The sequence below is a fragment of the Tachyglossus aculeatus genome, chromosome 17, assembly GCF_015852505.1.
Source record: "Tachyglossus aculeatus isolate mTacAcu1 chromosome 17, mTacAcu1.pri, whole genome shotgun sequence".
Taxonomy (NCBI): Eukaryota; Metazoa; Chordata; class Mammalia; order Monotremata; family Tachyglossidae; genus Tachyglossus; species Tachyglossus aculeatus.
Genome location: NC_052082.1, coordinates 9,773,409 through 9,917,587, shown reverse-complemented (window position 1 = coordinate 9,917,587; position 144,179 = coordinate 9,773,409). Strand labels below are relative to the sequence as shown.

The window sequence follows — 144,179 nt, the reverse complement described above, 5'->3', positions numbered from 1 at the left end:
GTATTTATTGAGCACATATTGTGTGCAGAGAACTGTACTAAGCGCTAATGGGCCTAGGACAAACCCTGAATGACCAGTCCCTGGACCAGGGAGAAGCAGTGTGGCTCAGTGGATAGAGCATGGGCTGGGAAATCAGAAGGACTTGGGTTCTAATCGCGGCTCTGCCACACATCTGCTGTGTGACCTTGTGCAAGTCACTTCTCTGTGCCTCGGTACATCATCTGTAAAATGGGATTAAGGCTGTGAGCCCCATGCGGGACAGCGACTGTGTCCAACCTGACAATCTTGTATCTACACCAGCGCTTTCTACAGTGCCTGACACGTCATTAGCACTTAACCGATACCATAAAAAAATTGTAAGAACACTTTTCCCCTTTCATCAAGGAAAGGTGGGTGGCAAACTACATTCACTGAAAAGATTCATTCATTCGATCATATTTATCGAGCACTTACAGTGTGCAGAGCACTGTACTAAGTGCTTGGAAGAGTACACTATAACCATTCAGTCAATCACATTTATTGAGCGCTTACAGTGTGCAGAGGGTTTGGGAGAGTCCAATATAACAATAAACAGACACATTCTGCCACAAATTCAAACAATACCTGCCTCCTCTAGACTGTCAGCTCATTGTAGGCAGGGAACAGGTCCGATACATTATTACTCTGTACTCTCCCAGGCACAGTGCCCTGCCCACAGTAAGCGCTCAATAAATACGATTGAAAGGATGGTAAGGACAAGGAGAAAACCATCCCTTCTCCGGCCTGGTCCATGGAGATCAGGGCGGGTCAGAGAGCAAGACTGCTGAGATTCAATAGCCGTCAATGAAAGCCAAAGCTGATTGTGGATGAAGAAATAAAGAAGGCTTAATCTACTCAAGGAAGTGACATTTATTATCCTTGCCTTCGACACTGTGAGTTCATTCATTCAATCATATTTACTGAGCGCTTGCTGTGTGCAGAGCACTGTACTAAGCACTTGGGAAGTACAAGTTGTCAACATATAGAGACGGTCCCTACCCAACAGTGGGCTCACAGTCTAGAAGGGGGAGACAGAGAACAAAACATATTAACAAAATAAAATAAGTAGAATAAATATGTACAAGTAAAATAAATAGAGTAATAAAAATGTACAAACATATATACATATATACAGGTGCTGTGGGGAAGGGAAGGAGGTAAGGCCGGGGGGGATGGAGAGGGGGAGTATCATCATCATCAATGGTATTTACTGAGCGCTTACTGTGCACAGAGCATGTGAGTTATACGAGTAACTGGCCCAGAATTGGCCTCACTCAGGGAATCTCACGAGATGTCAAATTTAGAAACCAAGCCTCTCCTCACGAACGTTCAAATCACCGGAGGCCGTCCTGAGGAGAGCAAGCCTCCAGCCCTGCCGTGTGTAGAAACAGCTGTGACTTGGAACATCTGCCTGAACGGTGACGTCGGCCCACTGTCCGATCTGGCTAAAATCCCGTCGGCGAGGCATTTCCAAGGTCTTCGGCCCCCACATTCCGTCGCTGTTATAAATGCAGACGGTAAACAATAACGTGATAAATCCTGACGTCAAACAGTAACGTGATACAACAGTGAGTTAGGCAGAGGGAAGAGCTTTTTAGTTATTAATTATTTATCTAGTTATTTATACATTTGCAGGAAAAGAACGAGTGTGCGTGGGTGGATGCATCTGGAGGCTTCACGGGGGACCTACTAATGGGATGTGCGTGAGAGTCCCTGAGAATGGCATAAGGTTAAAGTTAATCAGCCTGATGCTTGGAGAATCTGTTTTGAGTCTGGGGAGGCTGTTACCTCCATCTGGGGTGAGCAGGGCGGGCCTATAAAGGACACTAACAATCCATCAATTGATCTAACGATCAGTGGTATTTATTGAGGGCTGACTGTGTGCAGACTGCTGGACTAAATGCTTAGGAGAGGACAATTTGATAGAGTTGTTTCTGTTACATTGTCATATTGTACTCTCCCGAAGTGCTTAATACAGTGCTCTGCACACAGTAATCACTCGATAAATTTGGAGAATCTGTTCTGAGTCTGAGAGGCCGTTACATCCATCTGGGGTGAGCAGGGCGGTCCTATAAAGGACACTAACAATCCATCAATCGATCTAACGATCAATGGTATTTATTGAGTGCTGACCGTGTGCAGACCGCTGGACTAAAAGCGTGGGAGAGGACAATTCGATAGAGTTGTTTCTGTTATATTGTCCTATTATACTCTCCCAAGCGCTTAATACTGTGCTCTGCACACAGTAAGCACTCAGTAAATTTGGAGAATCTGTTTTGAGTCTGAGAGGCCGTTACCTCCAGCCGGGTTGAGCAGGGCGGTCCTATAAAGGACACTAACAATCCATCAATCGATCTAACGATCAATGGTATTTATTGAGGGCTGACCGTGTGCAGACCGCTGGACTAAAAGCATGGGAGAGGACAATTCGATAGAGTTGTTTCTGTTATATTGTCCTATTGTACTCTCCCAAGCGTTTAATATAGTAAGTGCTCAATAAATACGACTGATTGATGGACTGACTGAGTTGGAAGACATAGTCCCTGCCCACGAGGAGTTTACCATCTAGTTGGGGATACAGATATTCAAAGAAATTACAGATAGGGGAAATGGCAGGGTATGAGCTGAATATATGGAGAATATATAGATGACGTGCATTTAGCTTTAATTCTATTTGCTCTGACGACTTGACACCTGTCCACATGTTTCATTTTGTTGTCCGTTTCCCCCTTCTAGACTGTGAGCCCATTGTTGGGTAGGGATTGTCTCTATCTGTTGGTGAATTGTACTTTCCAAGCGCTTAGTACAGTGCTCTGCACACAGTAAGCGCTCAATAAATACGATTAAATGAATGAATGAATGAATATCAAAGTGCTTAGGGAGGGTTTTTTATGGTATTTGTTAAGCGCTTACTATGTGCTAGGTACTGTTCTAAGTGCTGGGGTAGATCCAAGCTAAGCAGGTTGGACACAGTCCTTATCCCACATGGGGCTCACAGTCTTAATCCCCATTTTACAGATGAGGGGACTGATACCCAGAGAAGCAAAGTAACGCACACAGCAGAGAAGTGGAAGAGCCGGGATTAGAACCCAGACTCTTTTGACTCTCAGACACCTGCTGTACCCACTAGGCCATGCTGCTTCTCTATTTGGGCACCAAGAATCCAGGTGACTCAGAAAGGACAGAAAAAATCCCGGTTGTGCCGTCCGATTGGGATATTCCAACGCCTATTTCCCAAGAACCTGATAAACCTGGAATGAGGAGTTCCAGAATGCTAATGCCAACCGCCAATAGATGCCACTGAGGGACCATCAGTGCCCAGCCATGCCGCGTAGGACTCTGGGTAACTAGGGCAGCGTGGCTTAATGGAAAAGAGCCCGGGCTTTGGAGTCAGAGGTTATGGGTTCAAATCCCAGCTCCGCCAACTGTCAGCTGTGTGACTTTGGGCAAGTCACTTCACTCCTCTGTGTCTCAGTTACCTCGTCTGTAAAATGGGATTGAAGACTGTGAGCCCCCAGTGGGACAACCTGATCACCTTGTAACCTCCCCAGCGCTTAGAACAGTGCTTTGCACATAGTAAGCACTTAATAAATGCCATCATTATTATTATTATTATTATTATTAGGGCCATTTACTGAGTCATTCACATCCTATTTTTCTTGTAGAGCAGGCTGGGGATTGGCTCCCAGGGTAGGGTTCGTATTTCCCGTCCTCTGGGCCTGCAGACCAGGCTCGAGAAGCAGCACGGTCAAGTGGCTAGAGCCCAGGCCTGGGCGTCAGAAGGTCATGGGTTCTAACCCCAGCTCTGCCCCTTGTCTGTTTTGTGACCTTGGGCAACTCACTTCACTTCTCTGTGCCTCGGTTCCCTCATCTGTAAAATGGGAATTAAGACTGTGAGCCCTATGTGGGACAGGGACTGTGTCATTCATTTATTCATTCGATAGTATTTAGTGAGCACTTACTGTGTGCAGACCACTGGACTAAGCGCTTGGGAAGTACAATTCAGCAACAAACAGAGACGGTCCCTGCCCACAATGGGCTCACCTGATTGTCTTATATCTACCCCATGGCTCAGTGGAAAAAGCATGGGCTTTCTAGTCAGAGGTCAGGGGTTCAAATCCCGGCTCCACCAATTGTCAGCTGTGTGACTTTGGGCAAGTCACTTAACTTCTCTGTGCCTCAGTTACCTCATGTGTAAAATGGGGATTAAGACTGTGAGTCCCCGTAGGACAACCTGATCACCTTGTAACCTCCCCAGTGCTTAGAACAGTGCTTTGCACATACTAAGCGCTTTATAAATGCCATTATTATTATTATTATTATTATCCCAGAGCTTAGAACAGTGCCTGGCACATAATAAGCGCTTAACAAATATCATCATTATTAGATAAGCTGTGGAACACCAAGCATTTAGTACAGTGCTCTGCACATGTTAAGCTTTCAGTAAATACCATTGATTGATTATTCATTCATTCATTCAATCGTATTTATTGAGCACTTACTGTGTGCAGAGCACTGTATTAAGCACTTGGGAATTACAAGTTGGCAACATAATTGATTAATTGATTGACAGGACATGCAGAGTGGAGAGAGGATCCTTCCAGGGTTTCACTCACTCAGTTGCATTTCTCCAGAGCTTAATGTGTGCAGAGCACTGTACTAAGCGTGTGCTTATTGCATAGAGAGCACTGTACTAAGTGCTTGGGAGAGTATGATATAGCAGAGTTGTTGGTAGGTATGTTTCCTGACCACAGTGTGCTTCTTCACTAGAGGAATCAGTGTCCAGATCCTGGCCACGAACAGGGGGGTCGGTCATTAAGGTTGACGCACTGGCATTCAATCGGTCTGTCCCCTGGCTGATCATCAGACATCATCCTGTCCTCCAAGTAATAATAATGATGATAGCATTTATTAAGCGCTTACTATGTGCAAGGCACTGTTCTAAGCGCTAGGGAGGTTACAAGGTGATCAGGTTGTCCCACGGGGGGCTCACAGTCTTCATCCCCATGAAGATGAGGTAACTGAGGCCCAGAGAAGTGAAGTGACTGCCCAAAGTCACACAGCTCACAAGTGGTGAAGCCGGGATTTGAACCCATGACCTCTGACTCCAAAGCCCGGCTTCTTTCCACTGAGCCACGCTGCTTCTCTGCTTCAAGTACCAAAGCTTGGAAAGGACACCCCCATTCAGAGGAGCCTGGAAGGGGAATGCCTTGGCCCTGGAGAAGTGGGGAGGTTGGGGTACTCCCAGATAAACACTCTAGGTTCGGGGGAACTTGGGGTACTGCCTCAATATGGCACAGGCTTGGGAGTCAGAGGACGCGTGTTCTAATTCCGCTCTGCCACTTGCCTGCTGTGTGAACATGGGCAAGTCACTTAATAATAATAATAATGGCATTTGTTAAGTGCTTACTATGTGCAAAGCACTGTTCTAAGCGCTGGGGGGATACAAGGTGATCAGGTTGTCCCGCGCGGGGCTTACAGTCATTATCCCCATTTTACAGATGAGGTAACTGAGGGCCAGAGAAGTTAAGTGACTTGCCCAAAGTCACACAGCTGACAGTTGGCGGATCCGGGATTCAAACCCATGACCTCTGACTCCAAAGCCCAGGCTCTTTCCACTGAGCCAGACTGCTTCTCTGTGCTTAACTTCTTAACTTCTCTGTGCTTCAGTTCCCTCACCTGTAAAAGGGGGATGAAGACTGGGAGCCCCACGGGGGATCAACTGATGGTCTTGTATCTCCCCAGCGCTTAGAACAGTGCTTGGCACATAGTAAGCGCTTAACAAATACATATGACATCATCATTTTACTCGATATTGCCTAGGGCATCAATTAATCTGATTTATGGAGTGCTGGCTGTGTTCAGGGCACTGTACAGGGCAGTAAAGTATAACAGAGTTGGTATGGGCATTCCCTGGCCACAAGGAGTTTACCGTCTAGAATCAGTCTACGGTATCCTGTGTGTCTTGGCTTAGTGAGAAGCAGCATTCATTCATTCAATTGTATTTATTGAGCACTTACTGTGTGTAGAGCACTGTACTAAGCGCTTGGAAAGTACAAATGGGCAACATATGGAGACGGTCCCTACCCAACAATGGGCTTACAGTTTAGAAGGGGGAGACAGACAACAAAACAAGTAGACAGGGGTCTACTTTTGTGGGGCATATGCTACCTTGGGTTGGAACCCTGCACTGGCTAATCAATCACTGGTATTTATTGAACGCTTACATTGTGTAGGGCACTGTGATAAAGCACTTGCGAGAGTATGCTAAAACAGAATAGGCAATCAACATCCCTGCCCTTTGGAGTTTCCAGTCAAGTGGGGGAGATGGATATTAACATAAAATACAAATAGGAGAAATGGCAGAGTATATGGATATGTGCCAGGCTTGGGAGTCAAAGGACGTGGGTTCTAGTCCCGGCTCCACCACTTGCCTACTGGGTGGCTTGGGCAAGTCACTTCACTTCTCTGTGCCTCAGTTACCTCATCTGTAAAATGGGGATTGAGACAGGGAGTCCCATGTGGAACAGGGACCATATCCAACCTGATTACCTTGTATCTACCCTACTGCTTAGAACAGTGCTTGGCACATAGCCAGTGCTTAACAAATGCGATTATCATGATAGAGAAGCAACGTGGCTCAGTGGAAAGAGTACGGGCTTTGGAGTCAGAGGTCATGGGTTCAAATCCCAGCTCCGCCAATTGTCAGCTGTGTGACTTTGAGCAAGTCACTTAAGTTCTCTGTGCCTTAGTTACCTCATCTATAAAATGGGGATGAAGACTGTGAGCCCCCCCGTGGGACAACCTGATCACCTTGTAACCTCCCCAGCACTTAGAACAGTGCTTTGCACATAGTAAGTGCTTAATAAATGCCATCATCATTATTATTATTATTACCATTATTATCATTACTAATTCTTATTATGTCTGGTATTTTCCAGTGCGGTCAGTGGCCACCCTAATCCCCAGAGAAGGGGAACCTGGATTGGTCATCAATCAGTGGTACTTATTGAGCAATTGCCGAGTGCAGATTACTGTACTAAGCACTTGGGAGAGTATACTACAATAGGTAGCAGGAAATCCCTGGGACCAGGAATGATATTCCCTCAGAGGTCTGTGCTCTCTACTGAAATGGAGGTAAAGATAATAATAATAATAATAATAATAATAATAATAATAATAATGGCATTTGTTAAGCACTTACTATGTGCAGAGCATTGTTCTAAGTGCTGGGGGGGATACAAGGTGATCAAGTTGACCCACGTGGGGCTCACAGTCTTAATCCCCACTTTACAGATGAGATAACTGAGGCTCAGAGAAGTTAAGTGACTTGCCCAAGGCCACACAGCAGACATGTGGCGGAGCCGGGATTCGAACCCATGACCTCTGACTCCAAAGCCCGGGCTCTTTCCACTGAGCCACGCTGCTTCACCTGCAATTACCTTGTGTGATGGTGTGGAAGTCTGGGAGACAGTGAGCCCACTGTTGGGTAGGGACCGTCTCTATATGTTGCCAACTTGTACTTCCCAAGCGCTTAGTACAGTGCTCTGCGCACAGTAAGCGCTCAATAAATACGATTGAATGAATGGGAGAGACAGGGTACAGAACTCACTGAGCACTGGATTGCCAGCCTTTCTCAGTCGCCCTGTCTTTTTTCTTTTTAGTGGTGTTTGTTAACCACTTATTATGTGCCGGGTGCTATACTAAGCACTGAGGTAGCTATATGATACTCAGGTTGGACACAGTACACGCCCCTTATAGGGCTCACATTATCAATCCCCATTTTACGGATGAGGTAACTGAGTTAAGTTACTTGCCCAAGTTCAAGTCAGGTGAGAAGCAGCATGGCCTAGTGAATAGAGTGTGGGCCTGGGTGTTAGAGGGACTTGGATTCTAATCCTAGGTCCGCCCCTGGTTAGCTGTGTGGCTTTGAGCAAGTCAGCCCACTGTTGGGTAGGGACCGTCTCTATATGTTGCCAACTTATATTTCCGAGCGCTTAGTACAGTGCTCTGCACACAGTAAGCGCTCAATAAATACGATTGATTGATTGATTGATTGACTTAACTTTTCTGTGCCTCAGCTTCCTCATCTGTAAAATGGGGATTAAGACTGTGACATGGGACTGTGTCCAACCTGATTAGCTTGTTTCTACCAAGGCGCTTAGTACAGGGGCAAACAGCAAGCATTTAGCAAATACCATAAAAAAAAGGTCACACAGAAGACTGTGTCCAATGATTAGCTTGTATCTACCAAGGCGCTTAGTACAGGGGCAAACAGCAAGCATTTAGCAAATACCATAAAAAAAAAAGGTCACACAGAAGACAAGTGGAGGAGTCAGGATTAGAACCCAGGCCTGACTCCGACTCCCATTAGGCCACACTACTTCCTAAGTGTACTCCGGAGGCAACCTCCAACCCTGCTGAATGAAGAACTGGTCGCCAAAAATTTGTTTTTCAGCATCTCATGGTGCAACGGAGACCTCTACAGGTGTTTCTTAATTTCATTCAGCCTCAACAGGAAAAAGGCCTTCTTACTCACAGTAATAATACTACTTATTAACTAGACGCCAAGCACTGTACTGAGCACTGAGGTAGATCCAATCCCTATCCTACCTGGGGCTCACAGCCTAAGCAGGAGGGAGAACCGGTGATGAGATCCCTGCTTCTGACTGGGGTTGCCCTGAAGCTGAAAAGAACAAAAAGATTCATTCATTCAATCGTATTTACTGAGTGCTTACTATGTGCAGAGCACTGTACTAAGCACTTGGGAAGTACAAGTTGGCAACATATAGAGACAGTCCCTACCCAACAGTGGGCTCACCTTCTAGAAGGGGGAGACAGAGAACAAAACATATTAACAAAATAAAATAAATAGAATAAACATGTACAAATAAAATAGAGTAATAATTACGTACAAATATATATACGTATATACAGGTGCTGTGGGGAGGGGAAGGAGGTAAGACGGGGGGATGGGGAGGGGGAGGAGGAAGAGAGGAAGGAGGGGGCTCAGTCAGGGAAGGCCTCCTGGAGGAGGTGAGCTCTCAGTAGGGCCCTGAAGGGAGGAAGAGAGTGAGCTTGGCGGATGGGCAGAGGGAGGGCATTCCAGGCCCGGGGGATGACGTGGGCCGGGGGTCGACGGCGGGACAGGCGAGAACGAGGCCTAACGGTGAGGAGATCAGCGGCAGAGGAGTGGAGGGTGCGGGCTGGGCTGGACAAGGAGAGCAGGGAGGTGAGGTAGTAGGGGGCGAGGTGACGGACAGCCTTGAAGCCGAGAGTGAGGAGTTTTTGCCTGATGCGTAGGTTGATTGGTAGCCACTGGAGATTTTTGAGGAGGGGAGTAACATGCCCAGAGCGTTTCTGGACAAAGACAGTCTGGACAGCGGCGTGAAGTATGGATTGAAGTGGGGAGAGACACGAGGATGGGAGATCAGAGAGGCTGATACAGCAATCCAGATGGGATAGGATGAGAGCTTCAATGAGCAGGGTAGCTGTTTGGATGGAGAGGAAAGGGCGGATCTTGGCAATGTTGCAGAGGTGAGACTGGCAGGTTTTGGTGATGGCTTGGATGTGAGGGGTGAACGAGAGAGCGGAGTCAAGGATGACACCAAGGTTGCGGGCTTGTGAGACGGGAAGGATGGTAGTGCCGTCAACGGTGATGGGAAAGTCAGGGAGAGGGCAGGGTTTGGAAGGGAAGACAAGGGGTTCAGTCTTTGTTAGATGTTAGAAGGTAAAGTTTTTGAGGGGATTTAGGAGCATGGCCTAGTGGATAGAGCAAAGGCCTGAGAGTCAGAAGGTCACGAGTTCTAATTCCATGTCTGCCACTTGTCTGCTGTGTGACCTTGGGAAAGTCACTTCACTTCTCTGAGCCTCAGTTATCTCACCTGTAAAATGGGGATTGAGACTGTGGGACAGGGACTGTGTCCAACCCAATTTGCCTGTATCCACTGCAGAGGTTAGTAAAGTGCCTGATACATAATAATAATAAGAATTAGTATTTGTTAAGCACTTACTATGTGCAAAGCACTGTTTTAAGTGCTGGGGAGTTACAAGGTGATCAGGTTGTCACACATGGGACTCACAATTTTAATCCCCATTTTTTACAGATGAGGTAACTGAGGGCCAGAGAAGTTAAGTGACTTGCCCAAAGTCACATAGCTGACAGTTGGCGGAGCAGGGATTTGAACCCATGACCTCTGACTCCAAAGCCCAGGCTCTTTCCACTGAGCCACACTGCTTAGTAAGTACTTAACTAATGCCATATTATCAAATCATCCCCCCTGCCCTACCACCTTCCCCTCCCCACAGCACCTGTAGATATGTTTGTAAGGATTGATTACTCTATTGATTTTACTCGTACATATTGACTATTCTATTTCTTTTATTTTGTTAATATGTTTTGTTTTGTTGTCCGTCTCCCCCTTCTAGGCTGTGAGCCCACTGTTGGGTAGGGACCGTCTCTAGATGTTGCCAACTTGTACTTCCCAAGCGCTTAGTACAGTCTCTGCACACCGTAAGTGCTCAATAAATACAATTGAATGAATGAATCCCACCGCCCTACCTCCTTCCCCTCCCCACAGCACCTGTATATATGTTTGTATAGATTGATTACTCTATTTTACTCATACATATTTACTATTCTATTTATTTTATTCTGTTAATGTTTTGTTTTGTTGCCCGTCTCCCCGTCCTAGACTGTGAGCCTGTTGTTGGGTAGGGACCATCTCTATATGTTGCCAACTTTTACTTCTCAAGTGCTCTGCACATAGTAAGCGCTCAATAAATACGATTGAATGAATGAATGATTATTATTATTAATAAATAATCTGCTCCCACTCTCCCCTCTGGAAATCAGCTTTCCATAGAAATAAGCCTGAATGGGCTCCAATATCCTCCTCAGGATAGTGGACTTGGTAGAGAAACAAGACTGTAAGCCCACTGTGAGCAGGGATTGCCCCTCTTTATTGCTGAATTGTACTTCCCAAGCGCTCGGTACAGTGCTCTGCACACAGTAGGAGCTCAATAAATACGATTGAATGAATGAATGAATCAGTCAATCAATCAAAGGTATTTAGTGAGCACGTACTAAAAGCAGAGTACTGTACTAAGCACTTGGGAGGGCAGAACAGAATTAGCAGAATTCTGAGAACACCTATAAATAATAATAATAATAATAATGATGATGATGATGATGATAGCATTTGTTAAGTGTTTACTATGTGCCAAGCACTGTTCTAAGCGCTGGGGGGATACAAGGTTATCAGGTTGTTCCACTTGGGGCTCACAGTTTTAAACCCCATTTTACAGATGAGGGAACTGAGGCACAGAGAAGGGAAATTACTTGCCTCAAAGTCACACAGCTGACAATTGGCAGAGCTGGGATTTGAATCCATGACCTCTGACCTTTGAGAGTGCTGTTACTCAGTCCCCTCCTCTGTATCTTTTCTTGCTTAGAACCCCTTTCTGACATCCTTTCTCCTTCCCTTCCTCCTCCTCCTTTTCCTTTTCTTCCTCCTCCTCCTCCTCCTCCTTCCCCTCCAGGAGAGAAGGGCAGGGGTGAGCAAGGCCATGTCCCTGTAAATGGTTTGGGGGCCAATCCCAGACCCGTGAGCTTGGCTATCGAGCGGACGGATTCCCCACCTTCATCACTTGGCCTGGGGGATGTGGGTGATCACTCACATGGCTGGCTGGTGGCATATGAGAAGCAGCGTGGCTCGGTGGAAAGAGCCCGGGCTTTGGAGTCAGAGGTCATGGGTTCAAATCCCAGCTCTGCCAATTGTCTGCTGTGTGACCTTGGGCAAGTCACTTAACTTCTCTGAGCCTCAGTGACCTCATCTGTAAAATAGGGATGAAGACTGTGAGCCCCACGTGGGACAACCTGATCACCTTGTATCCCCCCAGCACTTAGAACAGTGCTTGGCACATAGTAAGCGCTTAACAAATGCCATCATTACTATTATTATTATTTGGAGTCAGGTCATAGGTTCAAATCCCAACTCTGCCAATTGTCAGCTGTGTGACTTTGGGCAAGTCACTTCACTTCTCTGGGCCCCAGTTACCTCATCTGTGAAATGGGGATGAAGACTGTGAGCCCCTTGTGGGACAACCTGATCGCCTTGTAACCTCCCCAGCTCTTAGAACAGTACTTTGCACATAGTAAGTGCTTAATAAATGCCATTAAAAAAAAATCTGGGCACTGCAAGAGGAGATGAATCAGTCAATCAATCAGTCAATCAGTGGTATTTATTGAGTCCTAACCATGTGCCGAGCACTGTATTAAGCACTTGGGAGAGAACACTACAACAGAATTAGCAGACATGTTCCCAGCCCATAATGAACCTACAGTCTAGAGGTGGAGGAAAGAGGCCACGGGACTAATTTATTAATGCCTTCCCTCATCCCATGTTTTCGGATAAAGAATTATCTGTTGCCCTCCACCCCCATGCCTCTTTCCAGTGCTGGACAAATCCTTACTTCCACCATCTCGTGGCTCTCTTTGCCAGCTAGTGTCCATACCATTGTCCGGGGTATGCCCTTGGCTATGGGTTTCATACTTCCCAAGCCCAACCTGTACTTCCCAAGCGCTTAGTACAGTGCTCTGCGCACAGTAAGCGCTCAATAAATACGATTGAGTGAATGAATGAATGAATCTGAGAAGCAACATGGTGTAGTTGATGGATCACAGGCTTGGGTGTCAGAAGAACCTGGGTTCATTGAATCATATTTATTGAGCACTGAATCCCTGGGTTCTAATCCCGACTGCACCACTGGGCAAGTCACTTCACTTCTCGGGGCCTCAGTTACCTCATCTGTAAAACGGGGATTAAGATTGTGAGCCCCGGGTAGGACGTGGACTTTGTCCGACCTGATTAGTTTGTATCCGCCCATTGCTTGGGAAGATACTTGACACATAGCAAGCGCTTAACAAATCCCATTGTTATTATCCATTCTTGGTGTAGCAGGTCTGCTCCTCACCAACTGTTTCGTGCCCCAGTGTTCGGACTCTAGGGATGTCACTGCCGGGGATGTCTGGTTTGGCATTCCGCCCTCAGGTTGGCAGGCTTCCTCACCTCTACTGCCCATGTGAAGGCAGAAGGATTTTTCTGGGTGTTAGGACTTTGAAAAAACATACCCGTGTAGGGGTAGAACAATAATAATGATAGCATTTATTGAGCGTTTACTATATGCAAAACACTGTTCTAAGCGCTGGGGAGGTTACATGGTGATGAGGTTGTCCCACGGGGGGGCTCATAGTCTTAATCCCCATTTTACAGAAGAGGGAACTGAGGCCCAGAGAAGTGAAGTGACTTGCCCAAAGTCACGCAGGGGAGAATACAGGTTGCTGGGCCTTGGATATCACCAGCCGACGGCCCAGGGGCCGAATTTTGGAGGTGACCGACCTGGGCGATGGTAAGCAGGGCGGGGTGCCGTCGGGCAGAAACTGGACTCACCCAGATCAGCCTTTTCCACGTTTGCCAAACCAAACCCTCCCTCTGCCCTCGGCTGGATGTTTCCCTCCTGATGTCACAGGGCTTTGATGTAAACTGCCCAGTGTGGCAAGGCAGAGGGCTCCAGCAGCCCCGCCCAGACGTTTCAAGCTTTAGGGCAACAGCGTGTACTTCATCAATCCAAGAAGCCCACATTGTTTCACTTTATTCTACCCCAGTTTACGATCCTTTAGTCCTTCCCATTGGACATCACAGTCCTGGGCTTTCTGTGGGACTGCTCAAGGAGGCCATGCTGCTTAGGAAAGGAAATTCTTTTGAAGGCCTGTATCTATCTCCCTGGGGCAAGCTATCGTTAGTGAAACTAACCCAAGAAAATGAAACTGATTTTTTTATTTTGAGCCCCAGGTTCCTTCCTCCATCTTAGAGTCTAATTCGGTTATCCTTGTTGCCAGCCCCGCTTGACAGATCTGAGTTTTCCACCTCTGTCCTGTCTTTTCTTCCTGTTGCCACCCTGAGAAGCCTCAGGGGAGTTCCCAGAATCCAAGCAGGTTGGCAGCAGGATAAGGGAGGAGAGTTTTGTTAATGATGTGCATATAGCTTTAATTCTATTTGTTCTGACAATTTTGACACCTGTCTACATGTTTTTGCTTTGTTGTCTGTCTCCCCCTTCTAGACTGTGAGCCCGTTGTTGGGTGGGGACTGTCTCCATCTATTGCCGACTTGTACTTCCCAAGTGCTTAGTCCAGTGCTCTGCACTCAGTAAGCGCTCAATAAATACGTTTGAATGAATGAATGAATGAATGAATGAGTGTAGGGTCCCAAGCACCTCCAGACAGCAGCTGTCGGTATTGACACCTGTCTACTTGTTTTGTCGTTGTTCTCCCCCTTCTAGACTGTGAGCCCATTGTTGGGTAGGGACCGTCTCTATATGTTGCCGAATTGTACTTCCCAAGCGCTTAGTACAGTGCTCTGCACACAGTAAGCGCTCAATAAATACGATTGAATGAATGAATGAAATCAGGGAGACTCTTGGGCCAATCAGGAGGTAGCAGAAGCACACCATCTCACTGCCAAAAAATCCACTTCTGCATGGGTTCAAACATATTTTTGGGGTGATGAGGAACCATCACGCCAGGACTGTCTACTTGTGAGGCCCCTCAGTTTGGAGTAAAGAAGACCAATGCTCTGCACACAGTAAGCACTCAATAAATACGATTGAATGAATGAAATGGCTACGCCACTAGGAAACCAGGTAGTTTAGAATTTGGGCCTACCCCAAACACTGAATCATATTAATCTGTTTGTCCCCAGGATCATAAATCTGCTTCTCGCTGTAGGTCTATGCGCTCATTAGGGATGGAAAGAGCAGGCCCAGATTCCTCCTCTCCAAACTCCCAGCAATAAGGGCCAGAGGTGGTTCCGGGATCCCAGATAGAAGATGGGCCTAGGAGTCGGAAGGGCCTGAGTTCTAATCCCAGCTCCGCCACTTGTCTGCTGGGTGACCTTGGGCAAGTCGCTTCTCTGTGCCTTGGCTACCTCATCTGTAAAATGGGGGTTAAGACCGTGAGCCCCGTGTGGGACATGGACTATGTCCAACCTGAGTTTTCATTCATTCATTCAATCAATCATATTTATTGAGCACTTACTGTGTGCAGAGCACTGTACTAAGCACTTGGGAAGTACAAATTGGCAACATATAGAGATGATCCCTACCCAACAGTGGGCTCACAGTTTAGAAGAGTTGCTTCTTTCTACCCAGTTCTTAGAACTGTGCTTGACACAGAGTAAGCACTTAACAAATACTATCATTATTGATAGTAGTATTCCCACCCTGATCCCCAGGAGCAACGGAAAATAGCTCGAGTCAAACGTGGAGGAGACTTTGCCTGTTGCCTGTCTCCCCGTTCTAGACTGTGAGCCCATTGTTGGGTAGGGACCGTCTCTATATGTTGTCCACTTGTACTTCCCAAGTGCTTAGTCCAGTGCTCTGCACACAGTAAGTGCTCAATAAATATGATCGAATGAATGAATGAATGAATGAGGCGCCCTGAAGAGCAGCCAGACATTCTGCCTCTCCTCCCCTTCTCCCAGAGTCCCGCCCGACACCCGGACACCTAGTTACAGAGCAATCATGGGTTCCCAGGAGCCTCACGCTCTCAGTTCCGGTATCTTTTGTAGGAACTAAGAGAAGCTACAGCTAAAAAATGGCCCAGTTACCTCCTATCTCCTTGTGGAAATACCCATCTGGTCCTGGCTCCTGATTCCCTAGTCACCCTGCCCCTGTTCTAGCTCTTGGATCACAGTATTCCTTCATTCAATCGTATTTACTGAGCACTTACTGTGTGCAGAGCACTGTACTAAGTGCTTGGGAAGTACAAGTTGTTACCATATAGAGACAGTCCCTACCCAACAGTGGGCTCACAGTCTAGAAGACTATCCAGTATCTATCTATCTATCTATAGCTATCTGTCTATCTATCTATCTATCTATCTACCTACCTACCTATCTATATCTATCTATCTATCTATCTATCTATCTATCTATCTATCTATCTAGTATCTATCCAGACTCCTCCAAGCCCGGGTTCCTTGGTCCCAGGCTTCACAGCCAATCCACTAACTGGGAGCAATTTTTGAACGAATCAGAACTCTTGGCAGTGACCCTAGTAATTAATGATCATATTTGTTAAGCGCTCACTATGTTCCAGGAACTGTTCTAAGCGCTGGGGTAGTTCATTCATTCATTCAATCATATTTATTGAGCGCTTACTGTGTGCAGAACACTGTACTAAGTGCTTGGGAAGTACAAGTTGGCAACATATAGAGACGGTCCCTACCCAACAGCGGGCTCACAGTCTAGTTACAGAGTAACCAGTTTGGGCACAGTCCCACATGGGGCTCACACTCTTAATCCCCATTTTATAGGTGAGGTAACTGAGGCCCAGAGGAGTTAAGCGACTAGCCCTAGGTCACACAGGAGACAAGTGGAGAAGCACTTTATCACCACCAGGAGAAGCAGTGTGGCTCAGTGGAAAAAGCCCGGGCTTTGGAGTCAGAGGCTATGGGTTCAAATCCCGGATCCGCCACTTGTCAGCTGTGTGACTTTGGGCAAGTCACTTCGCTTCTCTGGGCCTCAGTTCCCTCATCTGTAAAATGGGGATGAAGACTGTGAGCCCCCCATGGGACAACCTGATCACCTTATAACCTTCCCAGTGCTTAGAACAGTGCTTTTCACATAGTAAGCGCTTAATAAATGACATCATTATTATTAAGTGAGCCCTAGACTGTGGCTGTAGACCGTGAGCCCGTTGTTGGGTAGGGATTGTCTCTATCTGTTACTGAATTGTACTTTCCAAGTGCTTAGTACAGTGCTGCGCACACAGTAAGCACTCCATAAATACAATTGAATGAATGAATGAAGTAGGGGAGGCAGGATTAGAATCCAGGTTCTTCTGACTCCATGGGAGAGCTCAATCTGCTTCTCTCTTCATATGATTTTATTATCTTTAAATCCCAGCTGATCAGCTTCTGGGAAATCACATTTTCTTCCACAAAGCCTGCTACCCTTTCTTCATCCACCCAGGAGCTAATACTCTAAAGAATCCAAGCTTGTGCCTGGTGGAGTAATGTTGGAGTCATTTAAATGTGTCATCTGTGGACACGCAGGTCTCCCTGGTGAAGAACCGGACTGACCTTGCCTAAGTCCTCCCTGGAATTAGGATCCAAGAGAGGGGAAGATTTCAGAGAATTACACATTTTCTCCCCAAGGCCATTGAAAGATGGGTGATGTCCTTAAAGCAGAAAGACCTGGCTTGGAATGCCTCAATTAGGGGAGGCAGATCCTGCCGGTTTTTACTACGCAATACCTCCCTGATTCACCCCTCCTCATCACCTTCGAACAAGCTCTGCTCATATTTTGATAGACCACTGTATCAGCCTCCTCACTGGCCTCCCTGCCTCCACCTTCTTTTTTTTTCGTTTGATGGCATTTATTAAGCACTTACTGTGTGCAAAGCACGGTTCTAAGTGCTGGGGAGGTTACAAGGTAATCAGGTTGTCCCACGGGGGGCTCACAGTCTTCATCCCCATTTTACAGATGAGGCCCAGAGAAGTGAAGTGACTTGCCCAAAGTCACACAGCTGACAATTGGCAGAGCCAGGATTTGAACTCATGACCTCTGACTCCAAAGCCTGGGCTCTTTCCACCGAGCCACGCTGCTTCTCTTCTTCTTCCCTCTCTGATCTCTGTTCCGTGTTGCAACGTGGATCGTCTTCCCGAGGCATTGCTTGGCCCTCATCTCTCCGCTTCTCAAAATCTACCGCTGAATCCCTGTGCCTCTCCACATCAGGCAAAAACTCCACCAACTTCCCCACCTTGCTTATCTGCTCTCTTCTGTTAGTCCCCAAACCGCTCTCTTAGTACTTCCCAAGACAACTTCCTAATTGGAATGATGTTCTAGACCGTTCCACCTCCTTTCCCTCGCTTATGCTGTTCCCGGCTTGGAAAATTATGCAGCCTAGTGGCTAGAGCTCAGGCCTAGGAGTCAGAGGACCTGGGTTCTAATCCCGGCTCTGCCACTTGCCTGCTGGGTGACCTTGGGCAAGTCGCTTCCTTTCTCTGGGCCTCAGTTTCCTCATCTGTGAAATGAGGATTCAATACCTATTCTACCTCGGGCAAGTCGCTTCTTTTCTCTGGACCTCAGTTTCCTCATCTGTGAAATGAGGATTCAATACCTATTCTCTCTCCATAGATAGCGAGTCCTATGTAGGACAGGGACTGCATCTGATCTGATTACCTTGTGTCTGCCCCAGCGCTTACAACAGTGCTTAGCTATAAATGCTTAACAAACGCCACAATTATTATTATTGGTGTTCCCTTCCTCCCCAAATCCAACAGAACACAACTCTCCCCAAATTCAAAGGCCACCTGAAAGCCAATCTCCTCCAATATGCTTTTCCCCAATTCATTCCCAGGATAATTATAATAATAATAATGGCATTTGTTAAGTGCGTACTATGTGCAAAGCACTGTTCCAAGCAGTGGGGGGATACAAAGTGATCAGGTTGTCCCACGGGGGGCTCACAGTCTTCATCCCCCTTCTAGACTGTGAGCCCACTGTTGGGTAGGAACCGTCTCTATATGTTGCCAACTTGTACTTCCCAAGCGCTTAGTATAGTGCTCTGCACACAGTAAGTGCTCAATAAATACGATTGATTAATTGATTGATTGTACTTCCCAAGAGCTTAATACAGTGCTCTGCACACAGTAAGTGCTCAATAAATATGATTGAATGAATGAATGAATCCCCATTTTACAGATGAGGTAACAGGCTCAGATAAGTTAAGTGACTTGCTGTGTGACAGCAGACAAGTGGCAGAGCCGGGATTTGAACCCATGACCTCTGACTCCCAACCCCGGGCTCTTTCCACTGAGCCAAGCTGCTCCTCTTAACCTTAACCCAAACCCTACCCAAACCTAAACCCCTATAAACCCATCAGCCATCTCAAGCACTTACACACTAACACCTATTCTTCCACCTTTTCTTCTTGCACATTTGATTATTTAGCCTCGTTCCTCCATTTGAAAATACTTTCCCATCAGATTGTAAACTCCTTGTTTTAGGTAAGGTGTCGCTTGCTTTATAGTCCCCTTGTGCTTAGACTTATGCATTTCTGCTGACTAGCCCACAGCAAATAGTGTCTATTTCTGCATTACTAGCTTTTGGGCTATTTGAGTTAAACTTCCTCCATACCTGATCCCATCTCTCCTTCCTTCTATGCCATTCTAAATTCATTTATTCATTCATTCAATCATATTTATTGAGCGCTTACTGTGTGCAGAGCACTGGACTAAGTGCTTGGGAAGTCCAAGTCTGCAACATAGAGAGACGGTCCCTACCCAACAGCAGGCTCACAGTCTAGAAGGGGGAGACGGGCGACGAAACAAAACATGTGGACAGGTGTCAAGTCATCAGAATTAATAGAAATAAAGGAGTTGCATTTTCCTGCAGACCATAAACTCATCATGGGCAGGGAACGTATCCGCTAATTCTACTGTATCATACTCTCCCGAGCGCTTAGGACAGTGCTCTGCACACAGTAAGCTCTCGACAAGTACCTTGATTGATCGACTTGCCATTTTGCAGCTATTTATAGACAGCAAGTCCTCCACCTGAGTCATCCCTGCTTCAGGATAAACAACTTTCATTCATTCATTCAATCAATCGTATTTATTGAGCGCTTACTGTGTGCAGAGCACTGTACTAAGCGCTTGGAAAGTACAATTCGGCAACAAATAGAGACGGTTCCTACCCAACAATAGGCTCACAGTCTAGAAGGGCGAGACAGACAACGAAACAAAATAAATAGTCAGGTGCATCAGTAACATCAAAATTAATTAATTAATTCATTCTTATTGACTGAGCACTTACTGTGTGCAGAGCACCGTACTAAGCGCTTGGAAAGTACAATTCGGCAACAGGTAGAGACGGTCCTTACCCTACGGTCCCTTCACAGTCTAGAAGGGGGGAAGACAGACAACAAAACAAGTAGCTAGGCATCAACAGCATCAAAATAAATTCATTCGTTCAATCGTATTCATTGAGCACTTACTGTGTGCAGAGCACTGTACTAAGCAGAAACAGATAGAGACAGTCCCTACCCAACAATGGGCTCATGGTCTCCACAGGCCCTTCTCTCTTTTCCCTGAGTCATACTCGGTGGCCGGGAAGCTCCTTTCTGGACTCCGTCCAGCGCGCGCCCATTGCTCAGAGGGGAGGCGAAAGAACATTGCATGCCAGGCGTATCCTACCAGGGACACCGAGGGAGGGACCTTCCTCCCCTCCCGCCACGCCCTGAGGGCCAGCTGGTGATGTAACTTTCGTCTGGCGGACGGAGGCAAAGAAAATGCTGATGGGTCAGATGTCGGCGTTGGCTGACCTCTCGCCCATGTCCCGCCTCTGGCCTGGGAACGCCTTCCCGCCTCATATCCGACAGACAATGATTCTCCCCCCTTTCAAAGCCATACTGAAGGCCCGTCTCCTCCAAGAGGCCTTCCCCAACTAAGCCCTCCTTGCCTCCTCTTCTCGCCCTGACTTGCTCCTTTATTCATCGCCCCTCCCAGACCCACAGCGCTTAAGTCCATATCTGGAATTTTATTTATTCACGATGATGCCTGTCTTCCTTTCTAGACTGTAAGCTCAAGGTGGGCAGGGACTGTCTCTATTGTTATATTGCGCTCTCCCAAGCACTTAGTACAGCGCTCTGCACACAGTAAATGGTCAATAAATACGACTGAATGATGGACGCACTTACTTTCCTGGCTTCCATCCGGAAGGAGAAGGGACAATTTTCCCACTCCCTGGATGGCCATCTGGGTTCGGAGTGAGCGAAGGGGTTGATCCTGGACTGGACGCTGGGGCGGGAGGGGGATTTGTGCCCAGGAAAGGAGCAGAATGGCTCATTCTGGGCCCCTGGGGCCCACCTCCCAAACCTCTTGGCTTTGAGACTTGGCTGCTAGGGTTTTATTTCATTAATGACAGCGGTGGAAATGAAGTCAAGGTTCGGCTGAAGAGAAACGCTTTAAAATCTGCGGTCTGTGCTCAAAGTCTTCTAACGGGTGATGATGGCGACGATATTTGTTAAGTGCTTACTATGTGTCAGGCATCATTCTAAGCACTGGGGTAGACACAAGCTAATCAGGCGGGACAAAGTCCCTGTCCCCCATGGGGCTCACAGTCTTAATCCCCATTTTGCAGATGAGGGAACTGAGGCCCAGTGAAGTGAAGTGGCTTACCCAAGGTCACGCAGCAGACAAGTGGGGGAGGCAGGATTAGGACCCAGGTCCTTCTGACTCCGAAGCCTGGGATCTACCCATTAGGCCAGGCTGCTTCTCTCTTCTGCGCTATTCTTAGGGAGTTTCATTTTCCAGGGGACTGGAATCTCATTATGGGCAAGGAACGTGTCTGCTAATTCTGTTGTATTGTACTCTCCTGTGCTTAGTACAGTGCTCTGCACATTGTAAGCACCGTCACCCCCTCCCATCAATAACAAACCACAAGGTCTCCGGGTCTTTCAACCACCACACAAACGTGCACACTCACACACACACACGCACTCCGTGTGGGCTATCCAGTAGGGAAAGAATGAACCCGAACACAGAATCCATGGAGCAGGTCAGAATCCAGGAAATTTCTCTTGCCTTCCATTCCTACATTCAACCAGGGAAGTTGAATCTGGGCTCTGGACTGGAGGAAGACTAGAAGAGAAGTCCCAGATGCCAGTGGATTCCCATAGAGCAGAAGAGCCAACCCTGAAGCGGGTGGAAAATCCAGGTGTCCGAGCACAGGGGGCCTTATAATCCATGGGGAAACAGAGTGCTGCGATCCCTCCGAATTCCACACTCAAGAGCCGTCGGTGGTCAGGATTCCCGCGCTTGGTCCCCTGGATCGTCGATTCTTGGGCAGCCGCACCGGGATCAGGATTCCTCAGTCACGCCTGGGTCCTCTGGTCCTCCCGCCTCCACCCCCACCCCCGGCCCCCTTTCTCCATCTTCAGCGCTTGTCATCCTCCTTCATCCCTCTGCTGCCTGCCATCTCGGGAAGCTGCGGCTACAGCTGGGTCGCGAGCCGGGGAGAAGGCCGGAAGGGCGGCCTGGGAAGCTGGAAATACAGAATTCAACCATCCCCCAGGCCGGATACGCGGTACGCCGGGCGTCGTGGCTTTTCCGGCGTGATCCTCCGAAGGCAGGCCGGAAACTTTCTGCCCAACTGGACGGATGTGGGGATCCAAACTGTTCCCCAGGGAGAGCGAAACAAAGCAGGGGGCACGGGGGTGGGGGGCGGGGAGCATCTGCCACGTCGGTTGGCCTGTGCCGTTCCAGCCAGAACCCCCTGAGGACCTTCTCCAAGGACCCTCGGGGTTGGGGGGGAAGGGGTGGGGTGGTCCCCCGGGGCCGGTCAGTTCCGGTCCACGTCGGGGTTCGTGCCGTTGGATCGGGTGACATTCTCCTCAGTTCAAGCCTCACAGTGGCCTCCCTCCAGAACACATTTTATAAGGCGACTTCAGCTTCATGCACCTAGGAAAGAGCATTGGTTTCCGGGTCACTTCAGCCACTTGGCATAGATGCACACCTCAGTGATAATAATAATAATGATGGTATTTGCTAAGTGCTTACTAAGTGCCTGGCACCGTTCTAAGCACTAATAATGATGGTATTTGTTAAGTTCTTACTAAGTGCCTGGCACTGTTCTAAGCACTAATAATGATGGTATTTGTTAAGTTCTTACTAAGTGCCTGGCACTGTTCTAAGCACTAATAATGATGGTATTTGTTAAGCTCTTGCTATAATGATGGCATTTATTAAGCGCTTACTATGTGCAAAGCACTGTTCTAAGCACTGAGGGGGATACAAGGTGATCAGGTTGTCCCACTGGGGGCTCACAGTCTTCATCCCCATTTTACAGATGAGGTAACTGAGGCACAGAGAAGTGAAGTGACTTGCCCAAAGTCACACGGCTGACAGTTGGCAGAGCTGGGATTTGAACACATGACCTCTGACCCCAAAACCCATGATCTTTCCACTGAGCCACTCTGCTCTATGTGCCAGGCACTGTTCTAAATGCTAGTAATGATGGTATTTGTTAAGCTCTTACTATGAGAAGCAGTGTGGCTCAGTGCAAAGAGCCCGGGTTTTGGAGTCAGAGGTCATGGGTTCAAATCCCGGCTCTGCCAATTGTCGGCTGTGTGACTTTGGGCAAGTCACTGCACTTCTCTGGGCCTCAGTTCCCTCATCTGTAAAATGGGGATTAAAACTGTGAGCCCCTCGTGGGACAACCTGATCACCTTGTATCCACCCTCAGCGCTTAGAACAGTGCTTCGCACATAGTAAGCGCTTAACAAATACCACCATTATTATTATTATTATTATTAGAACAGTGCTTTGCACATAGTAAGCGCTTAATAAATGTCATTATTATCATTATTATTATTATTATTATGGCCAGGCACTGTTCTAAGTGCTGTGGTGGTTACAAGCCACGCGCTTTGGACACAGTCCCCATCCCTCGTGGGGCTCACAGTCTCGATCCTCATTTTACAGATGAGGGGACTGAGGCCCAGTGAAGCGAAGTGACTTGCCCAAGGTCACACAGCAGACGAGTGGCCGAGCCGGGATTAGAACCCACGACCTCAGACTCCCAAGCCCCTGCCGTATCCACTGCTGCTTCCCGGAAATCCCAGCTGGAGCCTGACCGCCCGAAGGACTCTTTGGCCTCCCCACCTCTTTCGCACGTAGCAGTAGAGGACGGCCACCAGGCCGCTGAGGAGCAGTCCGACCCCGATCCCGACGGCGATGTACTTCTCGTAGGAATCCACCGCGTAGGAGGTGAGTGTCAGGTGCTCGCATCTCTCCCCCGTGTAGCCCGAGGGGCATCTGAGGGAAGACACAAAACAAATCAGAAGCAGGAGACAGTCGCCGAGGCCGCTCTCCGTCCACGCAGCCAGGTGAGGGGGACCCCAATTCTTGGCTGTAGTTGCCGAAGAACGAGCGACACATTGGATAATAATAATAATAATAATGACGGTATTTGTTAAGCGCTTACTATGTGCAACATTGCCAAGATCCGCCCTTTCCTCTCCATCCAAACCGCTACCCTGCTAATTCAAGCTCTCATCCTATCCCGTCTGGACTACTGCACTAGCCTTCTCTCTGATCTCCCATCCTCGTGTCTCTCTCCACTTCAATCCATACTTCATGCTGCTGCCCGGATTATCTTTGTCCAGAAACGCTCTGGACATATTACTCCCCTCCTCAAAAACCTCCAATGGCTACCGATCAATCTGCGCATCAGGCAGAAACTCCTCACCCTGGGCTTCAAGGCTGTCCATCACCTCGCCCCCTCCTACCTCACCTCCCTTCTCTCCTTCTACTGCCCAGCCCGCACCCTCCGCTCCTCCACCACTAATCTCCTCACCGTACCTCGCTCTCGCCTGTCCCGCCATCGACCCCCCGGCCCACGTCCTCCCCCGGGCCTGGAATGCCCCCAATCCCTCTGCCCATCCGCCAAGCTAGCTCTCTTCCTCCCTTCAAGGCCCTGCTGAGAGCTCACCTCCTCCAGGAGGCCTTCCCAGACTGAGCCCCTTCTTTCCTCTCCCCCTTTGTCCCCCCTCTCCATCCCCCCGTCTTACCTCCTTCCCTTCCCCACAGCACCTGTATATATGTATATATGGTTGTACATATTTATTGCTCTATTTATTTATTCATTTATTTATTTTACTTGTACATTTCTATCCTACTTATTTTATTTTGTTGGTATGTTTGGTTCTGTTCTCTGTCTCCCCCTTTTAGACTGTGAGCCCACTGTTGGGTAGGGACTGTCTCTATGTGATGCCAATTTGTACTTCCCAAGCGCTTAGTACAGTGCTCTGCACATAGTAAGCGCTCAATAAATACGATTGATTGATTGATTGATTGATTCAAGGGGCTGGCTATCCCCTCTCCTCAGGGCAGCTGGGGATTGGCTCTCGATTCCGGGTCTCCCTTCTTCCTGGGATCCTCGAACCGGACGGCGGCTCTCTCCGGGTCTGTCAGCCCCAGCTGGGGCTGGGAACCCAGTATGGACCAGAGAAGCAGCGTGGCTCAGTGGAAAGAGCCCGGGCTTTGGAGTCCGAGGTCATGGGTTCAAATCCCGGCTCCGCCCCTTGTCAGCTGTGTGACTTTGGGCAAATCACTTCACTTCTCTGGGCCTCAGTTCCCTCATTTGTAAAATGGGGATGAAGACTGTGAGCCGCCCGTGGGACAAACTGATCACCTTGTAACCTCCTCGGCGCTAGAACAGTGCTTTGCACATAGTAAGCGCTCAATAAATGCCATTATTATTATTATTCTCTGTACACAGAAAACGCTTAATAAATATCACAATGAACGAACGAAACCAGGGATTGTCTTCCCAAGCACTTAGTACAGTGCTCTGCACACAATAAGCCCACAATAAATACCTTTGATTGATTGATTGAAGACTTAATAATTAATAATTGTGGTGTTCATTAAACATAGTGCCAGTCACTGTATTAAGCGCCGGGGTGGATACGAGCAAATCGGGTTGGACACGGTTCCTGGCCCACATTCATTCATTCAGTTGCATTTATATCGAGAAGTTGTACTTCCCAAGCGCTTACTACAGTGCTCTGCACACAGTAAGCGCTCAATAAATACGATTGATTGATTGATTCTAGACCGTGAGCCCGTTGCTGGATAGGGACCGCCTCTCTGTGTTGCCAACTTGTACTTCCCAAGGGCTTAATCCAGTGCTCCGCACACAGTAAGCGCTCAATAAGTATGATTGATTGAATGAATGAACGAATGAACAGATGCCTTAAATGAAAAAAAAGAAAAAGGGGGGGAGTTGAGTGGCCGTTACCTGCAGAGGGGTTTCTTGAGATCGTGGTGGAAAGCACAAACGCCATTGATGCAGTAACTGTGGTGATCCGTCAGGCACGTGTGTGGTAACTTCAAGGCTTCGGGGCCCCGTGGGCTCTCAGCTGCACAGAGGGGAAAGAAGGGGAGGGAAAGAGAAAGGATGTTTCCAATTTCTAATGTATAGAGCACCAGCCTGGGATTTAGAAGGACCTGGGTTCTAATCCTGCCTCTGCCACTTCGCTCAGTCGGTATTGATTGAGTGCTGACTGTGTGCAAAGCACTCTACTAAGTGTAGAGAGAGAAGCAGCGTGGCTCAGTAGAAATCAATCAATCAATCAATCAATCGTATTTATTGAGCGCTTACTGTGTGCAGAGCACTGTACTAAGCGCTTGGGAAGTACAAGTTGGCAACATATAGAGACAGTCCCTATCCAACAGTGGGCTCACAGTCTAGAAGGGGGAGACAGAGAACAAAACCAAACATACTAACGAAATAAAATAGAATAGATATGTACAGGTAAAGAGCCCGGGCTTTGGAGTCGGAGGTCATGGGTTCAAATCCCAGCTCCGCCACTTGTCAGCTGTGTGACCTTGGGTAAGTCACTTCGCTTCTCGGGGGCCTCAGTGACCTCATCTGTCAAATGGGGATGAAGACTGTGAGCCCCCCATGGGACATCCTGATGACCTTGTAACCTCCCCAGCACTTAGAACAGTGCTTTGCACATAGTAAGCGCTTAATAGATGCCATTATTATTATTATTATTACAGTATTACAGTAAACTGACACATTCCCCCTTTTAGACTGTGAGCCCACTGTTGGGTAGGGACTGTCTCTATGTGTTGCCAATTTGTACTTCCCAAGTGCTTAGTACAGTGCTCTGCACATAGTAAGCGCTCAATAAATACGATTGATGATGATGGTGATTCCACTCGGTGGCCTTGGATGAGTCAAAAGAGCCCGGGCTTGGGAGTCAGAGGACGTGGGTTCTAATCCCGGCTCCGCCACTTTTCTGCTGTGTGACCTTGGACAAGCCACTTAACTTAATGGGACAACCTGATCACCTTATATCCCCCCCAGCGCTTAGAACAGTGCTTTGCACATAGTAAGCGCTTAACAAATACCATTATTATTATTAACTTCTCTGTGCCTCAGTTACCTCATCTGCAAAATGGGGATTAAAAGTGTGAGCTCTACATGGGACAACCTGCTTACCCTGTATCCACCCCAGCACTTAGAACAGTGCTTGGAACATAGTAAGCACTTAACAAATACCATCATTATTAACTTCATTTCTCTGGGCCTCAATAACCTCATCTGTTAAATGGGGATGAAGATCGTGAGCCCCATATAGGACAGGGACTGTGTTCAAACTGATTAGATTGTAGCTACCCCAGCGCTTAGTACAGTGTCTGGCAAATAGAAAGTGCTTAATAATTTCCCTTTAGAAAAAATTTATTCCTCGGAGCTGGGGAAAATGGAGGCGATGGTGTCCGGAGACAGGAAGAAATCTTTGCATCTAGATCTGAAAACCCATTATGGGCAGGGAACATGTTTGCTCAGACCATTGTATTGTAATAAGAATAATGATGGCATTTGTTAAGCACTTTCTGTGTGCAAAGCACTGTTCTAAGCGCTGGGGAGGATACAAGGTGATGAGATTGTCCCACGTGGGGCACACAGTCTTCATCCCCATTTTACAGATGAGGTAACTGAGGCACAGAGAAGCTAAGTGACTTGCCCAAGGTCACACAGCTGACAATTGGTGGAACCGGGATTTGAACTTTGGGCAAGTCACTTAACTTCTCTGCGCCTCAGTTACCCCATCTGTAAAATGGGGATTAAGATTGTGAGCCCCACGTGGGACAACCTGATCACCCCTTGTATCCCCCCCAGTGTTTAGAACAGTGCTTCACACAGAGTAAGGGCTTAACAAATGCTATTATTGTTATTATTATTATTATTATTATTATTATTAATAATAATCTGTTCTACTCAGTTGAGGGAATCTCTTCTGTCCATCATTGAGAGAAAGACTGTTCCAAGTGACCCATGATATCGTGATTGGTATTTTTAAATGCATTCATATTGAGGTGTTTGAAAGCTGGGTCGATATCAGGCATGATTAAAGGCCCCCAAATTTTCTCTGGCCAACTATGGTGAGTTTTAGGAAAAATCAGTCAGTCAATATCTGGTATTTATTGAGTGCCTACTGAAAGCAAAGCCATGCAGGGAAGCAGCATGGCTCAGTGGAAAGAGCCCGGGCTTTGGAGTCAGAGGTCATGGGTTCAAACCCCGGCTCTGCCACTTATCGGCTGTGTGACTCTGGGCAAGTCACTTCACTTCTCTGGGCCTCAGTTACCTCATCTGTAAAATGGGGATTAAAACTGTGAGCCCCCCGTGGGACAACCTGATCACCTTGTAACCTCCCCAGAGCTTAGAACAGTGCTTTGCACATAATAAGTACTTAATAAATACCATTATTATTAGAAAGCATACAGAAACAAAACGCACCCCCCCGACCACAAGGTGGTTACTATGTGATTCTAGACTGTGAGCCCGTTGTTGGGTAGGGACCGTCTCTATATGTTGCCAACTTGTACTTCTCAAGCGCTTAGTACAGTGCTCTGCACACAGTAAGCGCTCAATAAATACGATTGAATGAATGAACCCATGACCTCTGACTCTCAAGCCCATGCTCTTTCCATTGAGCCATGCTGCTTCCCTACATGGCTTTGCTTTCAAAGCCCCATGCGCTGGGGTGGATACAGGGTAAACAGGTTGTCCCACGTGGAGCTCACACTTTTAATCCCCATTTCACAGATGAGGTAACTGAGGCACAGAGAAGTTAAGTGGCATGCCCAAGGTCACACAGCAGAAAAGTGGCAGAGCCGGGATTAGAACCCACATCCTCTGACTTCCAAGCCCGGGCTCTTTTGACTCATTTGCTTCTCTACGCTGCCATGCGCTTAGTTCAGTGCTTTGCACCTGGTAAGTGCCTTCCCAGATTAATCTGCACTTTTCCTCATCTCCCACACCCTCTGCCTAGTTCCGAGTTGCTTCCTTTGTCCTCTCCCACTCCCAGCCCCACAGCACTTATGTTTATATTGGTAATTTTATTTATTTGTCCTGATGTCTGTCTCCCCTCCTCTAAACTGCGAGCTTATTGTGGGCAGGGAATGTCACTCTTTATTGTTGTATTGTACTTTCCCAAGAGCTTAGTTCAGTGCTCTGCACACAGTAAGTGCTTAATAAATGTGATTGAATGAATGGATGAATGAATACCATTGATTAATTAGGTTGCTCCTCTGGCTGTCAGGGCTTCTGAACAAATTCCCCTTCTACCTGGCTGTTCCCACTGTTGGAAGTATGTCTCACGAACAGAATAAGTTCCCCTTGGGCAGAGATCAGTCTACCAACTCTACTGTACCCTCCCGAGTGCTTAATAATAATAATGATATATATGTATATATGTTTGTACGTATTTATTACTCTATTTATTTATTTATTTATTTTACTTGTACATATCTATTCTATTTATTTTATTTTGTTAGTATGTTTGGTTTTGTTCTCTGTCTCCCCTTTTAGACTGTGAGCCCACTGTTGGGTAGGGACTGTCTCTATATATTGCCAATTTGTACTTCCCAAGCGCTTAGTACAGTGCTCTGCACATAGTAAGCGCTCAATAAATACGATTGATGATGATGATTTATTAAGTGCTTACTATGTGCAAAACACTGTTCTAAGCACTGGGGAGGTTACAAGGTGACCAGATTGTCCCTCGTGGGGCTCACGGTCTTAATCCCCATTTTACAGATGAGGTAACTGAGGCACAGAGAAGTGAAGTGACTTGCCCAAAGTCACACAGCTGACAATTGGCAGATCCAGGATTTGAACCTATGACCTCTGACTCCAAAGCCTGGGCTCTTTCCACTGAGCCACGTGGCTTCTCTTAGAGCTGCGCTCTGCACACAATGTGTTCAATACATACCACTGATTAATAATAATAATAATAATAATGGCATTTATTTAGCGCTTACTATGTGCAAAGCACTGTACTAAGCGCTGGGGAGATTACAAGGAGATCAGGTTGTCCCACTGGGGGCTCACAGTCTTCATCCCCATTTTACAGATGAGGGAACTGAGGCCCAGAGAAGTTAAGTGACTTGCCCAAAGTCCCACAGCTGACAATTGGCGGAGCCGGGATTCGAACCCATGACCCCTGACTCCAAAGCCCGGGCTCTTTCCACTGAGCCACGCTGCTTCTCTGATTGATTGACTGATGGAGGTCTTCCCAGACTACGTCCCTCTTTTCCTCTGTTCTTCCTCCCCCCCATCTTCCCAACTCCCTCCCTCTTCTCTACCCCCCTCCCCGCCCCACAGCACTTGTGTATATCTGTACATATTTATTATTCTATTCATTTTGTTAATTAAGTGTATAGATCTGTAATTCTATTCATTTATATTGATGCTACTAATGCCTGTCTACTTTTTTTGTTTCGTTGTCTATCTCCCTTTTAGAATGTGAGCCCATTGTTGGGTAAACATTGTCTCTATTTGTTGCCGAATTGTACTTTCCAAGTGCTTAGTCCAATGCTCTGCACACAGTAAGCGCTCAATAAATACTATTGAATGAATGATTAAGGAGGGAGGTGGACTGATTTCTCCCCTCCCGACGTAATAATAATTTGTTAAGCATTTTCTACATAACGAGCACTGTACTAAGCACTGGGGTAATAATAATAATGATGGCATTTATTAAGCGCTTACTATGTGCAAAGCACTGTTCTAAGCGCTGGGGAGGTTACAAGGTGATCAGGTTGTCCCACATGGGGCTCACGGTCTTCATCCCCATTTTACAGATGAGGTGACAGGCACAGAGAAGTGAAGTGACTTGCCCAAAGTCACACAGCTGACAAAACAATACGATCAGAATGGACATAGGTCCTGTCCCGTGTAGGGACCGTCTCTATATGTTGCAAACTTGTACTTCCCAAGCGCTTAGAACAGTGCTCTGCTCACGGTAAGCGCTCAATAAATACGATTGAATGAATGAATGAATGAATGTAGGACTCAGAGTCTAAGGGGGAGGGAAAAGATGTATTACAGATGAGGAAATAATAATGATGGTACTTGTTAAGCGCTTACTATGTGTCAAGCGCTGTTAGAGCTGGAAAGTGAGGCACAGTGTAATTAAGTGGCTTAGATTGTATTGTACTCTTCTGAGCGCTTAGTACAGTGCTCTGCTCAGAGTAAGCACTCAATAAATACATTTGACTGATTATCATCATCATCAATCGTATTTATTGAGCGCTTACTGTGTGCAGAGCAGTGCAACTCCACAGTGGAGTTGGGATTTGCCCTCTCTACCCAAACAGAAGCTGATGGGTACAGCGCTTAGAACAGTGCTCTGCACATAGTAAGCGCTTAATAAATGCCATTATTATTATTATTATTATTATTATTATTATTACATTGATTTTAAAAAGCATCCAAAAGGTGGCACTATGGAATCACAGTTCCTTCCCCTCGACTCCTTACTAAACGCTTCGCCTAATTCATTCATTCAGTCGTATTTACTGAGCGCTAACTGTGTGCTGAGCACTGGACTAAGCGCTTGGGAAGTACGAGTCGGCAAAAGCTAGAGACAATCCCTACCCAACAACAGGCTCACAGTCTAGAATGAATTCACGTGAAAATAAATCAGCAACAATGATTTTTTTCCTTTTTCTATTCACAGGCGATTAATTGAACACTATGTTGAGAAGCCAGACAGTCACTGATGGTGGAATGAAGTAGAGAAGCAGGGGGGTCTAGCGGAGTCAGAAGGACCTGGGTTCGAATCCCAACTCCGCAATTTGTCTGTTCTGTGGCCTTGGGCAAGTCATTTAACTTCTTTGTGCCTCAATTTTCTCACCTGCAAAACGGGGATGAAACGCCTGTCCTCCCACCCTCTTAGACTGTGAGCCCCAAGTAGGAGAGGGACTGTGTCTAACCTAGTTGTATCTATCCCAACACTTGGAACGAAAAAAGTACTTAAATATCACAATTAGCATTATTATTTCTCAAGTGAACCCAGTAATTCTTTTTTTCTTATTTTAAGCTCTTAGCATTTGTACTGTCAGAATGGATTCGGGTTGATTGACAAATCCATCCTAATTCATAATGCACTGTACTAAGCATTAGGGTAGATTAAAAAATAATAATAATAATAATAGAGAAGCAGCGTGGCTCAGCGGAAAGAGCTCGGGCTTTGGAGTCAGAGGTCATGGGTTCATGGGTTCAGTTGTCAGCTGTGCGACTTTGGGCAAGTCACTTAACTTCTCTGTGCCTCAGTTACCTCATCTGTAAAATGGGGATTAAGACTGTGAGCCCCCCATGGGACAACCTGATCACCTTGTAATCTCTCCAGCGCTTAGAACGGTGCTTTGCACATAGTAAGCGCTTAATAAATGCCATTATTATTATTATTATTATTAATGGCATTTATTAAGCGCTTACTATGTGCAAAGCACTGTTCTAAGCACTGGGGAGGTTACAAGGTATGAGTACTTACTGTGTGCAGAGCACTAAACTAAGCACTTGGAAGAGGAAAATAGTTGGAAGACACAATCCTCAAAGTACTTAGGTACATATTTATAAATGATACGAGTTATTTATATTCATGTTTATCTCCCCCCTAGACTGTAAATTCATCACGGGCAGGAAACTCATCTACCAATTCTGTTTTATTATGCAGTGCTCTAAACCCAACGAGCACTCAGTAAATACCATTATGATGATGATGAGTAAATGACATTTTTTTTTCTGGTATTTAAGTGCTTACTATTTGATAGTCACTGTTTTAAGCCCTGATACAAGGTAATCAGGTTAGACACAGTCCCTGCCCTACAAGGACCTCCCAGTCTTAATCCCCATTTCACAGATGAGGTAACTGAGCTCACACAGCAAGTTCACCCAAGATCACAAAGCGGGTAAATAGTAGAGCTGGGATTAGAATCCAAATCTCCAGACTCCTATACTTTCTACTAGGTTATGCTGCCTCTTTTTGGTTTTAAACATAATTTAAAAAAAAATCTGGAGGGTAAAATTAAAGTGAATCAGATAAAATCTAAAAACCATGAAATTCCATACCCCTTTGATGACCAGGATTTCTTATGGTTTAGACCATAATTTTTTTTCTTTCAACTAGGTGTCATTGTTACCTGGTGCAAATGTCTCTTATATATTCTTCCAGGAATGGAAAGGATTTTCCAACCTACTCAATCAGTGGTATTCACTGAACATTTATGTGTGCAATGCACTGTACTGAGTACTCAATAAAGACCATTGATTGGGAGAGTACAATACAATAGATTTTATAAGCACGCTTCCTGCCCCTAAGGAGCTTACAAGCTAGTGGATTTTTCTTTTTCAAATAGTATTTGTTAAGCACTTACTATGCATCAGTACTAAGCGCTGGGATAGACAAGGGATAATTAGTTTGGACTCAGCCAAGTCCCAAATGGGGCTCAAAGTCTTAATCCCCACTTTCCAGATGAGGTAATCGAGGCCCTGAGAAGTTAAGTAACTTGCCCGAAGTCACAGAGCAGACAAGTGGCAGAGCCGGGATTTCTACCTCACCTCACTACTCACCTACTACTACTACTACTACTACTAATAATGACATTTATTAAGCACTTACTATGTGCAAAGCACTGTTCTAAGCGCTGGGGAGGTTACAAGGTGATCAGATTGTCCCACAGGGGGCTCACAGTCTTCATCCCCATTTTACAGATGAGGGAACTGAGGCACAGAAAAGTGAAGTGACTTAACCAAAGTCACACAGCTGACAAGTGTGGCTCAGTGGAAAGAGCCCGGGCTTTGGAGGCAGAGGTCAGGGGTTCAAATCCCGGCTCTACCAGTTGTCAGCTGTGTAACTTTGGGCAAGTCACTTAACTTCTCTGTACCTCAGTTACCTCATCTGTAAAATGGGGATTAAGACTGTGAGCCCCCTGTGGGACAACCTGATCACCTTGTAACCTCCCCAGCTCTTAGGACAGTGCTTTGCACATAGTAAGCACTTAATAAATACCATTATTATTATTAGTATTAAGTGGCGGAGCCAGGATTCAAACCCATGACCTCTGACTCCAAAGCCTGGGCTCTTTCCACTGAGCCACGCTGCTTCTCAACCCAGGCCACACACTTCACACCTCTAATGCCAAACTTCTCACTGTATTTCGATCTCGTCTGTCTCTCCACCTTCCCCTCGCTCACATCCTCTGGCCTGAAACGCCCGCCCTCCTCAAATCCAACAGATAATGACTCTGCCCCCCTTCAAAGCCTTACTGAAGGCCCATCTCCTCCGAGAGGCCTTCCCTGACTGAGCCCTCCTTTCCTCTTCTCCCACTCCCTTCTGCATCACCCTGCCTTGTTCCCTTTATTCATCCCCCTCTCCCATTCCCTTCTACATCACCCTGGCTGGTTCCCTTTATTCATCCCATTCATCCTTTATTAATTTATTCATCTCAAGTGCTTAGTATAGTGCCCTGCACACAGTAAGCGCTCAATAAATATGATCGAATGAATGAATCCCCACAGCACTTACGTACATATAATAATAATAATGATGATGGCATTTATTAAGTGCTTACTATGTGCAAAGCACTGTTCTAAGCGCTGGGGAGGTTACAAGGCGATCAGGTTGTCCCACAGGGGGCTCACAGTCTTCATCCCCATTTTACAGATGAGGTAACTGAGGCTCAGAGAAGTGAAGAGACTATATATCCGTCATTTATTTTTTTATATTACTGTCCGTCTCCCTCATCTAGACTGTAAGCTTGTTGTGGGCAGGGAATATGTCTGTATATATGTACATATGTTTGCACATATTTATTTCTCTATTTATTTATTTATTTATTTTACTTGTACATATCTATTCTATTTATTTTATTTTCTTGGTATGTTTGGTTTTGCTCTCTGTCTCCCCTTTTAGACTGTGAGCCCACTATTGGGTAGGGACCGTCTCTATATGTTGCCAACTTGTACTTCCCAAGCGCTTAGTACAGTGCTTTGCACATAGTAAGCGCTCAATAAATACGATTGATGATGATGATGATGATGATGTCTGTTTACTGTTCTACTATTGTTCTATTGTACCATTGTAAGTAGAACTACTGTTCTACTACTACACGGAAGCAGTGTGGCTCATCGGAAAGAGCGCAGGCTTGGAAGTCAGAGGCCAGGGGTTCAAATCCCGCTCCATCACTTGTCAGCTGTGTGACCTTGGGCAAGCCACTTAACTTCTCTGTGCCTCAGTTACCTCATCTGTCAAATGGGGATTAAGACTGTGAGCCCCATGTGGGACAACCTGATCACCTTGTATCTCCCCCAGTGCTTAGAACAGTGCTTCACACATAGTAAGCGCTTAACAAATACCACCATTATTATTGCTATTATTATTACTATACTCTCCCAAGCACAGGGAAAGTTTTCTGCAGACAGTAATTACTCAATAAATACGATTGAATGAATGCACACACACACAGATTCATAGATAATAATAACAATATAATGATGGCATTTATTAAGTACTTACTATGTGCAAAGCACTGTACTAAGTGCTGGGGAGGTTACAAGGTGATCAGGTTGTCCCATGGGGGGCTCACAGTCTTAATCCCCATTTTCCAGATGAGGGAACTGAGGACCAGAGAAGTGAAGTGACCTGCCCAAAGTCACCCAGCTGACAATTGGTGGAGCCGGGATTTGAACCCATGACCTCTGACTCCAAAGCCCAAGCTCTTTCCACTGAGCCACGCTGCTTCAGATGAATTTCTTTCCTATTTCAATGCCCCTGCTCTGGAGCTGTCCTCAATGTGCTCTTTTTTATGGTATTTGTTAAGTACCGTACTAAGTGCTGGGATAAATCAATCAATCAATCAATCGTATTTATTAAGCACTTACTGTGTGCAGAGCACTGTACTAAGCGCTTGGGAAGTACAAGTTGGCAACATATATATATGTTGTGTGTATATATATATATATGTTGTAACATAAATACAAGCTAATCAGGTTGGACACAATCCTAGTCTCATGAGAAGCAGTGTGGCTCAGTGGACAAAGAGCCCGGGCTTTGGAGTCAGAGGTCGTGGGTTCTAATCTCAGCTCTGCCAATTGTCAGCTGTGTGACTTTGGGCAAGTCACTTAACTTCTCTGGGCCTCAGGTATCTCACCTGTAAAATGGGGATGAAGACTGTGAGCCCCCGGTGGGACAACCTGATCACCTTGTAACCTCCCCAGCACTTAGAACAGTGCTTTGCACATAGTAAGTGCTTAATAAATGCTATCATTATTATAATTATAAACGGCTCACCGCCTTAATCACCATTCTACAGATGAGGGAACAGAGGCTCAGAGAAGTTAACTGACTTGCCCAAGGTCACACAGCAGGAGCAGGGAATATGATATCAGGGAACATGTCTACCAACTCTCTATATGTTGCCAACTTGTACTTCCCAAGTGCTTAGTACAGTGCTCTGCACACAGTAAGTGCTCAATAAATACGATTGAATGAATGAATGAACTCTATTGCACTATACTTTCCCAAGAGTTCTGCACACCGTAAGAACTCAGTAAGTACCACTGATTGATTGATTGTTCCTTTGCCTAAATTTTCATTTGTATGCCACAGGAGGAAATCCAAGAAACTGTGAACGAGATCTCTAGAAAACCACCCCACCAAGAAACCTGTTCTTTCTTCTTAAGCAGAAAAAGAGCAGTTACAACTTCTCTTAAAGATTTCAGTCTCTCAAATGCTAAATTAACACTATTGATTAACTGTTGGAGAGTGTTATGCTGTGACAGAAGCCTTACTAATCTATCAATCAGTCAAATGATATTTAATGAGTGCTTATAGTGTGCAGAGCATTGTACCAAGTGCTTGGGAGAGTCCAGTTCAACAGAGTTGGTAGAGATGATCCTTGCCTGCAATGAGCTTACAGTCTAGGGGCTTGTGTTCTCTCCAAAAGTGGCAACCAGAAGAAGCAGTATGGCCTAGTGGCTACAGCATGGGCCTAGATTCTAATCCTGGCTCTGCCACTTGTCTGCTGTGTGACTTCAGGCAAGTCACTGCACTTCTCTGTGCCTCAGTTACCTCACCTGTAAACTGAGGATTATGACGGTGAGCCCCATGTGGGACATGGAACATGTCAACCTAATTACCTTGTATCTACCCCAGGGCTTAGAACAATGCCTGGCACATAGTAAACGTTTAGCAAATACCATAAAAAAAACCATGGACTTTGTCCAATCTGATTAATTTGTATACACCCCAGTGCTTAGTACAGTGCCTGGCACATAATCAGCGCTTAACAAATACCATAAAAAATAATAAATGTGGTATTTGTTAAGCATCTTCTATGTGCCAAGCACTGTACTAAGCACTTGAGTAGATTTGGGGTGATCATATGTGAGATAGTCCCTGTCCCACAAGGGGCTTGTAGTTTAAGGGTAAGGGAGGATGGTATTGAATTCCAACCCTATTTGCTTGTATCCACCCCAGCACTTAGTACAGTGCCCGGCACAAAGTAGGCGCTTAACAAATACCGTAATCATCATCTTTGAATCCCCATTTTATAGAATAGGAAACAGAGGCAGAGAGACCTGCCCGAGTCACACAGCAGGCAAGCAGTAGGAAAATGACAATGGTCTGAAGCTGCCAGTGACTACAGTCAGAAAAATGAACTCCCCATCTGTGTCCATCACATTCTTCCCACACAATCTCAGACACTATTTAGGGAATTCAGCAAAACACAAGGGAACTTCCAACACCAAAAAGAAAGTCACTCACTCTCTTCTCATTCGTTCATTCATTCATTCATTCAATCGTATTTATTGAGCGCTTACTGTGTGCAGAGCACTGTGCTAAGCGCTTGGGAAGTGCAAGTCGGCAACATATAGAGAAGGTCCCTACCCAACAACAGGCTTACAGTCTAGAAGGGGGAGACAGACAACAAGACAAAACATATAGACAGGCTACTTTGATGAGAGGCTACTTTGCTAATGAGTCTCACAAGTCACCCCCAAATCCCACCCCTCACTGTTCCTCATCCACTGACTGTCCCTGGAGAGGAGTAGAACAACTCAACACTGACCAGGAGCAGAGATCACCATTTCTACTGGCTCTGAAACACCTTTTGTTCTAAAAAAGCTCCCTGAGATAGGAGTACTTGGTCTGGTGCAGCTTGTAAGGTTGTTGATTCAGGTAAATCACCAACCAAAAACTCCTCTCTTCACTCACCAGGAGGAGAAGATATCGAGATACTATCAATCAATCAATCAATCAATCAATCGTATTTATTGAGCGCTTACTATGTGCAGAGCACTGTACTAAGCGCTTGGGAAGTACAAATTGGCAACACATAGAGACAGTCCCTACCCAACAGTGGGCTCACAGTCTAAAAGGGGGAGACAGAGAACAGAACCAAACATACCAACAAAATAAAATAAATAGGATAGAAATGTACAAGTAAAATAAATAAATAAATAAATAAATAAATAAATAAATAAATAGAGTAATAAATATGTATACAAATAGATACTAGTTTGGCCTCCGCTTCCTATAAAGGTTTTCTGTCTCCCCTCTCCACCATGTTGTCCTTAGAGGCAAGACTTCTCAATCCTAAAGCCACTACTTACTCACTTCAAACATGTCCCCTGCTTTGTCAGTGCCAACTAGGAGATGAAACCCTCACCCAGCCCCACAGCATTATAGAAATATCCTTATACTCTACTAATTCCCCTCTATGAAATTTACTTTCAAGTCTGTCTTCCCATCTAGGCTGTAAGCCCCTTGTGTGCAGAGATTACATCTATCAACTCTATTATGTTGTACTTTCCCAAATTGCTCTGAATACTGAGTGCGCCCAACAAATACCAATGACTGATTAAGTGTGGTTGTCATGCTCTCAGAATACTCAAAGGTTTGAGGTCTGGCAGTTACTCCCTCACTAAGAATAAGGGCCTGAATGACAACTGGGGAACCAGAAGCAGCATGGCTCAGTGGAAAGAGCACGGGCTTTGGAGTCAGAGGTTATGGGTTCAAATCCCGGCTCCACCAATTAGCTGTGTGACTTTGGGCAAGTCACTTCACTTCTCTGTGCCTCAGTTCCCTCATTTGGAAAATGAGGATTAAGACTGTGAGCCCCATGTGGGGCAACCTGATCACCTTGTATCCCCTCAGCGCTTAGAACAGTGCTTTGCACGTAGTAAGCGCTTAACAAATACCAACATTATTATTATTATTCATTCACTCATTCATTCAATCGTATTAATGAGGACTTAGGGTGTGCAGAGCACTGTACTAAACACTTGGGAGAGTCCAATACAACAATAAACAGAAACATCTCCTGCCCACAATGAGCTTCCAGTCTAGAGGAGGAGACACAATAAACTACTACCAGCATTTGAACTTCTCAAGGCCATCAGCTCCTCTCTAGGCCGTGAGCTTGTTGTGGGCAGGCAGTGTCACTGGCGCATCGTAAGCGCTTAACAAATTCCACGAAAATCAAACAGACAAAAATCACATTTACATGCAGAAGCAGTGGAGGCGATACCTTCCGTCCTGTTGACCGTCCAGTTTCTCTGCTGTTCTGGAGGTGGTGAGGGGGCAGAGACGGCAGCTCCGTTGCTCAGTGCCACCATCGCTGCGGAAGAAGAAAACGTCACATCTTAGCGGCAGGTCTCCCTGTCGTACCTACTCCGGGAATCAGCGTGTCCTTCTGGGAGTGTGTTTGCATCCGAAACCTCCACCCGCCCACAGCTCGCTTATACGTCTTTGCCTAATCTTGCTACCTACTTCGTCGGGAGACAGAGAAAATACGTGATTTACAAAGTGCGAGCAAGCCCGGGCATAGACTAATTAAAGATCTAGTCAAGAACACCTACCACTTAAGCCACTGAATCCAGCTGCGCACGGCAGGTGGGTTTTAATTGATTTTTTTCGGTAGTCATGACGGGTACTGGGCGGAAAGGAGTCTGAGAGAGAAATGCTTGTGGAGAGCATCTGAGCTGATCTCCTGCCCCTTCATTCGGCTCGAAGAAGGGGCTCCTCTCCGGCTGACACAGACTTTTCCTCCCTTCACCTCTAAAAGTCAGAAAGAAAGAAAGCCAACTACGTACCGTGGAGCAAAAGGCACACTGGAATTCTAAGCGCCATCGACTGCAGTGGCTTAATAACCTTTCTCTTTTCTTTCGGGCGGGCGTGTGGGTCTGTCGACCTGCTCTCTCCGTCTTTCTTGCATTTATATGTCACGAAGCGTCATCTGGCATTATTACCAATCAAAAAAATGTGTGGCTGGCACCGACCTGAGCCTCCCAGCTCCTCACCTGTCTGCCGAGGAAGCCGGAGCGCTCCGAGCCGTGGGATCGGCGTTTCCTTTGGGAATGCCGGTGTCCTGGAAGCTGGGGCATGTGGGATCACACGTGGGACCACCCTTCGGGCTTCTCAGTTTGGAGGAGAAACCTGGAGTGGATTGGGGACAGGAGAGGTCGAGCGGAGGCGTTCTGGACTTGGGCAGGGAGGAAACGTTTGCCGTGTGTCACAGAACACAAGAAAACGACCTTGGGCATCAGATCGAATCCGAAACCATGATAAGCTCCCCTGGGACTCACCCGGTCCACGGGTTTCACCGAACCGTGGATAGTGACGGAGAGGAGGAAGGTGAAGTTGAAATCCCGCTCCCCTTCAGTCTGCATTTGAACCAGGGGAAACTCCCCTTTCACCTGTTCATTTCCCCACGGCTAAAGTGGCTCACTGCCTATGGAAGGAGCGAAGAAGCCATGGCACTCTCCTGGGGGAAATCTGATGGTCGGGGGGAGGGGAGTGGTGGCAGGGATTGAATTTAGGTCCGAACGAAGGGTACCGGGAAAAACTAGCCGGGTGTATTGATTCTAACCATCATCAAATCGTCATGTGTGCTAGTAGTGGACAGCTGTGCCCATATGCAGGACTTATTCTATTGGTGTCCACTCAATTTAGTTAAGCAAAAAAGTCAAAATTCAGTCCCACTGTCAGTGGCCAGTGTGGTGTGGCGTAGTGGATAGATCCCAGGCTGGGAGTCAGAAGGACATGGATTCTACTTCCAGTCCTGCCACTTGTCTGCTCTGTGACCTTGGGCAAGTCACTTCACTTTCATTCTTTCATTCAGTTGCATTTATTGAGTGCTTACTGTGTGCAGAGCACTGTACTAAGTGCTTGGGAAGTACAAATCGGCAACATATAGAGACAGTCCCTACCCAACAACGGACTCACAGTCTAGAGAAGGCTCACTTCTCTGGGCCTCAGTTACCTCATCTGTAAAATGGGGATCAAGACTTGAGCCCCACTTGGGATACGGACTGTGTCCAACTCAATTTGCTTGTATCTACCCCAGTGCTTAGTACAATGTCTGGCATATAGTAAGCACTTAAGAAATACCATTATTATTATTATTATTATTAGTCTTTCAGGGCCCTTTTTCATTCAGCCATTCTTCAGTTGTATTTATTGAGTGCTTACTGTGTGCAGAGCACTGTACTAAGCGCTTGGGCAGTACAACTTGGCACCATATAGAGACGGTCCCTACCCAGCAACGGGCTCACAGTCTAGAAGGGGGAGACAGACAACAGAACAAACCATGTGGACAGGTGTCAAGTCATTGCAGCATGTCTGGTTAGAGTAGTGGAATTTAAATGGCTCTTTTTTAGGAATAATAGTAATATATGTTAAGGGCTAACTATCAACCAATCAATGATATTTATTGCAGGCTTACTATGTGCAGAGCTCTGTATTAAGCACTTGGGAGAGCTCTCTACAACTGAATTAGCAGACACATTCTTCTCTGACCATTATGAAGCAGCATGGCCTACTGGATAGAGCATGAGCCTGGGAGTTAGAAGGTCATGAGTTCTAATCCAGACTTCATCACTTGTCTGCTGGGTGACCTTGGGCAAGTCATTTCATTTCTCTATGCCTCGGTTCCCTCATTTGTAAAATGGGGGTTAAGACTGTGAGCGCTGTGTGGGACAGGGATTGGGTCCAACCCAATTATCTTGCATCGACCCCAGGGTTTAAAGCAGTGGCTGTCACATAATAAGGGCTTAAAAATACCATAATTATTGTTATTATTATTAGGTAGGATATAATCAGATCAGACACAGTCCCTGTCCCTCATGGTGCTCCCGATAATAAATAATAATGATGGCATTTGTTAAGCGCTTACTACGGGCCAAGCACTGTTCTAAGTGCTGGAGTAGATACAAGGTAATCAGATTGTCCCAGGTGGGGCTCACAGTCTTAATCCCCATTTTACAGATGAGGGAACTGAGGCACAGAGAAGTCAAGTAACTTGCCCAAAGTCACACAGCGGGCCAGTGACAGAGCTGGGATTAGATCCCTTGACTTCTGACTCCCAAGCCCGGGCTCTTTCCACTAAGCCAAGCTGCTTCCATGGCTGCTGCTCCCTCCCAATCTAAGGGGGAGAATAGGTATCTTATCCCCCTTTTTATAGCACTTAGTACAGTGTTCTGCACCAAGTCAAGACTTAATAAATACCACTGATTGATTGAAAGAGATTACAGGACTTGCCCGAGATCACACAATAGGCAAATGGCAGAACTGGGATTTGAACCCAAGTACCCTGGTCCCCCCCAGGCCCAAGCTTTTTCCCACTAGACCACAGAATCGTTCCCCTCCTCTCCTAGAAAAGATCATCCCATCAAGAGCGATTGAACTCTGCATCATGTTGTCCAGGCCCAGGGGACTCCCCAGAAATCTTTGCTTTTGTCCTTCTGATACAAATTTGGTGAAAGAATCGCATCTCCCAAGAACGATGTTGCTGAATCTTTTACTTCTCAGGGGATCGCTGGCCTTCAACAACTCCAACGACTTTGACACCTGTCTACATGTTTTGTTTTGTTATCTGTCTCCCCCTTCTAGACTGTGAGCCTGTTGTTGGATAGAGACCATCTCTATATGTTGCCAACTTGTACTTCCCAAGCGCTTAGTACAGTGCTCTGCACACAGTAAGCGCTCAATAAATACGATTGAATGAACTCCATTTCAGAGGAAGAGGAATACAGAGCATTTCCTTTTGGGGAGCAAAATTTCAACACCCACAATTCATCACTGTGTTTTGTCACCTCAAGACACATAGACCGTTCAGTGGAAAATGCTTTCTCTGGGAAGTTTGAGGTCACTGTTACACCACTCGCCCTTTGAACCCGATGAAGGGAGGGCCTATGTGGCGTGGTGGGAGTGGTGTGGCAGCGTGGTTCAGTGGAAAGAGCCCGGGCTTTGGAGTCAGAGGTTGTGGGTTCAAATCCCGGCTCCCCCAATTGTCAGCTGTGTGACTTTGGGCAGGTCACTTAGCTTCTCTGTGCCTCAATTCTCTCACCTGTAAAATGGGGATTTAGACTGTGAGCCCCATGTGAGACAACCTGATCACCCTGTATCCCCGCAGTGCTTAGAACAGTGCTTGGCACATAGTAAGTGCTTAACAACTACTATTATTATTATTATTATTATTATTATTACTATTAAGTACCCTTGTGTGGAGATGAAAATGTTTGACACAGCTCTCTGGAAAGAGATAATGGTGGGATCACTAATTAGTAGAGAAGCAGTGTGGCCTAGTGGAGAGAGCATGGGCATGGGAGTCAGAAGGACCTGGGTTCTAATCCTTGCTCTGCCAATTGCTTGCTGAGTGAGCTTGGGCAAGTCACAGCACCTGTATATATGTATATATGTTTGTACATATTTATTACTCTATTTATTTATTTATTTATTTATTTTACTTGTACATATCTATTCTATTTATTTTATTTTGTTAGTATGTTTGGCTTTGTTCTCTGTCTCCCCCTTTTAGACTGTGAGCCCACTGTTGGGTAGGGACTGTCTCTATATGTTGCCAACTTGTACCTCCCAAGCGCTTAGTAGAGTGCTCTGCACACAGTAAGCGCTCAGTAAATACAATTGATGATGATGATGATTTCTCTGTGCCTCATTTTCCTCAACGGTAAAAGGGGGTTACTTGTTCTCCCTCCCGTTTAGGCTGCGAGCCCTCACGCTTCTCTGGTCCTCAGTTATCTATCTCATCTGTAGAATGGGGATTAAGACTGTGAGCCTCATGTGGGACCTGACTTACAGGACTTAAAGACTTGTTGAAATTCTGACTTAAGGACTTACAGACTTACTTACTGTAACTTATCAGACTCTATCAGACTACGTCATGCGCTTTGCACTTGACCCTTTCTGCACAGCACATGAACTGAACCGGATCACAAACAACTATGGGACCTCCAGAGTAGTCATTTCCTGCTCTGCTGTGAGTTAGTGGCACATTCAACAGCCCACGGGGGAGCCCAGGACTCTTAGAAGTCTCTCCCTCCCCTGTACCTTCATTTTTCTCATATAATTCCTGGGTAATTTTATGTATCGAAACAGATCCAGTAGCTATGCGCAAATCCTTTTTATTCACCCCAGGAGCTTTGCGGAGCTCTCACACAAGCGCACTCAGGATACAATGATAGAACATTATCTGCTCCTGGTGAACAACACATCTGGTCCGCAAGATTGTGCACTCCTTGAGAGCAGGATCCGTGTCGACTTATTCTATTGTACTCCCCAAAGCATATAATAAAGAGCTCTCCAAACAATAGGCCCTCAGTAAACACCACTGATCGACTGATTTGTTACTCTGTTTATTTATTTATTCTATTTGTCCATATTTATTCTATTTATTTTATTTTATTAATATGTTTTGTTTTGTTCTCTGTCTCCCCCTTCTAGACTGTGAGCTCACTGTTGGGTAGGGACCGTTTCTATATGTTGCCGACTTGTACTTCCCAAGCGCTTAGTACAGTGCTCTGCACACAGTAAGCGCTCAACAAGTACGATTGAATGAATGAATGATATGGACTGTGTCCACCCTAATTAATTTGTACCTAACCCACTTTAGAAGTGACATAGAGTGTTTAAAAAAATACCATTGGAAAACAAATCAGAAATGAACCGGCATCGCCCTATCTCAACTGGCTGATCTGTGGTTAGGCTGTTTCACTGGATCAGCGAAGATGAAGAACCATCCTCCTGAGGTTGGACACTTTCTTGGCATTTTTTTTAGTGGTATTTGTCATTCATTCAATCGTATTTATTGAGCGCTTACTGTGTGCAGAGCACTGTATTAAGCACTTGGGAAGTACAAGTTGGCAACAGTTGAAATGACCCTCACAACCGCAACGGCCTGAATGGAAGAAACCGGGTTTTCCGGAGGTGGATTTCTCCAAAGATACCTGTTCGATCATAATAGTAATTGTGGTATTTGTTAAGCGCTTACTAAGTGCCAAGCGCTGCTGCATATTATGTGCAGCGTGGCTCAGTGGAAATATGTATATATGTTTGTACATATTTATTACTCTATTTATTTTACTTGTACATATCTATTCTATTTATTTTATTTTGTTAGTATGTTTGGTTTTGTTCTCTGTCTCCCCCTTTTAGACTGTGAGCCCACTGTTGGGTAGGGACTGTCTCTATATGTTGCCAACTTGTACTTCCCAAGCACTTAGTCCAGTGCTCTGCACATGGTAAGCGCTCAATAAATATGATTGACTGATTGATTGATTGATTGAAATAACACAGGCTTTGGAGTCAGAGGTCATGGGTTCAAATCCCAGCTCCACCACTTGTCAGCTGGGTGACTTTGGGCAAGTCACTTCACTTCTCTGGGCCTCAGTTCCCTCATTTGTAAAATGGGGATTAAGACTGTGAGCCCCCCGTGGGACAACCTGATCACCTTGTAACCTCCCCAGTGCTTAGAACAGTGCTTCGCACATAGTAAGCGCTTGATAAATGCCATTATTATTATTATTATTATTATGTGCCAGGCACTGTTCTAAGTGCAGGGGTAGATACAAGATAATCAGGTTGGACACAGTCTATATCCCACATGAGGCTCACAGTCTTAATCTCCGTTTTACAGGTGAGAGAACTGAGGACCAGAGAAGCAAAGTGACTTGTCCAGGGTCACGCAGCAGACAAGTGGGGGAGTCGGGATTAGAACCCAGGTCCTTCTGACTCCCGTGCTTTATAATAATAATAATAATGGTATTTGTTAAGCGCTTACTATGTGCAAAACACTGTTCTAAGCTCTGGGGAGGTTACAAGGTGATCAGGTTGTCCCACGGGGGGCTCACAGTCTTCATCCCATTTTACAGAAGAGGTAACTGAGGCCCGGAGAAGTGAAGTGACTTGCCCAAAGTCACACAGCTGACAGTTGGCAGAGCTGGGATTTGAACCCATGACATCTGACTCCAAAGCCTGTGCTCTTTCCACTGAACCACGCTGCTTCTCAATATCCATCAGGCCACGCTGCTTTTCTCCAACTAAAGCCACATCCGGGATTAGGATTGGTTTATGTTAGTCAATCGTAGGCGTCTACTACTTCTTTACGGAGAAGCAGTGTGGTTTAGTGGAAAGAGAACGGGCTTGAGAGTCAGAGGTCGTGGGTTCTAATCCCGCCCCTGCCACTTATCTGCTGTGTGACCTTGGGCAAGTCACTTAACTTCTCTGGGCCTCAGTTCCCTCATCTGTAAAATGGGGATTAAGACTGTGAGCCCCATGTGGGACAACCTGATTACCCTGTATCTACCCCAGTGCTTGGCATATAGAAAGCGCTTAACAAATGCCACAGATTATTACTGGCATTTCAAGCATCATACCTGGATTCCAGTTGAAAAGTGCCCCTTTCAGGACTTTTTAAAGGAGCCGCCAATATGCTGTGTTAGAGGATGCTCTGCACGTAGTAACTCTAGGACAGTAAGCTTGTTGTGGGCAGGGACTGCGTCTGTTGATTGTTTTATTGTAATAATAATAATAATAATAATGATAATGATGGCATTTATTAAGTGCTTACTGTGTGCAAAGCACTGTTCTAAGTGCGGGTGAGGTTACAAGGTGATCAGGTTGTCCCACAGGGGGCTAACAGTCTTCATCCCCATTTTACAGATGAGGTAACTGAGGCCCCAAGAAGTGAAGTGACTGGCCCAAAGTCACACAGCTGACAAGTGGTGAAGCCGGGATTTGAACCCCTGACCTCTGACTCCAAAGCTGGGGCTCTTTCCATTGAGCCACGCTGCTTCTCTCCCAAGTGCTTACTACAGTGCTCCGATCACAGTAAGCGCTCGATAAGTATGATTGAATGAATGAGTGAAGTATTTATTCACCTCTTCCAGGAGGCCTTCCCAGACTGAGCCCCTTCCTTCCTCTCCCCCTCGCCCCCCATCCTTCCCCCATCTTACCTCCTTCCCTTCCCCACAGCACCTGTATATATGTATATATGCTTGTACAGATTTATTATTCTATTTATTTACTAATTTATTTTACTTGCACATATCTATTCTATTTATTTTATTTTGTTAGTATGTTTGGTTTTCTTCTCTGTCTCCCCCTTTTAGAGCCCACTGTTGGGTAGGGACTGTCTCTATATGTTGCCAACTTGTACTTCCCAAGCGCTTAGTACGGTGCTCTGCACACAGTAAGCACTCAATAAATACGATTGATTGATTGATTGATTCCTTTTTCTCCTTGCCTGGAGAATAGGCACCGACACAGTCATCTCCTGCCCAGCTCGTTTTCTTTACTTTAATCATTTATGCTGCACACTTAAGCTTTGGGCACAGCTCAGGAGAGCGATGCAGTCACCCTGGACCGGACGGCTTATTTTGGCTTCGTGGTTGTGCCCGGAGGAAAATGTGAACCCAAGTTGTAGGGCCTGGGTCTCCTAGGCCTGCTCATCATCATCATCAATCGTATTTATTGAGCGCTTACTGTGTGCAGAGCACTGTACTAAGCGCTTGGGAAGTACAAATTGGCAACATATAGAGACAGTCCCTACCCAACAGTGGGCTCACAGTACTCAGTTAGTTCCCCAGCCCCTCTCCCATCTCCGATCCTCCGCCGGATCTGCCTTTACAATCAAAAGCCTCGCTGCTGTCTTTGGATTAACTCAGCGCAGGTTCAAAACAGGTTAGGGAGCTCGGCTTGTCCCTACTAGCCCAATTCCAGATTCTCGGATCTACTTAGCAGGGTTCAACAGGAACGTCCCAGGCTGTTTTCCTATTCATATTCCATTTCACATTCCGGCTTCGTGGCATATGGCAAATTAGAGTTCTAAACACGGCCTCGAAAATCCCAGAAATCTCAGAAGCGTGGCCTTTTTCAAACACATTTCATTCAATAATAATAATAATAATTGTGGTATTTGTTAAGCGCTTACTATGCGCCAGGCACTGTACTAAGCGTTGGGGTGGATACAAGCAAATCAGGTTGGACACAGTCTCTGCCCGACATAATAATAATAATTATGGCATTTATTAAGCGCTTACAATGTGCAAAGCACTGTTCTAAGCGCTGGGAAGGTTACAAGGTAATCAGGCTCACAGTCTTAATCCCCATTTTCCAAATGAGGTACCTGAGGCCCAGAGAAGTTCAGTGACTTGCCCAAAGTCACACAGCTGGCAATTGGCAGAGCCGGGATTTGAACCCATGACCTCTGACTCCAAAGCCCATGCTCTTTCCACTGAGCCACGCTGCTTCTTTGAGGCATGAAGCTCACAAGTCTCAATCCCCATTTTACAGATGAGGTGACTGAGGCACAGAGAAGTAAAGTGACCTGCCCAAGGTCACACAGCAGACAAGTGGCGGAGCCAGGATTAGAACCCATGACCTTCTCACTCAATCAATCAATCGTATTTATTGAGCACCTACTGTGTGCAGAGCACTGTACTAAGAGCTTGGGAAGTACAAGTTGGCAACATATAGAGACGGTCCCTACCCAACAGTGGGCTCACCCTAGCCCTGCTCTACCCATTGGACCATACTGCTTCTCATAGTACTAGAGACTCTGTGATTCAAATATGTGTCAGATGATAGCCGGGAAAATTCTTTGGTTTTAAGTGATAGGTGGGTTCTGTCTTTTCTTTGGTTCAAAAATCCAGAATTGGTAAAGGCATTGACTACAAACATTCTCTACAAAAGAGAAGCAGCGCGGCTCAGTGGAAAGAGCCCGGGCTTTGGAGTCAGAGGTCATGGGTTCAAATCCCGGCTTTGCCATTTGTCCGCTGTGTGACTTTGGGCAAGTCACTTAACTTCTCTGTGCCTCAGTTCCCTCATCTGAGGGAATGGGAATGAAGACTGTGAGCCCCCCCGTGGGCCAACCTCATCACCTTGTGATGAGAGCTTAGAACAGTGCTTTGCACATAGTAAGCACTTAATAAATGCCATTATTATTATTACAAACAAAGACTTGGAGTCAGTCCTTTGTGTTTAAAGACGCTACTGAGGTATTTAATTTATTTAAGGCCTTTTTTCCCTGGCTAGCTCTTCTTTCCACATATGCACTTAAGATCTGTGGGCACTTGATATTCACCCCGCCCCCAACCCCATGGCACTTATGTGCATATCTTTAAATTATATATTATAAATTATTTATATTTACATCTGTGTCTCCCTTGAGACCGTAAGCTCAATATGGACAGGGAACGTGTTGGCTAATTCTGTTTTGGACTCTCTCAAGTGCTTAGTATAGACCTCTGCACACAGTAAGTGCTCGGTAAATAAAATTTATTGATTGGTTGAGATGATACTCGGTTGTTATTTCAGCTACACTGGTAATGTTTCCCAGTTCATATCCACTTTTAAAAAACTTCCAAGAGAAATTTCCTCTTCTATCTTTAAGTAGGCCTTCCCAGACTGAGCCCCTTCCTTCCTCTCCCCCTCGTCCCCCTCTCCATCCCCCCCATCTTACCTCCTTCCCTTCCCCACAGCAGCTGTATATATGTATATATGTTTGTACATATTTATTACTCTATTTATTTATTTATTTATTTATTTTACTTGTACATATCTATTCTATTTTATTTTATTAGTATGTTTGGTTTTGTTCTCTGTCACCCCCTTTTAGACTGTGAGCCCACTGTTGGGTAGGGACTGTCTCTATATGTTGCCAATTTGTACTTCCCAAGCGCTTAGTACAGAGCTCTGCACATAATAAGCGCTCAATAATTGATGATTGATGATGATGATGATGACAAATATGACTTCAGGTTTTGTTGCGTAGGCAAGGAGCTATCTGAATTTACAAACTTGCCCTGTGTGTTTTCATTCATGCCTTTCGCTGAGCAACGGTGATTTGAGAATTCAAGTATGGGGGAATGTATGACATTAAGGTGATCCCAGCTGGATGAAAGTGGCGTTCCTATGGCAGTGCCATTGGCTCTCTGATTTGAATTGAATTTGGAAAATACTTCAATTTTAGAGGCAGGTGAAGGATCTGGCCCCGTTATCGCCATCACTCTCAAGAGGCCAGAGGATGAGGTTTCTCTGGGAGCTGAACACAGGTTCCTGGAAAATGCAACCTCCCTCTGAAGGCCCTGGGTTGGGACTAAACGGGAAGTGTGAAGCGGGAAGTGCAAATTCCTTCTACCCTTAAAGATGATTCTCTTTGATTTTCTCCATGAAACTGTGGGTCCAGGTGAAAAGTCTCAAAAATTCACTGTAAATGTAGGGGAAAAGCTAAAAAAAAATCCACAGAAACCCAACACCTTTCCCAAGAGTTGTCCCCTCCCTAGATGAAGGCGAGACATGGCCTCATTCAGACAGCAGCTCCCTAAGGGCCTCTGGATCTAAGGAGTTTTCACAGACCCGCTGTGCATTTGTGAACATAAAAATGGACAAACGTAAGGCAGGATGTTGGACTCATTTGGGGAAATGAAGGATGGCCCAGAGAGCAACATCTAAATGAAAGCGTCAATTTTGAAAAGTGGCTTCAAAAGCAAACTGTTTGGCAAGCTTGACCCTGGCTGGCTTATAGCCAACAACTCTGGCCTCTCATTCATTCATTCAGTCGTACTTATTGAGCACTTTCGGTGTGCAGAGCACTGTACGTAGCACTCGAATGGGAGAGTACAGGATAACAATAAACATTCACATTTCCTGCTCACAACGAGCTTCTATCTCACCCTCCTCGCCAACACATTGTCGCCATCACACACTTTCGAAAAGATAATCACCACCTAAACACACTTCTATATTCTTAACTAGGCAAGTCGCCACTTAGGAAGATGGGCTGCTGTAAATATTTATTTTTCGTAGATCAACTCACTTCTCGGTTTCTGAGTCATTGGCTCACGGCCAAGGGCTACGGCCTTGGGAATGAAGCTGGACTCCCATTCTTGAGGTGTGAGTCTCATTTTCTACCTTTTGTCCTCACTCAGGACTAATTATCCTGGAATCTAATGACTAGTGAAATATGTAAGGTGACCAGAGGGACTGGCTCTGTGGGGGTAATCGAGGACTGATGCTCCCAAGAGTCTCCAGCTGAGAGGTGGAGGGAAGGGAATGTGTCTGCTTATTGGTCTCTCATACTCTCCTAAGCACTTAGCACAGTGCTCTGCACACGGTAAACACCCAATTAAAACTTGGCACCAATCACAGTGTGCCCGGAAGACTCTTTACAAAGACGCAGAGACACATTTTCCACTGAACAGCCCCTGTTTTCCCGACAAAACCACCTCTCTGTAAACATACTGGGAGACACTGAATCGATTTTCAAAAGTACGCTTGTTGATGGTGACCCCTTTATTTACTTCAGCTTTAGGGAGCTAAATCTGTTATATGGAAGAAATTTTATCCCTGAAGCCAAAGCTCGAAATCTGTTAGTCGAAAACGCCACGGTGTCTGTGAGTTGTCCAACTCACAACAATACCCTGGGTGCAAAAAATAAATATGACATAGAAATAAATAGCTTCAGACATTAAAATAAAAAAAGACCGGCATCCGGTTGAGAAATAAGTAGCTTGAAGGGGTCGAGGGGCTCTTGGGGTGGTCTCAGGTCCAGACTTGGGCTAATAAACGAGGGTCTTAGCTGCAAGCAAAGTGTTTTTCAGAAGCATGGCGACAGTCATCGGCCCCACACCCCCGGGAACTGGAGTGATGAAGCCAGCTTTCTTCTTCACCTCTGGAAAAGACAAGGGGAACAACCTCATTTTATGGTCTGTCGCTTTTTGGATGGCAGCACCTCGGCCCTCACACAAGACCACATGCGAAGCCAGTACTAGGTGAGATCAATTCATTCGATCGTTTTTCAATCATATTTATTGAGCGCTTATTGTGTGCAGATGATAGCCAGTGTTCTGCCTCCAATCCTTAAAACGTAAGCTTCTTGAGGGCAGGAAATGTGCCTAATAATAATAATAATAATGGTATTTGTTAAGCGCTTACTATGTGCAAAGCACTGTTCTAAGTGCTGGGGTAGATACAAGGTGATCAGGTTGTCCCATGTGGGGCTCCCAGTCTTCATCCCCATTTTACAGATGGGTAACTGAGGTCCAGAGAAGTGAAGTGACTTGCCCAAAGTCACACAGCTGACAAGTGGCGGAGCCAGGATTAGAACCCATGACCTCTGACTCCCAAGCCCGGGCTCTTTCCATGGAGCCACGCTGCTTCTCTGCTAGTCTACTAACTAGTCTACTAGACTACTAGTCCACGCTGCTAGCCTACTAGAGTGTCTATTAGAGAAGCAGCGTGGCTCAGTGGAAAGAGCACGGGATTTGGAGTCAGAGGTCATGGGTTCAAATCCCGGCTCCACCAATTGTCAGCTGTGTGACTTTGGGCAAGTCACTTCACTTCTCTGGGCCTCAGTTCCCTCATCTGGAAAATGGGAATTAAGACTGTGAGCCCCTTGTGGGACAACTTGATCACCTTGTATCCTCCCCAGCGCTTAGAACAGTGCTTTGCACATACTAAGCGCTTAACAAATGGCATTATTATTATTATTGTTATTATTATTATTATTATTATTATTACTATTGTCCCAAGCACTTAGTTGTACTGTGTCTGTGCCCAATGGCTGATTAATGCCAATGATCCTACAGTTTGGTTAGTCAGTCAATCAATCGTATTGTATGGGCGCTTACTGTGTGTGGAGCACTGTACTACTACTAATAATAATGGTATTTGTTAAGTGCTTACTATGTGCCAAGCACTGTTCTAAGTGCTGGACTAAGCACTTAGAGCAGTATACCAACATAACAGACACATTTCCTTCACTTTCACCTGGAGAAATCATGTGTTGATTTAGCATGGCTCAGTGGAAAAGAGCCCGGGCTTTGGAGTCAGAGGTCATGGCTTCAAATCCCGGCTCCGCCACTTGTCGGCTATGTGACTTTGGGCAAGTCACTTCACTTCTCCGGGCCTCAGTGACCTCATCTGTAAAATGGGGATTAAGACTGTGAGCCCCCCGTGGGACCGCCTGATCACCTTGTAACCTCCCCAGCGCTTAGAACAGTGCTTTGCACATAGTAAGCGCTTAATAAATGCTATCATTATTATTAAGTGCTTACTCTGTGCCAGCCACTATACTAAGTGCTGGGGTTCGTTTAAGAAAATCGGGTTGGACACAATCCCTGTCCCACAGAGGGCTCGCAGTCTTAATCCCCAGTTTACAGATTAGGTAACTGAGGCACAGAGAAGTGCACTGACTTGCCTAAAGTCACACAGCAGACAAGCAGTGGAGCCAGGATTAGAACTCACGTCCTCTGACTCTCACACCTGTGCTCGTCCCACTAGACCACGCTGCTTTTATTTGATTGACCTCCTGGTTATCCATTCTCATGGTTATAGGGACGGATTATTTTGAGTCTGCAGTGGGGCCGGGATGTGTCTGATTCGATTATCTTGTATTTACTCCTGTGCCTGGCACAGTGCTTAGCACATAATAAGCACTTGATACCATCACTTCTACTCTCCAAATCCCTATGTTTCCCTCTAGTGATTCAGCACAGGCCCCTGGTCCATGAATTCATCCGATCCACGATCGATCATGTGGACAGTCTTCTAGACTGTGAGCTCACTGTTGGGTAGGGACCGTCTCTAGATGCTGCCAACTTGTACTTCCCAAGTGCTTAGTCCAGTGCTCTGCACACAGTAAGCACTCAGTAAATATGATTGAATGAATGAATGAATGAATGATCAGCAGTTATTTTCGGCTAGACAGTTTCCAGGGGGAATAAAGTCCACTACTTCCCTTCTCCCAATCCCCTTTGCTGTGTGAATGAGTTTCTCTGTTGTTTGCTTTGAACCCGGCACACAATCCAGGCCCGAAGGGTATCCCTCTCCCTGATGGAACATAAACTTGAACCAGGAAGAGTGAGGTGGCGGGGCGGACTCTCAAGGAGAACGATTAGTACGTCTTAAGTCTTGCCGGAGGGATTCCGGGAAGCCCTCTGACTCAAGGCTTCCCAGACCCCAAAGCCCATGGAGGAAATCCGGCCGGCCCCGGATTTTCCAGCAGCCTCTGGGGTCGGCTGATGGTGAAATTACCATCATCTGCCCTACAGAGCCATGTACTACACTCTCCCAGGGGCTTAGTACAGTGCTCTGCACACAGTAAGCGCTCAGTAAATACGATTGATTGATTAGTACAGTCCTCGGCCTAGAGTAAGTGCTCAATTCATTCATTCATTCAATCATATTTATTGAGCACTTACTGTGGGCAGAGCACTGTACTAAGCGCTTGAGAAGTACAAGTTGGCGACATGTAGAGATGGTCCCTACCCAACAATGGGCTCACAGTCTAGAAGGGGGAGACAGACAGCAAAACAAAACATGTGGACAGGTGTCATCAGAATAAATAGAAATCAATCAATCAATCGTATTTATTGAGCGCTTACTCTGTGCAGAGCACTGTACTAAGCGCTTGGGAAGTCCAAGTTGGCAACATATAGAGACAGTCCCTACCCACAGTCTAAAAGGGGGAGACGGAGAACAAAACCAAACATACTAACAAAATAAAATAAATAGAATAGATATGTACAAGTAAAATAAATAAATAAATAGAGTAATAAATATGTACAAACATATATACATATATACAGGTGCTATGGGGAAGGAAAGGAGGTAAGATGGGGGGATGGACAGAGTGACGAGGGGGAGAGGAAGGAATCAATCAATCGTATTTATTGAGCGCTTAGTCTGTGCAGAGCACTGTACTAAGTGCTTGGGAATCAATCAATCAATCAATCGTATTTATTGAGTGCTTACTGTGTGCAGAGCACTGTACTAAGCGCTAATAAAGCTAGATGCACATCATTAACATAATAAATAGAATAGTAAATATGTACAAGTAAAATAAATGGAGTAATAAATCTGTACAAACATGTATACAGGTGCTGTGGGGAGGGGAAGGAGGTAGGATGGGGGGGATGGGGAGGAGGAGAGGAAAAAGGGGGCTCAGTGAGGGAAGGCCTCCTGGAGGAGGTGAGCTCTCAGTAGGGCTTTGAAGGGAGGAAGAGAGCTGGCTTGGCAGATGTGCGGAGGGAGGGCATTCCAAGCCAGGGGGAGGACGTGGGCCGGGGGCCGATGGTGGGACAGGCAAGAACGAGGCCCATGAGGAGATTAGCGGCGGAGGAGCGGAGGGTGCGGGCTGGGCTGGAGAAGGACAGAAGGGAGGTGAGGTAGGAGGGGGCCAGGGGATGGACAGCCTTGAAGCCCAGGGTGAGGAGTTTTTGCCTGATGCATGGTTGACTGGTAGCCCCTGGAGATTTTTGAGGAGGGGAGTACCATGCCCAGAGCGTTTCTGCACAAAGATGATCCTGAATACCATTCATGAATTGTACTGTACTCTTCCAAGCATTCAGTCCAATGCTCTGCACACAGTAAGCACTCAATAAATACCAATGATCAACTGATTGATTGATAACCAATTCCATCTTCATTCACTCAATCATTTTTATTGCGCGTTTACTGTGTGCAGAGCACTGTACTAAGTGCTTAGGAGAGTACAATAAGCAGCATGGCTCAGTGGAAAGAGCTCGGGCTTTGGAGTCAGAGGTCATGGGTTTGAATCCCAGCTCCGCCACATGTTTGCTGTGTGACCTTGGGCAAGTCGCTTCACTTCTCGGAGCCTCAGTTCCCTCATCTGTAAAATGGGGATGATGACTGTGAGCCCCACGCGGGAGAACCTGATCACCTTGTATCCCCCCAGCACTTAGAACAGTGCTTTGCACATAGTAAGCGCTTAACAAATGCCATTATTATTATTACAATAGAACAATAAACAGACACATTCCCTGCCTTCAACGAGTTTACAGTCTAGAGGGGAACTCCCACCCTACTCCCATTCCAGACTGCAGAAAGGACTGCTTCCATGGATTCCTCTGATCCCAAGGCCAGATTTTGGTTTCAGCCCACGTTGTGTTGGGGTTGATGTGAGTGCACAGGAGCACGCTGATCCCAGAACAGGAAAATGGGAAGTAGCATAGCCTAGTGGAAACAGCATAGGCCTGGGAATCAGCAGACTTGGACTCCAATCTTAACACCACCACTTGTCTGCTGTGTGACCTTGGGCAAGTCATTTAACTTTTCTGTGCCCCCGTTATCTAATAGGTAAAATGGGGATTCAATATCTGTTCTCCCTCCAACTTAGACTGTGAGCCCCACGTGGGACAGGGACTGTGTCAACCTGATTATCTTCTATCTATAACAGCACTCAGTTCAGTACCTGGCACATAGTAAGTGCTTAGCAAGTACCATAAAAAAACAACAAACAAATCTAACTTTCTAGAGCACTATTGGTGCTTTCCATTGGGGAAAAGCTCACTGTGGGCAGGGAATGTGACTAGCAACTGTTACATTGTTATACTGTCCTCTCCCAAGCACTTAGTACAGTGCTAAGAAGTACTGTATACTTAGTACTTAGTACTGAGAAGCAGCGTGGTTTAATGGAAAGATCCCGGGCTTGGGAGTCAAAGGTCATGGGTTCTAATCCCGGCTCCACTGCTTGTCAGCTGTGTGACCTTGGGCAAGTCACTTAACTTCTCTGGGCCTCAGTTCCCTCATCTGTCAAATGGGGATGAAGACTGTGAGCCCCACATGGGACAACCTGATCACCTTGTACCTACCCCAGCGCTTAGAACAGTGCTTGGCACATAGTAAGCACTTAACAAATACCGACATTATTATTATTATTACTCTGCACACAGTAGGTGCTCAATAAATACGACCAATGGACTGAAATGGGATAAAGGTTAGAGCAAAAACCCAATTCTGGCTTTGCGTAAGTCACCAGGTCACCTTCTAGGCAGGGAGCACTGGTCTGGAACATCCTTTCAGAGTGGGGCTTTGCTATCTATTCTTCCCTGACTTGTTGACTTTGCAATTCCTCGGTCCGATTTACACCTGGGCTCAAACCCACAGAGGATTTCTGAATCTTGCTTAAAATTGTGGTCCCGTCTCTACACCCCGTGAGGAAGGTAAATTATAGTGTACCATCCTCCTTCTGTTTCTCCCGGCTCCTCTTTCCAACGCCACCACCACTGTCCACAAGTGCCCGCAACTGCCCGGTCTAAGAGGCAGGAGCTGAGGCAAATGACAGAAGAAAAAGAGGAGGGAGAAGAGGAAAAGTTAAATTCCTTTTCTCTCTTTTCTTTCTGTCCTTCCTCTTCTTGGCTACCCCCTCCCATCACCTAGCACTTTTGAACTTATTTTACATCCTCCTTGGCTCTCAGAATACACACACAAACACACCCTCTTTATTTTTGACCCCTTTAGTTTAAATATTTTCCTCTAGACTGTGAGCAGGAATGTGCCTGTTGTTATATTGTATTCTCCCAAGCGCTTAATACAGTGCTTTGAATAAATACAGTTGAATGAGTGAATGAATGAGTGAACGTTTATCTCCCCCATTAGAATATAAACTCCTTGTGGGCAAGGCGCATCTCACTTCATTATTTTATATTTCCCAAGCATCTGGTATAGTGCATTGCACCCATGGAAACTTGATAAAGGCTACAACCACAACTGCTACTACTACTACTACTACTACTAATGATGGCATTTATTAAGTGCTTACTATGTGAAAGCACTGTTCTAAGCGCTGGGGAGGTTACAAGGTGATCAGGTTGTCCCAAGGTGGGCTCACAGTCTTTATCTCCATTTTCCAGATGAGATAATTGAGGCCCAGAGAAGTGAAGTGACTTGCCCAAAATCACACAGCTGACAATTGGCGGGGCTGGGGTTTGAAACCATGACTTCTGACTCCAAAGCCTGTGCTCTTTCCACTAAGTACTGGGTAGGAGTTAGGCACAGTCCCTGGACTTCAGGGAGCTTCCCATCCATAAATAAGAGAGGGGAGGGGCGATGCATGACAGACATAGAGAGAAGGATTAAAAAAAAATCAACGCAGAAGTAATCGAAAAGACAAGGACGACTATACAAAGCTAAAGGGTGAAGGCATGAGGGTACCGTGATAGAGGAGCAGAATTTCTGCTCCTGCCCTTTGAGCAATCAATCAGGTTTGCAGGGCCTGGCTTTGTTTTGGTTTCTGCCTCTTTGTCAAGATGGCAAGGGACAAGCATTACATCAACAGAAAAATCTCTCCTTGGCTGTTGCGGCTTTTCAGGGAGGCGGCGGGGCCAATAAGCTTCCACTTGCTGGGGAAGAAGGAGACTTCTTCCAATGGACACTTGGTAGGGGGTGGCAGATTCTCCCCTATCTACTGAGCGCTGACGGGGGAAACAGTCTTGGGCCGAAATTCCACGAGGCTCTCTCAGTTCGGGAATCTCGACAGGTATCGGGGCCTCCATCAGCCTTTAATGAATGGGCCTGGCAAACGCAGGGCTGGATTTCATTTCCATAAAGTCAACACGATTTAATAGCCTGACATCAAGGCAAATAAAACCTCCGCCCAATCCCTCCATCTGCCAAAGAGGCCCTTAGGTTCTCAGAGGGTTGAGGTGGAGGGTCTCGGCCTCTTTGGCTGCTTGGGGAGAAGATTGGGAGACACGATGATTGATTTAGTTACCCTGGGAGCCCATCTCGGTGCCGTCGGCCTAGAATAGGAATCCCGTGGCCTTGGCTGGTGATTTGAACCCGCTGTGGGAAGCAGGTTTACGTGGCCTGGAAGCAGCGTGGCATTGTGAATACAACACGGGCCTGGAGTCGGAAAGAACTAGGTACTAATCCCAGCTCCACCACATGTCTGCTGTGTGATCTTGGGCAAATCACGTCATTTCCCTGGGCCTCAGCTACCTCACCTGTAATAATAATAATATTATTATTATTAATAATAATAATAATAATAATAATAATAATAATAATAATAACGATGGCACTTGTTAAGCACTTACTATGTGCGAAGCACTGTTCTAAGCACTGGGGGGATACAAGGTGATCAGGTTGTCCCTCATGGGGCTCACAGTCTTAATCCCCATTTTAATAATGATAATGATATTTGTTAAGCATTTACTATGTGCAGAGCAGGTAACTGAGGTTCAGAGAAGGGAGGTGACTTGCCCAAAGTCACAGAGCTGACAAGTGGTGGAGCCGGGATTAGAACCCATGACCTCTGATTCCAAAGCCCGGGCTCTTTCCATGGAGCCATGCTGCTTCTCTAATGGGGATTAAGAGGGTGATTCCCATGTGGGACAGGGCCTGTGTCCTATCTGATTAACTTGTATCTACCACAGTGCTTAGAACAGTGCTTGGCAAATGATAAGTGCTTAGCAAGTACCATTATTATTATTATTCTTATTATTAATAATAAGACTCCCAGGAGACCCAGGTCCCACCTCTGACTCTTGTCCTTTGTGTGACCTTGGGCAAGTCACAACCTCTCTGGGCCTCAGTTTCCTCATGAGCCAAAAGGGATAAGATACCTGTCCCTTCTCCCATTAGGCTGTGAGCTAGGGATCATGTCAATGTGGTTATCTCAGATTCATTCATTCATTCAATCGTATTTATTGAACGCTCACTGTGTGCAGAGCACTATACTAAGCGCTTGGGAAGTACAAGTTGGCAACATATAGAGACGGTCCCTACCCAACAGCGGGCTCACAGTCTAGAAGGGGGAGACAGATAACAAAACAAAATATAGTAACAAAATAAAATAGAATAAATATGTACAAGTAAAATAAATAGAGTAATAAATCCGTACAAACATATATACATATATACAGGGGCTGTGGGGAGGGGAAGGAGGTAAGGCGGGGGGGATGGGGAGGGGGAGGAGGGAGAGAGGAAAGAGGGGGCTCAGTCTCAGATCTGCCCCAACGCTTAGCATAGTGCTTATTTGTTGCATCATTATTCTTAAGGGATGGTATTTAAGTGCAAGAGGGTCTGCAAGACAAGTTCACACGATAAGAGTTTTGTTTCATTCCCTGTTCTTGCGACGTCCTTGGGTCGGGTTCTCAGAGAACGCTGCCTCTTCTGTAAAATGCTCCCCAAACGTCAGGATCCCAATTAATTTTAATTGCCACGCACGCTATCGTTTATGGTGAGCCAAACCATGATGGGCGTTTAGTCTCTGCAAAGCAGTTTTATATTCTCCGAGGGCCGAACGATGATTGTCGGATTAGTCATTCCCCACAGACACCCTGTGAGATTGGTCAGATTATCCGGACAGGAAATGGACGGACTGGGAAGGGAGGGGACTGTCCCCAGGATCACTAGTCAGGTCGGGAGTTGGAACTGCATGAGAAGCAACGTGGCCTGGTGAAAAGTAGCCAAGATTGGGAGTCAGAAGACTTGGGTTCTAATCCCGGCTCTGCCATTTGCCTGCTGTGTAACCTGAACCTCTCTGGGCCTCAGTCTCCTCATCTGTGCCTCGTTCTCGCCTGTCCCGTCATCGACCCCTGGCCCACGTCATCCCCCGGGCCTGGAATGCCCCCAATCCCTCTGCCCATCCGCCAAGCTCGCTCTCTTCCTCCCTTCAAGGCCCTACTGAGAGCTCACCTCCTCCAGGAGGCCTTCCCACACTGAGCCCCTTCCTTCCTCTCCCCCACGTCCCCCTCTCCATCCCCCCATCTTACCTCCATCCCTTCCCCACAGCACCCGTATATATGTATATATGTTTGTACAGATTTATTACTCTATTTATTTATTTATTTTACTTGTACATATCTATTCTATTTATTTTATTTTGTTAGTATGTTTGGTTTTGTTCTCTGTCTCCTCCTTCTAGATTGTGAGCCCACTGTTGGGTAGGGACTGTCTCTATATGTTGCCAACTTGTACTTCCCAAGCGCTTAGTACAGTGCTCTGCACACAGTAAGCGCACAATAAATATGATTGATTGATTGATTGATCTATAAAATGGGGTTAAAATACCTGTCCTCCCTCCCACTCAGATTGTGAGCCCCATGTGGGACAGGCACTGTGCCCAACCTGATTATATTGTCTCTATCCCAGCATACAGTTCAGTGCGTGGCACCCAAGAAGCACTTAAGAAAAGCCACAGTTATCGTTCTTACATATAATAATACTAATGATAATAATTGTGGCATTTGTTAAGCGCTTACTATGTGTCAAACACTGTTCTAAGTGCTGGGGTAGATAATAATAATGATAGCATTTGTTAAGCACTTACTATGTGCAAAGCACTGTTCTAAGCACTGAGGGGGATACAAGGTGATCAGGTTTTCCCACGTGGGGCTCACAGTCTTAATCCCCATTTTACAGATGAGGTCACTGAGGCTCAGAGAAGTGAAGTGACTTGCCCAGGGTCACACAGCAGACATGTGGTGGAGCCGGGATTTGAACCCCTGACCTCTGACTCCAAAGCCCGTGCTCTTTCCACTGAGCCACACTGCTTCTCTAATAATCATGGGATATTTGTTAATCAATCAATCAATCAATCAGTGACATTTATTGAGCACTTACTATGTGCAGAGCACCTTTCTTAGAGCTTGGGAGAGTACAATACAAGAGAATTAGCAAACACTTTCCCTGTCCATAATGATCCTACAGCCTAGAGTGCTTCGGTAACAAATACCGCAATTAGTACTACTACGCATTAAGCATTGTTCTAAGCACTGGGGTGGAAACAAACTAATCAGTTAGGACACAGTCCCTGTCCTACATGGGGCTCACAGTCTAATTAGGAGAAGAATAGGGATTGAATTTCCATTTTACAGATGAGGTAACTGAGGCACCAAGAAGTTAAGTGACTTGCCCACTGTCTAGCAGCGGGCAAGTGCAGAGCCGGGGTTAGAACCCGGGTTCTAGTGGAAAGAGCCCGGGCTTTGGAGTCAGAGGTCATGGGTTCAAATTCCCACTCTGCCAATTGTCAGCTGTGTGACTTTGGGCAAGTCACCTAACATCTCTGGGCCTCAGTTACCCCATCTGTAAAGTGGGGATGAAGACTGTGAGCCCCCCGTGGAACAAACTGACCACCTTGTAACCTCCCCAGTGCTTAGAACAGTGCTTGGCACATAGTAAGTGCTTAATAAATGCCATTATTATTATTATTATTATTGTTATTATTACCAGGCCCGTGCTCCTTTCACAAGGTCACGCTGCTTCTCCACTGCTTATTCATTCATTCATTCAATCATATTTATTGAGCGCTTACTGTGTGCAGAGCACTGGACTAAGCACTTGGGAAGTCCAAGTCGGCAACCTATAGAGACGGTCCCTACCCAACAACAGGCTCACAGTCTAGAAGGGGGAGAGAGACAGCAAAACAAAACATGGAGACGGATGTTTATCCTGCTGCTCAAGGGACAGACCAGTTGGCAGTCAGTCATCATCATCCTCATCCTCATCAATCGTATTTACTGAGCACTAACTAGAGAAGCAGCGTGGCTCAGTGGAAAGAGCCCGGGCTTGGGAGTCAGAGGTCATGGGTTCAAATCCCGCCTCCGCCAATTGTCAGCTGTGTGACTTTGGGCAAGTCACTTCACTTCTCTGGGCCTCAGTTTCCTCATCTGTAAAATGGGAATTAATGTGAGCCCCCCGCGGGACAAACTGATCACCTTGTAACCTCCCCAGCGCTTAGAACAGTGCCTTGCCCATAGTAAGCGCTTAATAATGCCATCATTATTATTATTATTATAACTGTGTGCCGAGCAGTGTTCTAAGTGCTTGGGAGATACAACAGAACAATAAACAGACACATTCCCTGCCCACAGTGAGCTTACGGTCTAGAGGGGGACACAGACATTAATAGAAATAAATAAATTACAGCTGGAAACCAGTCCATCAGGTATCGGATCACACGAACAACTACCCGAGGGGCAACTGTGACCAACCTCCTCACTGTATCTCGTTCTCGCCTGTCCTGCTGTCAACCCCCGGCCCACGTCCTCCCCCTGGCCCGGAATGCCCTCCCTCCGCACATCCACCAAGCTATCTCTGTTCCTCCCTTCAAAGCCCTACTGAGCGCTCACCTCCTCCAAGAGGCCTTCCCACACTGAGCCCCCTTTTTCCTCTCCTCCACCCCATCCCCTCCACCCTACCTCCTTCCCCTCCCCACAGCACCTGTATATATGTTGGTACAGATTTATTACTCTATTTCACTTGTACACATTTCCTATTCTATTTATTTTGTTAATGACATGCATTTAGCTTTAATTCTATTTGTTCTGATGACTTGACACCTGTCCACATGTTTCGTTCCGTTGTCTGGCTCCTCCTTCTAGACTGTGAGCCCGTTGTTGGGTAGGGACCGTCTCTATATGTTGCCAACTTGTACTTCCCAAGCGCTTAGTACAGTGCTCTGCACACAGAAAGCGCTCAATAAATATGACTGAATGGATAAATAAATAAATTACGGCTAGAAACTGGTCCGTTAGGCATGGAACCACACAAACGACCACCCTAAGGGCAGCCGTGACCAAACAGAGTCCATCGCGACGGGCAGAGGCCGGGTCAAGTCCGTGTCCTAAGAATCCAAACCAAGGGAGCGAGGCCAGGGAGAAAATCCCTCTGGCCTGGGAATGAAACACGGAGCCGAGAAATTACCCTTAATGAGGAAGTGATCTCGTTGCCCGGGAATGATGATCCGGTTGGGCATGTTCCCCATCCTCCTCCCCACGCTCTCCAGAACAGTGCTCCCAACCCTCAGGCGCGGCTTTCACCAGCAAGGAAGGAGGGGAGGCCTGGCACGCCTCGGCCCCGCCGTCTACACTGGTGACATCAGCCCTTTAGCCCGGGCCGGGGAGAGGACATCGGGCGTGTGAGGGCCCCACAAAGTGTTTAGCATCACGCTGGGCACAAGGAAAGTGCTCAATACATACTGTAGATGATTTGATTGCAGAGAGCCAGGAGGGCAGGGGCCTGGGGAAGGAGCGGGGTGTCCTGAGAGGCGATGGGAGATTTCCACATAGCTTCGGCCAGCAGCTCCCGGGGTTACGTATGGTCAGTGGATGCGTCGGGATTACTTGCGACGGTCATTAGTAAAAAGCTCGTAACCACCCGGGTCTCCCCCTCGTCCCCCTCTCCATCCCCCCATCTTACCTCCTTCCCTTCCCCACAGCACCTGTATATATGTATATATGGTTGTACATATTTATTACTCTATTTATTTATTTATTTATTTTACTTGTACATTTCTATCCTATTTTATTTTGTTGGTATGTTTGGTTCTGTTCTCTGTCTCCCCCTTTTAGACTGTGAGCCCACTGTTGGGTAGGGACTGTCTCTATGTGTTGCCAATTTGTACTTCCCAAGCGCTTAGTACAGTGCTCTGCACAATAAATACGATTGATTGATTGATTGATTGATTGAAAAGATCGTCAGTGGGTAGTTACGGCCCAGTCTTCCTCCAGCTCCTGGTGTCTCCCCCTCTTCTAGGCCTGCCTGACAGTGGGCTGCTAAGCTATGCTGCTTAAATGAAGCATTTAGGAACACATGATAGACGGGAAAGACACGGTCCCTGTCCTCAAGGAGCTGGCAATCTAACGGGGGGTGTCAGGCAGACAGCCTGAGCCAGCCTCGGGCAGAGGCGCTCAAAGGGATGTGCCTCCCGAAACTTAAACCATCTCAGCAGACCGCCCCCGCTGAACCAAGCCCACGCGCCAGGCATCTGGCCAAGAACTGGGAGAACTGACCCCGCCGTCTCCCCGTGTGAAGGGCTGGGCCGATGAAGAAACGACAATCTGGCCTTTCCCAGGGACGCCGAGGGTGAAGCTGAGGGGCAAGTTCTGCTCCCGGTTGAAAATTTTCCACCGGATTGCCGAGCGGGGTGCCAAGAGAGCCCGGCTTCCAGAGTCGGAGGGAGGAACGGGATAGTTCACCTGTGGGAAGCCCTCTCCTTGTGTCAACCAGACTGCGGACATTGCTGGGAACACTGCGTGAACATGCACGCGAGGAGGGTGAGCGAATATCATCAAAGGAGCTTCCCGGTCTTGCTGACATAAGCCCGGTCTCTTAAACTAGGTCAGTAGCTGTTGCTGTCCGACTCGTTTGGTTCCCGCGCTTCTCCTCTAAATTATCTGCTGACGCTTCTTCCAGCTTCCTGAGGGAGATACTCATCTTCTCAAGATCCTTGCCCGGGGTTTGCCGGTCCTTGCAGACAGTGGTCGACAGGGTCATTGCCGAAGAAGGATCCATTAACTGAGCGCTTACTGTGTGCAGAGCACTGTACTAAGCGCTTGATCCGAATCAAATCCTCAGCCTAACGATGTCACTGACTGAATCAGATCCCGAATCAGTGTCCCCATCTTCCGAGATCTTCCGAGATCTGGGCCCGTTCGGGATGGATTAAGAAAGGCTAGAGGATGTTGTTTCCACGGGGGCTTTTCCCTGGTCTACATTACTCCTCATGAAGCCATGAGAAAAGTTCTGAAAAGCACCGAAAGACTCAAGGGGAGGATGTAGCAAATTGGCCGTGACTTGCTAAATAAGGCTAAGATTCCCCTGCCGTGACCTCACCTGAATTCTCTGTTTGGACAGCCGCCAGTTGGCCTGGCCGTCTGGCCAAACCCACTCTGAGAATTCCTGTCATAGGGAGTGGAATTCCGTGCCCAAGACTGGAGGCTGTTTCCCAGCCCCTCGTTTGGAGTGAACAATTTTCCTCTGGCAGTGAGTAATCCTTGTTTCTAGGTCACAGTGTGAGTTTGCCTAGATGTCCATCATTGCAGGTGAGGGAATCCGCTGTCGAGTTGGCTTCGAAAGGCCAGTGATAGTAAATATCCCAGGGGTCTGGAAACCACTTGGCCGGCTCTATTCCAGGGAGATGATAGTAATATTATATATATAATATATATTAATTATATATACTATATACAATATATATTATAATTTAATATTAATTAATTAATTATTTTGTTGTTATTATTATCTAATAATAACAACAACTGTGGTATTTGTTAAGCATTTATTATGTGCCAGGCACTGTACTAAGTGTGGATAGATACAAGGAAACTGAGTTGGATAAAGTCCCTGTCCCACACTGGGCTCTCCGTCTTAATCCCCATTTTGCTGATGAGGTAACTGAGGCCCAGAGAAGTGAAGTGACTTGCCTGAGGTCACGCAGCAGGTGAGTGGAGAAGCCGGGATTAGAACCCAGGTCCTTCTGACTCCCAGATGCTCAACTCCCTGGCCTCTGCTCTTTCCACTAGGCCATGCTGCTTCCCCGGGCCCAGTTACAGCCCATCTTAGAGCTCGCCCATGTCCTGCCTCTGGCCTGGAGTGTTCTCCCTCCTCATATAATAATAATAATTGGCATTTGTTAAACACTTACTATGTGCAAAACACTGTTCTAAGCGCTGGGGAGGATACAGGGTGATCAGGTTGTCCCATGTGGGACTCACAGTCTTAATCCCCATTTTACAGATGAGGTAACTGAGGCCCAGAGAAGTTAAGTGCCTTGCCCAAGATCACACAGCAGACATGTGGTGGAGTCGGGATTCGAACCCATGACCTCTGACTCCAAAGCCCTTGCTCTTTCCACTGAGCCACGCTCATATCCGACAGACAACAACTCTCCCACCATTCAAAGACTTAAGGAAGGCCCATCTCCTCCAAAAGGCCTTCCCTGACTAAGTCCTCCTTTCCTCTTCTCCCACTCCCTTCTGCGTCACCCTGACTTGCTCCCTTTATTCACCCCCCGTCCCAGCCCCGCAGCACTTATGTCCATATCCGTATAAATTTATTTATATTAATGTCTGCCTCCCCCTCTAGACTGGAAGCTCACTCTGGGCAGAGAATGTGTCTGCTATATTGTTATACTGTATAATATACTGTACAATAGTTATACTGTACTGTACTCTTTAGAGAAACAGCGTGGCTCAGTGGAAAGAGCCCGGGCTTGGGAGCTGGAGGTCATGGGTTCTAATCCCAGCTCTGCCATATGCTTGCTGTGTGACCTTGGGCAAATCACTTAACTTCTCTGGGCCTCAAGTACCTCATCTGTAAAATGGAGATTAAGACTGTGAGCCCCACGTGGGACAACCTGATCATCTTTTGTATCCCCCCAGTGCTTAGAACTGTGCTTTGCACATATCAATCAATCAATCAATCAATTGTATTTATTGTAAGTAAATAGTAAGCGCTTAACAAATGCCATTTTTATTATTATTATTATTATTACTCTCCCAAGTGCTCAGGAAAGTCCTCTGACAGTGCTCAGGAAAGTCCTCTGACACAGTAAGCGCTCAATAAATATGACTGTGAGACTGTGAGCCCACTGTTGGGTAGGGACTGTCTCTATATGTTGCCAACTTGTACTTCCCAAGCGCTTAGTACAGTGCTCTGCACACAGTAAGTGCTCAATAAATACGATTGATTGATTGATTGATTGACTGATGGATTGACAGATAAACTCTCAGTATTGAAGGGCTCTATACACTCAGTTGCCCAGTCTTGTGCTCTGCATCCAGTCACAAGAGGTGGCTAGTACAGTGCTCTGCACATAATAGGAGCCCAGTATAATGGCTTACACACAGTAGACTCCCAGGAAAATGGGCTCTACATACATTGTAGGGGCTCAGTACAGTGTCCTGTATCAAATGTATCAAAGGAATGAATGAATGTACAGACTCCATTCCGCAAAACAGAGCAGAGGGACCTCGGAGCCCACAGAGTACAGCAACTTATTGGGTAACTGGAGAAGTAGCAGGGCCTAGCGAATAAAGCCCAGGCCTGGAATCAGAAGGACCTGAGTTCTAATCCCAGCTCTGCCACTTCCATGCTGTGTGACCTCTGGACAAGTCACTTCACTCCTCTGGATCTCAGTTACCTCACCTGTAAAATGGGGATTAAGACTGCAGGACAGGGACTGTGTCCAACCCGATTTGCTTGTATCCCCGCCCTCAGTGCTTAGTACAGTGCCTGGTACAGAGAAAGCGCTGAACAAATACCACAATTATTATTGTTAGGATTTGAGCATGTGAAGTGAATGGGCTGTCCCGTCTTGTTATCGGGGAGCCGTGGAGAAAGCGAGCACGAATCCCCGCCTCCATCCCCCTCCTGACCTGGGGACTCACTGCCCGCCACTGTGCTTTCCTTGGCTCTGCGGTTGCTGAAATCAGCACCAATCATCATCAATCGTATTTATTGAGCACTTACTATGTGCAGGGCACTGTACTAAGCACCAATACTGCCGAGCCAGCCGCACTTTCCCCTTGGTGACGTATTGCTCGTCACCCCCCTTATGTTCAGCTGCAGAACCCAGGAGAACATGGTTCCACCCTCTGGTGTTGGGGGATTCCCCTCGCCTCCTCACTATTGGCTTCAAGGCTGTCCATCCCCTCGCCCCACAGCACTTGTGTATATATATACATATTTATTATTCTATTTATTTTATTCATGATGTGTATATATCTATAATTCTGTTTATTTATATTGATGCTGTTGATGCCTGCGTACTTGTTCTGTTTTGTTTTGTTGTCTGTATCCCCCCCTTCTAGACTGTGAGCCCGTCACTGGGTAGGGACCATCTCTGTTTGTCGTCAAATTGTACTTTCCAAGTGCTTAGTACAGTGCTCTGCACAAAGTAAGCACTCAATAAATATGATTGATGATTATGATGATGATGATTGAAAGAATGAATGAACCTCGGGGTGGGGTAAGGAATCTCAGGGAACGTGACATGTCTAGACTGTGAGCCCACTGTTGGGTAGGGACCGTCTCTATGTGTTGCCAACTTGTACTTCCCAAGTGCTTAGTGCTCTGCACACAGTAAGCGCTCAATAAATACGATTGATTGATTGATTGAGCACTTACTGTGTGCAGAGCACTGTACTAACCGCTTGTTTCATTCAATCATTCATTCATTCATTCATTCAATTGTATTTATTGAGCGCTTACTGTGTGCAGAGCACTGTACTAAGCACTTGGGAAGCTCCCTCATCTGCAAAATGGGTATTCACTATCTGTTCTCCCTCCAACATAATCTGTGAGCTCCATGTAGGAACTGGTTATCTTGGTTAAACCTCAGCACTTAGCACAGTGCTTGGCACCTAGTGAGCACTTCACAAATGCCATCATAATTTTTGCTATTGTATATGACGTGAGTGGACATATATAGCTCATTGTGGGCAGGGATTTTCTCTTTCAATTGCTGTATTGTATTTTCCCAAGCGCTTAGTCCAGTGCTCTGCACACAGTAAGCGCTCAATAAATACAATTGAATGAATGTGAATGTGAATGACACAACCCACCTGTACATATGTACATATTGGCAATTCCTTTTACTGTCTGTCTCCCTCTCTAGACTGTAAGCTCCAAGTGGGACGGAAACCCGTTTACCAACTCTGTTATTTTTTTAGTATGGTGCTTAGTACAGTGCTCTGCAGACAGCATGCACTCAATAAATATGACTGATTGATTGAAGAGCCTCAAAGGCCAATACTAATAAACAGAATGTCTGTGGAACCCACGACAAGGATCCAGATTTCAAAAAACTAGCATTCGCCTTTATGTCTGCCAAGCTGAGACCACCGAGGCAAATAATTATTGTTTGCCTTACGTGTGAAAGTGAAAAAGGACCCTCGATCATGTCTCAGTGGCTGAAGATTCTCACATAGATTTAGTGCATTTTCCAGAATAGATATAGTACACTGAAATACACGTTCCTTCATCCCTGAAAACGAGTCATCATTAGTCAATACTGAAAAGCCATAGTGAATATAATAAAAACTATAAAAACAAAATAATAGTAATAATAATAGTATCTGTTAAGTACTTATTATGTGCCAAACACGGTACTACCTACTAGGATAGACACGAGATAATCAGGTCTCACGTAGGACTCATAATCTAAGTAAAAAGAGAGAACAGGGATTGAATCCCCATTTTGCAGATGAGGGAACTGAGGCACAGAGACGGTAAGTGACTTGGCCAAGGTCCCACAGCAGGTATGTGGTGGAGCTGGGATTAGAACCTGGGTCCTCTGATTCCCAGGACTATGCTCTTTCCATTCATTCACTCATACATTCATTCAATCTTATTTACTGAGCGCTTACTGTGTGCAGAGCACTGTACTAAGCGCTTGGAAAGTACAATTCAGCAATAAAGACAGACAATCCCTGCCCACACCGGGCTTACAGTCTAGAAGGGGCAAGACAGACATCAAAACAAGTAAACAGGCATCAGTATAAATAAACAGAATTATAGATACTGAAATGGAGGCTTTACGCAGCTACGAGTCCTTTAGTGGTAAAAGAAAAAGGTACCACATTTCTTTGAACTACCAGTTTTCTATTTTTCTCTGCCTTGTCTCTTCCTTCTTCCTTCTTTAGAGAAGCAGCATGGCTCAGTGGAAAGAGCATGGGCTTTGGAGTCAGGGGTCATGGGTTCAAATCCCGGCTCTGCCCCTTGTCTGCTGTGTGACCTTGGGTGAGTCACTTCACTTCTCTGTGCCTCAGTTATCTCATCTGTAAAATGGGGATGAAGACTGTGAGCCCCCCGTGGGACAACCTGATCACCTTGTAACCTACCCAACGCTTAGAACAGTGCTTTGCACAAAGTAAGTGCTTAGTAAATGCCATTATTATTATTATTATTTCACATTTTCCTCATCCACCACTGCAAACTAGAACATTTTTATTCAACAGTTTCTGGAAAGAGACAGTGGTTTTTATTCATCTTTGTGACTGACTGATGGATTTTCCTTACCATCAAAGTCCACATCTCCCATCAATTTGGTCTTCCCCGTGAGTGGATCCTGGATGTGGTTGATTCCCACGTCGATGACGGCGGCACCTTCCTTAACCATGTCGGCGGTGATCAACTTTGGCACACCTGAAGTCGACAATATTACATGTAAAACGCACACGCATAGCACTGCTCTTTGTGTGAACATTGTATCTACTCCAGCGCTTAGTACAGTGATGGCATAAAGTCAGTACTTACCAAATCCCAACAGCCTGCGATTATTCATTCATTCAATTGCATTTATTGAGTGCTTATTGGGTGCACAGCACTGTACTAAGTGCTTGGGAGAGTACAATATAATGGCATTTTTATTAAGCCCTCCTCCCCCTCCCCATCCCCCCTGCCTTACCTCCTTCCCCTCCTGACAGCACCTGTATATATGTATATATGTATATATGTTTGTATGTATTTATTACTCTATTTATTTATTTATTTATTTTACTTGTACATATTTATTCTATTTTATTTTGTTGATATGTTTTGTTTTGTTGTCTGTCTCCCCCTTCTAGACTGTGAGCCCGCTGTTGGGTAGGGACCATCTCTATATGTTGCCAACTTGTACTTCCCAAGCGCTTAGTCCAGTGCTCTGCACACAGTAAGCGCTCAATAAATACGGTTGCATGAATGAATGAATACATACGATTGAATGAATGAATGAATAAATGAATAATGCAAAGAGCTGTTATAAGCACTGGGGGAGGTTACAAAATGATCAGGTTGTCCCACGGGGGTGCTCACAGTCTTCATCGCCATTTTATAGATGAGGGAACTGAGGCACAGAGAAGTTAAGTGACTTGCCCAAAGTCACACAGCTGACAAGTGGCGGAGCCGGGACTTGAGCCCATGACCTCTGACTCCAAAACCCGTGCTCTTTCCACTGAGACACGCTGCAATATAACAATGGACACATTCCTGCCCATAATGAGTTCATCATCTAGAGGGAAAGACATTAATATAAATAAATGAATAGATAGATAAATAAATAAATAAATTACAGATCTATATGTACATTATCATCATTATTATTATTTTTATTGTTAATAAGAGGAGTCAAGATTTATGCTTCTACTCCTTTATCACAGAATTGACATCGTAATTGTTCCAGAGGGAATTCACTGGAGCCAAATTTTTGTTTGCTAGAAAATGGCCATCAGAAAATTCATTGTTCCTGGTTCATCCAAGGTTTTGGAAAACTCGAACTGGCAAAAATCCTGTCTTGCCATCCGTTCCGACAGGGTGGCTGTTTTGAGAGGACACCATTTTCCTCACGCTCCCAAGCAGCGGCTAAGCTCTAAAACCTGTTCAGCCGCGCACCCGGAGCAGAGCACCGGCCCTAACTGCCACCGTCTCCTCCGCTATCGAGGGTCTCCGCTCTCAGAAAGTACCTCAGGGAGACAATAATAATTATGGCATCGGTTAAGCACTTTGTGCCAAACGCTGTACTAAGTGCTGGGACAGACACAAGATAATCAGGTCGGACGCAGTCCCCGTTCCACGTGAGGCTCCCGGTCTAGCGAGGAGATAGGGAAAATCTCTACCAACGTTGATGCGTAAGAACAATAATAATAATAAAAATTTAACAGCCTTCAGAACAAGTAGACTTGGGTCTGAATTGAAAGAATGTGGGCTGACAAAGGGAGACTAATGGTAGGGCCCTGGGCTGGCAAACTGACTTTTTAACTCTTAAGAGGATTCAAAGGGTTCCACATTCAAGATGAAGAGCTGTGGGCTTAATTCACCTTGAATATTACTGAGAGCTCACCTCTTCCAGGAGGCCTTCCCAGACTGAGCCCCTTCCTTCCTCTCCCCCTCATCCCCCTCTCCATCCCCACATCTTACTTCCTTCCCTTCCCCACACCACCTGTATATATGTATATATGTGTGTACATATTTATTACTCTATTTATTTATTTATTTATTTATTTTACTTGTACATATCTATTCTATTTATTTTATTTTGTTAGTATGTTTGGTTTCGTACTCTGTCTCCCCCTTTTAGACTGTGAGCCCGCTGTTGGGTAGGGACTGTCTCTAGATGTTGCCAACTTGTACTTCCCAAGCACTTAGTACAGTGCTCTGCACACAGTAAGCGCTCAATAAATACAATTGATTGATTGATTGATCCCCCCGCCCTACCTCCTTCCGTTCCCCCCCAGCACCCGTATAAATGTTTGTACAGATTTATTACCCGATTTATTTTACTTGTACTGTACATATTTACTATTCTATTTATTTTGTTAATGATGTGCATCTAGCTTTATTTCTATTTATTCTGATGACTTGACGCCTGTCCACATGTTTCGTTTTGTTGTCTGTCTCCCCCTTCTAGACTGTGAGCCCGTTGTTGGGTAGTGACCGTCTCTATATGCTGCCAACTTGTACTTCCCAAGCGCTTAGTACAGTGCTCTGCACACAGTAAGCGCTCAATAAATATGATTGAATGAATGAATGAATATAAGCCATCCTTTCCAAGCAATTGCTTTATAAAGCAATTCCGGGGGAATCTCTGTCTAGATCTCAGAACAATGAAGGACTTCTCTTATACAGGGGAAACCCACCTACCAACCCACTGAATTTCCTCCATAAGAGGACCTACTTATCCTGAAGTTCCCTAGGAAGTGAATTAGACACCCCCTCATCGTCTCATGTTTCACGGCTCATGTTTGCACGGATTTATTACTCTATTTATTTTATTTGTACATATTTATTCTATTTATTTTATTTTGTTAATGTGTTTTGTTGTCTGTCTCCCCCTTCTAGACTGTGTGCCCGCTGTTGGGTAGGGACCGTCTCTAGACGTTGCCACGTTGTACTTCCCAAGCGCTTAGTCCAGTGCTCTGCACACAGTAAGCGCTCAATAAATACGATTGAATGAATGAATGAATGAATATTAACAGTCACTCAAGGCAGTTTGTCTAAGAGGGCTACTGGCAGAACTTCAAAGCGCTCAGCGCTTTTCTCCAGAACTCCAACTGTCCCAAAGCCAGACTGACCTAAAACTCCCTCTTTTCTAATTATGGTATTTGTTAAGCGCTCGCCATGTGCCAGGCAATGTACTAAACTCTGGGGTGGATACAAGGAAATCAGGTTGGACACAGTCCCTGTCCCATACGGGGCTCACAGTCTCAATCCCCATTTCACATAGGGGGTAACTGAGGCACAGAGAAGGGAAGTGACTTGTCCAGGGTCACACGGCAGACAAGCAGCGGAGCCGGGACTAGAACCTATGACCTTCTGACTTTTAGGCCCCTGTTCTATCCCCTCTGCCATCCTGCTTCTCTACAAGCTTCTGGACATTGTTTCCCCATAAGAAGAGCCACTTCTGATTCAGGTCCTAATTCTACTCTGGCACTGAATACTGGGGAACATCTGTAAGATTATATTGGAAAAAGCCCAGCATTACTAATATAATTGCACGCTACAGCCCAAGGCAGTTTTATGTGGACAGGTTTGTTTATTTTTCCCGGAGATAATTAATTCACCCATGAATTTATTTTTGGCAAGGGGAAAGAGTTTTATTCACTTGGAATTTCAAAAGTAAGTGCCGTAATTATTTTAGGGTGGAATCTTCTTGTCAGAAGACTCGGCAGGCAGATTTTTTATTTGGTTTGGGATCTCTTCATGGGAAGGAAGAAGATGACACAAATCCAGTTGGTGGAGAGACGACCAATGGAAGAGCTTCTCCGAATCTTCTGGACTGTGAGCCCGTTGTTGGGTAGGGGACCGTCTCTATATGTTGCCGACTTGTACTTCCCAAGCGCTTAGTACAGTGCTCTGCACACAGGAAGCGCTCAATAAATACGATTGAATGAATGAATCAACATGGCCTAGTGGAAAGAGCATGGGTCTGAGAATCAGTGGAACTGAGTTTTATCTCAGCTTTGCCCCTTGCTTGCTGTGTAGCCTTGGGCAAGTCCCTTAACTGGGCCTCTGATTCCTCATCTGGAAAATGGGGATTCAATACTTGTTTCCCCTCCAGGGACTGTGTCCCTCCTGACGATTTTGCACCTACTCCAGTGCTTAGTAGAGTGGTCGAAACATAGTCTATGCTTAACAAGAAACAGCTTGGCCTAGTGGAAAGAGCGTGAGCCTGGGAGTAAGAAGACCTAAGTTCTAGTCCCGACTCCGCCATTTGTCTGCTGTGTGACCCTGGGCTCAGTGGAAAGAGCCCGGGCTTTGGAGTCAGAGGTGATGGGTTCAAATTCCACCTCTGCCACTTAGCTGTGGCAAGAGACTTCACTTTGCTGGGCCTCAGTTGCCTCATCTGGACAATGGGGATTAAGACTGTGAGCCCCACATGGGACAACCTGATCACCTTGTAAACTCCCCAGCGCTTAGAACAGTGCTTTGCACGTAGTAAGTGCTTAATAAATGCCATCATTATTATTATCGTTATTATTCTCTGAGCCTCAGTGACCTCATCTGTAAAATGGGGATTAGGACTGTGAGCCCCTTGTGGGACAGGGGCTGTGTCCAACTTGATTAGTTTGCATCTTCCTCAGCGCTTAGTGCAATGCTTGGCACATAATAAGCACTTAAATACCATTAAATATAAACAGGCAAAAACAACAACAACAAAAAAAATGTGTCAATTATCATTATTTCCTCATAATCAGTGGCTGGCTTTTTGGGTGATCTGAGAAATTCACCAAGGCTACTCCATAGTGATCAAGTCCGGGCTCAAGGAACCATGACAGACCCCATCTCCCTGTGCCTGTTGAATTGAAGCATGGCTGTGTGAGGGAACATCCTCACCCTATTCTCTGCTGCCAGGCTTGAAGGCGCATCGAGCTGTGGGTGTGTTCATTGCCAGACAGAGTCAATCAATCAATCAATCATATTTATTGAACGCTTACTGTGTATAGAGCACTGTCCTAAGCGCTTGGGAGTGTACGATATAACAGAGAGGGTACACACTTCCCTGCTCACAGCAAGCTTGCAGTCTAGAGGAGGAGGAGCAGCTTGGCCTAGTGGAAAGAGCACAGACCTTAGAGTTGGAAGACCTCGGTTCTCACCCAGTTTTGCCAATCGTTTGCTGTGGGATCTTGAGCAAGTCACTTCATTTCTCTGTGCCTCAGTTCCCTCAACTGTAAAATGGGGATTAAATATATATTAATAATAATAATTATTATAATGGTTCTTGTTAGGCACTTACTATGCAGAAAGTACCTGCTCTCCCTCCTACTTAGATTGCAAGCCCCATGTGGGCCAGGGACTGGGTCCAACCTGATTAACTTGCAATAATAATAATAATAATAATAATAATAATAATAATAATAATAATAATAATAATAATAATAATGATGGCATTTGTTAAGTGCTTACTACGTGCAAAGCACTGTTCTAAGCACTGGGGGGGATACAAGGTGATCAGGTTGTCCCAAGTGGGGCTCACAGTCTTCATCCCCATTTTACAGATGAGGGAACTGAGGCCCAGAGAAGTGACTTCCCCAAAGTCACACAGCTGACAGTTGGCGGAGCCGGGATTTGAACCCATGGCCTCTGACTCCAAAGCCCGGGCTCTTTCCACTGAGCCACATTGCTTTTCACCCCAGTGCTTAGAACAGTGTCTGGCGGAGGAAGGGCTGAATCAAGGGGGCAAATCCAGGTGCAAGGGCGATACAGAAGTGAGTGGGAGAAGAGGAAATGAAGATTTAGTCAGGAAAGGAAATCAGAGTCAAGGAGGAAGCCATCCTGACGGGGCTCCAGTTTGAAATGAGATGACCCTGACAGAAAGGAGGCTCCAGGAAGATCGTGACACCGAGGGGTAGGACTCAAAACGGTGTCAGGCCTCGTGGGTAGCAACCAAGGGGGCATCTCCAGTGGCTCTCTGGGCGGAAGGGATCGTCAAACAATCACCCTCGCTCACGCTGATAAAAATCTCGCCGTCGGCAGCGTCAGATCCTAACCTGCAGGACAGCTATGTACCCTATAAAAAAAGTGGGTCCTCCCTGAAGAGAAAAATAAGCCACATGAAATCTACTCAGGAGGCTGGGATAAGCACTGAACTGACTCGGTTGGAACGGAGCACGACAAAAGAAGTCAGCGAGGGGATACGATTGGAAGGAAGTCAAATCCCGAACGACCACGTAAGCGAGTCCGTGGTGAGCTTTGTAGAAACTGGCTCAAAAAGGAGAGGTGATTTGTATTCACAATGGCGAAGTTGGTGCAGGTAAGTCCTCAGTGATCGGACTGGAATTGGTATCAGAAATTCTGAGGCTGTTGTATTTTCTCAAGCATTTAGTAACCTGTGAGCTCCTAGAGGGTAGGGATTGTGGATTGTACTCTCCCGAGCTCCAAGCAGAGCTCTTGCACATCATCATCATCAATCGTATTTATTGAGCACTTACTATGTGCAGAGCACTGTACTTGCACATAAATATCACCGACTGATCGATGGATGAGTAAAGCACAATGGATCTAGTGGGGGCTACAACGAGTAGTTTGCCTTTTTGTAGTTATGAAGAAAGAGTTTCTCAGAAAGCACAATTTGAATGTTCCTTTCCACTAGGCCTAAATTTTAATTGGCCAGAAAAAAGAATAGGTGGCTCCCAGCTCCCAGTTCTGGGAATGCAAAGGAACTACAAGTCCAGGAGGGAGGAGCTGGCCTACCAGAGGTCTGGGATTGGGAGTTGGAGGGGAGAAAGGGAAAAAAATGAGCAGGGATTCTTGAATTTCCAGGAGCAGGAATTCTTGAATTTCCAGGAGCAGGAATGGGGCTTTGGCCACTGCCTAAACCCCAGAGATAATGGCATTGTAAGGGACAATGATGTTCTGCGGGTATCTGAGAAAGTGAAACTGCACACGCGATTGTGAAATGTGGAATGATGAATGCCATTAGGGAAAAAGTTTGAAATTAGGAGGTAGAAGGGTAGGCCCCTCCTTGCTCCGGCTTCTAGCCTTTTCCCAACAAAGACTAGATTAGAATATAAGTGCCTCTGGCAATTGTCTCCCTAATAATCAATCAGTCAATCAATCAATCGCATTTATTGAGTGCTTACTGTGTGCAGAGCACTGTACTAAGCGCTTGGGAAGTACTAGTTGGCAACATATAGAGACAGTCCCTACCCAACAGTGGGCTCAATTGCGCTTTACTGGGATGGTACAATACAGTGAGAACAGACACAGTCCCTGTCAGCGTGGCTCAGGGGAAAGAGCCCGGGCTTGGGAGTCAGAGGTCATGGGTTCTAATCCCGGCTCCGTCACTTGTCTGCTGTGACTTTGGGCAAGTCACTTAACTTCTCTGGGCCTCAATTCCCTCATCTGTAAAATAGGGCTTAAGACTGTGAGCCCCAAGTGGGACAACCTGATTACCTTGTGTCTCCCCCAGTGCTTAGAACAGTGCTTGGCACATAGTAAGTGCTTAACAAATGCCATCATTATCATTATTATTATCGTCTCTCTTTATCGCTGAATTGTAGTAATGATAATGATGGCATTTATTAGGCGCTTACTATGTGCAAAGCACTTTCCAAGAGCTTAGTACAGTGCTCTGCACACAGTAAGCGCTCAATAAATACGACTGAATGAATGAATGAATAAATAGGTCCTACGTGCACTGAGCCGTCACGGGCCCTTTGCGACATGCCGTGCCCCTGCCAGCCTTCTTGCTCGTTTCACGGTGGGGAAGAGGGTGGGAAATAATCCCCCCCGCCTTACCTCCTTCCCCTCCCCACAGCACCTGTATATATGTATATATGTTTGTACGGATTTATTACTCTAGTTATTTTATTTGTACATATTTATTCTATTTATTTTATTTTGTTAATATGTTTTGTTTTGTTCTCTGTCTCCCCCATCTAGACTGTGAGCCCGCTGCTGGGTAGGGACTGTCTCTATGTGTTGCCGACTTGTACTTCCCAAGCGCTTAGTACAGTGCTCTGCACACAGTAAGCGCTCAATAAATATGATTGAAAAAGAAGGAAAAAAAAGTAGCAAAAAGGTAGGATATTTTCCTGGAGATGGCAGGCAGGAAGAGAGGAGGGAGGCATTTTCCTGGTCCTTTTCCCCCACCATCCCATTCCCTCTAGACAATAAGCTCGTTGTGGGCAGGGAACGTGTCTATCTACTCTGTTCGAATGTTATAAAGAGCCTGGGCTTGGGAGTCGGAGGTTGTGGGTTCTAATCCCGGCTCTGCCACTTGTCAGCTGTGTGACTTTGGGCAAGTCACTTCACTTCTCTGTGCCTCAGTTACCTCATCTGGAAAATGGGGATTAAGACTGTGAGCCCCACGTGGGACAACGTGATCACCTTGTATCCTCCACAGCACTATTGGCTAGTCTCACTTCCTTGAGAAAGAGTTCAATTCTTAGAACAGTGCTTTGCACATAGTAAGCGCTTAACAAATGCCATTATTATTATTATAGTGTATTGTTTGTTTTATGGTACTTGTTAAGCGCTTACTCTGTGTCAACATAGACTGTGAGCCCACTGTTGGGTAGGGACCGTCTCTATATGTGGCCAACTTGTAATAATAATAATAATAATAATGTTGGCATTTGTTAAGCGCTTACTATGTGCAAAGCACTGTTCTAAGCACTGGGGGGGATACAAAGGGATCAGGTTGTCCCATGTGGGGTTCACAGTCTTAATCCCCATTTTACAGATGAGGTAACTGAGGCTCAGAGAAGTTAAGTGACTTGCCCAAGGTCAAACAGCAGACATGTGGCGGAGCAGGGATTCGAACCCATGACCTCTGACTCTAAAGCCCGTGCTCTTTCCACTGAGCCATGCTGCTTCTCTTGTACTTCCCAAGCGCTTAGTACAGTGCTCTGCACACAGTAAGTGCTCAATCATCATCATCAATCGTATTTATAATACGATTATTAAGCTCAATAAATACAATTGATTGATTGATTGTCAAACAGCACTGGAGTAGGTACAAGTTAATTAGGTCGGACACAGTCCCTGTCCCGCCCAGGGCTCACAGTCTTAAGTAGGAGGGAGAATAGGGATTGAATCCCCATTTTACAGTTGAACAAGCTGAGGCGCAGAGAAGTTAAGAGCTAGCAACTGGCAGAGCCAGGATTAGAATCCAGGTCCTCGGACTCCCAACCCCGTGCTCTTTCCACTAGGCCATGCTACTTCCCGGGTGCTCAATAAATAGGACTGAATGCCATTCAGTTTGGGACAGATCAAGGAGTAGCCCAGCTGTTTTCCAGCCCAGAGTTCCGGCTGGAGATCGCCCTCGGGACAAGGTGGCAAGTGGGAGAAGGTGAGAAGGTGGTCTGTGGATCTGCTCAGATAAAAGGCGGCCTCAAGATCCAGATCGGATCCGGATCTTCATTCCTGACCGGAGAGGTCACCTGCCGAGGAACCAAGAGTCGGATCTTTTCAAGCTTGTTTGAGGGCTGAGTCTCTCTGAAGTCCAGCGGGGTCTTTGGCAGGGAAAGAGAGTCCGGGAGAAGAGTCATTATTCATTCATTCATTCTTTCAGTCGTATTTATTGAGTGCTCACCGTGAGCAAAGCACTGTACTAAGCACTTGGGAGAGTAATAATAATGATAATAATAATAATAATGATGGCATTTATTGAGCGCTTACTATGTGCACAGCACTGTTCTAAGCACTGGGGAGGTTAGAAGGTGATAATAATAATAATAATGATAGCATTTGTTAAACGCTTACTATGTGCAGAGCACTGTTCTAAGCGCTGGGGGGGATACAAGGTGATCAAGTTGTCCCACGTGGGGCTCACAATCTTAATCCCCATTTTACAGATGAGGTAACTGAGGCTCAGAGAAGTTAAGTGACTTGCCCAAGGTCACATAGCAGACATGGGGCTGAGTCGGGATTCGAACCCATGACCTCTGACTCCAAAGCCTGTGCTCTTTCCACTGAGCCACGGTTGTCCCACGAGGGGCTCACAGTTTCCATCCCCATTTTATAGATGAGGTAACTGAGTCCCAGAGAAGTTAAGTGACTTGCCCAAAGTCACACAGCTGACAATTGGCGGAGCTGGGATTTGAACCCATGACCTATTACTCTATTTATTTATTATTACTCTATTTATTTTTCACTCTATTTATTCATTACTCTTTTTATTTATTTATTACTCTATTTATTTATTACTCTATTTATTCATTACTCTATTTATTACTCTATTTATTTATTTATTTATTTTACTTGTACCTATCTATTCTATTTATTTTATTTTGTTAGTATGTTTGGTTTTGTTCTCTGTCTCCCCCTTCTAGACTGTGAGCCCGCTGTTGGGTAGCGACCGTCTCTATATGTTGCCAGCTTGTACTTCCCAAGCGCTTAGTACAGTGCTCTGCACACAGTAAGCGCTCAATAAATATGATTGATTGATTGATTGACCTCTGTTTCCAAAGCCCGGGCTCTTTCCACTGAGCCACGCCGCTTCGCCGCCGCGTACAACAGACGCATTCCCTGCCCACAGTGAGCTCACAGTCTAGAGGGGGAGACAGACATTAATATTTATAAATGAATGAATAAATAGTAAATGTAGCTAAATCAGATGAATAAGTACAGATATCAGCAAGGAGGTTGATGCAGTAATCAAGGATGGATAGGATAAGTGCTTGGATTGATGAGGTAGCAGTTCGGATGGAGAGGAAAGTCTTTTAGACTGTGAGCCCACTATTGGGTAGGGACCATCTCAGTATGTTGCCAACTTGTACTTCCCAAGCGCTTAGTACAGTGCTCTGCACACAGTAAGCGCTCAATAAATACGATTGATGAAAGGGTGGATTTTAGTGATGTTGCAAAAGGAGAACAGAAAGGATTTGGTGAGAGATCAACTATCTGGGTCGAAGGACAGAGAGTAGAGGATTGGTTTTTATTGGTTTGTTAAGCACTGATTATAATAATGACGACATCTGTTAAGCGCTTACTATGTGCCAAGCACTATTCTAAGTGCTGAGGGGATACAAGGTAATCAGGTTGTCCCATACAGGGCTCACAGTCTTAATCCCCATTTTCCAGATGAGGGAATTGAGGCACAGAGAAGTGACTCGCCCAAAGTCACACAGCTGACAAGTGGCGGAGTGGAGATTAGAACCCATGATCTCTGACTCCCAAGCGTGGGCTCTTTCCTCTGAGCCTCGCTGCTTCTCCAATGTGCCCTGCGCTGTACTGAGCACTGGGGTAGATATAAAATAATCCAGCTGGACACAGTCCCTGTCCCATATGGGCTCACAGTCTTAATCCCCATATTACAGAGGGGGTAACTGAGGCACAGAGAAATGAAGTGAGTTGACCAAGGTTACCCAGAAAACAAGTGGTGGAGCTGGGATTAGAACCGAGGCCAGTTCTCTTTCCACTAGGCCATGCTGCTTTGGATAATTCCAAGGTAATGGGCCTCTGAGACACGGAGGCTAATGATAATAATAATAATAATGGTATTTGTTAAGCTCTTACTATGTGCAAAGCACTGTTCTAAGCGCTGGGGAGGTTACAAGGTGATCAGGTTGTCCCAAGGAGGGCTCACAGTTTTAATCCCCATTTGAGAGATGAGGTAACCGAGGCACAGAGAAGTTAAGTGACTTGCCCAAAGTCACACAGCTGACAGTTGGAGGAGCTGGGATTTGAACCCATGACCTCTGACTCCGCTGAGCCACGCTGCGGTGTTGTCCACAGAGACGGTCCCACTCTCTTCTGTGTCGACCTGACTTGCTCCCTTTATTCATCCTTCCCTCCCAGCCCCACAGCATTTATGTACGTATTTGTCATTTATTTATTTGTAGTGATGTCTGCCTCCGCCCCGCTACACTGTAAACATGTGGTGGGCAGGGAATGTGTCTGTTAATTGTTCCATTGTGTTTATTGTGGTATTGTACTATCCCAAGTGCTTAGTACAGTGCTCTGCACATAGTATGTGCTCAATAAATATGACTGAATGAATAATACAGTACTCTGCAGACAATACATGCTCAGTAAATCATCAACTGTACTTATTGAGCGCTTACTGTGTGCAGAGCACTGTACTAAGCACTTAGCAATAAATACCAGTGACTGACAAAGTCAGAGTTTGGTGGGAAGATGAAGAGTTTTGTTTTGGACACGTTTGACCTCCAGGCTACCTGGAACCTCAAAGAATGGTTCATTCATTCATTCATTCATTCATTCATTCATTCATTCATATTTAATAATGATAAAAATAATAATTACGGTATTTGTTAAGCGCTTACTAAGTGGTGAGCACTGTTCTAAGCACTGAAGTCGATACAAGGTAATCAGGTTGTCCCACGTGGGGCTCCCAGTCTTAATCCCCATTTTGCAGATGAGGTAACTGAGGCCCAGAGAAGTTAAGTGGCTTGCCCAAGGTCACACAGTGGACAAGTGGCGGAGCCGGGATTAGAACCCACATCCTCTGACTCTTTCCACTAAGCCACGCTGCTTCTCTATTGAGCGCTTACTGTGTGCAGAGCACTGTATTAAGCACTGGGAAAGTACGATTCAGCAATAAAGAGAGACAATCCCTGCCCACAGTGGGCTTAAAGTCTAGGGAGGGAAGACAGACATCAAAACAAGTAAACAGGCATCAATACAAATAAATAGAATTATAGATCAATCAATCAATCAATCGTATTTATTAAGCGCTTACTGTGTGCAGAGCACTGTACTAAGCGCTTGGGAAGTACAAGCTGGCAACCTCTAGAGACAGTCCCTACCCAACAGTGGGCTCACAGTCTAAAACGGGGAGACAGAGAACAAAACCAAACATACTAACAAAATAAAATAAATAGAATAGATATGCACAAGTAAAATAAATAAATAAATAAATTGAGTAATGAATATGTACAAACATATATACATATATACAGGTGCTGTGGGGAAGGGAAGGAGGTAAGATGGGGGATATATACTATATATATCTAATTGTATATAGATATATACTATTTCTATTAAGCGCTTAGTACAGTGCTCTGCACACAGTAAGCACTCAATAAATACGATTGATGATGACGATTTCTATCTATCTATTCTATCATCTATCTATCTATTTACATCTATCTATCTACCTATCTATCTATTTATATCTATCTATTTCTATATATCTATATATCTATTTGTATATATCTATATGCAAATAGACATTAGTGCTGTGGGGCTGGGGTGGGGAGAAGAGGGAGTGAGTTGAGGTGACACAGAAGGAAGGGGGAGCTGAGGGAAAGGGGACTTGTTCTGGGAAAAGAGGGTTCAGTATGTCCATAAGGCATTAATTAGATGCCCATGATTTGTGGCCTATCAGGATGACCAGTCCCCAAACCCTGGGACCTTTTCATTCATTCATTCAACTGTACTTATTGAGCGCTTACTGTGTGCAGAGCACTGTACTAAGCGCTTGGGAAGTCCAAGTTGGTAACATATAGAGATGGTCCCTACCCAACAGTGGGCTCACAGTCTAGAAAGGGGAGAAATTCACATTCACCTAAATTCACCTAAATTCGCATCCAACCCACGTGAGAAGGCCAGCGCTCAGGGCAAAGCCCAAGGGAAAGGTCTGATTGGTCTTTCAGGACACACAACTGAGAGAAAGTTCACATTTTGGGGAGAGGGGTGCCCGAGGGGAGACAGCTATCTCGTGCCAACCCCAACCTTGTGGGAGGCACCGAGGGTGGCATTAAGATTAGTCACACCCAGAGCCCTTCGGTACATAGAGAAGCAGTGTGGCCTAGTGGAGAAGCCACGTTGCTTCTCTACAAACAAATCAGGTTGACACGGTCCAATGTCATCATCATCATCATCATCAATCGTATTTATTGAACGCTTACTATGTGCAGAGCACTGTACTAAGCGCTTGGGAAGTACAAATTGGCAACATATAGAGACAGTCCCTACCCAACAGTGGGCTCACAGTCTAAAAGGGGGAGACAGAGAACAAAACCAAGCATACTAACAAAATAAAATAAATAGAATAGATATGTACAAATAAAATAGATAAATAAATAAATAGAGTAATAAATATGTCCAAACATATATACATATATACAGGTGCTGTGGGAAAGGGAAGGAGGTAAGATGGGGGGGATGGAGAGGGGGACGAGGGGGAGAGAAGGAAGGGGCTCAGTGTGGGAAGGCCTCCTGGAGGAGGTGAGCTCTCAGCAGGGCCTTGAAGGGAGGAAGAGAGCGAGCTTGGCAGATGGGCAGAGGGAGGCCATTCCAGTCCCGGGGGATGACGTGGGCCAGGGGTCGATGGCGGGACAGGCGAGAGCGAGGTGTCCCACCCGGGGCTCACAGTCTTTATCCCCATTTTCCAGATAGGGTAACTGAGGCACAGAGAAGTGAAGTGATGTGCCCAAGGCCACCCAGAAGACAAGTGGCAGGGCCGGGATGAGAGGCAGCGTCTTCTGACTGCCAGACTCATTCTTTTTCCATTTGACCCACCCTGCATTTGATCGCAATTATTGACGGTAGCGGGACTTTCTGGCTTCTGCTGGAGGATTTCTTTCAGACAAGACAATTACCAAGGGTCAGAGGGCCGGGGAAGGACGCCTCCCCTTTCAGACTAATGAATGCCACTTAAAGCACTGTGGCTCAGTGGAAAGAGCCCGGGCTATGGAGTCAGAGGTCAGAGTCAGAGGGCATGGGTTCAAGTCCCGGCTCTGCCACTTGTCTGCTGGGTGACTTGGGGCAAGTCACTTCACTTCTCCGGGCCTCAGTTACCTCATCTGGAAAATGGGGATTAAATGTGAGCCCCCAGTGGGACAACCTGATCACCTTGTAACCTCCCCAGCGCTTAGAACAGTGCTTTGCACATAGTAAGTGCTTAATAAATGCCGTCATTATTATAAAGAAATGGCCTCCACCTCTAGACTTCAAGCTCACGGTGGGCAGAGAACGTGTCTACCGACTCCGCTGTAGCTCACTCTTCCAAATGTTTAGTATAGTGCTCTGCACTTAGTAAGCACTCAAAAAATACCACGCATGTTGATGATGATAATTAAAACTCCTAGCTCTAAGCCCCCATGGAAGCAATTGATTTGGTTCAAATAGATAGGCAGGGTGGACTAGAGGAGAGAGCACAGGCCTAGGACCTGGGTTCTAATTCCTACTCTAATTCCATTATTTATTCCATTAATTCGAGAATACTCTAATTCTAATTCCAGAGAAGCAGCGTGGTTCAGTGGAAAGAGCCCGGGCTTGGGAGTCAGAGGTCATGGGTTCAAATTCCGGCTCAACCGCTTGTCAGAGTTGTGACTTTGGCCAAGTCACTTAACTTTTCTGTGCCTCAGTTACCTCATATGTAAAATGGAGATTGAGACTGTGAGCCCCACGTGGGGCAACCTGATCAGCTTGTATCCTCCTCCAGCGCTTAGAATAGTGCTTTGCACATAGTAAAACGCTTAACAAATGCCATCATCATTATTATTATTATTACTCCTCCACTTGTCTGCTAGGAGAAGCAGCGTGGCTCAGTGGAAAGAGCCTGGGCTTTGCAGTCAGAGGTCATGGGTTCAAATCCCAGCTCCGCCAATTGTCAGCTGTGTGACTTTGGGCAAGTCACTTCACTTCTCTTGGCCTCAGTTCCCTCATCTGTAAAATGGGGATTAAGACTGTGAGCCCCACGTGGGACAACCTGATCACCTTGTATCCCCTCCAGCGCTTAGAACAGTGTTCTGCACATAGTAAGTGCTTATCAAATACCATCATCATCATCATCATCATCATCATCATCATCATCATAAGTCAAAACTTCTCTGTGCCTCAGTTACCTCATCTGTAATACGGAGATATAGCCCCCCTTGGGACAGGGGCTGTGTCCAACCTGATTAGCTTGTATCTACCCCAGCACTTAATACAGAGCCTGGCACATAGTAAGCAGTTAACAAATACCAGAAAAAAAAAATGAGCCACTTATCTTGGAAACAAAATTTTCCTTCAGTCACGATAATCACATCAACTGACACAAAGTTTGCTAGGCTCACAAATAAGCCGAGTATAGTAAATCTGGACACCGTGTATGAGATAATAACTGTGGTATTTGTTAAGTGCTTACTATGTGCCAGGCACTGTTCTAAGCGCTGAGGTAGATACAAAATAATCAGGCTGGACACAGTTCCTGTCATTCATTCATTCATTCATTCATTCAATCATATTTACTGAGCACTTACTGGGTGCACAGCACTGTACTAAGCACTTGGGAAGTACAAGTTGGCAACATATAGAGACGGTCCCTACCTGACAACAGTCTAGAAGGGGGAGACAGAAAACAAAACAAAACATGGGGACAGGTGTCAAGTTGTCAGAACAAATAGAATTAAAGCTAAATGTACATCATTAACAAAATAAATGGAATAGTAAATATCCTTCGTGGGGCTCACAGTCTTAATACCAATTTTACAGATGCCATTATTATTATTATTATTATGGGCAGGGAATGTGTCAGTTTATGGTTCTGTTGTCCTCTCCCAAGTGCTTACGAGAGTGCTCTGCACTCAGTAAGCGCTCAATAAATACAGTCGAATGAAGAAGCAGCGTGGCTCAGTGGAAAAAGCCTGGGCTTTGGAGTCAGAGGTCATGGGTTCGAATCCCGGCTCTGCCAATCGTCAGCTGTGTGGCTTAGGGCAAGTCACTTAACTTCTCTGGGCCTCAGTTCTCTCATCTGTCAAATGGGGATTAAGACTGTGAGTCCCCCGTGGGACAACCTGATCCCCTTGTAACCTCCCCAGTGCTTAGAACAGTGCTCTGCACATAGTAAGTGCTTAATAAATGCCATTAAATATAATATAAAACTATTATTATATATCATTATATAATAACATAACGGTATTAATAATATCAATATAATATAATATATATAATATAACATAATATAATATAACATGTATGATACATATGATATAACAATATCATATAATAAAATATATAATAATATACAAGATAATATAACATAATATAATATAATAATATAATATAATATATAAAATAAAATATATAATATAATATAATTAATATAATATAATATAATGTAATAATTATATGTATATATATGAGGGACCTGAGGCACGGAGAAGCAGAGTGACTTGCTCAAGGTGGTGGAACCAGGATTAGAACCCAGGTCCTTTTGACTCCTATGCCCAGGCTCTATCCACTAGGCCAAGCTGCTAATGCATCTCTTCTGTCCTCCTGGAATCTCAGCCCAAAGGTGTGAGGTCCAACGTCCCACCAAGAGCTAGTCCAATAAAGAAACACTTCTTCTCTCATAATAAAAGCAGTGTTGCCTAGTGGATAGGGCACGGGCCCACAAGTCAGAAGGATCTGGGTTCTAATCACGGTTCTTGTGTGACCTTGGGCAACTCACTTCCCTTCTCTGGCCCACAGTTACCTCATCTGTAAAATGGGGATGAAGACTATGAGCCTCTGGTGTGTCCTACCTGATTACGCAAGTCACTTCACTCCTCTGGTCCTCAGTTCCCTCATCCGTAAAATGGGGATTAAGACTGTGAGCCTCTGATGGGACAGGGACTGTGTCCAACCTCATTAGCTAATAATAATAATAATAATAATAATAATAATAATAATAATAATAATAATAATAAAACATTTGTTAAGTGCTTACTATATGCAAAACACTGTTCTAAGCGCTGGGGGAATACAAGGTGATCGGGTTGTCCCACATGGGGCTCCCAGTCTTCATCCCCATTTTACAGATGAGATAACTGAGGCTCAGAGAAGTTAAGTGACTTGCCCCAGGTCACACAGCAGACATGTGGCAGAGCTGAGAATCGAACCCATGACCTCTGACTCCAAAGCCTGGGCTCTTTCCACTGAGCCATGCAGCTTCTCTCTGTAGTTACCCCAATGCTTAGTACAGTGTCTGGCACATTTTATGCACTTAACAAAGAAGCAGCGTGGCTTAGTGGAAAGAGCACGGGCTTGGGAGTCAGAGGTCGTGGGTTCTAATCCCGGCTCCGCCACCGATCAGCTGTGTAACTTTGGGCAAGTCACTTGACTTCTCTGTGCTTCATTTACCTCATCGGTAAAATGTGGATTAAGACTGTGAGCCCCATGTGGGACAACCTGATCACCTTGTATCTACCCCAGCGCTTACAACAGTGCTTGGCACATAGTAAGGGCTTAACAAATGTCATTATTATTTATTATTAAATACCATTTTAAAAAAAAGCACAGAGGAGGCTGTTTCATGGGGGTGTGTATCCAGATGATGTGAACATGTTGAGGAAACAGAAGGTTACTATTTAAGCACGGAGCATTGTACGTCTGACTTGGAATCCCCTAAATTCTGCTACTGGATTGTCACCATATCCTACATTTAGGGCAGTGTACACCCAAAAGACTGGTGACACAGCCATGGTTATAATGGCACAGCCTCCTTACGCTTGGAGGGCTCAGTTTACCGGACAAAGTACCAGCTTTACGAAGCTTACGCTCCCTATATCCAGAGATTCACAGGCGATCCACGGGATTTATTTTCCCAGGTGCAATACACGAAGCGAGTTCCTCACCGGTTACTCAGAGGGTGGAGGTCTGTTGGGAGGAGAAGGTTCAAACGATCCCTCCTGTTCCTCCCGCGAATCACAGATCCCTGAAGATTAAGGACTTGTCCCAGTTTAGCGGAAACCAGAGAGGTGAGGAGCTAAGTGGTCTTTTAATCAATCAATCAATCAATCAATCAATCAATCAATCGTATTTATTGAGCGCTTACTGTGTGCAGAGCACTGTACTAAGCGCTTGGGAAGTACAAGATGGCAACATATAGAGACGGTCCCTACCCAAGAGTGGGCTCACAGTCTAGAAGGGGGAGACAGAGAACAAAATTAGCTTCTTTTATGAAGGAGCTAATTGAGAATGCAGCCAGGCCTCCCAAAGCGGTGCTAATAATAACCATAATTGTGGTATTTGTTAAGTGCTTACTTTGTGACAAACGCTGTACTAAGCATTGGGGTAGATCCAAGGTAACCAGGGTGGGCACAGTCCTTGTCCCATGTGGGGCCATGGTCTGAGGAGGAGCCAGTAGCAGAAGTGGGAATAACAGTAGTAGTAGTATTTCTTTTTTTTTTTTAATGGCATTTATTAAGCGCTTACTATGTGCAAAGCACTGTTCTAAGCGCTGGGGAGGTTACATGGTGATCAGGTTGTCCCACGTGGGGCTTACAGTCTTAATCCCCATTTTACAGATGAGGGAACTGAGGCACAGAGAAGTGAAGTTACTTGCCCAAGGTCACACAGCTGACAAGTGGCGGAGCTGGGATTTGAAGCCATGACCTCTGACTCCAAAGCCCGCGCTCTTCACACTGAGCCACTTTAATCCATCCCTCATCTCCAGGGTGGGATCTTATAACTAGCGAAAGTCACATGTTCTGAAAAGCCAACCTAACTGGGTCTCTGTCCCTACTAAATCCCTTCCCTTGGTCCACGCTAAATAATTCCTCTTCATCCAACTAGGGAATTATTTATTGTTCTTTTTCTATTCGCTGGTTCCTAACACATCTCTCTTGGTCACACCTCTTCCCGATAGAGATTTAGGATCCTCGATGTTTAGCCTGGGGTAGATACCGACGAATCCACGTCCCACTCGGGGCTCGCAGTCTTTATCCCCATTTTACAGATGAGGTAACAGACCGCCAAGCCCCCCGTCTTACCCGCAGCCACAACGATGATATCAGCCAACTGGCAGTGCATCTTCAGCTGCTCTCGTGGAGTGTATCTGTGAGTTATTGTCACGGTCGCATCACCTGGAAGGCCCAAAGGTCTGCAGTGAATATTTTCAGACTCCCGACGTCGTCGCGAGAAGCAGCGTGGCCTGGTGGATAGAGCACGGGCCTGGGCATCAGAAGGACCAAGGTTCTAATTCCAGCTCCACCACCTGTCTGCTGTGTGACCTTGGGCAACTCACTTCACTTCCCCGGGCCTCAGTTACCTCATCTGTAAAATAGGGACTAAGAGTGTGAGCCCCATGGGAGACGGGGACTGTATCCAACCTGATTAACTTGTATCTACTCCAGTGTTTAGAACAGCGCCTGGCACATAATAATAATAATAATGGTGGTATTTGTTAAGTGCTTACTATGTGCGAAGCACTGTTCTAAGCACTGGGGGGGGATACAAGGTGATCAGGTTGTCCCACATGGGGCTCACAGTTTTAATCCCCATTTTACAGATGAGGCAGCTGAGACCCAGAGAAGTGAAGCGACTTGCCCAAAGTCACCCAGCTGACAAGCGGTGGAGCCAGGATTAGAACCCATGATCTCTGACTCCGAAGCCCGGGCTCTTTCCACTGAGCCACGCTGCTTCTCTAAGCACTTAACAAGAACCATTATTATTGTTGTTATTATTATTACAATAAAACCGAGTTGGCAGACCTGTTCCCTGCCCACCACGACCTTACAGTCTACATTGCAGCATGGCTCAGTGGAAAGAGCATGGGCTTTGGAGTCAGAGGTCACGGGTTCAGATTCCGGCTCTGCCAGTTGTCAGCTGTGTGACCTTGGGCAAGTCACTTAACTTCTCTGTGCCTCAGTTCCCTCATCTGTAAAATGGGGGTTAAGACTGTGAGCCCCCCGTGGGACAACTTGATCACCTTGTAACCTCCCCAGCACTTAGAACAGTGCTTTGCACACTGTAAGCGCTTAATAAATGCCATCATTATTATTATTATTGTTATTACTGCCCAAAGTGATGGCCAATCACTGCAGGTAAGTTGCTTCCATCCTTAATCCTTCATCATCATCATCACTCATATTTATTGAGCGCTTACTGTGTGCAGAGCACTGTACTAAGCACTTAGTACTTCCTCCCAGATTCCTCGTCTCCTTACCCTGTTCCGGCCAACACTCCCCATTCCCAGCAGTTTTTCTGCCCCTGAGTCACCCTCCAAACTTGGCTACAACTGAGCTCGAGTATTTTGTTTCTTTTTTGAACAACCCTGGCATCGCAGGTTACTGCCACCTTAGACCACGCAGTTCATCTGCCACCATTTGTGTGCTATGAGGATGCACAGAGCTCTAGACTGAAAGCTCGTTGCGGGAAGGGAATATATCTGTTTACTGTTGTACTGTGCTCTCCCAAGTGCTCAGTACAGTGCTCTGCTATTCCCAGACTGAGCCCCCTTTTTCCTCGCCTCCTCCCCATTCCCCTCACCCTACCTCCTTCCCACAGCACCTGTATATATATTTGTACAGATTTATTACTCTATTTATTTTACTTCTACATATTTACTATTCCATTTATTTTGTTAATGATGTGCATCTAGCTTTAATTCTATTTGTTCTGACGACTTGACACCTGGCCACGTTTTGTTTTGCTGTCTGCCTCCCCCTTCTAGACTGTGAGCCTGTTGTTGAGTAGGGACCATCTCTATATGTTGCCAACTTGTACTTTCCAAGCGCTTAGTACAGTGCTCTGCATATAGTAGGCGCTTAATAAATATGATTGAATGAATGAATGAAAAATAACTCAAGTACATAATAATAATGATGATGGAATTTATTAAGCACTTACTATGTGCAAAGCACCGTTCAAAGCGCTGGGGAGGTTACAAGGTGATCAGGTTGTCCCACGGAGGGCTCACAGTCTTCATCCCCATTTTACAGATGAGGGAACTGAGGCACAGAGAAGTTAATAATAATAATAATAATAATAATGGCATTTATTTAGCGCTTACTATGTGCAAAGCACTGTTCTAAGCGCTGAGTTAAGTGACTTGCCCAAAGTCACCCAGCTGACAAGTGGCAGAGCCGAGATTTGAACCCATGACCTCTGACTCCAAAGCCCGGGCTCTTTTCCACTGAGTCACGCAGCAGAACACCCCCATCCCTTACCCTTTCACCCTCAGTGGTATCTCCTTTGAGTATGATGGACTAGAACCTCTAGAGGAACCGGAGATAAGTGTGTTATCCTGCATTTCAGCATTGTGGACACCCTGTCCATGTAAACCAAGTTTCATAATCAATCAATCAATCTGTCAGTGGTATTATTGAGTTCTGACTGTGTGCACAGTGAGGTACGAAGCCTTTGGGAAAGTACAATACAAGGGATTTGGTACGCGTGATCCCTGACCTCAGGGAGTTTACAGTCTAAAGGGGGAGTCGACATTAAAATAAATTCCAGATAGGAGACATTGGAGAGTATAAAAACATGGACAGTTTTATTGCCCTTCTCCGTTAAAGAGCCTTAAACTTTTACCTTCCGTATTGTACTTTTCAGATCACACGGAAGTGGCATTCATTCATTCATCCATTTAATCATATTTATTATCTCTATTTCTTTATTATCTCATATTTATTGAGCGCTTACCGTGTGCAAAGCACTATACCAAGTGCTTGGGAGACTACAACAGACTCTTTCCCTGCCCAAAACAAGCTTACGGTCATGATTACCTTTTTACAGAAACGCTCTGGGCATGTCAACCCCCTCCTCAGAAATCTCCAGTGGTTGCCTATCAACCTCTGTATGAAGCAAAAAACTCCTCACACACTCGGTGCGGTGGGATTTGGGGTGAGTAATTTCACCCAGCAGTAAATCCAATCAATCCCCTCGTCAGAGGGAAATGGCTTGGAACGTGTCTGTGTGGCCTCTGAATCAGCTACAGTCGTAGTTTCAGAATTTTTGGTTGAGGCCTCACTGAGATGAGTTTCTTCCTCCAAATCTGGCTACTGTTAGACAGGCCCTGCCTGAAAGTGGTCTGGTTTCTTAGTCGTTTCCCTGGCTAGTTTCATGATGGAAAGTCAGAAGAAACGGTTGGCAATCCAACACAACTTTCCAGATGTCCCACTTACTGGTTTCACCTGAATTTGCTCCTTGATTCCTTTGTGGGATCTTAAGCCTTACTCTCCCAAACCCTGAGGTAGATAATAATAATAATAATAATGGCATTTATTAAGCATTTACTATGTGCAACGCACTGTTCTAAGCGCTGGGGAAGTTACAAGGTGATCAGTTGCCCCACGGGGGCTCACAGTCTTAATCCCCATTTTAGAGATGAGGGAACTGAGGCCCAGAGAAGTTAAGTGACTTGCCCAAAGTCACACAGCTGACAATTGGCGGAGCTGGGATTTGAACCCATGACCTCTGACTCCAAAGTCCATGCTCTTTTAAACTGAGCCATGCTGCTTCTCATAATAATAATAATACTATGTCTCTGATAATATACACATTATTATTATTATTATTATGTGTATAATAATAATAATAATAATAATAATAATAATAATACTTATAGTACTTGTTAAGTGCTTACTATGTGACCAGAACTGTTCTAAGCACTTGGGTAGATACAAGCTAACCGGGTTGAACACAGTCCCCGTCCAACATGGGGCTCACACTCTTAATCCCCATTTTACAGATGATGATGATGATGGTATTTGTTAAGCACTTACTATGTGCCAAGCACTGTTCTAAGCGCTGGGGTAGATACAAGGTCATCAGGTTGTCCCACATGGGGCTCACAGTATTAATCTCCATTTCACAGATGAGGGAACTGAGGCCAAGGGAAGTGAAGTGACTTGCTCGAAGTCACCCAGCTGACAAGTGGTGGAGCCGGAATTTGAACCCATGACCTCTGACTCCCAAGCCTGGGCTCTTTCCACTAAGCCACGCTGCTTCTTGGGGGATGAGGGAACTGAGGGAACTGAGGGAACTGAGGCCCAGGGAAAGGAAGTGACTTGCCCAGCGTCATACAGCACATGTGGCAGAGCCAGGGCTAGAACTCGGGTCCTTCTGACGCCCAAACCTGAGCTCTATCCACTTAATCCCGGCTAATCCCATCTCTCCCCCTTGTCTGCTATGTGACCTTGGGTGAGTCACTTCATTTCTCTGGGCCTTGGTTTTTTTATCTGTATAATGGAGATCAAATACCTGTTCTCCAGCCTATTTAGACCGAGCCCCATGGGTGACAGGAATTCAGTTCAATTTTTTGAGCATTTACTTTGTGCAGAGCACCGTACTAAGAGCATGGGAGAGTACAATATAACAATAAGGAGATGCTTTCCCTGCCCAGGAGTTTACTGTCTAGAGGGAAAAATAATTATGGTACTTGTAAAGCGCTTACTATGTGCCAAGCACTGCTCTAAGCATTGGGGAAGATACAAATTAAGCAGGTTGGAACTGTGTCCCACCTGATTGTCTTGTACATAACCCAGTGTTTAGTAGAGTGCTTGGCACCTAGAAACTTTGAATATTATTATTATTACAAGCATGGTGAGGTCTGCCGGGACCTCTCCCAACAGGATAAAAATCAGAGCCTTTACGCAGTGATGCGCTTATCACCAATGCAATAATTATCTTAATAGAATAATCCCTGGGGAATCATGATGTCATGTCTGCCTATTCATTCTTCTCAGTCACCATCCTCCTCCTTTTTCATCTCAGAACTGTCCCCTCTCATCTTGGATGCTGCTGAGGGAATGATGCGGGGAAAAGTCTCTGGGAGAGGTGTGTGGACAGAGGAACACACCCGATCTCAACAGCCAGGATGACAACTTCATCGACTCACGGCCCCAAGAAAGGCAGAGAAATCAAGTGACTCAGTCTGATAAGTATGATAGAATGTAATTACATTCACTCTTTTAATTGCACCAGGAGATGCCACAGAGCTGATGATGAAGAAGAATAGTATCTACAAAGAGGATAAATCTAGTGCCATACTTTTCAGTAAAGGGGGTTTAGTGAACAGGTCAATAAATTGCTAATGGGAGTAATGCCACTGAAATGGTTTCGCCTGCATTTCTCAGGCTGCTAAGATTTATCTTTGGATTTTCAAAACTGTTAAATAACAAGGTTTCAAAACGATATTGGGGCGAACTACAGATGCTCCAAACCACCTAATGTCCTTTTCTAGACTGTGAGCCCATTGTTGGGAAGGGACTCTCTCCATCTGCTGCCAAATTGTACTTTCCAAGCACTTAGTAGTGGAAAGAACATGGCTTGGGAGTCAGAGATTGTGGGTTGTGATCCCGCTTCCGCCACGTGTCAGCTGTATGACTTTGGGCAAGTCACAACTTCTCTGTGCCTCAGTTACCTCATCTGTAAAATGTGGATTAAGATTGTGAGCTCCATGTGGGACAACCTGATCACCTTGTATCCCCCCAGTGCTTAGAACAGTGCTTTGTACATAGTAAGTGCTTAAAAAATACCATTATTATTATTATTATTATTATTACTCTGCACACAGTAAGCACTCAATACATACAACTGAATGAACTTAAGAAGATAATTGGTGTCTCTACGGTGCTTAGCTGCCTTGTATGTACATAGCATCGACTATGTTCATTCATTCAATTGTATTTATTGAACGCTTACTGTGTGCAGAGGACTGTACTAAGCGCTTGGGAGAGTACAAGATAACAATCAACAGACACATTCCCTGCCCACAATGAGCTTACAGTCTAAAGGGTGAGACAGATATTAATATACATAAATAAATTACAGATATGGATGTAAGTGCTGTGGGATGGAGCACTGTGCTAAGCGCTGGGAAACAGTATACAAGAGGGAAATAGGCACGGACTCTGGTCACTGCCACAGTGGTGTCAATCTATAATTTGAGGCAATCAATCAATCAATGGTATGCAGAGCACTGTAGTAAGCGTTTGTGAGAGTACAATAGACAAACATGGTGAGCAGGTTCCCTGCTCACCTCGAGTTTACAGCCATCAAAGATAAAGGGAGTGACTGATCAAAGCCCCCGTGCTCTGGGGAAGAGCAAAATGTTGATCTTTTAACTCTTCAAAGAAAGAGCTGTCAACCTGGAGTGGGGGGCAGTCATCCCCTGGATTTAAAAAGCCCTGCCTGATTAATTCATTCATTCATTCAATCGTATTTATTGAGCGCTTACTGTGTGCAGAGCACTGTACTAAGCGCTTGGGAAGTACAAGTTAGCAACATATAGAGACGGTCCCTACCCAACAATGGGCTCACAGTCTAGAAGGGGGAGACAGACAACAAAACAAAACATGTGGACAGGTGTCAAGTCGTCAAAACAAATGGAAATAAAGCTAGATGTACATCATTAACAAAATAAATAGAATAGTAAATATGTACAAGTAAAATAAATAGAGTAATAAATCTGTACAAACATCTATCCAGGTGCTGTGGGGAGGGGAAGGAGGTAGGGTGGGGGGATGGGGAGGAGGAGAGGAAATAGGGGGATCAGTGTGGGAACGCCTCTTGGAGGAGGTGAGCTCTCTGTAGGATTCACTGAGCTCTTCTTCCACGGCACCTATTGGCTAGTCTTACTTCCTTGTGAAAGGGTTCAATTCTTAGAACAGTGCTTTGCACATAGTAAGCGCTTAACAAATACCATCATTATTAATTCTTAAAGGATTCTGGGAATTGTAAACCTCGGAAAGGAAGGAGTAAATGGAACAATAATAATAATAATGGCATTTATTAAGCACTTACTATGTACAAAGCAGTGTTCTAAGCACTGCGGAGGTTACAAGGTGATCAGGTTGTCCCATGGGGGGCTCACAGTCTTCATCCTCATTTTACAGATGACATAACTGAGGCACAGAGAAGTTAAGTGACTTGCCCAAAGTCACACAGCTGACAATTGGCGGAGCTGGGATTTGAACCCATGCCCTTTGACTCCAAAGCCCGGGCTCTTTCCACTGAGCCACGCTGCTTCTCTGCTCCTCTGGGCTCCCACAATTCCGCCTCTCATGGGCCAGAATATTCATCCAACCTGGTTCCACCAAAACCTCTTTCCACTGGAAATCCCCCAATTCAAGCTCATTTTGGGCAGGGAATGTATCTAGCAACTCGGTTATAATTACTCTCCCAAGTGCTTGGCAGAGTGTTCCACACATAGTAAGGGTTCAATGAATACCAGCGATCGGTTGACTGATACAGCTGGGCCAATTTCCAGCCTGCAATCCTTCACTCAAATAGAGCCACAAGCTTCCGCCACACACACTCAGCTAAACTCTGTGCTGACCCGAACTAAACTGATCATATACTATAATATAGTAATATAGTATATATAGTATAGTATAGTATAATATAGCATATATAATATACTATATTACAATATATTATAGTATATATAATATATATATAGTATATATAATATATACTATATTATAGTATATATAACATACTATAATACATCATAGTATATACAATATACTATATTACAATGCATTATAATATCATAAAATCAATATAATATAATAGCTATAATATAATATAATACAATATACTATATATTATATTGATATTATATATTATATAGTATATAGTATATAGCATTATAGTATTATATAGTATATTATAAATATAATTATATAAAATATACTATAATACATTATAGAATATTATAAATATAATTATATATAATATACTATAATATATTATAGAATATATAATTTACTATATTATAATATATTGTAACATAATATAAGTAATATAATATATAGTGTAATACAATACAATATAATATAACATAATATAATATAATATAGTATAATATATAATATAATATAATATAATACAATACAATATAACATAATCTAATATAATACAATATAATATAGTATAACATAATATAATATAATATAATATAACATATAATATAATATAATACAATATAATATATAATATAACATATAATAATATTATAATATAATATAATATAATATAATATAATATAATATAATATAATATAATCTGACTATATATTATATAGGTTCATTCAAGATTTCAGAGCCTGAATGCTGACATTAACAAACGGGGCAATTCCTATGTGTTGAAACCTGCCAATCGGCTATACGGAGAGAAGACCTACAGTTTCTCGACAGAACTCACTGGAACTTACTGGTTCCGATTTCGAAACTCGAGCAAAGCGGCTAAACACCATAGAAACAGCAGTTATCTTCGAAAGGGCATTAGTTGGTTGGGAGCTTAGGTAGTTCACCCCTAATATCATTTTGAAATCTTGCTATTTAACAGCTTTGAGGATCCACAGATAAATTTTACCAGCCCAGAAAATGCAGGCAAGGTGAGCTCTCAGTAGGGCTTTGAAGGGAATGTGGAGGGAGGGCATTCCAGGCCAGGAGAATCAATCAATCAATCGTATTTATTGAGCACTTACTGTGTGCAGAGCACTGTACTAAGCGCTTGGGAAGTACAAATTGGCAACATATAGAGACAGTCCCTACCCAACAGTGGGCTCACAGTCTAAAAGGAGAAAGGAGAAGGACGTGGACCGGGGGTTGACGGCGGGACAGGCGACTGTAAGCTCTCTGCGCACAGGTAATGTCATTGCTTATTGTTGTAGTTTACCTTCCCAAGTGCTTAGTACAGTGTTTGGCACACAGAAGTGCTCAATAAATACAATTGAATTTATTAATGAATAAGTGCAGTCCTCCAAACACTTTAATTGTAAGCAGTGTGCCTGGTGTAGACTTGAGTTCTAATCCTGGCTAGGGCCCCTGCCTGCTGTGTGACTTTAGGCAAGTCACTTAACTTCTCTTTGCTTCAGTTTCCTCATCAGTCAAGTGGGGATTAAATTCCTCTTCGACCTTCCTCTTAGGCTGAAAGTCCCACGAAGGGCAGGGACTGTTTCCGATCTGACTGTGTTGCGTCTAACCCAGCTCTCCTTGGCATATCATAAGGGCTTAACAAATACTACCATTATTATTATCATTATTATTTGAAAAGCGTCCCTCCTCTGCTGGTATGACTTCAGGTCTCAAAACACTGAAGACGCTGGGTGAGCAGTCAACAAGTCTGTGTTTCCTCTGGGAAAACACGCTCTGTCCTGAAAGCTTCACTGGCAACCTCTAAGCGCTTTAATGACACCGGGGCACGAGGCCTGAAATGCGGACAAAAGTCGTACGGTTCCAATACAGAAAGTTCTTCCTTTATCTCCGATTGTTCCTGTCATTCTTGTACACCGATTGGGAAACACATCCAGTAACTTCTCAGAGCTTATTGCAACAAATAGATCTAAAACCTCAGAACGCGCAAAAAAAGGTTGCGAAATTCCAAGCCAAACAAGCCCAAGAGTGCAGATGTGGTAGAGGAGCTGAAATGCTTCTTTTAAAGGTGTTTCTTCAGAGCTGCTTCAGTGTAGTGATAATTATGGTACTTGTTAAGTGCCTACTATGTGGGAAGCACTGCTCTAAGCGCTAGGATAGTTACAGGGCAATCGGGTCCCTGTCATTCATTCAGTCATATTTATTGAGCACTTACTGTGTGCAGAGCACTGCTTGGGAAGTACAAGTTGGCAACCTATAGAGACGGTCCCTACCCAACAATGGGCTCACAGTCTAGAAGGGGGGGAGATGGACAACAAAATAAAACATATTAACAAAATAAAATAAATAGAAGAGTAAATATGTACAAGTAAAATAAATAGAGTAATAAATCTGTCCAAACATATATACAGGTGCTGTGGGGAGGGGAAGGAGGTAGGGTGGGCGAAAGGCGAGGGGGAGAGAAAGGAGGGGGCTCAGTCTATCCCATATGGGGCTCACAGTCTAAGTTGGAAGGAGTAGGATTGAAGCCCCACTTTACAGATGAGGAAACTGAGGCACAGAGAAGTGAAGTGACTTGTCTAACGTCACACAGCAGGCAAGGGGCGTGTCGAGGAGCTGTGATTCTGAGGGTGGAGGGGTAGATTGGGTAATCAGCAGGCAGCTGAGGGGGTACCCAAGCTGAGATGGATTCTTTACAGAAGGAAATAATAATAATAATAATAATGGCATTTGTTAAGCGCTTACTATGTGCAAAGCACTGTTCTAAGCACTGGGGGGGATACAAGGTGATCAGGTTGTCCCGCGTGGGGCTCACAGTCGTCATCCCCATTTTACAGATGAGGTAACTGAGGCACAGAGAAGTTAAGTGACTTGCCCAAGGTCACACAGCAGATGCGGTGGTGCTGGGATTCGAACCCATGACCTCTGACTCCAAAGCCCGGGTTCTTTCTACTGAGCCACGCTGCTTCTCCAGGTCATATATTTAGCCCTCAGTGGAAGAGGATCGAGGGTTAATGGGAAGAGAGGGATGACACAGACTGGACTGAGAATGAGCCATATGGGGCTGAACGAAAGATGGACAGGGAAAGAAGAGGATTCCCCAGGGGTCGTGGGTTCTAATCCTGCCTCCTCCACTTGTCAGCTGTACGCCCCAGCGCTTAGAACAGCGCTTGGCACATAGTGAGCGCTTAACAAACGCCAACATTATTATCATTATTCATTCATTCAATGAATGCCCGTATGAGAATGACCCATATGGGGATCAATCAATCAATCAATCAATCGTATTTATTGAGCGCTTACTGTGTGCAGAGCACTGTACTAAGCGTTTGGGAAGTACAAGCTGGCAACATCTAGAGACAGTCCCTTCCCAACAGTGGGTTCACAGTCTAGAAGGGGGAGACAGAGAACAAAACCAAACATATTATTAACATATAGAGACGGTCAATCATCAATCAATCGTATTTATTGAGTGCTTACTGTGTGCAGGGCACTGTACTAAGCGCTTGGGAAGTACAAGCTGGCAACATCTAGAGACAGTCCCTACCCAACAGTGGGCTCACAGTCTAGAAGGGGGAGACAGAGAACAAGACCAAACATACTAACAAAATAATATAAATAGAATAGATATGTACAAGTAAAATAAATAAATAGAGCAATAACTATGTACAATGAATGAAATGAATGAAATGATGAATGTAAGATGGACAGGGAAAGAAGAGGATGCCCCAGGGGAGAGAGGCAAAATAGGACCCAGAAGTGGAGGAAATAAATAAGACGAGTGGAGACAGGGAAGAGTTAGGGGGAACAAAATAATAACAACTGTAGTGATAAGTAGGGACAGGTAGCCCCATTTTACGGATGAGGAAACTGAGGTCCAGAGACTTGCCTGAATTCACGCAGCAGGCCGGTGGCAGAGTTGGGACTAGAATTTGGTTCTCCTAACTCTAGGCACTGCATTCCTTGTACTTCCCAAGCGCTTAGTACAGTGCTCTGCACACAGTAAGCGCTCAATAAATACGATTGATTGATTAAAACACGGTGTCCCTTCAAACAGGGGTAGGGTTTGGAAGCCAAGAGGAGAGAGAGGAGAAACTAGAAGGGGAAATAGAGATGAAAGTGCCTGCCAGGGGAGAGAAGAAAGGGTAACTGAAAGGATAAAGGAGAGAAATTACTACTAATTATTATTATTAATATAACTGTGGCATTTGGTAAGTGCGTACTATGTGCCAAGCACCATAATAACCAATCACATTTATGGATTTTAGGTACATTTATGTACATAAAATGTGCATAAGTAATAAAATGTACGTATACATGTACATATATTTATGTACATAAAGCACTTTGTACAGTGCTCTGCACACAGTAAGTGCTCAATAAATACGATTGAATGAATTTATGGAGCACTTACTAGACACAGCCCCTGTCCCACCAGTAGCTCACAGTCCGAGCAGGAGGGACAACGGGTATGGAATCCCCATTTCACAGATCAGGAAACTGAGATCCACGGAAGTGAAACCTAACTTGCCTGAGGTCACCCAGCAGACAAGTGGCAGAATTGGAATTAGAACCCAGGGCCTTTGAATCCCAGGCCAGGGCTCTTAGCCACTAGGCCACACTGCTTCCCGAATTAAGAGGGGAAGAGACCAGAGCAGACAGTCCAGGGTGTAGGAAGAAAAGGACGAAACAAAGGAGCTTAGTGAGGAGAACTAAACTCCGACAAACAGAGAGCGAGAGGGAGGGAAAACTGCTCAGGTTCCTGATTTTTGGTTCCAGTTTCCAGTTCCCAGCACTGAGTTTGGCTAGTTGAATAGGAAGGGGGCAGTGCACTCCCTAATGGACACACAGAGAGGGAAATAATAATAATAATAATAATAATAATAATAATAATAATAATAATAATGACGGCATTTATTAAGAACTTACTATGTGCAAAGCACTGTTCTAAGCGCTGAATAATAATGATCCTATTTGGTAAGTGCTTCCTAAGTGCCAGGCACCGTACTAAGCGCCGGGGTGGAAGCAGTGTGGCTTAATGGAAAGAGCACAGGCTTGGGAGTCAGAGGTCATGGTTTTTTTTTTTTTTTAATGGCATTTATTAAGCGCTTACTATTGCAAAGCACTGTTCTAAGCGCTGGATCAAATCCTGGCTCCGCCACTTGTCAGCTGTGTGACTCTGGGCAAGTCACTTCACTTCTCTGGGCCTCAGTTCCCTCATCTGTAAAATGGGGATGAAGGCTGTGAGCCCCACGTAGGACAGCCTGATCACCTTGTATCCTCCCCAGCGCTTAGAACAGTGCCTTGCACATAATAATAATAATTATTATAATGTTGGTATTTGTTAAGCGCTTACTATGTGCAAAGCACTGCTCTAAGCGCTGGGATAGATACGAGGTAATCAGGTTGTCCCACATGGGGCTCACAGTCTTCATCCCCATTTTACAGATGAGGTAACTGAGGCCCAGAGAAGTGAAGTGACTTGTCCAAAGTCACACAGCTGACAAGTGGCGGAGCCGGGATTGGAACCCACGACCTCTGACTCCAAAGCCCGAGCTCTTTCCACTGAGCCACGCGTTCACATAGTAAGCACTTAACAAATGCCATCATTATTATTATTATTATGCAAGTAAATCAAGTTAGACACAGTCCCTGTCCCATGTGGGGCTCACAGTCTCAATCCCCATTTTACAGATGTGGTAGCCGAGGCCCGGTGAAGTGACTTGCCCAAGGTCACACAGCAGACAAGTGGTGGAGCCGGATGAAGCAGCATGGCTCAGTGGAAAGAGCCCGGGCTTGGGAGTCAGAGGTCATGGGTTCAAATCCAGGCTCCGCTTGTCAGCTGTGTGACTTTGGGCAAGTCACTTTCACTTCTCTGTGTCTCAGTTCCCTCATCTGTAAAATGGGGCTTGAGACTGCGAGCCCCCTGTGGGACAACCTGATCACCTTGTAACCTCCCCAGCGCTTAGAACAGTGCTTTGCACATAGTAAGCACTTAATAAATGCCATTATTATTATTATTATTATTACCCCAACGATTAGAACGGAGCTTGGCACATAGTAAGCGCTTAATACCATCGTCATCATCATCATAGTTATTATTCATTCATTCATTCAATCGTATTTATTGAGCGCTTACTGTGTGCAGAGCACTGGACTAAGCGCTTGGGAAGTACAAGTTGGCAACATATAGAGACGGTCCCTACCCAACAGTGGGCTCACCGTCTAGAATTATTATGATTATTATCATTATTATCACAATTATTATGATTGTGATGGTCCATGATCCACCTGGTCTGTCTAGGAAGACCCTCACAGGCCTCTCCGGAGGGAGAAGAACCTCCCGGGCTTGGGAGTCGGGAGATCTGGGTTCCAATCCCGGCCTCGCTTCTTGCCTAATGTGTGACCTCGGGCAAGTCTCCCAACCTCCCACAAGGTCTTTGTGTTTCCCACCGATACCTGACAGGTTTCTCTCTCTATCTCTCTCCAATTTCCAGTGTTGTCCCCCTCAATCGTCCCTCACACGGTCCGGAATGCCGGAATCGGGAACACCCGCCTGGGCACGGCAGGCCTGGCTAAGGTGTGTCTGTTTACCTGGGAGACCGGCTGAAGATGGGAGGGGACGGCGCTGGAGGGATGGGGAGGGCGGCGGATTTTATGAGCCCAAGTCCACTGTTGGGTAGGGACTGTCTCTATATGTTGCCAACTTGTACTTCCCAAGCGCTTAGTCCAGTGCTCTGCACACAGTAAGCGCTCAATAAATACGATTGCTTGATTGATGAGCCCAAGTGGCAACGGGAGAGAAAGGAGCTCGGGTTTCTCCTCGGCCCCCTCGGCTGAGGAAGGATGGGAACCGACCACCGATTCTGCAGGGTCGCCACTTGTCTGCTGTGTGACCTTGGGTTAGTCGCTTCAATCAATCAACCAATCAATCAATCGTATTTATTGAGCGCTTACTGTGTGCAGAGCACTGGACTAAGCGCTTGGGAAGTACAAGTTGGCAACACATAGAGACGGCCCCTACCCAACAGTGGGCTCACAGTCTAGAAGGGGGAGACAGAGAACAAAACAAAACATATTAACAAAATAAAATAAATAGAATAAATGTGTACAAATAAAATAGAGTAATAAATACATACAAACATATATATATATATATATACATATATATATATATATATATATATATATATATATATATATATATATATACACATACATATATACAGGTGCCATAAATGCCATTATTACCGTTGTTGGGTAGGGACCGTCTCTCGATGTACTTCCCAAGCACTTAGTACAGTGCTCTGCACACAGTAAGCGCTCACTAAATAGGACTGAATGAATGAATGATTATTATTTGCATCCTTTATTCATCCCCCCGGCCCAGCCCCATAACACTTTGATACTTATCTGTAATTTATTGATATTATTGTTGGTCTCCTCCCTCCCTCCCTCTCTCCAGCCCCTTCCTCTCTCCCTCCTGACTCTTCCTCCCTCCTTTCATCTCTTCTTCCCTCCCTCCATCTCATCTTCCCTCCCTCCCTCCAGTCTCACTTCTCTGAGCCTCAGTTACCTCATCCGGAAAATGGGGATTGAGACACTGAGTCGCCCAGGTGACAGGGATTGTGTCCAACCTGTTTGGCCTGTATCCACCCCAGAGCTTAGCACAGTGCCTCGCACATAGTAAGCGCTTAACAAATATCATCATCATTATTATTATTGTATATCCTCATGAAGATACCTACCTCCGGGCCGTTCGTGATCTCCATCCGTGTGCAACAGCATAGAGATGGGCATCCCAACGTTCTTTGATCTTCCGGCCACCACCACGTTTTTCCCAAAGGTTTCGATGCCTTGAGATAAAGAAAGCGATGACTGAGAGTTAGAATCAATCCATGGTATTTACTGACAGCTTACTCTTTCTTTCATTCATTCGTTCAGTAGCATTTATTGAGCACTTACTGTGTGCAGAGCACTGTTAATAATAATAATGGCATTTATTAAGCGCTTACAATGTGCAAAGCACTGTTCTAAGCACTGGGGAGGATACAAGGATACAAGGATAGACTGTGAGCCCACTGTTGGGTAGGGACTGTCTCTATATGTTGCCAACTTGTACTTCCCAAGCGCTTAGTACAGTGCTCTGCACACAGTAAGCGCTCAATAAATACGATTGATGATGGGGATACAAGGTGATCAGGCTGGCCCACAGGGGGCTCACAGTCTTCATCCCCATTTTCCAGATGAGGTAACTGAGGCACAGAGAAGTGAAGAGACTTGCCCAAAGTCACATGGCTGACAGATGGCGGAGCTGGGATTTGAACCCATGACCTCTGACTCCAAAGCCAGGGCTCTTTCCACTGATCCATGCAGTTCTCTTTAAGAGCTTGGGAAAGTACAATAAAACAATCAACAGACACATTCCCTGCCCACAATGAGCTTTCATCTAGAGGGTACAGAGCACTGTACTAAGCGCTTGGGAGACATTCCCCAGCCACAAGGAGCTCACAGTCTAGAGGGGGGCAGCTAGAGCACGCGGCCAATCAAACATGCCCTTTTCATTGAACGGTCTCTTCAGAGACACATTTAATAGACACCTACCACAAGTAACTGCATTTCGGCTTCATTTGTAACCAAAATGGGTCACTTGATGTTTGCTGATTGTCCTCCCATTAGGTTATTTTTCATTCCAAAACAAAAAGAAGCCCTCGAACGATCGAGTCCATCATGCCCTGGTGGGAAGAGCCCAGGGTGAGGAGTCGGGAGACCTGGGTTCTAATCCCGGCTCTGCCCCTTACCTGCTCCGTGACCTGAGACAAGTCATTTGGCCTCTTTAGGCCTCGGTGTCCTCATCTGTAAAATGACGAGAACGATACCTGCTCTTTCTCCTCGGACCGTGAACTTCGGGTGGGACAGGAACCGTGTCCTAGTTGATTATCCTCCATCCCTGAGTTTAGCTCTGCCCTTGGTACAGACTGAATGCTAAATATATATAATTGGCCTTCCCTCAGGATCAAGGCATACCTGCATTGCTCCCTCTAAATTGTAAGTTTGTGTGGGCAGGGAATATGCCTTCTAACTCTTTTGTCTATTGGACTCTCCCAAGTGCTTAGTACAATGCTCTGCAGATAGTAAGCACTCGATAAATACCATCGGTTGAATGAATGAATGATTGGTCAGCTCTCTGGAAGATACTTTGATAAGTACTATTCTATTTATTTATTCATTTTACTTGTACATATCTATTCTATTTATTTTATTTTGTTAGTATGTTTGGTTTTGTTCTCTGTCTCCCACTTTTAGACTGTGAGCCCACTGTTGGGTAGGGACTGTCTCTATATGTTGCCAACTTGTACTTCCCAAGCTCTTAGTACAGTGCTCTGCACACAGTAAGCGCTCAATAAATACGATTGATTGATTGATATATACCATCCTTATTATTATTAGCAGTCGAAATGATTCTTGTTTATTGAGGTGCCCCTTAAAAACTGGACAACACGGGCTTAAAGGTTTAAACCCAATCAAGAAGCAGCGTGGCTTAGGGGCAAGAGCCCGGGCTTGGGAGTCAGAGGTAGTGGGTTCTAATCCTGGCTCCGCCACTCGTCAGCTGGGTGACTTGGGGCAAGTCACTTCACTTCTCTGGGCCTCAGTTACCGCATCTGGAAAATTGGGATGACGACTGTGAGCCCCACGTGGGACAACCTGAATTCCTTGTATCTCCCCCGGCGCTTAGAACAGTGTTAACAAATACCATCATTATTATTATTATTACTTACTGAGTACTTACTATATGCAGAGCACTGTGATAATAATAATAATAGTGATGGTATTTGTTAAACGCTTACCTCATGTCAAACACTGTTCGAAGCGCTGGGATCGATTCAAGCTAATTCATTCATTCATTCAACCATATTTATTGAGTGCTTACTGTGTGCAGAGCACTGTACTAAGCACTTGGGTAGTACAAGTTGGCAACATAGAGAGACGGTCTTGGATAGGGTCCCTGTCCCACATGGGGCTCACATCTTTAATCCCCATTTTACAGTTGAGGTGCCTGAGGCTCAGAGAAGTGAAGTTCATTCAATCGTATTTATTGAGGCTTACTGTGTGGAGAGCACTGTACTAAGTGCTTGGGAAAGTACAATGCAACAATAAACAGTGACATTCCCTGCCCATAATGAGCTTACAGTCTAGAAGTGACTTGCCCAAGGTCACCCAGCAGACAAGTGGCGGAGCTGGGAGCAGGTCCTTCTCACTTCTGGGTCTGTGCTCTATCCACTAGGCCACGTTGCTTCCCTGCTGTGATAATAATAATAATAATAATGATAATGATAATAATGATAATAATACTACTAATAATAATTATGGTATTTGTTAAGCATTTACTATGTGCAAAGCACGGTTTTAAGTGCTGGGGGGGATACAAGGTGATCAGGTTGTCCCACGTGGGGCTCACAATCTTGGTCCCCATTTTACAGATGAGGTAACTGAGGCACAGAGAAGTTAAGTGACTTGCCCGAAGTCACACAGCCGATAAGTGGCGGAGCCGGGATTAGAACTCATGACCTGACTGACCTGTACACTTTTTAGATTGTTTCATTCCCAATTTCTCTGGAGTGTGCTGACAGTCAGCTTCTGGGCCTCCCACTTAATCTCCCTTGGCTGTTGTGCAACTTTGGTTAGACGCTACTGAATATTTTCCAGGATAGCAGTGTGTCGACTCATCATTACCTCCCTCCCAGGACAAGAGGAGCACAGCGGCGTGGCCTAGAGGAAAGAACGCGGGATTGGGAATTGGCAGGACTGGGAATCGACGGATCTGAGTTCTGCTCCCGGCTCTGCCGCTTGCCTGGCTCTGTGTCTTCGGCCAAGTCCCTCCACCCCTGGGCCTGAGTTTCCTCACCTGTAAAATGAGGGTCAAAGCGTTGTCTCCCTCCCCCTTGGACTGAGAATGCCACATGGGGCAGGGACTGAATCTGATCATCATCATCAATCGGATTTATTGAGCGCTTACTATGTGCAGAGCACTGTACTAAGCGCTTGGGAAGTACAAATTGGCAACATATAGAGACAGTCCCTACCCAACAGTGGGCTCACAGTCTAAAAGGGGGATTTGACTGTACAGTGCTTAGCACAGTGCCTGGCACATAACACGTGCTTAGCACCACAATTTTTTTTTATTCAGAGTAATCCAGGGTGATAATAATAATAATAATGATGGCATTTGTTAAGCGCTTACTATGTGCAAAGCACTGTTCTAAGCGCCGGGGAGGGGAAACAAGGTAACGAGGTTGTCCCATGTGGGGCTCACAGTCTTAATCCCCATTTTCCAGATGAGGGAACTGAGGCTCAGAGAAGTTAAGTGACTTACCCAAGGTCACACAGCAGACATGTGGCGGAGCCGGGATTTGAACCCATGACCTTTGACTACCAAGCCCGGGCTCTTTCCACTGAGTCACGGTGATGTGCTTTAACCATGGGCCCGCCGGTAGACGTAGCTAATACCCAAGAAGCAATGGAGCAATTATCATGGGGACACTGAATCAGCCAGGGAGGCTGTGGGGCTTATTATTATCATTAATAATAATAATAATAATAATAATAATAATAATAATAATAATATTTGTTAAGCACTTGCGTGCCAAGCGCTGGGGGACCACATGGGCCTCCCAGTTTAAGTTATAACAATAATAATAATAATAATGATGGTATTCGTTAAGCACTTACTATGTGCAAAGCACTGTTCTAAGCGCTGGGGAGGTTACAAGGTGATCAGGTTGTCCCATGGGGGGGCTCACAGTGTTAATCAATCAATCAATCAATCAATCATATTTATTGAGCGCTTACTGTGTACAGAGCACTGTACTAAGCGCTTGGGAAGTACAAGTTGGCAACATATAGAGACAGTCCCTACCCAACAGTGGGCTCACAGTCTAAAAGTTAATCCCCATTTTACAGATGAGGTAACTGAGGCATAGAGAAGTGTTGCCCAAAGTCACCCAGCTGACAGTTGGCGGAGCCAGGATTTGAACCCATGACCTCTGACTCCAAAGCCCGGGCTCTTTCCACTGAACCACGCTGCTTCTCAAATCCCACTCCCTCCTACTTAGATCATGAGCCTTCTTTGGGACAGGGACCAAGGTGACTATCTTGCTTCTACCCAATGTTTAGTACAGTGCTTGTCAGTCAGTCAAGTTCATTTATCGAAGGCTTACTATGTGCAGAGCACTGTACTAAGCACTTTGACGAGTATGAGAAGAAACAGACACATTCCCTGCCCTCAATGAGTTTACAGTCTAGAGGGGGAGACAGACATTAATAGAAATACATAAATGACAAATATGATCATAAGTGGCGTGGAGTTAGGAGGGGGGATGAATAAAGGAAGCAAGTTAGAGTGACGCAGAAGGGAGTGGGAGAAGAGGAAAGGAGGGCTTAGTCAGGGAAGGCCTCTTGGAGGAGATGGGCCTTCAATAAGGCTTTGAAGGTTGGGGGGGGTGTAATTGTTGGATATGAGGCACATACTAGGTGCTTAACAAGTATTCATTCACTCATTCATTCAATCGTATTTATTGAGCGCTTACTGTGTGCAGAGCACTGTACTAATGATAGCATTTATTAAGCGCTTACTATGTGCAAAGCACTGTTCTAAGCGCTGGGGAGGTTACAAGGTGATCAGGTTGTCCCACGGGGGGCTCACAGTCTCAATCCCCATTTTCCAGATGAGGGAACTGAGGCCCAGAGAAGTGAAGCGACTTGCCCGAAGTCACACAGCTGACAGTTGGCGGAGCCAGGATTTGAACCCATGACCTCTGACTCCAAAGCCTGGGCTCTTTCCACTGAGCCACGCTGCTTCTCTACTAAGCACTTGGGAAGTCCAAGTTGGCAACATTTAGAGATGGTCCCTACCCAACAGGGGGCTCACAGTCTAGAAGGGGGAGACAGAGAACAAAACATCTTAACAAAATAAAATAAGTAGAATAAATATGTACAAGTAAAATAAATAGAGTAATAAAAACGTACAAACATATATACATATATACAGGTGCTGTGGGGAAGGGAAGGAGGTAAGGCGGGGGGGACGGAGACGGGGAGTGTCATCATCATCAATGGTATTTACTGAGCGCTTACTGTGCACAGAGCATGTGTCTGTTCTTATATTGTACTCTCCCAAGCGCTTAGTACAGGTAAGCACGAGAAGCAGCGTGGCTCAGTGGAAAAAGCCCGGGCTTTGGAGTCAGAGGTCATGGGTTCAAATCCTGACTCCACCGCTTCTCAGCTGTGTGACCTCGGGCAACTCACTTATCTTCTCTGTGCCTCAGTTACCTCATCTGTAAACTGGCGATTAAGACTGTGAGCCCCCCGTGGGACAACCTGATCACCTTGTAACCTCCCCAGCGCTTAGAACAGTGCTTTGCACATTGTAAGCGCTTAATAAACGTCATAAAAAAGCGCTCAATAAATACAACCAAATGCATGACTGTATTGAGTGCTTGGGAAAGTATGATACAGTAGAGTCAGTAGTTCCATTCCCTGTCCACAACAAGTTTCCAAACATTAAGCAAGGAACTGCTCTGTCTTTACATCATTTCCCGGCCCGGCCTGGGAGTTTTCCATGAAAAGATGAGCCCTTCACTCCCTTCTTCCAGACAGTTACCTGATCGTTTGATCATTTCCCACACGGCGCTGGCGGTGGCCGGGACGAGAGAGCGCTGGTCCAGGCAGAGCCTGCCCATGTTGATGATGTGAAAGCCGTCCACGTCTTTCTCCGGGGCGACCCCGTTGCGTACTGTCCGCTCGTCGATGTGCTCTGAGAAGTTGGAGGACGGACGGGGTTGGAAGACGGAAACAACCCGCTCGCCTGATTTCTCTGAAACCCAACAGGGAGGAGCCCCAAACCGCCAGCCACGAGGGGCATTTTCTGAGCACCTACTGACCGTAGAGCACTGTACTAAGTGTTTGGGAGAGGACAACGGAGGGGCGTTGTCCCTGCCTTCAAGTAATAATTATAACTGTGGTATTTGATAAGCACTTAGTATGTGCCACGCAGTCGTAGCAACAATTCGTTCATTCATTCAATCATATTTATTGAGCACTTACTGCGTGCAGAGCACCCAGATCTACATCCTTGCCCCTGCTCTCTCCCCCTCTCTCCAGGCTCGCATCTCCTCCTGCCTTCAGGACATCTCCATCTGGATGTCTGCCCGCCACCTAAAGCTCAACATGTCGAAGACTGAGCTCCTTGCCTTCCCTCCCAAACCCTGTCCTCTCCCTGACTTTCCCATCTCTGTTGATGGCCCTACCGTCCTTCCCGTCTCACAAGCCCGCAACCTTGGTGTCATCCTCGACTCCGCTCTCTCATTCACCCCTCACATCCAAGCCGTCACCAAAACCTGCCGGTCTCAGCTCCGCAACATTGCCAAGATCCGCCCTTTCCTCTCCATCCAAACTGCTACCCTGCTCATTCAAGCTCTCATCCTATCCCGTCTGGACTACTGCACCAGCCTTCTCTCTGATCTCCCATCCTCGTGTCTCTCTCCACTTCAATCCATACTTCATGCTGCTGCCCGGATTATCTTTGTCCAGAAACGCTCTGGGCATATTACTCCCCTCCTCAAAAATCTCCAGTGGCTACCAATCAATCTGCGCATCAGGCAGAAACTCCCCACCCTGGGCTTCAAGGCTGTCCATCCCCTCGCCCCCTCCTACCTCACCTCCCTTCTGTCCTTCTCCAGCCCAGCCCGCACCCTCCGCTCCTCCACCGCTAATCTCCTCACCGTACCTCGCTCTCGCCTGTCCCGCCGTCGACCCCCGGCCCACGTCATCCCCCGGGCCTGGAATGCCCTCCCTCTGCCCCTCCGCCAAGCTAGCTCTCTTCCTCCCTTCAAGGCCCTACTGAGAGCCCACCTCCTCCAGGAGGCCTTCCCAGACTGAGCCCCTTCCTTCCCCTCCCCCTCGTCCCCCTCTCCATCCCCCCCATCTTACCTCCTTCCCTTCTCCACAGCACCTGCATATATGTATATATGTTTGTACATATTTATTACTCTATTTATTTATTTATTTATTTATTTTACTTGTACATATCTATTCTATTTATTTTATTTTGTTAGTATGTTTGGTTTTGTATTTTGAATGAATGATTCATTCAATCGTATTTACTGAGCGCTTACTGTGTGCGGAGCTCTGTACTAAGCGCTTGGGAAGTACAAGTAGAGACCGTCCCTACCCAACAGTGGGCTCACAGTCTAGAAGGGGGAGACAGAGAACAAAACAAAACATATTAACAAAATAAAATAAATAAATAAATATGTACAAATAAAATAAATAAATAGAGTAATAAATACATACAAACACATATATATTTATATACATATATACAGGTGCCATACATCAATCAATCATATTTATTGAGCGCTTACTGTGTGCAGAGTGCTGTACTAAGTGCTTGGGAAGTACAAGTTGGCAACACATAGAGACGGTCCCTACACAACAGTGGGCTCACAGTCTAGAAGGGGGAGGCAGAGAACAAAACAAAACATATTAACAAAATAAAATAAATAGAATAAATATGTACAAATAAAATAAATAAATAAATAGAGTAATAAATACATACAAACATATATATATGTATATACATATATACAGGTGCCATAAATCAATCAATTGTATTTATTGAGCGCTTACTGTGTGCAGAGCACTGTACTAAGCGCTTGGGAAGTACAAGTTGGCAACACATAGAGACGGTCCCTACCCAACAGTGGGCTCACAGTCTAGAAGGGGGAGACAGAGAACAAAACAAAGCATATTAACAAAATAAAATAAATAGAATAAATATCTACAAATAAAATAAATAAATAAATAGAGTCATAAATACATACAAACATATATACATGTATATACATATATACAGGTGCCATAAATCAATCAATTGTATTTATTGAGCGCTTACTGTGTGCAGAGCACTGTACTAAGCACTTGGGAAGTACAAGTTGGCAACACATAGAGACGGTCCCTACCCAACAGTGGGCTCACAGTCTAGAAGGGGGAGACAGAGAACAAAACAAAGCATATTAACAAAATAAAATAAATAGAATAAATGTGTACAAATAAAATACATCAATAAATAGAGTAATAAATACATACAAACATATATATACATACATATATACAGGTACCATAAATGCCATTATTACCGTTGTTGGGTAGGGACCGTCTCTCGATGTACTTCCCAAGCGCTTAGTACAGTGCTCTGCACACAGTAAGCGCTCACTAAATAGGACTGAATGAATGAATGATTATTATTTGTATCGTTTATTCATCCCCCCGGCCCAGCCCCATAACACTTTGATACTTATCTGTAATTTATTGATATTACTGTTGGGTCTCCTCCCTCCCTCCCTCTCTCCAGCCCCTTCCTCTCTCCCTCCTGACTCTTCCTCCCTCCTTTCATCTCTTCTTCCCTCCCTCCATCTCATCTTCCCTCCCTCCCTCCAGTCTCACTCCTCCTCCCCTACCTACCTGGCAGCGGGAGCTGGACCAGAACGCCGCTGACCCTTGGGTCCGTGTTGAGCTGGGCCGTCAGATCCATCAGTTCTTCCTGAGAGACGTCTCTAGGTCTCAGAATAACCTCACTGCAGATGCCTGAAGGGAGAAAAACAGCAAGAGAATGCGGCTTAAAAGGGAAACCGGCACCTTTCTCAAGGGGAGACTTTTTTTTTGAATGGTATTTGTTAATAATAATAATAATGATGGCATTTATTAAGTGCTTACTCTGTGCAAAGCACTTTTCTAAGCGCTGGGGAGGTTACAAGGTGATCAGGTTGTCCCACGGGGGGCTCACAGTCAGTCCCCATTCTACAGATGAGGGAGCTGAAGGGCAGAGAAGTGAAGTGACTTGCCCAAAGTCACACAGCTGACAATTGGTGGAGCCAGGATTTGAACCCACGACCACTGACTCCAAAGCCCGAGCTCTTTCCACTGAGCCACGCTGCTTCTCTAACCTACTTCTTCGTTAAGCGATTACTATGTGCCAGGCACTGGGATAGATAGAGAAGCAGCGTGGCTCAGTGGAAAGAGAGCGGGCTTGGGAGTTAGAGGTCATCATCATCATCATCAATCGTATTTATTGAGCGCTTACTATGTGCAGAGCACTGTACTAAGCGCTTGGGAAGTACAAATTGGCAACATATAGAGACAGTCCCTACCCAACAGTGGGCTCACAGCCTAAAAAGGTCCCTGCTCCACCATTTGTCTGCTGTGTGACTTTGGACAAGTCACTTCAATCAATCAATCAATCAATCGCATTTATTGAGCGCTTACTGTGTGCAGAGCACTGTACTAAGCGCTTGGGAAGTACAAGTTGGCAACATATAGAGACAGTCCCTACCCAACAGTGGGCTCCACTTCTCTGGGCCTCAGTTACCTCATCTGGAAAATGTCCCATGTGGGACAACCCGATTACCTTGTATCCCCCCAGTGCTTAGAACAGTGCTTGGCACATAGTAAGCGCTTAACAAATGCCATTATTATTCTTCTTATTATTATTATATAAGCTAATCAAGTTGGACACAGCCCATGTCCCACGTGGGGCTCATACATGTACATATTTACTATTTTATTCATTTTGTTAATGATGTGCATATAGCCTTAATGTTATATGTTCCGACGATTTTGACACCTGTCTCCACGTTTTGTTTTGTTGTTTGTCTCCCTTTTCTAGACTGTGAGCCCGTTGTTGGGTAGGGACCATCTCTGTATGCTGCCCAACTTGTACTTCCCATGACTTCGGACTCCAAAGCCCGTGCTCTTTCCACTGAGCCAATGTACAATAGAAAAGAAATACGACCGAACGAACGAACGACTGCCTGGCCAACACAAACCCACCTACGGCGGTGGCGGCTTTGATTTTATTCCTCACGTATGTGTGGCTGGCAGGGTGGTCTCCCACTAAGACGACGCTGAGATGAGGCCTCCGGTTCCCGAGAGCAATCCACGACTCCACTCCGAGACGGATCTCCTGGTGAACCTGCTGGGCCATCTTCGTCCCCGAGATGACGGTGGCTTCGCGTCTGGGGAGACGGGGAGAGAGGCTGTTGATCAGCAGGGGACTTTGGACCCTAAAACCCCACTTTTTCCTTGCCAACGAGATAACCCTAAGACCCTTCCTCCCAAGCTTTCTATCTGCCAGTGGGGATTTCGATCAATCACTGGTATTTACCGGGCTCTTACTGGGGAAAGAGCCCTGTACTAAGTGCTTGGATAAGTATAACAGAGTTTGTAGAGTTTCAGTAGTAGTTACAAAACACACTTTAATAATAATAATAATAACAATTCAGTTCAATCATATTTTTGAGCGCTTACTGTGTGCAGAGCACTGCACTAAGTACAATATAACAATAAACAGATACAATTCAGTTCAATCATATTTTTGACCGCTTAGTGTGCAGAGCACTGTACTAAGTCCAATATAACAATAAACAGATACAATTCAGTTCAATCATATTTTTGAGCGCTTACTGTGTGCAGAGCACCATACTAAGTACATATCTATTCTATTTATTTTATTTTGTTAGTATGTTTGGTTTTGTTCTCTGTCTCCCCCTTTTAGACTGTGAGCCCACTGTTGGGTAGGGACTGTCTCTATATGTTGCCAATTTGTACTTCCCAAGCGCTTAGTACAGTGCTCTACACACAGTAAGCGCTCAATAAATACGATTGATGATGATGATGATGACATTAAGTACAATATAGCAATAAACAGACACTTTCCCTGCCCACGAGCTTACAGTCTAGAGGGAGTAACAATTACGGTACTGGTTAAATGCTTACTATGTTCCAAGCACTGTTCTAAACACTGGGGAAGATACAAATTTCGCAGGTTGGACACAGTCCCTCTCCCACATGGGGCTCTCAGTCTTAATCTCCATTTTACAGATGACATCACCGAGGCTCAGAGAAGTGAAGTGACTTGCCCAAAGTCACACAGCAGACATGTGGCAGGGCTGGGATTATTCATTCATTCATTCAATCGTATTCATTGAGCGCTTACTGTGTGCAGAGCACTGTACTAAGCGCTTGGGAAGTACAAATCGGCAACATATAGTGGTGGTCCCTACCCAACAACGGGCTCACGGATTAGAACCCAGGTCCTTCTGACTCTCAGGCCCACGCTCTATCCATTGATTAAGATGTTTTGTTTTGTTGTTTGTCTCCCCCTTCTAGATCTCTATATGTTGCCGACTTGTACTTCCCAAGCGCTTAGTACAGTGCTCTGCACACAGTAAGTGCTCACTAAATACGATTGAATGAATGAATGAAGTAATAGTAGTATTTATTAAGCATTTACTGTGTGCAGAACATCGTATTAAGCACTGGGAGAGGGACAGAGCTTTGCACATAGTAAGCGCTTAACAAATACCATCATCATTATTATTATTATCATTATTATATGCAGGTGGCAATTAGACCTGATTCCTGTCCCTTAGAGAAGCAGCGTGGCTCAGGGGAAAGAGCCCGGGCTTTGGAGTCAGAGGTCATGAGTTCAGACCCCGGCTCTGCCAATTGTCAGCTGTGTGACGTTGGGTAAGTCACTTCACTTCTCTGGGCCTCAGTTACCTCATCTGGAAAATGGGGATTAAGACTGTGAGCCCCCCATGGGACAACCTGATCATGTTGTAACCTCCCCAGTGCTTAGAACAGTGCTTTGCACATAGTAAGTGCTTAATAAATGCTATTATTATTATTATTAAGGGGGGGCTCACACTCACTTGATGTTAAGTACTGTTCTAGATGCTTGGGAAATACAGGATAAAGAAGTGTACATTCTCCACCCACAGGGAGCTCATATTCCAACAGGGGAGAAAAGATATTTAATTCCCCTTTTACGGATGAGGAAACTGAGGCATAGAGAATTATAATCACTTGCCCAAGGTCATACAGCATGCAAGTGGTGTGGCTGGGATTAGAACTCAGGCCCCCACTCTTTCTATTAGGCTATATTACTTCTCAATCATATTCCTGATTTTGGGACTAGCCCTTTGGGTGAGCAATACAATGTCCTCTAAGAGCCCGGGCTTTGGAGTCAGAGGTCATGGGTTCAAATCCCGGCTCCACCAACTGTCAGCTGTGTGACTTTGGGCAAGTCACTTAACTTCTCTGTGCCTCAGTTACCTCATCTGTAAAATGGGGATTAAGACTGTGAGCCCCCGTGGGACAACCTGATCACCTTGTAACCTCCCCAGCGCTTAGAACAGTGCTTTGCATAGTAAGCGCTTAAAATGCCATTATTATTATTATTATTATTATTATTATTATGACAGTTAACTGGAATTTTTTTAGTAATTCCCATTTCCTCCAATTTCCTCCAATTTTCTCAGCATGTTGGATAGTCAAGCTTTTATTGTGTATTTTCTTTCTTTCCTTCTTTTTTTTCTTTCTTTCCTTTCTTTCTTTCTTTCTTTCTTTTTCTTTCTTTCTTCCTTCCTTCCTTTCTTTCTTTTTCTTTCTTTCTTTCCTTCCTTCCTTCCTTCCTTCCTTCCTTCCTTCCTTCCTTTCTTTCTTTCCTTTCTTTCTTTCCTTTCTTTCTTTCTTTCTGCCTTCCTTCCTTTCTCTCTCTCTCTCTCTCTCTCTCTCATTTGCTCTCTCTCTAATGGGCATAAAATGATGTAAACTTGAAAATCAAAAGGCACAGACCAAGTCAAAGCGCTAGGGTAAACATATAAAAATGTCCAGAAAAGAAAGTGTATGAAATTGAGATCTTTAAGTATCAGAGATGTATATCAGGGAAATTAAACTACAATTTAAATACTGTAAACTGGGAGGGATTGAGGGAAGATTCTTAATTAATAAGAACTGTGGCTAAAGTTGGGAGAAGCTACGAATTTGAAATGATGAATGTCATATTAAGATACCATTCAGTGGTCTCATCACATTGGGGAATTTGTGCTTTCAGTTTTTCAGAAAGCTCACAGCAAAAACTAGCATGTTGATATTCATTTCATATTGACCTGACCACACTGCTCCTTCAACAGTACTTTGCACATAGTAATCGCTTAATAAACGCCATTATATATCTATAACTGAAATGTAATTTTCCCATTACATAACGCCCCCAAATCCATTCATATATGGACAAAGTCGTTTGGAAAACACCTTGAAATTGCAACAAGGTCAAGGTTTTAGCTTCAACATGGAATCTGTTTTACCTTTTCATTTGCCGGCATTCTGCTTTCTGATGAAAAAGAATGTTTAATTGTTTTAAGGATTTTTAAAGACTAACCAACCATATATCATATTTCTTGGCTTTCTGTGCAATCAATCCAAAATATGGGAGGGGAGGGAGAAAAATTTAGGCCCTATATCATGACCCATTATAAGCAAGGTCATTCATTCAGCTGTATTTATTGAGTGCTTACTGTGTGCAGAGCACTGTACTAAGCGCTTGGGAAGTACAAGTTGGCAACATATAGAGACGGTCCCTACCCCACAATGGGCTCACAGTCTAGAAGGGGGAGACAGACAACAAAACATGTGGTCAGGTGTCAAGTCATCAGAATAAATAGAAGTAAAGCTAGACGCACATCATTGACAAAATAGAGTAGTAAATATGTACCATTAAAACAAATAGAGTAATAAATCTGTATTCATTCAATCGTATTTACTGGGCGCTTACTGTGTGCAGAGCACTGTACTAAGCGCTTGGGAAGTACCAGTTGGCAACATAGAGAGACGGTCCCTACCCAACAACGGGCTCACAGTCTAGAAGGGGGAGACAGACAACAAAACAAAACATGTGGACAGGTGTCAAGTCATCAGAATAAATAGAAGTAAATTTAGATGCACATCACTGACAAAATAAACAGAATAGTAAATATGTACAAGTCAAATAAATAGAGTAATAAATCTGTACAAACATATATACAGGTGCTGTGGGGAGGGGAAGGAGGTAGGGCGGGGGGCGATGGGGCGGGGGAGAGGAAAGGGGGGGCTCCATGATGCCTGTCTCATACAAGGGAGACAAAACTGTGAAAAACGGTGCCCCAGAATCTCGAACCCTGCACCCCTCTCAACTCTAAGGACACTTTCTGCCATTGGCCGTCCACTACAGAGGCAGGGAAAGGTCTAGAATAAAGAGAACAAATGAGATTTTCGAAAGGTGGAGGGAGAGGGAGAAAGGAGAGGGAGAGAATGAAGGAGAGGGAGAGAAAGATAAATAGAGTTATGAGTGATAGGTAGAGAAGCAGCGTGGCTCAGTGGAAAGAGCCCAGGCTTTGGAGTCGGAGGTCACGGGTTCAAATCCCAGCTCCGCCAATTGTCGGCTGTGTGACTTTGGGCAAGTCACTTCATCTCTCTGGGCCTCAGTTACCTCGTCTGCAAAATGGGGATGAAGACTGGGAGCTCCCCGGGAGGGCAACCCGATCACCTGTCCAAACATTTATACAGGTGCTGTGGGGAGGAAAAGGAGGGAGGGTGGGGGAGAGGAAAAAGGGGGCTCAGGCTGGGAAGGCCTCCTGGAGGAGGTGAGCTCTCAGTAGGGCTTTGAAGGGAGGAAGACAGCTAGGTCACGTTATCTTTAAAGAAGCAGAAATCAGAGGACTTTTTCTTTTAAATTTCACCTAGGGAATTCAAGCTCCTCTTTGAGTGGGAAGCTATTAAATACCCAAGAGAGCCACTTTCTTTATAAAAAAAAAACAAATGAGAATGGGATCAGGTGGGGAGGCAGAGAGTGATGGCCTCTGGAAGAAGGAATATCTTCCCTCTGCTGTCCAGAATAGAGAAACCGGTGAGCGGCAACACACTGTCTCCTTTTATTTTGTTAATATGTTTGGTTTTGTTGTCTGTCTCCCCCTTCTAGACTGTGAGCCCACTGTTGGGTCGGGACCGTCTCTATACGTTGCCGACTTGGACTTCCCAAGCGCTTAGGGCAGTGCTCTGCACACAGTAGGCGCTCAATAAATACGATTGAATGAATGAGTGCAAAAGTTGGAATAAATACGATTGACTGAATGAAGGAGGCCAGCAGAGGCTTCCCAGGCCTCCGCGGTTGCCCCTCCCCGCCCCGGCCCGAGGGTCGTAAGCGCTTAGTATCATCATCATCAATCGTATTTATTGAGCGCTTACTGTGTGCAGAGCACTGTACTAAACGCTTGGGAAGTCCAAGTCGGCAACAGATACAGTCCCTACCCAACAGTGGGCTCACAGTCTAAAAGGGGGAAACAAAACCGAACATACTAACAAAATAAAATCACCATCATCATCATCAATCGTATTTATTGAGCGCTTACTATGTGCAGAGCACTGTACTAAGCGCTTGGGAAATACAAATTGGCAACACATAGAGACAGTCCCTACCCAACAGTGGGCTCACAGTATAAAAGCGATATGTACAAGTAAAATCAATAGAATAGATATGTACAAGAAAAATAAATAAATAGAGTAATAAGTATGTACAAACATATATAGTTTGTACATCTATGTATATTTAGTACAGTGCTCCTTGCTTAGAACGGTGCTTGGCGTATAAGAAATCCCATCGTTATTCTGGCAGGCGACCGGGGCCCGGCCCGGGGGAGAAGGCCGCTGCCCAGCGACCCTCCGCACCTGCCTCGGGCCCCTCCGGCCGGGGGTCCTCCTCCTCCGGGGGGTCCTCCGGGGGGTCCTCCTCTTCCTCCTCTTCCTCCTCCTCCGGGGGGTCCTCCTGGTCCTCCGTGCTGGGCGCTGGGGGGGCTGCAGGGAGGGCAGCCCAGCCCGCGGCCCCGCAGCCCCCAGGCCCCGCGGGGGCCCGCCATGGCCCGGCCCGGGACACGGGGGGGGACAGAGGAAGGGGACTGAGGGGGGGGGACAGGGGACGGGGGGGGCGGGGGACTGAAGGAGGACGGGGGGGAGGGACCTGGGGGGGGACGGGGGGAGGGACGGGGGAGGGGACTGAGGGGGGACGGGGGAGGGGACTGAGGGGGGGCTGGGGGGACAGGGGGAGGGGACTGAGGGGGGACACGGGAGGGGACTAAGGGGGGACACGGGGAGGGGACTGAGGGGGGACAGGAGGGGGGCTGAGGGGGGACGGAGGGGATGGGGGACGGGGGAGGGGACTGGGGGGACACGGGGAGGGGACTGAGGGGGGACGGGGGAGGGGACTGAGGGGGGGGACGGGGTGGGGGGGACAGAGGAAGGGGACTGAGGGGGGACGGGGGAGGGGACTGAGGGGGGACAGGGGAGGGGACTGAGGGGGGACAGGAGGGGGGGCTGAGGGGGGGACAGGGGGAGGGGGCTGAGGGGGGGGACGGGGGGACAGGGGGAGGGGGCTGAGGGGGGGACACGGGGAGGGGACTGAGGGGGGACTGAGGGGGGACGGGGGAGGGGACAGAGAGGGGACTGAGGGGGGACACGGGGGAGGGGACTGAGGGGGGGACACGGGGAGGGGGCTGGGGGGGACTGAGGGGGGACAGGGGGAGGGGGCTGAGGGGGGGACGGGGGGAGGGGGCTGAGGGGGGACTGAGGGGGACGGGGAGGGGGCTGAGGGGGGACTGAGGGGGGACAGGGGGAGGGGACTGAGGGGGGGACACGGGGAGGGGGCTGAGGGGGGGACGGGGGAGGGGGCTGGGGGGGGACGGGGGGAGGGACTGAGGAGGGACTGAGGGGGACGGGGGGGCTGAGGGGGGACGGGGAGAGGGGGCTGGGGGGGACAGGGGGAGGGGGCTGAGGGGGGGACAGGGGGAGGGGGCTGAGGGGCGACACGGGGAGGGGGCTGAGGGGGGGACACGGGGAGGGGACTGAGGGGAGGGGACTGAGGGGGGACAGGGGGAGGGACGGGGAGGGGACTGAGGGGGACACGGGAGAGGACTCGGGGGGGCGGGGGGACAGGGGGAGGGGACTGAGGGGGGACTGAGGGGGGACTGAGGGGGACAGGGGGAGGGACGGGGGGAGGGGACTGAGGAGGGGACACGGGGAGGGGGCTGAGGGGGGAACAGGGGGAGGGGACTGAGGGGGGACTGAGGGGGGACAGGGAGAGGGGGCTGAGGGGGGACGGGGGAAGAGAAGCAGCGTGGCCCAGTGGAAAGAGCCTGGGCTTTGCAGTCAGAGGTCGTGGGTTCAAATCCCGCCTCCGCCAGTTGTCAGCTGGGTGACTTTCGGCAAGTCACTTCACTTCTCTGGGCCTCAGTTCCCTCATCTGGAAAATGGGGATTAAAACTGTGAGTCCCCCCGGGACAGCCTGATCACCTTGTAACCTCCCCAGCGCTTAGAACAGTGCTTTGCACAGAGTAAGCGCTTAATAAATGCCATTATTATTATTATTATTATTATTATTATTATTATTATTAAAAGAGCCCGGGCTTTGCAGTCAGAGGTCATGGGTTCGAATCCCGGCTCCGCCACTGGTCCGCTGGGTGACTTGGGGCAAGTCACTTCCCTTCTCTAGGCCTCAGTTCCCTCATCTGTAAAATGGGGATGAAGACTGTGAGCCCCTCCGTGGGACAACTCGATCGCCTTGTAACCTCCCCAGCTCTTAGAACAGTGCTTTGCACATAGTAAGCGCTTAATAAGTGCATTATTATTATTATTATTATTTATTATTATTATTATTATTACAGGGGGGAGGGGCCTGAGGGGGGGACGTGGGGGACAGGGGACAGGGGGAGGGGCCGGGGGGGGCAGGGCAACAGAAGCAGCGTGGCTCAGTGGAAAAGAGCCCGGACTTTGGAGTCAGAGGTCATGGGTTCGAATCCCGGCTCCGCCACTTGTCAGCTGGGTGACTTGGGGCAAGTTACTTCACTTCTCTGGGCCTCAGTTTCCTCATCTGGAAAATGGGGATGAAGACAGTGAGCCCCACGTGCGACAACCTGATCACCTTGTAACCTCCCAAGCGCTTAGAACAGTGCCTTGCACAGAGTAAGCGCTTAATAAATGCTATTATTATTATTATTATTATTATTATTATTATTATTATTACACGGGGGAGGGGCCTGAATGGGGACGGGGGCGGGGCCTGATGGGGGCGGGGGGGGACAGGGAGGCCGGACATCCAACCAGTAATCATTCATTCATTCATTCATTCATTCATTCATATTTATTGAGCGCTCACTGTGTGCAGAGCACTGTACTAAGCGCTTGGGAAGTACAAGTCGGCAACAGATAGAGACGGTCCCTACCCCACAACGGGCTCACAGTCTAGAAGAGGGAGACAGACAACATTCATTCATTCATTCATTCATTCATTCATTCAATCGTATTTATTCATCATCATCATCAATCGTATTTATTGAACGCTTCCTGTGTGCAGAGCACTCTACTAAGCGCTTGGGAAGTCCAAGTCGGCAACATGTAGAGACGATCCCTACCCGACAACGGGCTCACAGTCTAGAAGGGGGAGACAGACGACAAAACAAAACACGTAGACAGGTGTCAAAATCGTCAGAACAAATAGAAGTAAAGCTAGGTGGACATCATTAACAAAATAAATAGAATAGTAATAATAATGATGGCATTTATTAAGCGCTTACTATGTACAAAGCACTGTTCTAAGCGCTGGGGAGGTTATAAGGTGGTCAGGTTGTCCCACGGGGGGCTCGCAGTCTTCATCCCCATTTTACAGATGAGATAACTGAGGCCCAGAGAAGTGAAGTGACTTGCCCCAAGTCACCCAACTGACAAGTGGCGGAGCTGGGATTTGAACCCATGACCTCTGATTCCAAGGCCCGGGCTCTTTCCACTGAGCCACGCTGCTTCTCCTATAGAATAGAATAGAATAGTAGTATTCTACTACAATTAATAGAATGGTAAATATGTACAAGTAAAATAAATAGAGTGATAAATCTGTACAAACATATATACAGGTGCTGTGGGGAGGGGAAAGAGGTAGGGTGGAGGGGATGGGGTGGAGGAGAGGAAAAAGGGGGCTGAGTGTGGGAAGGCCTCCTGGAGGAGGTGAGCTCTCAGTAGGGCTTTGAAGGGAAGAAGAGGGCTAGCTTGGCGGATGGGCGGAGGTAGGGCATTCCAGGCCAGGGGGAGGACGTGGGCCGGGGGTCGAATAGTGCCCAGCGCTTAGAACAGTGCTCTGCACATAGTAAGCACATAGTAAGCGCTTAACAAATACCATCATTATTATTATTATTATTATGTGCGGATGGAGGGCATTCCAGGCACATTAGTAATTAATTTGTATTAATGTCCGTCTCCCCCTCTAGATTGTACGCTCGTTGTGGGCAGGGAATGTGTCTACCAACTCTGTTGTATCGTAGCCTCCCAAGCGCTAAGTACAGTGCTCTGCACACAGTGAATTCTCAATAAATAGTAAGCGCTCAATAAATACGATTGATTGATAAATACGATTTGATTATTATTGATCCAAGCAAGTCTACGTTGCACCTTAAGGTGGCGCCAAACCCTCACGCATCTTTTAAAAGCCAGATCATTCATTCATTCATTCATTCATTCATTCATTCATTCATCTCATTCATATTCTTTCATTCATATTCATTCATTCGTATTTATTCATTATTCATTCATTCATTCATTCATATCATTCATATTCATTCATCCATATTCATTCATTCATATTAATTCTTTCATTCCTATTCATTCATTCGTATTTATTCATTATTCATTATTCATTCATTCATTCATTCATATTCATATTCATTCATTCATATTCATTCATTCATTCATATTCATTCATTCGTATCTATTCATTATTCAGTCATTCATTCATATCATTCATATTCATTCATTCATATTCATTCATTCATATTAATTCTTTCATTCATATTCATTCATTCGTATTTATTCAATATTCATTCATTCATTCATATCATTCATATTCATTCATTCATATTCATTCATTCATATTAATTCTTTCATTCATATTCATTCATTCATTCATTCGTATTTATTCATTATTCATTCATTCATTCGTATTCATTCATTCATTCAATCGTATTTATTCATTCACTCATTTATTCAATCGTATTTATTCATTCATTCATTCAATCGTTTTTATTCATTCATAATAATAATAATAATGGTATTTGTTAAGCGCTTATTATGTGCGAAGCACTGTTCTAAGCACTGGGGAGGATACAAGGTGATCAGGTTGTCCCACGGGGGGCTCACAGTCTTCATCCCCATTTTACAGATGAGGGAACTGAGGCTCAGAGAAGTGAAGTGACTTGCCCAAAGTCACACAGCTGACAAGTGGCAGAGTCTGGATTAGAACCCATGACCTCTGGCTCCCAAGCCCGGGCTCTTTCCACTGAGTCACGCTGCTTCTCTAATTCATTCATTCAATCATATTGATTGAGCACTTACTGTGTGCAGAGCACGGGACTAAGCACTTGGGAAGTCCAAGTCGGTAACATATAGAGACGGTCTCTACCCAACAACGGGCTCACAGTCTAGAAGGGGAGCGACAGACAACAAAACAAAACATTGACAGGCATCAATAAATATTATGTGTCAAACATTGTTCTAAGCACTGGGGTAATAATAATAATGGTGGTATTTGTTAAGCGCTTACTATGTGCAAAGCACTGTTCTAAGCACTGGGGGGAATACAAGGTGATCAGGTTGTCCCACGTGGGGTTTACAGTCTTAATCCCCATTTTACAGATGAGGTAACTGAGTCTTAATCCCCATTTTACAGATGAGGTAACTGAGGCACAGAGGAGTTAAGTGGCTTGCTCAAGGTCACACAGCTGACAAGTGGTGGTGCCGGGATTTGAACCCATGACCGAGATATAAAACCAAGCTAATCAGGTTAGACACAGTCCCCGTCCCACGTGGGGCTCACAATCCTAATCCCCATTTTACAGATGAGATACCTGAGGCCCAGAGAAGTGAAGTGAGCTGCCCATGGTTACTCTATTTATTTATTTATTTTACTTGTACATATTCTCTTTATTTTATTTTGTTAATATGTTTTGTTTTGTTGTCTGTCTCCCCCTTCTAGACTGTGAGCCCGCTATTGGGTAGGGACCGTCTCTATATGTTGCCAACTTGGACTTCCCAAGCGCTTAGTACAGTGCTCTGCACACAGTAAGCGCTCAATAAATACGATTGAATGAATGAATGAATGAAAGCTGCCGAGTCGGGATTAGAACCCATGACCTTTTGACTCCCAGGCCCGGAGTAACTTGTAACTTCCCCAGCGCTTAGAACAGTGCTGTGCACATAGTAAGCGCTTAATAAATGCCATCATTATCATCATCTCATCATCATCATCATTATATTATTCAGCAGGTTTTTCAAATGATGGAATGCAAAATTAAACAGGCCTGGAACCAAAGGCCCGTGATTAATAGCTCGTTCCTGCCAACAGTTTTTTGGCCGGATCATGCGTTCCAAAGCAAGATTCACTTCCCGACCCTGCAGTCTGCCCTTGTTCCACTTCAGAAGTGACCGTGGGCAAGTCACTGCTCTGTGCCTCAGTTCCCTCATCTGCAAAATGGGGTTTCAGGACCTGCTGTCCCCCTGCTTAATCAATCAATCATATTTATTGAGCATTTACTGTGTGCAGAGCCCTGGACTAAGAGTTTAAGAGAGTACAAAATAACAGAATTAGTAGATATGTTCCCTGCCTGCAGCCAGCTTACATTCTAGAGGGGGAGACAGGCATTAATATAAATAAATAAATGATGGATAAGGACATAAAGGCTGTGGGGCTGAGGAAGGGGTGCTCTTGCCCTTGAGGGGTGGAATGGAGTCAGTCAGTCAATCATATTTATCGAGCACTTACTGAGTGCAGAGCATCATCAATCGTATTTATTGAGCGCTTACTGTGTGCAGAGCACTGTACTAAGCGCTTGGGAGAGTATAATAGAACAATATAACCGGCATATTCCCGGTCCGCAATGAGCTTACAGTCTGGAGGGGGGAGTCAGATATCAATATAAGTAAATACATGACGGATTCGGACATAAGTGCTGTGGGGCTGGGAAGGAGGACAAATTGAGGGAGCGAGTTGGGCGACGTAGTTGAAGAAAAGGGAAAGGGGGTTTAGGCGGGGAAGGCCTCTTGGAGGAGATATTTCTTCATTAAGTCTTAGAAGGAGGGGGAGGATAATTGTCTGTCGGTTATGAGGAGGGAGGGCATTACAGGCCAGAGGCAGGATGTGGGCAAGTGATAGGTGATGAGGAAGATAAGAGTGAGGTACAGTAATGTTGCCAACTTGTACTTCCCAAGCTCTTAGTACAGTGCTCTGCACACAGTAAGCGCTCAATAAATACGATTGATGATGTTGATGTTGATGTTGGCACTAGGAGAGTGAAGTGTGAGGGTTGCGTTGGAATAGAAAGACTCTAAAACCTTCCCTTCCCCTGCATGGTGAGATTATAATAATAATAATAGCATTTATTATGCGCTTACTATGTGCAAAGCACTGTTCTAAGCGCTGGGGAGGTTACAAAGTGATCAGGTTGTCCCACGGGGGGCTCCCAGTCTTCATCCCCATTTTACAGATGAAGGAACTGAGGCCCCGAGAAGTGAAGTGACTTAACTTCAAAGTCACACAGCTGACAAGTGGAGGAGCTGGGATTTGAACCCATGATCTCTGACTCCAGAGCCTGTGCTCTTTCCACTGAGCCACGCGGTTTCTCAGATTAGCGGGACGGGTGGGTAGGAGGAGGGAAAAAGAAGGGTGAGGGAGGGCTGTGAACTGTAAATGATAATAATAATTATGGTATTTGTTAAGCACTTACTATGTGCACAGCACTGTTTTAAGTGCTGGAGTAGATACAAGGTAATCAGGTTGTCCCACGTGAGGTTCACAGTCTTAATCCCCATTTTTACAGATGAGGTCACTGAGGCACAGAGAAGTGAAGTGGCTTGCCCAAAGTCACACAGCAGACAAGTAGGCGGAGCCGGGATTAGAACTCATGACCTCTGACTCCCAAGCCCGGGCTCTTTCCACTATATGACGCTGCTTCTCCATAAACTTGTTGTGGGCAGGGAATGTGGCTGCTTATTGTTCTATAGTACTCTCCCAAGCACTTAGTACAGTGCTTAACTAATACAATAATAATAATAATAATAATAGTTATTATTATTAAAAGCTGCTGGCAAGCAGCATGGCCTTGTGGATAAAACATAGGGCCTGGAAGTAAGAAGGACTTGGGTTCTAATCCCTGCTCCTCCACATGTCTGCTGTGTGACCTTGGGCAAGTCACTTCACTTCTCTGGGCCTCAGTTACCTCATCTGTAAAACGGGGATTAAGACTGTGAGCCCCACATGGGACATGGACTGTGTCCGACCTTCTAGACCGTGAGCCCGTTGTTGGGTAGGGACCGTGTCTATCAACCAATCAATCAATCAATCAATTGCATTTATTGAGCACTTACTGTGTGCAGAGCACTGTACTAAGCACTTGGGAAGTCCAAGTTGGCAACATATAGAGACAGTCCCTACCCAACAGTGGGCTCACAGTCTAAAAGGGGGAGACAGAGAACAAAACCAAACATACTAACAAAATAAAATAAATAGAATAGATATGTACAGGCAAAATAAATAAATAAATAAATAGAGTAATAAATATGTACAAACATATATACAGGTGCTGTGGGGAAGGGAAGGAGGTAAGATGTGGGGGATGGAGAGGGGGACGAGGGGGAGAGGAAGGAAGGGGCTCCGTCTGGGAAGGCCTCCTATGTCTATATGTTGTCTATATGTCTATATATATGTCTATATATCTATATGTTACCGATTTGTACTTCCGAAGCATTTAGTACAGTGCTCCGCACACAGTAAGTGCTCAATAAATATGATTGAATAAATGAATGAATGAATGAATCACTTGTATCTACTGTGGAAGTGTAATGGTGAAAGTCCTGCATTGCCCCTTTCCCTCTTCCAAATCGTTTCAGCGGCAGGCCTGCCTCTGGTTACCGAGGCAATCCAGTTCACAACTCACCTTCACTTTATATCTGTTGAAATAGTTGAAAACAAGATGATGTTTCTCCTTTAGTGGGGTTGGGTGAGTCTAATCACCTTGAGAACAAGGTAGGAAACCCCACCCAAGGGATGTTGCCGCCCATTCTGATTAATTTATCCTGTATTTGATTAAATTAGATGCTGTATTGCATAAAAGAAACTGGTTTACCCAAAACCAAGCTGGCCTTGACTAGCAGGGGCAATCTCTGCTTCTTAGCGACTCTCCCTACTTGTGTGCTGGTAGTAATAACATACATAACATACAATAACATAACATACAATAAGATAACATACCCTTCTCTAAACATAATGCAGCGTCTGCAATGTTTTTCTTCCACACTACTGCAGTGTTAAGTTCAGTGCTTGGCATGTAGTAAAATGCTTAAAAAATACCATTAAAGTCAAAAGCAAAACAAACAAACAAAAAACTGTGGATTCCATCGTGGTGCCATTCCCTGTATACAGGACTGGCCCGTAAAGCCTAAATAATTCCTGAGAAATGCAGACACATGATTCAGACAGCCCACGCCCTCCAACTGGTGAATGTATATTTGTGCACTGGTGGCTTTTCTTGGAAACAGCCATGGGAGTGGAGACCCTGTCTATTGCGGCAAGACCCGTAAGAGACGGGTGATGGATTTATTTTTTAAAAAATGAGAGAAAAAAATCACAAAATTAGATGGGTGTTAGACCATGAAATTGGCAATATTGTAATCCCTGGAAGAAAAAGCAGCATAGCTCCTTGGAAAGAGCCTGGGCTTTGGAGTCGGAGATCATGGGTTTGAATTCAGGCTCCACCACTTGTCACCTGTGTGACTTTGGGCAAGTCACTTAACTTCTCTGTGCCTCAATTACCTCATCTGTAAAATGAGGATGAAGACTGTGAGCCCCCTTTGGGACAACCTGATCACCTTATAACCTCCCCAGCGCTTAAAACAGTGCTTTGCACATAGTAAGCGCTTTAAGAAATGCCATTATTATTATTATTTTTCCCCCTTCTTGACTGTGAGCTCGTTGTTGGGTAGGGACCGTCTCTATATGTTGCCGATTTGTACTTCCGAAGCGTTTAGTATAGTGCTCTGCACACAGCAAGTGCTCAATAAATATGATTGAATGAATGAATGGAAAAAGCAACTGGATGCTACACTGCTTCTTTCAATCTCGAACAAACAATTTACTTTAAATGCCAAAATCGACAAACCTCAGGGATTCATCCAGGAGTGTTTTTTGTTTTAAAATGGCAAAGCTCGATTAGAGCACAAATCTTCATCCCTCAGCTCCATCATAGCACAGACCCAATATCATCCTTCTACTCTGTTGTAGTACAAGAGCAGTATGGCATAGTGGATAGAGCACCAATCTGAGAGTCAGAAGGTCGTGGGTTCTAATCCCTGCTCTGCCATTTTTCTGCTGCATGACCTTGGGCAAATCACTTCACTTCTCCAGGCCTCAGTTACCTCATTTGTAAAATGGGGATTGAGACTGAGTCCCATGTGGGACAGGCATTGTGTGCAACCCTATTTGCTTGTATCCCCACCAGGACTTATTGTATCCCACCGCAGCACTTACGACAGTGCCTGACACATAGTAAGCGCTAAGCACATACCATCATTATTATTATTAATCCCTGGATATGCAGGACAGCCACTGCTGTCCAAAAATGCCATTTAGGAGAAGCAAAGTTGCCAGGGAGTTCTGATTCCTTCAGATTTTCATATCATTTCTCTGTTTGGATTGGCAAATCTTGCACCCTGTACTTCTGGGCCCCGGGCAAAACCACAGAAATCTTGGAATGGAGATTAAGACATCTTGGTGGCACAAAGTTCTGGGGAGGGATGGCTTGGAAATTGTGAGTGAGTCTTCTATTTAGGTCACTGCTAGCCGTGACTGGTTTCCTGATCATTTCTGCTTAGTCACGAGCAACTTACACAAAAATGAGAAAAATGCATGGTGCGGTGTGTAGAGCACGGGCCCGGCAGTAAGAGGATCATGGATTCTAATTCTGGCTCTGACACTTGACAGCTGTGAGGCCTTGGACAAGTCATTTCACTTCTCTCGGCCTGTTACTTCATCTGTCAAATGGGGTTTAAGACTTGTAAGCCCTATGCGGGACAGGGACTGTGTCCAACCCGATTTGCTTGTAACCACCCAAGTGCTTAGTACAGTGCCTGGCACACAGTAGGCGCTTAACAAATGCCAAAATTATTAGGATAGAATACCAAAGGACTCCTTCAAAACATCATCAGGCAGTCTGGATGTTCACAGGCCCAGTGATCTGGACAGAGCTAGGCAGGAGACAATTATTATTAGTAGTATTATTATTATTGTTATCAAGTAATCAAGTGCTTAGTACAGTGCTCTGCACACAGTAAGCGTTCAATAAGTACGATTGAATGAATGAATGAAAGTAATTACAATGATAATGATAATTCTGGTGTGTGTCTAAGTGCTTACTATATAATAATAATTATGGTATTTTTCTAGGCTGTGAGCCCGTTGTTGGGTAGGGACCGTCTCTATATGTTGCCGACTTGTACTTCCCAAGCGCTTAGTACAGTGCACACAGTAAGCGCTCAATAAATATGATTGAATGAATGTTAAGCGCTTACTGTCTGTCAAGCACTGTTCTAAGTGGTGGGGTAGATGCAAGGTAATCAAGTTGTCCCACGTGGGGCTCCCAGTCTTAATCCTCATTTGACAGATTAGATAATTGAGGCACAGAGAAGTGAAGTGATTTGCCCAAAGTCACATAGCTGATAATTGGCAGAGCCGGAATTAGAACCCATGACCTCTGACTCTCAAGCCCGGGCTCTTTCCACTGAGGATTGCTGCTTCTCCCAAGTGTGCCAAGTACTGTACTAAATGCTGCAATAGATACAAGATAGGTCAGACTTTTCCCTTGGACTGTGAGCTTCATCTGAGACAAGGACAGTATCCGATCTGATTATCTTGTATCTAACCCAGCATTTTTACAGATGAGGAAACTGAGGCCCAGGAAGTTGCGAGACACACCAATGACTGGTTTTAAATGGCAGTTTTGTTTCAAACTGGTGACAGAAACTCTAGTTTCTCAGCCAAGAAAAATGCTCTGACCAACCCACTGGCCTTCTCCTCGGATCCTTCCAATTCCCAGTTGAGAGGATACATTCCAAATTGCTTACTTAACCATTCCTGGTCCAGATTGTGATTACATAGTGGCTAGACTCTTATTTATTGAGTGCTTATCATATGCAGAGCACTGTACTAAGCACTTAGAAGAGTATAACAGAGTTGGTAGACTTTTTCCACAATGAACTTACAGTTTAGAGGGGAAGACAGGCATTAATGTAAAAAAACTTAATTAATTAAGGCTATATACGGAAGTGAGGCTGTGAGGCTGCGGGAAAGGTGAATAAAGGGTTCAAATAAAGGGTGCAAATCCCTGCTTCCTTCCCCCAACTCCTCAAAATGGAAAGCTAGCACCTCTGATTGAGAGGAGGGAGTCCCTCACGATAAAATACCTATTATAGTATACTCTCCCAAGCTCTAGTACGGTGCTCCACACACACAGTAAGCCTTCAATCAATCAATCAGTGGTATTTATTGAGCACTTACTATGTGCAGAGCACTCTGCTAAGCACTTGGGAGGGTACAATGCAACGGAATTAGCAGACAGTTCTCTGCCCTAGCTTACAATCTAGAGGGGAAAATGAATAAATACCAATGATTGATTGACTTATACCTGATCAATTGAATTTTCTGAGTACGTACTGTATGCAAAACACTGTACTAAGCGCTCGGGAGAGCACAATACAAACAACAAACAGACGATTTCCCTGCCCACAACGAGTTCAAACTGGTGAGCCCTGTGTGGGACAAGGATTGCGTCTGACCTGATGATCTCGTATCTACTCCAGAGTTTAATACTGTGTCTGGCAGGAAGGGAGCACTTAGATACAATAGTTGTTATTATTGGGGGATCAGATTGCTCTTCTATTGAGAGCAAATTAGGATAAGACCCTAACCATTATATAGCATGACTCAGCCCATAAGTGCCTGAACCTTACTTTCTCAAATCCTTCCGTCAAGAGAGTCTGTAAACAATCCGACAGAGAGGTTAACAGAAACCCATCTTGGTTCATTCATTTCATTCATTCAATCGTATTTATTGAACGCTTACTGTGTGCAGAGCACTGTACAAAGTGCTTGGGAAGTCCAAGTTGGCAACATATAGAGACGGTCCCTACCCAACAGCAGGCTTACAGTTTAGAAGGGGGAGACAGACAACAAAACAAAACACATTAACAAAATAAAATAAATAGAATAAATATGTACCAATAAAATAAATAAATAAATAGAGTAATAAATACGTACAAACATATATACATATATACAGGTGCTGTGGGGAGGGGAACTGAAGGGCCAGATGAAGTTGGACTCAGAACCCAAGAGTCACCCGTTCCCTCCCAGTAAGACCATAAGGAAGAAGAGGAAGACCAAAGAAAACCAGGCCAAAGCCTCAAATGAATTGTGCAGTCAATGAACCTAATAAAAGTGGCCTGCTGTGGAAACTGGATTTAAATTTCTGCCTCACTGGGGCAAAAAGTGGATAGATAAATGATTACATCAAATCCTCTTGGGAGCACGAGAAGTAGCATGGCCTAATGGATAGAGCACAGGCCTGGGTGTCTGAAGGTTATGGGTTCTAATGCCGTCTCCACCGCTTGTCTACTGTGTGACTTTGGGCAAGTCCCTTCACTTCTCTATGCCTCAGTTACCTCATCTGTAAAATGGGGATTGAGACTGGGAGTCCCATGGGGGACAGGGACTGTGTCCAACCCGATTTGCTTGCATACATAGCTTCGTACAGTGCCTGGCACTCAGTAAGCGCCTAACAAATACCACGATTATTACGATTATTAATTCTGCATATTCCTGAAAGATAAGGTTGACAAGCAAAAGGGAGGCAAAATTTACAATATAAGTGCAGTGGCTTATCTTTGAGATAAAGACTTCTCTTGGGACAGAGCAGATGAGTCACGGCAGACTGTAAATCCAAGGTTAACTGGATTACGTGGTGGTGTGGAAATGGTACAGTCTTCAGATTTCACACTTGGGGTTAAATCCATTTGTGTTCCGTAAGAGCAGGGTGTTCACATAAAGGAGAAACTACATGGTATTATATATAAAGCTTAAAACCCAAGCTCAGAAACCAGTCTTAAAAGAGGATTTGCTCAGAACCAGATTTGAAACTGTGACACTCTTGGGAATCACCCTTCCTGTCGTTTAAAAGGAGTTTTCAATTGAAACGATGGTGCTGTTATTCTTGGGAGTTAGGTGTATGAGCTACAGTATGGTCTGTTGGTTGGAAAATGGGGCTGTCAATCAGGAGACTGAAGAGCAGCAGTATGGTCTGTTGGTTGGAACACTGGACTGTCAATCAGGAGATTTGATAAGCGACAGTTTGGTGTATTGGTTGGCACACTGGGCTGTCAATCAGGAGACCTTTAGAGTGACATTATGGTCTATTGGTTGGAACACTGGGCTGTCAATCAGGGGATTTTAGGAGCATCAGTATGATAAATTGGTTGGGGAACTGGGCTGTCAATCAGGAGACCTTATGAGTGGCAATTAAGCTCTGTTTGTTGGGGCACTGAACTAGCAATAAGGAGACCCGGATGGGCCCTCTGACTATCTCTTGAGAAAGCTACTTAGCCTCTTTAACTTTGTTTCTTCATCTAGAGATGTTATCCACGAGGATGTCTAGGAGAATATATAGCAGTTTGCTCAAGGCCAAATAAACCATCAGTGGAAGACGTGAGAATGGAGAACATTGCGATGAATTTCCCAGATCTATACACTATCCCCCTGGCTTCTCCAAAGTGAACTTTCTGTGAGTCTCGCCAGCACATTGAAAGCATTAGGCAAAACAGCAGCCAGGTAAGACAACTGTTGCCTCAAATTGGCTAATTGATGGATTAAGAAAAAATTCAATTCAGTTGAGCCACTCATGATAAATTGAAATGGTGTTATGCACTCACAGGGGGAGTATTTATGCCAGAAACCACAACAGATTTTTGGATACAAAGGGGAAAATCCAGCATTACACAATGACCTCTCCGTGTCCTGAACCAGGTTATGTGTTCATCTTAAAAATGAAGGGCCTCTAGGGAAAGAAGGGGAGGGGAGGAGGAGGGAAGGGTGGCAGTCTGGATAAAATGGGGAGGGGGAAAAATTGTCAAGACAATAGTGGATCCTGAATCTCTGCCCGGAGAATGAAGAAAATGCAATCTAAACGAAGGTCATTTAAGGTAGTCATCTGGTGGAGTCAATAACTTGGTGAATTAGCAGAAATCAATGGGGCATGATGTAATAATAATAATAACGATGGATTTATTAAGTGCTTACTATGTGCAAAGCACTGTTCTAAGTGCTGGGGCAGTTACAAGGGGATCAGGTTGTCCCATGGGGGGCTCACAGTCTTCATCCCCATTTTACAGATGAGGTAACTGAGACACAGAGAAGTTAAGTGACTTGCCCGAAGTCACACAGCTGACAAGCCCTGTGCTAAGGACTGAGATTGATACAAAATAATCAGATTGGGTACAGTCCCTGTCCCACATGGGGCTCAGAAATTAAGCGGGAGGGAGAACAGACATTTTATCACCATTATCTAGGTGAGGAAACTGAGGCACTAAGAAGTTAAATAAATGACATGGACAAGGTCCCTTAGAGGACAAATGGCAGATTTGGGACTAGATATAAATTTACTTGCACCGCTGGGTTAGTGAGTGACAGGAATGTGTAGAAATAAGAAATAAGTGGACAAGTAAGTGTCCAGGAGTGCTCAGGTGGATGACAAGACGGAGCATGGCCTAGTGGCAAGAGCATGGGCTAGAGAGTCCGAGGACATGGGTTCTAATCCCAGCTCTGCCACTAGTCTGCTGTGTGACCTTGGGCAAGTCACTTAACTTCTCTGGGCCTCCGTTACCTCAGCTTTAAAATGTGGATTAAGACTGTGAGCCCCACGTGGGACAACATGAATTCTTTCTATCTACTCCAGAGCTTAGAACAGTTCTTGGCATTTAGTAAGTGCTTAACAAATGCCATTATTATTAATATTTCTATGACAGGGTCAGGAAGGTGATAGAGGTAGTCATGGAAGAAGCCATCTGGGGAAAGACTTCCGGATGACTTTAAAGGAGAGGAGGGCTGAAGAGGCAGAGGGGAGGTGACGAGAAAAGACGAGAGATTGGACAGTAAGGGGGAGTTGAGAGGTTAGGTTGGAAGAAGCTAAAAGCATGAACTGGGAGATTCTGGGAGAAAAGAGGGGCTAGGGAAGAAGGAATCCAAGGATATAAAAGTTGCATGCTCTAGTGGAAAGACCATGGGCTTGGATATCAGGGGACCTGGATACTACTCCTGACTTGGCCACTTGTCCGCTGTGTGACCTCAGGCAGCCACATAACTTCTCTGTGCCTCACTTTACTCACCTATAGAATGGGGATTCAATACCTGTTTTCCCTCCCTCCTAGACTGTGAGTTCAACATTGGATAGAGACTGTGTAGCACCTGGTTCTCATATATTCATTCATTCAGTTGTATTTATTGAGAGCTTACTGTGTGCAGGGCACTGTACTAAGGGCTTGGGAAGTACAAGTCGGCAACATATAGAGACGGTCCCTACCCAACTAGGGCACACAGTCTAGAAGCAGGAGAGAGACAACAAAACAACACATGTAGACAGACAGGTGTCAAAATAATCAGAACAAATAGAATTAAAGCTATATGCACATCATTAACAAAATAAATAGAATAGTAAATATGTACAAGTAAAATAGAGTAATAAATCTGTGCAAATATATATACAGGTGCTGTGGGGAGGGGAAGGAGGTAGGGCAGGGGGGTTGGGGAGGAGAGGAAATAGGGGGCTCAGTGTGGGAAGGCCTCCTGGAGGAGGTGAGCTCTCAGTAGGGCCTTGAAGGGAGGAAGAGAGCTAGCTTGGCGGATGTGTGGAGGGAGGGCATTCCAGGCCAGGGGGATGATGTGGGCCGGGGGTCGACGGCGGGACAGGTGAGAACGAGGCCCGGTGAGGAGGTTAGCGGTGGCAGAGGAGCAGAGGGTGCAGGCTGGGCTGGTGAAGGAGAGAAGGGAGGTGAGGTAGGAAAGGGGAAGGTGATGGAGAGCCTTGAAGCCAAGAGTGAGGAGTTTTTGCTTGATTCGTAGGTTGACAGGCAGTGCTTGGCACATAGAGCTTAACAAAAAACAGAATCATTATCATGGAGAACTGGAAACCTAAGGGTGATAGTGTTCATTTACTAAACCAAGCAATGTGGAGGCACTAGAGAAATTGTTTGCCAGAATGTACTTGTGACCCTCCAGGTCTTGGTCAGTAAAGGTATCAGGCTGGGAGACTCCTCCCAGAAGCACCTCCTCCAAGAGGCCTTCTCTGATTTAAGCCCTCCTTTCCTTTCTTTGTCACCCTGACTTGCTCTCTTCATTCATTCCCCTTTCCAGGCCCACAGTACTTATGTATATATACGTAGCATTAATTCTATTTGTTCTGAGGATTTTGACACCTGTCTGCATATTTTATTTTGTTGTCCATCTCCCCCTTCTAGACTGTGAGCCCGTTATCGGGTAGGGGCCATCTCTGTATGGTGCCGACTTGTACTTCCCAAGCACTCAGTACAGTGCTATGCACACAGTAAGAGCTCAATAAATATGATTGGATGAATGAATGAATGAATTTCCATTAATGTCCATCTCCCCTTCTAGACGGTAAGCTCTTCGTGGGCAGGGAAGCCTTATTGTTTATTGTTGTAGTGTACTCTCCCAAGCGCTTAGTACAGTGCTTTGTACTTGGCACTGGAGTGGATACAAGCCAATCGGGTTGACCCAGTCCCCATCCCACATGGGGTTCAGAGCCTCAATTCCCATTTTACAGATGAGGTACCTGAGGCACGGGAAAGTGAAGTGACTTGCCTAAGGTCATCCAGCAGAGAAGCAGCGTGGCTCAGTGGAAAGAGCCCGGGCTTCGGAGTCAGAAGTCATGGGTTCAAATCCCAACTCCACCACTTGTCAGCTGTGTGACTTAGGGCAAGGCACTTCACTTCTCTGTGCCTCAGTTCCCTCATCTGTAAAATGGGGATGAAGACTGTGAGCGCCCCGGGGGACAACCTGATCACCTTGTAACCTCCCCAGCACTTAGAACAGTGCTTTGCACGTAGTAAGTGCTTAGTAAATGCCATCATTATTATAATTATTAAGTGGCAGAGCTGGAAACTGAACCCATGACCTTCTGATTCTCAGGCCAGTGCTCTATCCACTGTGCCATGGTGCTTCCCTTTGACCTCGTCAGCCTGCCAAGTACCCTTTTTCCCTGGAGGGTGGTTGTGCAATGCCCCTTTTATCCCAGTTATTAGACACTCGGGATCCCAGCTGCCTCCAGAAAGCTCTCCTGATGCCAACTCTACCCCGCCCTAAGCTTCCTGCTGATTCACGCCTGACTTTGGCGGTAGCCAGAAGGCACAGATTTGGCTAGTGATGTGGGCTCATTGATCTCGCTTTGTGGCTCTCTTCAAAATGGCCCCAAGTGGCCATGGAGGCTGGGAGCATCGAGCATCTATCACTCAGTCATATTTACTGAATGCTTACTGCATGTAGAACACTGTATTAATCGCTGGGGAGAGTACAAGACAATAATAATAATGATGGTATTTGTTAAGTGCTTACTGTGTGAAAAGCACTGTTCTAAGCGCTGGGGAGGTTACAAGGTGATCAGGTTGTCCCATGGGGGGCTCACAGTTTTAATCCCTATTTTACAGATGAGGTAACTGATTCACAGAGAAGTGAAGTGACTTGCTCAAAGTCACACAGCTGACAGTTGGTGGAGCCAGGATTTGAACCCACAACCTCTGACTCCAAAGCCCATGCTCTTTCCACTGAGCCATGCTGCTTCTCAATAATACAGATGCATTCCCTTCCCACAATGACCTTACCGTCTAGAAGGGGAGACAGATAGTACTATAAATGAATAGCTATTATTCTATTTGTTCTGACGATTTTGATCCATGTCTACAGGTTTTGTTTTGTTGTCTGTCTCTCCCTTCTAGATTGAGAGCCCGTTGTTGGGTAGAGACCGTCTCTATGTGTTGCCAACTTGTACTTCCCAAGCACTTAGTACAGTGCTCTGCACACAGTAAGCGCTCAATAAATACGATTGAATGAATGAATGAATGAATAAATGACAGATATGTACATAAATGCTGTGGGGCTGAAGGAGGGGAGATGAATAAAGAGAGCAAGTCAGGGAGACTTAGAAGAGAGTGGGAGAATTGAAAAGAGGGACTTGGCTTGGGAAGGCCTATTGGAGGAGATGTATCTTCAGTAAGGTTTTGAAGAGTAATTGTCTGTTGGATTATGAGGCGGGAGTGAGTTCCAGTCCAGAGACAGGACATGGGCGAGAGGTCGGTGGCAAGATATAAGTGCTTAGTACAGTGCTCTGCACACAGTAAGCACACTATAAATATGACTGAATGAAAAGATCCATGTACAGTGAGAAGGTTGGTAATAATAATAATAATGACGACATTTATTAAGTGCTTACTATGTACAAAACACTGCTCTAAGCGCTGGGGAGTTTACAAGGTGATCAGGTTGTCCCTCGGGGGGCTCACAGTCTTAATCCCCAATTTACAGATGAGGTAACTGAGGCACAGAGAAGTTAAGTGACTTGCCCAAAGTTACACAGCTGACAAGTGGCGGAGCCGGGGTTTGAACCCATGGGAAATGTGCAGACTGGGTTGCATTGGGAGAGTAGTGAGGTGAAGTAGGAGGGGGCAAGGTTATTGAGTTCTTTAAAGCTAATGGACTAATAAGAGCTGAAGAGGATTAGAAGGAAAGAGGAGATAAATGCCAGGGGAAGAAGAGAGGGTGGAGGGCATAGGGGGATTACTGCGGGCACAGGTTACTCCCCAGCTCCCAGATATTAAAGGAAGAACCTGTAAACCCTGTGCTAAGTCATGCCCAGCTTTAAATCCATTATTTCTGAGTCAACATCTTCAGTCCTCGTTTTGTAACTACACGGGACTGCTTGTTCCAAACAGGATTTCTCACTTCAACTATTGCCTGTCCCACCGCTTACCCAACTCCTTCAACCAGTCTTGTTAATAATGATAATAATCACGTTAGCGCTTACTCTATGTGAGCACTGTTCTAAGCACTGGGAGAGATACAAAGTAATCAGGTTGGACACAGTCAGTGTCCTACAAGGGGCTCACAGCATTATCATTATTATTATTATTGTGGTATTAAGCGCTTACTATGTGCCCGGCACTGTCCTAAGCACTGGGGTGGATATGTGCATGATTAATCCTCATTTTGCAGATGAGGTAACTGAGGCACGAAGAACTGAAGTGACTTGCCCAAGGTCACACAGCTGACGTGTAGCGGGGCCGGGATTAGAACCCAGGTCCTTCTGGCTCACAGGCCCGGATTCTAGCCACTGGGTCATGCTGCTTCTCACAGCATCCTGGGGCCTGGCCTCTTCCAGCTGTTTCCAAGTAAGCACTGGCCAAATGCCATCTATTTATGGTTGCAGAACTCCGTATGGGGCTTTGCGCACAATAAGCACTTAATAAATAGTAATATTAATTGCTAGTCCCTAATAATTGTAAATAATTACAATGGGTATTCGTTAAGTGCTTACTATGTGCCAAGAACTGTAATAGTGATGATAATTGTGGTGTTTGTTAACACTTATGATGTGTCAGGCACTGTACTAAGCACCAGGGAAGAATATGAGCCAATTGTTTTGGACACAGTCCCATTGGAACAGCCATTGTTTCTCTGGACCCTCTCTCCTTTTCTTCCCTTTACTCCTCTGTACCTTCCCATTTCCCTCCTTCCTCCTCCTCCTTCTCTTTCTCCTCCACCTTCTCCTTCTCCTCTTCTTCCCCCTCCTCCTTCTCCTGCCCCTCTTCTTCCTCCTCCTCCTCTTTCATTCATTCAATCATATTTATTGAGCACTTATTGTATGCAGAGCACTGTACTAAGCACTTGGAAAGTACAAGTCGGCAATATTTAGAGACGGTCCCTACCCAACAACGGGCTCACAGTCTAGAAGGGGGAGACAGACAACAAAACAAAACATGGAGACAGGTGTCAAAATCGTGAGAATAAATAGAATTATAGCTATATGTACACCATTAACAAAATAGAGTAGTAAATATGTACATGTAAAATAAAGTATTAAATCTGTACAAATATATACAAGTGCTGGGGGAGGGGAAGGAGGTAGGGCTGGTGGGGGATGGGGAGGAGGAGAGGATTTTGTTAATATGTTTTGTTTTGTTCTCTGCCTCCCCCTTCTAGATTGTGAGCCCACTGTTGGGTAGGGACCGTCTCTAAATGTTGCCAATGTGTACTTCCCAAGCGCTTAGTACAGTGTTCTGCACAAAGTAAGCGCTCAATAAATACGATTGAATGAATGAATGAATGTATGAAAAAGGGGGCTCAGTCTGGGGAGGCCTCCTGGAGGAGGTGAGCTCTCAGTAAGGCTTTGAAGGGAGGAAGAGAGCGAGCTAGTTTGGCGGATGTGTGGAGGGAGGGCATTCTCCTTCTCTTTCTCCTCCTAATCCTCCTCCTCCTCTTCCTCCACACTTTCTCTTCTTCCTCCCTGTCCTTTCCTACTCCTCTTCCTCCTCTCCTACCTCATTTTATCACCCTCTTCCCTTTTTCTTCTTCCTCTCTTTCCTTTCCTGCTCCACTCCCTCCTCATCCTCTTCCTCTTCTTCCTCCTCCTCCACCCTTTTTCTTCCTCCCTTTCCTTTCTGGCTCCTCTTCCTCCTGTCCTACATCATTTTATCCCCCCCCCCCCCAACTTTGTCCTTCTTCCTCTCTTTCCTTTCCTTCCCCTCTTCCTCCTCTCCTGCATCATTTCCTTTGGGCAATAAACACCTCCTGCCCCTGAGAAGACTTGGCTTCTCTCTGGAAAGAAAGGATGGGTCAGCCTACGTTTTTTACCTTCCATATAAATGGTCCTTTTCTAAGAAACTTTAAGAACCCCTCTCTACCACCCTTTGTTACTGTTTGAAGACTTGGAAGGCCAGTACCAAATAGGGGATGTCATTTCCAGTTAGCGGGATTGCTCCTCACATTAAAACCAATCTACCTGTTAGGACCTGTGTGGTTCATGAATAAGCATTTCTGATGGACACGTTCCTTTGTATAAACATTCCTCTGGCCTCCGGGGTACTGCACATTATTGGGTTCATTTCTTAAATGCTCATAGTTTTCTCCTGAAATGCGAATTAATTTTCAGATGAAAAAACAACAACAATATGCCAACTTCAAAGTTCTTTGGGGAAAGGAATTAACAATCTCCCAAGGTCCAAGTCCCAGCCTGTTTCATAGAGAAAACTGATGGGAAATGACACCGGAGCCTCAGGGTTCTTCTCCACAGGCTGATGGACGAGGAGGAGGGGGAAGAAGAAGCGAGGGAGGAAGGAAGGAGTTAGTTTGAGGTCAGGAATTAAGAAAGGGTTAACTAGAAGTGAGAGTGGCCTAGTGGATAGAGAAGCAGCATGGCTCAGTGGAAAGAGACCAGGCTTGGGAGCCAGAGGTCATGGGTTCAAATCCTGGCTCTGCCACTTAGCTGTGTGACTTTGGGCAAGTCACTTCACTTCTCTGTGCCTCAGTTACCTCATCTGTAAAATGGAGATTAAGACTATGAGCCCCCCGTGGGACAAGCTGAATGCCTTGTAACCTCCCTAGCACTTAGAACAATGATTGGCACATAATAAACGCTTAATAAATGCCATTATTATTATTATTATAGAGCCCAGGCCTGGGAGTCAGCAGGACCTGGGTTCTAATCCCGGCTCCTCCATATGTCTGCTGTGTGACCTTGGGCAAGTCACTTCATTTCTCTGGGCCTCAGTTCCCTCATCTGTAAAATGGGGATTAAGAATGTGAGCCCCATGTGGGACAGGGATTGTGTCCAACCCGATTGACTTGTATCTACCCCAGCGCTAAGAATAGTGCTTGGCACATAGTAAGTGCTTAACAAATACCATGAATGTTATCATTATTAGGACAGGGACTGTATCCAGCTTGATTATCTTGTTTAGCACAGTGCTTGGCATATGGAAAGCACATAACAAATAACCACGATCGTTAAGTTCGCAGGTTCTTGGCTGGAAAAAACAGAATCTGAAGACAGAACCAGAATATCAGGGGGCTTTCCCTCCTCCAGTAGCATCCTAACAAGCCCCTCTGGTAGATACTGATAATGATAGCATTTATTAAGTGCTTACTATGTGCAAAGCACTGTTCTAAGTGCTGGGGAGGTTACAAGGTGATGAGGTTGTCCCACGGGGGGCTCACAGTTTTAACCCCCATTTTACAGATGAGGGAACTGAGGCCCAGAGAAGTTAAGTGACTTGCCCAAAGTCACACAGCTGACAAGTGGCGGAGCTGGGATTTGAACCCATGACCTCTGACTCCAAAGCCCGTGCCCTTTCCATGGAGCCACACTGCTT

The 144,179-nt window shown here is 45.6% G+C and overlaps 2 protein-coding genes across 3 annotated transcripts; both read right to left on the bottom strand.

Moving 5' to 3' along the window:
- Positions 1-22,390: 22,390 nt before the first annotated feature.
- Positions 22,391-39,595, bottom strand: EPGN (epithelial mitogen). The gene is made up of 4 exons (XM_038759841.1): positions 39,476-39,595; positions 25,884-26,004; positions 23,744-23,896; positions 22,391-22,540 (listed from the first exon to the last, which is right to left on the bottom strand). Exons 1-4 carry the CDS (start codon positions 39,561-39,563, stop codon positions 22,486-22,488), a joined length of 417 nt encoding a protein of 138 aa, XP_038615769.1. The 5' UTR covers positions 39,564-39,595; the 3' UTR covers positions 22,391-22,485.
- Positions 39,596-51,500: 11,905 nt separating this feature from the next.
- MTHFD2L (methylenetetrahydrofolate dehydrogenase (NADP+ dependent) 2 like) lies at positions 51,501-121,382 on the bottom strand. Of its 2 annotated transcripts, XM_038759303.1 has the most exons (8): positions 121,341-121,382; positions 115,626-115,810; positions 114,261-114,383; positions 111,400-111,552; positions 105,488-105,595; positions 90,405-90,497; positions 70,795-70,920; positions 51,501-51,916 (listed from the first exon to the last, which is right to left on the bottom strand). In XM_038759303.1, exons 2-8 carry the CDS (start codon positions 115,777-115,779, stop codon positions 51,804-51,806), a joined length of 870 nt encoding a protein of 289 aa, XP_038615231.1. In that variant the 5' UTR covers positions 115,780-115,810; positions 121,341-121,382; the 3' UTR covers positions 51,501-51,803. The 2 variants fall into 2 exon arrangements, with proteins under 2 accessions (XP_038615231.1, XP_038615232.1); XM_038759304.1 differs by lacking the exon at positions 90,405-90,497.
- Between the last annotated feature and the right edge of the window lie 22,797 nt (positions 121,383-144,179).

Coding starts and splice junctions, on each gene's coding strand:
- EPGN (XM_038759841.1), bottom strand. CDS start 39,563: ATGGTGGCACTGAGCAACGGAGCTGCCGTCTCTGCCCCCTCACCACCT. Junction 26,005..39,475: donor GACGGTCAACAGGACGGAAG/GTATCGCCTCCA, acceptor CCCTCTGTGCAG/CTGAGAGCCCACGGGGCCCC. Junction 22,541..23,743: donor TACTGCTACGTGCGAAAGAG/GTGGGGAGGCCA, acceptor GCTCTTTCCTAG/GTGCATGAAGCTGAAGTCGC.
- MTHFD2L (XM_038759303.1), bottom strand. CDS start 115,779: ATGGCCCAGCAGGTTCACCAGGAGATCCGTCTCGGAGTGGAGTCGTGG. Junction 114,384..115,625: donor CAAAGCCGCCACCGCCGTAG/GTGGGTTTGTGT, acceptor TTCTCCCTTCAG/GCATCTGCAGTGAGGTTATT. Junction 105,596..111,399: donor GGAAATGATCAAACGATCAG/GTAACTGTCTGG, acceptor CTTTATCTCAAG/GCATCGAAACCTTTGGGAAA.